The sequence below is a fragment of the Myotis daubentonii genome, chromosome 12 (genome assembly GCF_963259705.1).
Source record: "Myotis daubentonii chromosome 12, mMyoDau2.1, whole genome shotgun sequence".
Taxonomy (NCBI): Eukaryota; Metazoa; Chordata; class Mammalia; order Chiroptera; family Vespertilionidae; genus Myotis; species Myotis daubentonii.
The window spans coordinates 34,570,698-34,714,876 of NC_081851.1; the positions used below are offsets into that span (position 1 = coordinate 34,570,698).

The following is a 144,179-nucleotide window of genomic DNA, read 5'->3' on the forward strand; positions in this document are numbered from 1 at the left end:
TCAATTTAACCAGTCATTTCAGAAGAAAAATATTTTATCTCAGGCATTTTGAGGGCGGCCATCTTTCTCCCTAGAATTGAATATGAATTCATGGGACTCATGTGGCTCCCAGCAAGGATAGAAGTGTCTGGGTCCCCTGACTGCTGCTGCTGAGAAGCTCATTCTCCGAACCACTCAGCCAATGGGCAGGCAGCTCCATCCTTTCACACTAAAGACGCTTCACCCTCATCCTCAAGGCCCTGTCTCCAGCATCCACCCCTCCATCCCACAGAGCTTGTGTCACTTCTGGAGAAACTGTGTAGAAACACAGCACAGGTCTACGTCACTCAAAGACTAAAACAGCCGTCCCCACTCTCACCTCAGGCAAGGGCCACTTCCGCCTCCTCGCTTCTTATAGAGGAAGGAACAGGAGCTTACTATCATATGTGAGTAAGCATGTCTTGAAAGGAGAATACTAAAAATGTGTGTTGACTGTTTGCATTCCTGGGCTTGCAGGGGAAAATTCTAGGAACTCCAGCTGAGGCTAATTGGAGCCCCTCACTTGACAGATACAACGTATGCCTATGCAGGCCTGAGCTTTCCCCAGGAGCTCTCTGCCTCAGCCTCTCACCAGAGAGATCTAACCAGCTACCTCAACACTTACCCCTCAGAGAGTACCAGTGTGAACCTCAGTCCTGGAAGAACTTTATTGCCAGCCTCAACTCAAAGGACTTGCTTGAACCTGAGGGTGAGATGTTGGTCTTTGGATCCAGCATCAGTTGCTGATTCTTCCTGCCCCCAATCATGGTTCCAGCTGCAGATGGTGAAAGCCTTTAGCTTGTGGCCCAGCACTGCCAAGTCTTAGAGTGCCAACTCTGTCATAAATGAGGAGTGCAACACCCACCAGTGGGCAGGTCCAAGATGCATCTGTACCCCTAAACCCCAGTCCCATGGGCTGGGAATCAAGGGGAAAGAAAAGAGAGGAAGAGTTCTTGGCTTGCACTTATTTCTCCACAGGGCCTGGAGCAGCCCTCTGGCCCCATCTGACATCCTCAGGAAACTAGACCCTTCCCTATTGCTTGCCGTTCCCCACTTCAACCAGGACCTGGTGTTTTACATCAGTCAAGATGGGCCTGTCTGGAACCACACCTGTTGTCTACTGGTCACACAAGTTACCATGTCACAGAGAGGCCTGTCCTGGGGCGTCCCAGAGAAAATTTAAAAACTGCAGAAAGATTTCTTGTATTTTTATTGTTAGTTTTTCTTCTAGTTGGTAAAAACAATCTTTCAAAATTCCAACTTTGCCTCTGCTAAAACCAAAAAAGGCAAGTCTTATCACTACACCCTTGAGACAGGCAGGACCTGTGTATGGTTTGTTGCAGCCATGACTGCATCCCCTCTGACAGAAGCAGAGTAGCCAGGACAGTCAGGACCCAGCAGATACCAAAAGGACATTTCCCGCCATCACTGAGGCCCCCTCTGAAGTTTGGGCTGCTGGGGAAAGGGAGGGACTGGGGGTCTCCAGGGAAAAGATGTGAGTTGGCCTCCTGTTGGGTTAGACCAGTGCTGTGCTAGAGCTCCCTTGGCTCACACGAGTCAATAATGAGCATCTCTTTCTGGCTCTATTTTGAGTAAGCCAACGTGGGTAGCAGCAGGCAATGATAGGAGTGACACGCTGAGGGTAACAGTTTAGGGATCAGGGACCAGAGCCAAAAACAGAAGGGAATTTAATAGTGAAGGCCAGGAAGTGAGGCACAAGTCCCGACTTCACCCATGAAGTCAGCCAGGTCTCTGGCTTCCAGAATCCTCACAATTGTCCCTGTAGGAATCCTGAACCCTCCTTCAGCTCTCTTTCCTTCCCACACCCCAAAGATAATGCAATTACTCACATTATTTCTCTAGGGGCTGGCTTCACATTCCTGAGCTCTCTCTCACTCTTGGAGCTTGAACTTCCCAACTAAGAGGTGATTTTCCTCACTTCATGTCTATCCCCATCATTCCTCATTTTTCCTACATTCCTCATCCCTCATTTTTCCTACATTCATCAAATCAGAACCACTGTTCAAGAACCGAATGCTCAAATCCACCACGATCTAACCCAAGCATGTCAAACTCGTGGCAGGCCGGCTTCAACACGAATTTGATATGTTTGAATTCCTCCCCTCCACCCCCTTGGAAAACTCTTCTCATCCCCTCCTTAGAGACCACAGGCCCCTCTGACAGACATCTCTCCATCTCCTTTCCTCCCTCAAATGGAATTAACACATAACCTTGAGAGAATAAAGTGAGGACAAATCCAAGAACACACAGCTTCCTTCAAACCCACAGAGAAGGACTAATAAGGTCACTAGGGTCAGACATCTGAGGATTACAATAAACCACAGGCCCTGTCTCCCATGGGCCTTATACACTGGCTGCTAAGATCTGGCCAGAGATGACATCTGTGTGAGGCTCCTTCCACCAAATGGAGCTTAAAGTGATACATGTGTCATGCTTACCATTTGGTTAAGCTATATGATTATGGCAGAATAGTACAATTTTTAGACAACCACCTCTACTGGTATACACAGTGCTTTATTGTTTACATGTTCTCATTTAATCCTTGTAGCAACCTTGAGGTAGGTATTATTATCCCCACTCTACAGATGAGTAAACCAATGTTCCTAGGTTAGATTACTTGCTGAAGATCATACACTTATTAGGGCATAGCCACTGACAAGTCCAAACCCAAGGGGACTCTTTTGGGTAATTCACAGGCTGCCAACAAGGAAAGTAGAGCTGAAAACATCAACTGGGAAGGGCTGGGTCATTCATTGGAGATCAAAGTGGGTGAGGGGGGTCCTCCCACCAGGGATGAATGAGGCACATTTACAGGCCAAGACCAGAACCGAGCAGGAGAAGCCTAAAGCAAGTGCGAGCCGTGAAGCTGGAAGAAGTCTTTAAGTTTAGTGAGAGTTGATAGTGTCTTCAAATATGCACAGAGCTCAGCTTCCAGGGTCTGGAGAAATGAGATGGCATCCAGGAGCTGCAAGTCCAGGGGTTGGCCACAGAGCAGGTGGGCCTAGGCAGAGAGCTGCTGCTGAGTGGCACCATCTCAGCTTGGCCAACTGAGTCATGACTTGGGGGCAGTGGTCCTTTAACTGTGTTAAGGCCTTGAGAATCTGATGAAAGCCATAAAACATCCCCCCACCCCCGCCCCGAGAAAAACACAGACACACATATAAAGACAACATTTTGCATATGATTTCAGGGAGTCCATGGACCCCCACTGGAGAACTAACTGCTTTAGGGCAAGGGTGTCAACCTGAGTAAAGTCACTGATACAAACTTATCTTTACACTGCTTGTATTTCCTGACTGTTCCCCTTTTGTTGTTCCCTAATATTTAGAATGTTGTGAAATTTATTTTTAATGGGAGCCAAGGAAAGGGGGTCCAGCCTGCACTCCAGCCAGAGAAAGAGAGCAGCTGTGCATGGCAGTGGTGGCAGCCAGGAGGCAAAAACAAACTGAAATATGGGGTCACATGTACTGCTACCCTTCCCACCCAGAAGGCCTCTTTGGGAGTGTTTCTCAACTCAAGAGAAGGGTGGTGAGAAGTGATTGAGGGAGTGGGGGCAGTTGTTTATTTCCTTTTAGAAAGCCATTCCTTCACTGGCTATAGGGTCTAAAGTTCTGCAGTCAATCCTCCACCCCAACCTTCCCCCTCCTTACCCCTATGAATACACCTGAGCAATGGCCCCGTCATTCATGCACATTTGGCAGGTGTCCTGTGAACACTCTTATACACATGCTCTTTCGTGGAAGAAGGAAAAGTGGTGGGGATGGGAATCATGCACTCTCCACAGAATTAGACTAACTGGAAGAATCAGCAAAACCACTCCAAGGACTCAGTGCACATTAGCTTCCAAGCACCTCCATAGCTCCTCCTTCTGGCCAGGGTCCAACCAGAAGAACAAGTCATAGCTATGTCCTATGCCCCTCCCCAAATTTATGGGCCCAAAATCATGGGCCAGGACTGAAGGGGTTACCGGGGTTCAGAGAGCAGGGATGGGAAAAGCCCTGATTCACTGCAGAGAGAAGTTCTGATCTCTCATGGGAATCAGGAATCAGGACACAGACAAAGGCCTGGCCTGGAACCCATCTAGGGCCAGAGAGGGCTGACACTGAAGTCAAGTGATCACTCAAAGGCCAAAGAGAACTCAGAGGCCATGATGGTTTTCCAGGCCCCGTGACCCCAACATCTCAATGGTCACTCCATTCCAGTGACCCCAACATCTCAATGGTCACTCCATTCCAGTGGCCAGTCATGCACTAGCGGTCACTTGCCCAGCCCTAGATGGGTGTATCATCACATGGGGCCAGAGGAGCCCCAGTTAACTGATTATGGGCTGGGCTCGGGCAAGGATCAAGCAGAAAAGGTGGAGGGAAGCCACCAAAGCCACTGCCCCTCTTGCCTACAGCCAGAGGCAGCCGCTCATCTTCAGGAGAGAGAGGGAGGATCCTGGCTGGAGCTTGTGGTCCCAGATGGCGGCGCCCCCAGGTCTGAGCCCACCTCGTTTCTAGCCAGAGGTTCCCTCTGTTGCTGTCGCTGCTGATGTCGACCAAACAGGTTGAGAGTTAGGGATGCTGCAAGAACCCCCAGAAGGAAGCCAGCCATTCCAGCCCCCACAGTGTGGGCCCAGCATGAGGGGGGGCTTGAGGAGGGGGGCGGAAGGGGACTTGTGGGAGAGGCCGGGGGGAGGTCTGTGGGGAGCGGGTGGGGAGGGACTGGATGGCTGCCCCATACCAAGCTATAAGCCGCTACCACGCGGGCTGCCCCACCCTCCTGACATTCACAAGCATAAGCACCCATGGCCCCTGGGGTTACCACCACCTCTAGCCCATCCCTCCGGGGGGTAAAAGCAGTCATTCCACTGGGCTGGTGCCACACACAGGATGCCCAGGCTGAGCTTGGGGAACATGGCAAGACCACATGCACAGCTGTCGCCACAAGAACTTCAAACACTACTGGGTGTTCTGCAGAGAAACAGCAAAGGCATAAAAGATAGTGAGGCTATCGGCTGGGGGTGGAGGGCTGATGAAGAGAAACATAGAGGAATATCAGATTTGAGAAGGAACCATGGGGGCAAAGCTAAAAGGAGATTCGCAAAAAGGGTAAGGCCTAGGTCACTGGCTACCATAGCTTCCAGGATCCAACTTTCAAAGTGGGTCCAAAATGGACAATTTTCTAGCCTCTTTCCACCCAACTCCACCCACATTTCCCTAAGCCAGACAGACCTCCAGGCTCTTTAGGACACAAAGAAGAGACATCCGCTGACTCTATGTCTTGGACCAGCCTACAAAGAAGAGAATATTTGATAAATCCAGTGTCAATATTCCCTTCTATACTCCTCAGTGCCACAGAACATTCACTCACTCATTATATCTCCCATTATCTCATTAATCACTCCTGGAATTATCAGTCAACATTCTCATCATTAAAATTTCCCCCAATACTCCTCATGACAATTAACATGTCAAATTCTACATACGTTCTAGCAGACCACAGAAAATTAAATCTGCACTAGGTCTGTTGGAAGGATGTTTGGTGGTGTGCTTTAAAAAAACATTGGAACCTTCCAAGAAATATGGCTGACTGTCCACACGATGAGATTTCTCTGGAAAAAAAATATTAAAACTACAGGGTGGGCTGGGTGTTTTTTTTTCTGTTAAAAGAAAGGGAGGACTTCTCTATGAAAGTTAATCAAAATTCTGTGAGGGTCAGTGAGATGACTTTGTTTCATAATGCTGCTCATCTCTATATAGGAACTGTTCTTCAACAACTGTTGGTACCTATTGGCCTCTAACAGATCTGTTACAAATCATACTGTGCTAGGGTGAGGGACTGCGGCATGGAAGGGTTACAGAATGTTACAGAATGTGCTGGGAGGAGGGACTGACATATGGAGGATTGTGTCAGGGTTAGGAACCATAGAAGAAAAATTGCTAGATTGTCTTAGAAAAACAATGTGTTATGATATGCTCCAGCCAGGTGTGACTCTGTTTACCCCCCCTTTGTGCTTATGAACTTTCTGTGAACTTCTAAGGAATAGCTAATGGAATGCTTTGTATTTTTTTTCTAACACTGATTTGCTATAAAGGATCATACTGAACCCTTGATCTCTGCCACATGCTCCGAATCTCCCAGAGGGGGAGATAGGTGCGGTGGTCAGCTGGCCAGCTTAATAAAAGGCTCTTAAATTTCAATTCTGAGTCAGTGGTCTATCTCGTTGAGCCAACCCATAACAATACAATCTTGGTACTTTCAGGATTTCAATGGGCTGTGTCTGACAAAAGGACAGCAAGACAGGCTGCTCACTCTGAACTTCCTGGCACCACTACCAGAGGGAGGGAGGGAAGCCAGGGAGACCTCTAGTGGGCTGTCAGTGAAGACCAGGTGGAACACACAAAGCTTCAACCAAAAGTAGATTCCATTTGAGTGTGAATTCCTTCAACATGAATTGGAGCCCCTGAAATAAGCTCTGAGACTAGTTTGAATATGTTAAAGTCTCTGGGTAAAACCAAGTTTGCTTAGTCTAGCTGACAGTGGGGAACATGGGAAGGCCATAGATGTGGCTATAGCCACAGGAACTTCATGGTCTATGTTTTCTCCCTTATATGAATTGAGGTATGAAGGGTAGAGTGCATAGAAGTACCAGCTTGGTCATTTCTCACATTACTAAGAAGTATACTGGCATGTATGCATACCCCACATCCTACACACACATAGATATATATGTGGAGGGGACCCCAAGGCTCCAGTACACAGGATATCCAACACCAATTAAATTCTTATTTTAATGAATATTAAAACAATAAAGGAAAGAATAAAGCACTTGTTTTCATGTGAGATGTGTCAAAGTTCTCCCAAGAGAAACTAAAATACCAGATCAAAGTTCTTAACCAAAATCAATTCCCAAAAATAAGTACTTTTGTTTCTAAAGTATTTAAAAGATTGGGATTTAGTAATATGCACAAATATATAGTAAGTTAACTGGACTTCAAAATAGAAAGTCATGAAGTCAGTCTGAAAAAATACCTTCCAAGCAATCAATTAAAAATTACTCATTTGAAAGGAATCTCAATTAAAGATTAAAAGACTTAAGAAACATATCAACCAATTACAACTGATGGACATTATTTGGATCCTGACTTAAGCAAACTATCTTTAAGTATATGCAATTGGGAAAACCAGACATTTATTAGATAGTTGATGTCATTAAGAAAGTGAGTTTGCAGCATGATAATGGTAATATGGTTACATTTTTTAAAAGCCTTTCTGTGTTAAGGATACACACAGAAAGATTTATGGATGAAGTGGTATGATGTCTAAGATTTGTTTTAAAATAATTGGGAGTGAGTGAAAATAATGATGAAGTAAAACTGGTCAGTTGATGGTTGTTGATGCTGAGTGATAGATACATGAAAATTCATTATACTAACTAGTTTTTGAATGTTTGAAATTTCCTATAATAAAATGTTTTTAAGAGAGTTCTTATCTGATACAGATATATAATGAAATATTGTAGATGAATATAAAGTCAGGGATATGCTTCAATGTGGCACATGATTTTAAGTTAACTACTGAGTGGAAAATGGATGATGGGATTCCCAAATGGACAAAACAAGACCATTTGTAGGTTATTGGAGTAATGCAATTAAGAAATGATGATGGCTAGGACAAGGGTGATAGCAGTAGAGAAAAAGAGAAGTTGCTGTGGACAGAGGATATAACAGATGGAGCTAGAGTCAGTACCAACTGCAATATAGTGTGGGCAATTTACGGCTTGAGCAACTGGATTCACAGAGGTCCCTTCAGAGAACCATATGAAAGAACGAGAAAACAACAGTGCATGCTGAGACCTGCTAAATTTCAGCAGTTTATAAAGCATCCAAGTAGGCCGTTGGATAAGGAATTGTGTAGCTCAACTACAGATACATTTGTCAACTCTCAGTTGGTGTTGAAAATGATGGGAATAATATCATCTAGAGAGCGCATAGACTTGTAAAAAGAAGGACTGAACCGTGAGAAACATCAAAATTCAGAAAATGGATGGAAAGGAATGAGTAAAGGCAGACGGCTGGTGAGAAACGGAGGAAAACTGGAAGAATACAGAGTCCTAGAAGGCAACAGGAAAGAGTATTTCAAGGCAGGAAGGAGGGAGTGGGCAGCTGTGGAAACACTCTAGGAGCTCTTATAACATGGACACTGAGGAGTGTATGCCAACATAACAGTCAGTCACATGGTCTTGGGCGGGTCCAGTAAAGTGGAAGGAACATGGATAAGGCCCCATGATGGATAAACAGATGAGAGAGTAGGGACTGACAAACACGGTGACACTAAAAGAAACACATGGCAGCAAGAACAGATCAGAAACAGGTAGATATATGGAGAGGTCAGAGCTCTGTGACAGCAGGCAAGAGGCCAGGGCAGCCACACTCACCCTCCATGCTCGTCAGCATGGGCCACACACGCATCTAGCTGGAAGCTCCAGGCACAGACAGGGTCTTGGGCCAGGATGCACTCTGAGCAGCTCTGGAGACGTCCACAGTTGGTTGTATTCACTTGTGTTACCTCAGTATGGGAGCCAACCAGGAGCCAGCTCTAGAGAAAGTGAGTAAAAAAGAGGACTATGCTGCATCTCCCAGACTTCAGGGTCACAAGCTAGCTCAGATGTCTCCCCACCAGACTCCCCAAAATCTATGACTCACTTGATACAATTTCAAATTCTCAACTGGCTGTGGATCTCGGAATAAGGCCAGATCCTCAAGGACGCTGAGATTGGCTCCAATCCGCACAGCTCTGTGGAGGTGTCCATCCTCTAGGAAGCAGGCAGAGGGCACGACATAATGACACACTGTACCTATGCCTGGGACTCTCAAACCTGTAAGTATACAGCCCTCTCTTTGACAAACGCATGTGTGCACGGGATGGGCAATGTACATGGCTCCTAAACATACCTGTCCCCAGGTAGAGCACATCATACTCTTTCCCCGACAGGCTGGCCACCCTGTGGGCCACAACTCTGAGATAGACTGTATCTGTAGTGACCAGCAGGGAGTGTCCATCAACTGGAAGCACTGGCCTGTACATGAGGGGGTGATCCCGGATGAAGGAGAGCACACGGTTAGGCAGGGAGAGTGATGAGTTAAACTGCTGGTATTTCGGGTTATTAGCGATGCACTAGGGGAAACACAGGATAGGTGACAATGTTTTCCAGGGGCCTGGAAGTATCCGCGATGCTTACTTGGGCTCTTGATCTAATGAGGAGATTCTGCCATGGGGTGAAGAGCTGCCCCAGACCCCTTACCTCTCCAGGTCTGGGCTGGGGTACCTCACTCTCCGTGACAGGCTGTCCCCTGCTGCAGTCATCTTTCAGCTCTCTGAAGGGACCATTCAGCACTGTCCTAATGTCTTGTGGTCGGAAGGCACAGACAGCTGAGATGGCAGCCCCCTCCCTGGAAGAGACACAGGTTAGAACCAGATATCTGGAGAACACTAGGGAACAACTCACCCCCTGTCAAATGAGATGATTCATAAGAAATTCATAGGAGCCATGTAGCTGGCTCCTGGGAGAAGCCACCCCCTCTGGAAGAGACAGCACTGAAAGGTGCCAGCCCCATGTATCTCCCACCCTGTAATTCTCCTCCACACCAGGACCCCCTCACCACTGAAAGAAAAAGATGCCATAAAAGATGGGGGCCCTGATTCCAGTCTCAGGTCGAAGAATAGCCATGTCCTGCAGGACACTAGAGGCCCGGCCATCCTCAGGCCCTGGACACCGCAGGTCAGCCTTCAGAAAGGTCGTCCACTTCTTCTGGAGGCTCGTAAGGCCCCCAAGGTCCCCCTGGGGTGAAAAGCATATGGGCATTTCTCTTTAGAAGACAAACATTGTAGGGAGAATGTGGAGACCAATACAAGTTTCCCCAGACAAGGACAGATGGAGAGACAGACGCATAAAAATGCAATGTAGAGATACAGACAGAGTTAGCAGTAGGGAAGGATACATGGGTAGACAGGGTCACAATGATGGGGATTAAGTTCATTGTTGCACTTACAAATTACTATACTCAGTGCTTTACATACCTTATCTCATTTAGGCCTCAAAACAACCCTTATAGCTAGGCATCATCAATATCCTCATCTATAAGGATGCTAAAGAACCTGCCCCAAGTCACAGAGGCAGGAAGTAGTGGAGCAGGGTCTGGAGCCCAGGTCTGTCTATAGTTACCACCTTTCACCTCTGCACCTCCTAGGGACACTGTGTCACAGGGTAGTTATGGAGTTAAAGGGGCTAGAGCCCTTTCCCCATACTCTTCAAGCTCCCAGAAAATAAGTCAAGACAGGAAAAATGGAGACAGAAGAGAAATGTAAAGATGGAGAACCAGAGAAGAAAAGACAGAGACCAGGCAGAGCAGGAGACAACAGACAGACAGCTGGGATCAGAGTCTCACCGCACACACACGGGCCACCCGAGGAACTTCAAGGTGCACGTCTGAGTCAAAGGCTTGAGAAGTCTCCGTAAAGAAGAAGTAGATTTCCTTGTCTCCGTCTTCATCCCCCCACTCAGCTGGCCTCAAGGCCATGGCAGCAACAAAGGCTGAAGCTGGGGAGACCTGTGGCCTCAGATCCCACAGAGTCAGTGAGGGGCCACCCAGCCTTCACCCACCCTCTCTGTCCCCACAGTACCCCTCTTCCTCTCCCCACCGTCAAGCCAGTATGCCTCTGTCCGAATCCAATCCTCAGCCTGTCCCTCAGCACGGCGCACAGCCCTGGAGATAATTGGCTCTGTCCCCAGGAAGTTTTTCACAGTGGCAGCATAGAGAGCCCCCCCTGCAGGGAGACAGGGAGGAGATGAGCTGTGAGACCTGCTGAAGGAAGCAAAAGGGGCCACAGGCAGAGCAGGGATAAAGCAGGGGTAGGAACTCTCAGGGGCTGAGGGCCCATTAAGTGCAGGGCACTGCTAAGCACAGGAGAGGATTCCCTCATTTAAAATCATCCTGGATATAAAGTGCTCCAGGGCAGAGTTGGGAACCAGTGTTTAGAGGAAAGTGCCAGAATGTTAATGTATATGAAGGGAGAATGAAAGCTGCCCTAGTATCCGGAACAGTGTGGCTCAATGGGTGACCATCGACCCATGAACCAGGAGGTCACAGTTCAATTCCTGAGGAGGGCACTTGCCTGGCTTGTGGGCTTGATCCCCAATAGGGCACATGCAGGAGGCAGCCAATCAGTGTTTCTCCCTCATCATTGATGCTTCTAGCTCTCTCTCCCTCTCTCCCTTCCTCTCTCTGAAACCGATATATATAGAAGAAAGCTACCCTTGTGGAAATCAGGCTGTTTGGTTGGTTTGCTTGTGTTGTCTTTGTTTTAGGGATTTCTCTACCTTGTAATATGCTAATTATACTGCTACTCTCTAGGAAGGAGGTTTGCTTTGCAGCAAGTCCCAGTCTTACTTAAGTTCTCCCCCTGTGATAAATGTCTGAAGGAACTAGCATTCTTTCTGAACATTAGTGGGTGTACACTGCTCTGGAAGTAGTCACAACTTCAGGGAATACTAGAATCATTTGGGGAGTTGATCAAGATACAGATCCCTGGGAGAGAAGGGAGTGGTGCAGCTCTGGGCTGAATGTGAGAGCATTATAGCCACTTGGAGTACCACTGCCAAGGGCTCAGACATGAGCCAGGGAACATGATTTGGGGGAGTAAATGCTCACAATCCCCTCCTCCTCAGAGTTTTGTGCATCACAGGGGATAGCAGTTCTGGAGAGAACAGAGTGGCATTACTTTATCACTTACTACATACAAGGCACTGTGCCAGGTTTAAGCACATCAATGCCCCCAGGAACCCTCATCTGAGTCTGTTTAATCAGGTGGATACCAAGAGGTGGGGATGCACAGACATGTGCAGGAGCACAGAGGACAGCCCAGCCACATCTGACTGGGTAGCAGCATCTCAGAGGTGACATTTGAGCCAGGTCTGAAGAATGAGCACTTGCCAGGTAGAAGGGCTTCAGGGAGGACCATAAACATGTGGGAAGGAGGATGCCATGTCTAGGGTTGTGGGCTACTCCCCAGGCTGAAGTGCTGATGGGATACAGGAGCTGACAGGCAAGCAAGCAGAGGTGCAGTTGGAGGTGCAGAGATGGGCACCCAATTATGATGACTCTGCTCTGCCAAAACCAGGAACATGGACTTGATCTTACAGGTAACACCAAAACTGCAGAGATTTTCTTGAAGACAGGAGACATAACCAGTTTCAGTTTTTAAGAAGATAATGCTACTTACGAGGCCATTCACACAGTGCAGGCAAGAGTAGAGTGCCTGATTTAAGGCAGGGGCAGAGGGAATAAAGGGACTGGTCATGGGAGATACTTCTGAGGTAGAGTCCATTAACAAGGTTTGAAAATCAATGGAGTATGAGGTGTGAAAGAATGGAATAAAGTGTATCTCTAAGGTTTCCTGTTTAGAAGAAGGATGATAGTAGATGATGATATTATGAACCAGGAAATGACAGAAGAAGGCCCATAAAGGAGGTGGCTGGAAAAGAAGTGAGCTTAGTTGTTGGACATGCTAAGGTTCAAGAACCTTCAGGAAATCTGGTCACAGATATTGGAAGGCAATCAAACAGAAGGAGTCAGGAAGCAGGGCTATGACAGGCTAACTGGGAGTCATGCTTAAGTCATGATGTTAACGTCTTAGACAGGAAAAGCGAGAAGAGAGCCCTAGGATATCACCCTCTAAGAGGAGAAGCTACTGAAGGCAACTCAGAAGACCAAGTCAGAGAGGATGTTGAAGCAAGAGAGGCTAGGGTGCCAGAAGTCAGTGCACAGAAACCCCAACAGGAGCCATGGGGCTCAACCACTTAGAGTAGCTGTAGAGTAGAGCCACTACAGGGAAAACAGTCATGACAGAGCAAAGCTGCATTCCTCAGGCACCAGAAAGATCACCACTATTTTTAAAAAGTTATGCAGAGCAAAATAGAGTTAAGGAGCCCTCAGAGGGCAACAGTCGAGGGTTAGAAACAGTGGAGGGGAGGGGAGAGGAGGGAAGACTATACTCTCTCTTGTGATTTGTGTTTGTGATAAGAATCCAAGTATGTTAGAACCAGGGAGTTTTGAGTTTGAACCCTGAATGCTTACTGGTAGTATGATCTTGGGCAAATTAACCTTCCTAAGCCTCAGGTTCCTCAGAGCAGTGCTGAGGCTTAAATGAGATAAACACAGAGCCCAGGTAGGGACTGGCCCAAGGCTAGCATTCAATACATGTTGGGGATAACTCCTTATGAACTCTCAAGGGGCCATGTGCTTCAATTGCTGCCTGAGGTGGACAGATTATGAAATGGCATTTATTTCCTTGCAGTGGTTTCAGGAGGGAGAAACCAGGTTTGGGGCACAAGTCCTGGCACCAAATGGAGCAGCAAATAAGCCAGTCCTCTCTATTTCCAAGGGGAAATAAAAGTTGATAAAGAAGTCAAAATTGGAATGAAAATTTCCCTAAGAGTGTTGTAAATAAAACACTCTAAAACCAAAAATCTGGTAGAAGTTGTGTCATGGATAACCTGAGAATGAGAATGGAGGGAGATGTTGTGGAGACAGTTATAAATATGTTGGCAGCATGGTTTGGGGTACGTGTGTGTGTAGACAATCATGAGTATTCTGCAAACAGTAACGCACCTATGTTAACCATGCAAGAATTCAATGATAGATAAAGGTAAAGGGTCGAAAACTTTCTAACAGATCATCAAGGGTACTCAGCTGCTCTGGAGCCTAGATTGCTGAGGAGCACACTCAGGATGGGATAGCAGAGGATCACTGACACTAAGGGACTACAAAAGGGATCAGACACTTTGGGAGGAAATAGCAGGTTTTCAGGTGTACCAAGAAGCTTGCAACCGTGTTTCACACTCAGAGAAAGAACAGCAACCATCAGTTAGTGAGGGCAAGAATCTTATCCTAGATTTTCTGGGACAGTCTAACTTCCAAGTATTTTGTTGTACTGTCCATATAATAAAATATTCCTGAATGTGCAGTTTTTGGTGGATTATTACTGAATGGATCAATTCAGTAGACTTTAAAATATACATCTCCTACTGGCAAAAGAAGATGTGCAAAAGAGAAAGATGCCCACAGTGTTGAGTTTAGGGGAAAACTGGTTAGAACAAAACACTGGGTACAATTCAACCCGACGTTTAAAGATATGTATACATGTCTGCAGATGTAGCAACGATTGTTGAAGGAGCTATAGCTCTACAGTGTTAATGAAGTTTGTTTCTGACTAATGAAATAAGTTTTTTTATTTTCTCTTGTACACTTCTTGTGTTCATTGAATGGTTTTTATAGTTAGCATCATTTAATTTTATAATCCAAAAAATGGAGATATTTTCATTATGGTAATACAAAAAAAGATTGAAAGTTGAAAAAGATGAAGAATCACAATTATTTGTGGAAGTCGATCCACATCTCTACCTGCCCAGACCTAAGCCTGTGAGCACAGGCTTCCCAGATGTGTTAGAACATAAAACTGATAGACTAGGGTAAGTGTCATGGCAATGAATATTTCACTCCCCTGGGGTTTCAAGTTTTCACTTTCTTATCAAAATGCTCACCTTTAGAGATTTACAATAGGAATTATCATTCATTAGCTTTAAAAAAATTTTAACAGCCCTAGCAGGCTTAGCTCAGTGGATAGAACATTGGCCTGTGAACTTAAGAGTACAGGTTTCAATTCTGGTCAAGGGCACATGCCCTGGTTGCTGACTCGATCCCCAGTGGGGGACGTGCAGGAAGCAGCCAGTCGATGATTCTCTCTCATCATTGATGTTTCTATCCCTCTCTCCCTCTCCTTTCCTCTCTATAAATGAATAAAAATATATTTAAAAAACAAAAGAATTTTAAACATATGCTGGCTTTCCTACCTCCACTTTCTTTTCTTCTCATGATCGGAGCTTTGTAGGTTAAACAGCTGCTACCCTAATAGTCTACATTTCCTTATGTAAGGGCTGAGGCAGCTAGATAATTTTCTTTAAAAACACAGTCTATTATCAGGCCATAATTAGGTAGTTGGAGATGTGGCATTTACCTTTTCCTCTGTTGACCTGACCCTATAGCTGTTCTGTTTCAGTGTGTGAATGCTAGCCTTGGGGCAGATACACCTGGATTTAAGAGGTGGGCTGGCAGCACCCAGTGCATCTGGAACGTTTGCAGTATTACTTGGAAGATGCAGTAACACAAGACACAATGAGACCAAAAGGAAATGATATAAACCAGGACAGTTTCCTAAAGAGAAAGAGCAAAGCTTCCTCTCTCTGCTCTTCTTCATAAAACCCCCTCTTTTTTTTAATAGGATGTGATAGGAAGACCTACGATGACTGCTATCTCTAGCATAGGGACCTGGGTGGGTAAGCACTCAGCAGAGGGGACACTGATGAAGGAGCAGGTTTGGGGGAGGTGAGTGAAGATAATGCGCTTTGGGACATGCTGATTTTTGAGACTTCTATGGGACATTCAAATGGAGATGTCTGGAAGGAAGCTGGATGTGTGGTCTGGAGCTCCAGATAAGGTCTGGGAGGCATCAGAAGGCAGTGAAAACAGAATCCACAGGGCTGGTTGAGATCATAACCACACAGAATGAGAACAGAAGAGGATCCTGCATGGAAATCTAATGAGCCCCAACATTGATGAGCAGAAGACAAAGAAATTACAAAGGAGATTGGGAAGGAACTGCTGATGTTTTAGGCCAGGGGTGGGCAACTTTTTTGTGAGTGCGTGTCAAAACCAGCAAAATCACTGACTGAGAATTCTTCTCCGTGCCAACCCTAATTTTTTGAGAACATGTTACGCCTACTTGATATCTCTTAAGGTGTACGTATGTGAAGAACCTTGAAGAAATAATAAAATTCATTCGAGCAACAAAAACACAGTATATGATGATGAAAAATACATTTATTTTTTAATGTATACATGTACACTGATAGTCCAACAGAAAACTTTATGACTCCGTTTGATATTATCAGTGGGACTTTTGCTGCTGCATCACTGATGACAGCTATTTTACATCAGATTTATATTTCGAGACCTTCAGAGATATGCACGAGCTACTACTTTCATCTGTCAGGCTACTCCTATTATGAGACTTAACAAAATTCATCACTGAGAACAAAGATTCACAACCGTATGTGGATGAAAACATAGGGAGTAACGTTGTTGCAACTTTTTAAAACAGAAAAAATTTTCTGGAATGGCATTTCAAGTCCACAATATTTCGTTTTAGACACATCTCTCTGGTACTCTTGTATCTAATAACTGTTTTTCAATGTTTTCCAAGTCAACTCTAAGGTCAATAAATTTCTGCTTCCAAATTGAGCTACTCTGAAATTCAATCAACTGCATTTCAAAGTCAGCCATGTCTATCCATGAAAACATTTGTAAGTTTAGTTCCTCCAGTTTCATGCTGTCTGGAAACTTCATGAATTTTGCTGTCTCTTCCAGTTCTCTGAATTTCACAAATCTGGAGAAGAACTGCTCAATAGTTGACTCGATGATGTTTAAAAACAGCTTTTGAGAACTTTGACAGTCTGTTCTGTCATCTTTTGGGAGGTCTTTGATGTGCCTCTTGAGGTTTGGGAAATATCTAAATCTCTCACCATCCACATCCCTCTTAAAGACTTCCAGTTTCTTTTCAAAAACCTTTATGTAACCAAACATCACATCAAGTGTCTTCCCAGTTCCTTGTAATTTAACATTTAAGTCATTCAGATGTTCACAAAAGTTGTAAATGGAAGATTATAAGAGAGGGTTTCGCGTGCCAGCAAAAGTTAGTGGTGTGCCATGTTTGCCCAGCGTGCCAGGGGTTGCCCACCCCAGTTTTAGACTAATGTGAATGCTACTGTCAAAATATTTTACAATATTTCCAAATCTGAACAGTGCAAATAGAGACAATGACATAATTTAGTTAATTTTATCTAACTGCAGTATACATAAATGTCATATTTGAAGACATGATTTTAAAGGCTTTTCCTGAAAGAAATACAAATGTTAATAAACAAATGAAAAGTTGTTCAGTCTCACTAACAGAGATATAAATAAAAAATACATCAAACTAGCCTTTAGAGGAAGTCACTGTTTGTATGCTTTATTACGTACATCACTTGGGACTGACAAGGATGCAGAGAGACAGGCCCTCTCACCACAGTTGGTTGAACTAAATAAAAATGAAGTTAGATAAACCTATAGAGCACCATAAAAATCTTTACACCCTTTTTCCGTGCAAGTCTACTTTTTGGATTTACTCATGTGCAATTAATGACATTTATGTGAAGAATTTATGTAAAAAGATGTCTTCTACAGTATTATTCATAAAAACAATAATTTTTAAATGTGAATGTGTAGTTTTATAGGAATAATTAAATTGTGCTATGCAATATTTATATGATGGAATAAATGTTAAGTAGTCTCTAGAAATCATGTTTTGAATAATTAATTTCTATAACAAGTAAATGTTTAGTATACACTATTAAGTGAAATATGCATGATTCCAATTTATTATAAATACACACACAGACAGACACAAAAAAAGTAGTCTAAGATAATAGTAGTTACCTGGTATCATTGAATTGCAAATAAACCTTTCACTTTCTTCTTTAACATTTCTACATTTTCTCAACTTTCTACAATGCATATTGTAAGTTTTATAATTTAAAATGTTATTTTATTAAATTCTATTAATAAATATTATAGTCTAATAATATTTTCATTACTAAAACTTTTTATTTCAAAATATCTCTATTATCATTTAAGGACATTTTTATATCTCATAACTAGGAATTTTGGTTCTAGTTCCTATCTAATGTTGGTACTATTTCTATTTCACTGTTTTCAAAACAGAGGATATAGCAGGGCATAATGGATCAACATTGTAACTTCCTTCTAAATACTGGCACCTATTTAGATCAAGAAAAATTTTAAATTGTAACCCTATAAAGTTTAGAACTTGAGAGAAAAATTTATATTGGTACTGACTATGACATGGAAATGAGACAGAAAGAGACATGGAGGCTGTATGTTAACTGTCTGAAGCTAGTCATTCTAAACTGGTAGAAAGTGATTTCTGATCACTTCCATCAATTATCAGATGAAAGCCAACATGATTAACTGGAAAAAAAGACAACTTCATTATTTGGAAAGAAAACTTGAAACCTTTTTGAAAATGTTACTCCTTTTTGAAAATTTTCTTTATCATGCAATGATCTCCTTTAAGAAATCTGTGCCCTTCAACCACATACTAATGCAAATTCACTTGCTGACTGGAACACTGAGAAACTACAAGCAGAAGGTTGAATGTACTTAAAGTTTACTGCTTAAAAAAAGGAAGGTATGCTAAATGATGATTTTAGATTGCTGCAATTGAGACATCATGTTGTTGATAAGCAATTATGTAGAATCAAGACACATTCACAGCCCTGACTGGTGTAGCTCAGTTGATTGAGCGCCATCCCATGTACCAAATGGTCTCCGGTTTGATTCCCAGTCAGGGCACAGGGTTGCAGGCTTAATCCCAGAAGCTGACTGATGTTTTTCTCTCACGTTGATGTTTCTCTCCCTTCCTCTTTCTTTCTCTCTAAAAATAAATCTAAAATCTTTTTTTTAAGAAATTTACAAATGGGAAATATCTGTAATACTCTCCATAATAAAATAATTTTTTTTATAAAGACAGACATTCACAACCACTATCTTTCTTAATGTTCCCAATGACTGGCTCAGAATTTTGCCACACATGCTTGATAAAAAGTCAAGAAAAATAAACCATCGATTAAATATTTCATTCAAATATGTTTGAGTATAAAAAAGGCCTCATCAATATCAACTATTGATGAATGATAGAAATGGAAACCCAACCCAAATATAGTATTTATCATATATATATAGTTATGTTCACTTTCAAAACATTTGGTTTTTTCTTTCAGAAAAAGGAAGCCCTTAATTATCTCACTAAAATTTATTTAATTTGTATAGCTTTTATGACTTTTCCTATGAAGTCCTAAATAAGAAAAAATTTATTGTTAGATCTTACATTCCAATTTTTTTCATAAAATATTACACAAAAGTATAGATAAAAATTAACTTTATAACAAAGTTCACAGCTAAAGTCAGTGAAGAAAGAAAAAACAGTATAATGAATGAGTCAACTGATTAGCTAGTTGGGAAAAATTAATTTAGGTCTCCATCTCATGTCATTCATCAAAATAAGTTTTAAAAAACTCAAAATGTTAAGTGCTTGTGGAAAAAATTTTAAGAAAAAGGTTTTTATCTGCTCTTTAACTGAAGAAGGACTTCGCTTAAAAAATGTAATTAGAAAAGAAAATATGTAGATTGAAACCTTAATATCCTACCTGGTAAATTACCCAAAAAAATAAGCAGAGGACTTCTGAGAGAAGAAATAAAAATAGTACTAAAACATAAAAAATGTTCAACTTCACTAATATTCAAAAAAATACAAATTAAAACAAGGTAATATTTTTAATCTCAACAATATTTTCTTCCTTTTTTTAGATGAGTTTATTGGTTTTGAGACAGAGAGTGAGAGAGAGAGAGAGAAACATCGATGTGAGAGCACATTGATTGCCTTCAGCACAACCCCACTGGGTATCCAGCCTGCAACTGAGGCATGTGCCCTTCACCACGAATCCAATCCATAACCTCCTGGTGCACAAGATGATACCCAACCAACTGAGCCACATCAGTCAGGACTCAAAGATCTTTTAAATGACAACAATATATTTTGGTGAAATTTATGTGAAAAAAAAACACTCTCATTTACTGCTGATTTAGGATGTAAATTGGTATACTCTTTCTAAAAACCCAATTAGCAACAGATAATGACCCATAAAATGCTCACACCCTTTGATATAGTAATCTCTTCCCAGAAATCTTAGGGAGATGATCTAAAACAAGGACAAATATTTATACACAAAAATGTTCATTACAGAATTAATGGATAATAGAAAACACTTAAACGAAATAAAATTAATTTATAGAAATTATTTGGAGTTGCTTCATTAAATTACTGTATGTTTACAGGATGAGTAATAGCATGATGTCATTAAAAATTCTCTTTACAAAGAATTTTTAAATTATACAAAAATGCCTATGATATAAAGTTACATAACAGAATTCAAAATTATACCCTGTAGCATGACATTTAAAATTTTATAATATACACACACATACAATTTCTACTAACCTGCTTGTTTTACACTATCATGAGAAAATGGCTAGATCCTCACTGAATTTGAAGAGTGCATGTGGTGTCCTCTAATCTAAAATACACACTGTGTGGGGCACAAAAAATTCACTTTGTGGCTACCGAGGAATTAAGCAGTCACTCTCTAGAAAAGATTTGTACATAAACTGTGAAAGAACCACTCAACACATAAGCAACTGTATATGGCTTGTTCAAAGAAAGTTAACAGCAGGAACTTACAAAATAGTCATTACTGACTCATCTGAGCTACAAAGGACTGGCCAGTAAAATATGCGCTTGCATACACATTACAACAGGCTAAAAGAAAACATCTTAAAATATTAACAGTAGTTTTCTGAGTAGATACTCCAGATCTTTGCTAATATATTAGCCACTATACACATGTGACTACTTACATTTAAACTGAAATTAAATACAACCCAAAACCCTTTTCTTAGTCGTACTAGTCATATCTCAAGAGCTCAATAGCCACATGTAGCTAGTGGCTACTTTAGGACAGCAAAGATACAGAGCATTCCTATCATCACACAAAGTTCTTTTGAACTGTTCTGTTCTAGAAGACTTCATATGTTCTTTATACTTTTTCCAAGTGTATTACAATATGCATTGTAGCAGAGTCCTCTTATGAACAGAAATAAAATGGCGGGGGGTGGGGAGGAGGAATGAGGTTAGCAGAGGAAACACAGAGGTGCAGAGAACATATTCTCTAGGGAGATCCCAGGGAAGGGAAATAGTACTCTGTAGAAAAGCAGGACACGGGCATGCTGGGGAGGAATAGGAAAGGCTAGAAAGAGACATGGGAATAATAGACATTCCTAGGAAATGAAAGAAAGGACACAGAAATTCCAACAGCAGGGGTGGGGAAGGCAACAATTATAGCAAGAAGTCATAGTTTCTTATCTCTCCCACTCACCAGCCATTACAGCTGCTGACCGCTGAGCTGGTCCAAATGGACATTTCCCCCGGCCACTCTCAATTCCTTCAACCTGCTGGAAACTGGACAGGGCCTACAGACCAGAAGGGGTCAATTGGTTTAGGGGTCATAGAGTTCATGATGAAAATCACAAAGATGTTCAGATGAAGGAAAAGCCCAGTTCCCATTCCTCTGCTACCATCCCCATATTCCCAGTCTGTTACTCCTCATTCCCCTGCCCAATCCTGCATTTCCCATCTCTGCCATCCCTTTTTCATTAGTTTATTCTTCTTCCTTCAATCCGCTAATACCCAACCACCACATGCTCTAATGAAGGAGCACCTAAGATGGCCCTAGATGACACGGAGAGGCTGAACGGGAGATCTTTCCTCTGAAATTGTAGGGTTTGCAACTGGCTGGAGAATGTGCTACAGGACAAGGAGGATGAGAGCAGGCCTGCTGAAGTCTGAAGCCCTTCAGAAGATTAAAGAAGAGACTGATACAGGACCATCTGAAGCCCAGGAATCTAAAAGAAGGGCCATCCTTTCCCCACACCCACCCCAAGGATAAAAGATAGCACCAGAGCCAAGGATACAGAGAAGAGGGAAGAGAATCTCCTTCAGCTCAGGTCAGAATTTGAGGATTTGGGAATTTAATGCCTTCCTCATCCAGAGACTCCAAGTGGAATGACCTGGGTGTGGGCGAAGAGTGTAAGAGCCAGCCAGAAGTTATCTTAGCTAGGCATCATACACTAGGAGAGGCTTCAAAATAACTAAAAATAGAAATCAGGGATGATTTCAACCTAGGACTAACAGGAAATGTTAACTGTGGCTGGTTGGGAATCAAAGTTATGGCATGGAAGTGTCAGGATATCTCTGGCTCACAAACCAGTGTGCACAGATGGTGTTGCTGGAGCCTAACAACCTGGACGGTAGTTGGAGCTGCAATGCAGATATATGTCCCCTGAGTATAAGTACCTCCTGGCCCATGCTGACTGCTTGTGTATTTGCTGTAATTGGCAAACGCTATTTTATTTTATGGAGAGAGTCTTGGACAAGGCCTGTTAAAATCAGATGTCATATGAGATTCCCAAAAGTGAATACTGCATCAAAGAGTTTTCTGGAATGGAGGACTAAGCACCTTACCTGTGTGGCAGTGGGAGCATCCTACCCTGAGGAGAAAGATAACAGTTCAGTAAGAGATTACCAAGTTGTGTGGGCACTTCAGGGACATGGTTAAAATCTGCTATGTCCCCTCTTACTCAACTATGGCAGTAACCCCCTTTCTGCCACACTGCCTACCATCATCCTCAATTTACTCTACATATCCACCCCAGAATAATATTCCTACTCTATCAGTCACTGATTTGACTAATTTTTGAGCAAGAGAATGACAAAATGGCTCACCATTGCCTGGGGTAGAAATTCTTTAGCCCAAATTACTTATTCCCTAATACTTCTTAAAAGGAACTCTTTCTTCTAACCAAACTTGGATCACCTGTTATTCCTAGAAAACAAATTATGTTTTCCCGTCTCTATGCCTGAAACTACTCCCTTACATTTCACCAAGGACAGAAAAGATGAGCCTTTTCTCAATTCTCATTCTCTTTAATATATAGTTACTTTGTGCTACTTTTGATTCACTCCCCTCCTTGAAATATTTTATTTCTTAACTTTCTTCAAATTATACCTTCCTAGAGTCCCTCCTCCTATAAAGTTGTTGTTTCTCTATCTCCTCTGTTTGTTTCTCCTTTCTTTCTAGCCCCTAACTATGAATCCTAAAAAACATATCCTTAGTCCTTTCCACATATGCTTTAATTATGTTGTCAGCCAGACCTATGCAAATCATTCCCCAAACTCTCCAAGTCTGAGGTCTTCCAATTCTAGTCCACGTTTGCACTTGACTGTTGGACTTCCTCACAGAGATGGCTTATCAGGCCCTTCAAACTCATCAAAACTAGTCCTCTTCCAGTTTCCCCAAATAGAATCATTATGTCATCTAGTTTTATAGCCTTTGAGCAAGTGAGCCTCCTATTAACAGGTAATGATTACTGGATGGTCAAAATTGCATTTAATAGGGTCTCAAATGGGCCAGACCACTCTATTACATTCTTTCTCTGAATGCTGAGCTTCTTCATTGTATCATCATTGTAAAAATGAGCACATCAGTTGTGGTGAAGGCAAGTCCCTTAGCTGAGAGCCAGAGCTAGGTAGGAAGGCTCTCACTGAGTTGTGGGGCTGGAATCCATCCTTCTGTCTTGGCAAAGGGCCTTTCCCAGGTGGTTGAGGTGGGAGTGGGGGTGGGCAGAGATGGTCCCTGTTACATGAAACAGGTCAAATGTCACAAGAAATTGAAGCCAGGTAAGGTCTTCTGTACTGCAGGTTGGATTAAAGGGTGGGAGTAGTGAAGCAAAGCCAGACAAACCTGGGTTTGAATCTTTGCTCTGCCTCTGCTAGATATGTAATATTAGACATGGTACCTAACTTTTCTGAACTTATGTTTCACTGACTGTAAAATGGAAGGAAATAATACCTAAATATTATAATGGGGTAATGAGAATTAAACTCATTCCTGAATGTCAAATACCCAGTACCAAGTCTGGGATAAAGCAGATACTCAATTCAATGTGAAGTCTTGTTGTAATGTAAGTCTAACATTTTTCTCTGTTAAATGCTGGAGTTCCCTCAACAAAACAAATTAAACCATTGACCTCCAAAAGCTAATGAGCTATCCCTGAAGGGCAGCACTCCACGTTACTGGAACTGATAGCTCCAGTGCTTGAACTCCTTGTGTAAGAACCTTCATTTCTCTGAGCAAGCTGTTGTGTCTGGAGCAGCTAGCTAGTCAAAGCTCTCAGAAAATAGTTATGAATAGTCTCAAAGTCATCAGTCTGGAACATGGGAATCTCAGAATTAAGGATAAGGCAAGAACTTGCTCAAGCACATGGGCATGGGCAGACAGGAAAAGACAGGCAGGTAAAAGCAGAAGAGAGCAACTAGAAAGTCTAGAGGGCAATCTTGGTATGTGGTATGAAGGGTTAACACAGCTGATCTTTCTGTGCCCTATATTCTCCTAAAACAAGCCTCGACAGTCCTTCATTTCATGAGCCTGCTAGATAGAAGGTACAGAAAAAGAGCTGAAAGTCATGGGGCTGCAGAACACAGACCCCTGATTTTGCTCTGGGTGCTGATGTTCCTTGAGAATGGCCAGGGGTCCAAGTCACGCCATCCCTGACAGGTATGTCCAGAGCATTTTTCTGTCGGGATACCTAATATCCATTAGGGTCCCACCTCAGAGAGCCAAGGAAGAATGGAAGACCCTGGGAGACTAGCTGGGAGTAAGTCTATTTTCTGTAAGCCATGGTTGATATTCATACGCATGGGCTCCCTGAGCCTGCACAGACTCAAAAAGGACAAATATGACAATGACAATTCTACTGCTACTTTGTGAGTTTTGTGAGGACTATAGGAAAACTAGAAACTCAATATTACCAGATAAAATATAGAGGTTTTCATACCACCTGCCCTAGGAAACTTTCCCAGGATGACAAGATGAGGGAGCTATCCACACCCAACAGGGAGCCTATCATTTGCATTATGAAAAGGACTGGGCATAAGCCCAATGACAGCCCACAGAGGCTGGCTATATATCGAGTATATACAATTATAATGGTGTCCCAAAATTCACGCAAGAAGGAATTTTGATAGAAAACACAGGTTTGTAATTAAAAATTGTAAATTTTTTATTGATTCATAAGGTATACAGTATAAATTTATGTATGGAATAGGACATCGGGTAAATGGCCTCCACTGCTTTGCTGGCAAATATGTAAAGCCATGGTCTTCTTTGGTCTTCATTGTCCCTGCTCCTGGGCCATAATTGGTACTTGGTCATGCTTATCAAATTGAAGGGATTGAAATCAAAGGGCAACAGATATTAGAATCTAATTCAATAAGCTAAGTAAAATAAGGCTTTTATTTTTTGTTGTTAATGTTGTTAATGCTCACCCAAAATTCAAATCATGCGTGAATTTGGGGACACCATTTAGCATTCTAAGCCAGAGATATGAGGATGGCCTTTAACAGAGAGAGGTCTGGAGATACACACTAACTAGATCCATGGTGGCAAAGATTACTGAAGATTGCAGAAGGTGAAGTCAAGATTGAAGTTAAATTCAGGGTCAGGAAAATAATTCATTGCACTCACTCCTATTGCTTCATGGAGTAGGAAGGGAAGTCACTGGATGCAAAGGATGTGTGAGGCTTTCAACTCATCCTCGGGCCTAGTCACAAAGGTGAGCTACCAGAGGACCAATGACTGACTACTGGATAACTGATGGGAAAAGATGAGGATTCAAAAACATCAAGACCCTTCCTGAGATATCACAGTCCCAGGGACTTTTGTCGCCAGGACCAGCCTAGATGTGACTAAGGGTAAATATGTCCCAAGCCTGCCAGGGTGTGAGGGTGGAAACGCCAGGGCTTCAGCGGTAATGAACAGGACCTGGAAGAAAACATGGCTGACAGAGCAGCCACCTTGAAGGCAAGATCGATCCAGAGTATGGTGCCAGCAGATGCTAATTAGTGGGCAGTGACCTCAGAAGCTCATGAGAGGAGAGGGTCACAAACCACATACAGTGAAATTGGCAGTAAATATGGGAGAAGGTGTTGAGAGTAACATGCCATGGGAGGAAGAAACAGGCATGGACAGTGCTGATTAAGAAATGGACTCAGAAAAAAAAATAAAGAAATGGACCCAGGCTGCCTGGACAAAGCATACATAGGACAAGGGAAACGTGAGTTACTAACTCTGAAGTTTCTCCTGGATTTCTCCTCTCCCCAGCTCAGCTACCATCCCTAACTTCCTTCACTGTCACACTACATCTCCCTTTAGACTTTGGATAACTTACCTTCTACAGACAACTTCCCTCCCCACCCTTTCCTACCTCTTCCAGTGGCAAAGGCTCCACCAGTGAGGACATCCCTCACCCCCAATGCTTATCATGCACATCGGTTGCCTTAAGCATGCCCCCCATCATGGTCACTCACAGATGACCCTTCCCATCCTCCCACCCCTGTCACTCACAATAACCCCGCACTTCGGATCAAAAGCGAAGGTGCCACAAGTGAGGAGGTGAGAGGCATTGGCAATGGCGAGAATCTCGACAAAATTGTGACATTCATCCTGGGGGTCAAAGATGGTTAGAGAGAATCAGAAGCAGCAGGTACAAGGAAAGGTAGGGTATTGTCACGCCAGTTAGATGCAGCTCTGGGGTCAGTAATGATGGGTAATGATATGGTGTTAGAGTTCCTGCCAGGGCCCATTGGGATGGCAGCACTGCAGGGGACTGACAGAGTCAGGGCTGGGCCAACATTTCAATTGACACTCAGGACAGGGCCCAGATTTACACCTACCTCCTCCTGTCCTTTCTCCCTACAGTTCTGTCTTTCTCCCTCAGGCACCATCCAGTCAATCTGAGAAAGGAGGAATGACCATTTCCCCCTGATTCTCCATGAACTCCTCCCGAGTCAGGGTAGATAACACAGTTCCACAACCTCCATCTATTTGGGAACTGCAGAGACACCCCTCACCCCCAGAGCACTGTTTTTAAAACTGGAGGTCCCCAGCTATTCATGAGTAATAAAATCAATTGTGAAATCACCGCCAACATTACTTTTAACAAAATATATCTGAATGTATCTCATATAGGAGAGTAGATATTGGTTCAAGTACACACTTTGTGTACGGAGTCAAAATATACCATATATTTCTTATTAAGGGCTGATCAAAGAAGTTTGAAAGCTACTGTCCTAAATTATTGTGATTCTAATGATTCCTCTGCCCACTATCACCTAAAACCTGGTCACTGTGGCCTCCTCCCCTCATCATGAACCTCCTTCACACCCTCCCCCCATCACCATGATCCCGTCAGCTGAGATAATGTACTTGATATCCTCCACTATTCATTTTCATTAACATTTCACTTTCTACCACAACACCCCTTCCTGACCTCCCATAAAACCATGGATCTAATCACATGCTCTGTTGTCTTCCCCCTTCTCATCTCTCACCCTTCGAGGTCTCTCCCCTGAGAAGGGCAGAGATAAAGCGAAGATGGTGTCCCGGGCGCCAACATAAAGTGTATGGGAAGCAGGATCCACAAGAAGAACAGAGTAATTGTACGTCTGAGGGATGGTGAACCGGGTAAGGTAAGTGTCAGCCTCTGGCAGAAAGAGAGGGAAGAATGATATCAGTGATCGCTAAAGAAGGGTTAGGCCCACAAAGCCAGAAGAGCCAATTTTTGTTTTCTTCCATTTACTTATCAGCCATCAGGGGAAAAAGACAGAGCCTGACAGGCCATGTAACTTTCCCGGAGATAAATAACTGATGAGGCCAGAATATTTAGCACGCAATGCAGTCAAGTATGCTTTTTCTATAAAAATAGAACACTTTATTAAAATAACAACATAAATATTAAGTCTGTAAAATCTATTCATAGCAACATGACACACAATTTGAAAATATCTATAAAAGCTTCAAGTACTCTCCTCTCAAAATTTCCCTTTAAAAAAAAAAACAAAAACAAAAACAAAAAACCCTACTACTTAATAATAACTTCCTTTTACTTAGAAGGGAAATGCTACATTCTTTTCACTAACACATTAGGAGACTACCTCCTCTCTCTTTCCCACAACCCTTGATCTCCTCCCACCTCCATTCTACCCAAAAAGCTAAAAGGTATACAGCATCAGTTCTCAATCTGTGGGTCGCGACCCCTTTGGCAGTCTAATGATCCCTTCACAGGGGTCGCCTACGACCATCCTGCATATCAGATATTTACATAGCAATTCATAACAGTAGCAACATTACAGTTATGAAGTAGCAACGAAAATAATTTTATGGTTGGGTCACAACATGAGGAACTGTATTAAAGGGCCAGAAGATTGAGAACCACTGGTATAAACCATAGTAGGCAAGAGTATATGCTTTTGGAATGGATCAGCCCAAGGTTAAATCTGGCTCTTTCACTTACCAGCTGTATGATCTTATGTTACTAGCCCTCTCTGAGTATTACTTTCCTCTGTAAATACCACCATCCACGGTGGTTGAGAGAATTAAATGAAATAACATGTGGAACTATCTGATACATAGTACAAATCGTTCCTTCCTTCCTTCCTTAAGTATGAGCTCTTTTTTGACCAAATCTAAATCTCACATCAGCATTCAAAATTCTTATCTATTTACCTCACTCTCACATTGAAGTTTCCCTAGCTTCCATCTTGCTATCTCCCCCTCCCTCCCTTCCACTCTCTCTCTCTCTGTAAAAAAAAAAAAAAAAAAAAGAAAGAAAGAGAGAAAGCAAGCAGTGGGGTGAAAAAAATATCCTCTAATCTATTTAAAGATTATAACAAATAAGTTAGCATACCTTCTTAGCTCAATGTCTGGCTCCAGGGTTCCTATGCCCCTAAAATACACCTCTATTCTACCTGTTTCATCTGCTCAGTGACCCTCAAGACTGATAGAATGCCCAGCAGCCATTCGTTCCTAAATATGCTGATATACGGAGCCCCACCCATCTCCCTACAATCATATTCATGACTGTGCAGTCTCTCATGCTTACAATAAGCCCTGGTTCCCTCAACCTCCTTTTGTATCCCCAGCTCTGCTCCACCTTGCCATCTGGACCTCTCTGGGTCCCTGGACATCAACCCAGCCTGGTAATCACAACTCTACGTCGTGGCTATTGCTCCAGCACAACCTGAAAGCCCACACTCCAATCATTTGTCCTCTCAACTCAAAACATCCTATTTGTCACTGGTCTGAAGTTAAGGCTAAATTAATATCAACTAGTTGAGAGCTTTTGCCAACAGGTTGTACTCTCAGCTTCACTGGTTCTGTCTGCCCAAAGTGCTAACACTCAATGCCCACTGAGAAGAAAACAAGACCCACAGCCACACTCATGCCCACCTCAGCAGAAAGCCTCTAAAGCAGTGGTTCCCAACCTTCCCAATGCCTCGACCCTTTAATACAGTTCCTCATGTTGTGGTGACCCCCAATCATACAATTATTTTTGTTGCTACTTCATAACTGTAATTTTGCTACTGTTATGAATCGTAAAGTAAATATCTAATGTGCAGGATGTTTTTAGGTGAACCCTGTGAAAGGGTCATTCAATGTCCAAAGGGGTCGCGACCCACAGGTTGAGAACCGCTGCAAGTGTGAATCACTCCAATGACCACTTTTAACCTTGTGGCATCCCCTGGCTTCTTGCCCAGCTTTTGAAAGGACCACATCTCCCTCCTCCTTTTTTCTTTCTGGAGACTTTAAAATTCATTTAAACAGAATTTTAAGTCAACTCACTGAGCCGGTTCCCAACATTCAATGGAGGGAACAGGTAGAGAGAGCAGGCAAAGTTAGGAAATTAGGGTTGTGATAGATCGGATCCTGGGGGGATGGGAGCTGGTGTCAGAGATGGAAGGGAACTGGGAAGTGGGTGGGGAATATTAGGGCTGTGGGCAGGACAAACGGGGGTGGGGATAGAACTAATGAATGATCTGCGAATGAATTTGAGAAGTGGGCAGATGGAAATGCAGAGCTGGTCACCAAAAGAATGGGTGGGTGGAATAGAATGGAATGGAAGATCTCCGGGTTTGGAAGCCAGGATGGGTACCAAACTGGCGTGACCGACACAGGTGCATGTCTGGTAGGAGGATAATAAGGGAGAGAGAACTGCGAACAGATGGCCTCCGGCAACTCCCAAACCCGCCCTGGGCCTCAGTGCCCATGTCTGCACCGCGACGGACGTAACTCTCCCGCGGTTCTGCGAATAAGGGGCCGCGGGAGCCGCCTGGGCGTGTCGCGGGGGCCGAGGCGCGAGGCCCTGACGGGATGCGATGGAGCAGCACCGCGAGGGAGTCCCGCCTGGTCTCGGGCGCGGATGGCCGTTATGGCCGGCGCGGAGGGGCCCAGGATGCGGCTGCCTGGGTCCGGGGAGCAGGAGGTGTAGACACCCGCGGGCGGCGCCTGGGCGCGGCGCAAAGGGCTGAGGGCGAGGGCGCCCGCGCCTTACCGGAGACGGGAAGCGAGGTCCTGGGCACCGAGCGGGGAACCAGACCGCACACCGGGCCGCTCAGCACCGCCAACAGCAGCAGCGGGAAATGCGAGCCCGGAGGCGGCCCGGGATCCGGGCGGGGCGGCGCGGCCGAGGCCGGCATCTGTGGCTCCGCCTGGCCGCCGGGTGGGGCGCACCCTACCGTTTCTGCTCAGGGCCGCGGCGCCGCGGGCCTGGGTCCCACTGGTTCTCCTCAGCCAGGTTCGGCCTCCAGCGGGCGGACCGCACGCCACCCGGCCCCGCCCCTTCAGGAGGAGACCAATGGCGGTGCTGGTTTTCTCCTCCAGCCAATCGGGGTTGAGTGCAGCGCGGGCGGAGCGGAGGTGCCCCGCCCTGTAGGGGCGGAGCCAGGCCCAGGTGTGGGCGGGCGTTCTTTCCCCACCTCGGGCTGGAGGCGTCCTCTCCAGCGCGAGCGCCAGCACTGAGCAGAGGAAAATTCCTGGCCAACCAGGTAGAGTTGGAGACCCAGGTGTCCCGCTGATAGGACCGGGCACTCCTGTCCCAGCTGGGTTTTGTCAAGGGGACTATCGGAATCTACAGCAAGTGAATGAAAATGGAATGAGGAGCGCTGGGCAGAGCCGCCTGCAATGGTGGAGGTTTGAAAAGACTTCCCAGAGCTTCCCAAGGGAAGACTAAACTCTGACCTCCATGAGGGCAGGCGCCATTGTGTGTGTGTGTCCACTGTACCCCAGTCCTAGCACAGCGCCTGGCACAGAGTACGCCCTCAGCAAATAAAAGAGTGACTGACTCAGTGAATGGATGAGTGAGTGAGTGCGTGAGTGAGTGGATGATGGAGAAGAGAAAGGTTTAAAGCCAAGAGCACAATGCAAGTACCACTGGAATGTTCCATGGGGGTAGCTGACAGGAAGTGTCAGGTGTAACACTACTCTCCACGGAGATCCAAACCTCTACCCACAGACCTCACCCCCCACTCCGGGGCCTTGGAGACCGAGCTCCTGGGGTGCAGCCTGAGCAGGACCCGGAGGCGACTCCCGCCTCCAGCCGCAGGCCTGAGGGGGGCGCCTTCCACTGCGCAGGCGCGTGCAGGGAGCCCAAGGGCGGGGTGATGGGTCTTGGCCTTCCCCCAGCAAGTGGGGACCCCAGCGCTTCTCCACTCCTCAGGGCAGGAGAAGGGCTAAGGAGACCCGAGGGCGGAAAGGAGGGAAACAAGAAGCCACCTGGGCTTCGGCTGGCTCGCGCCCCAGGCAGTGTTAGCAGCTCGGGCTGGGGCAAGAGGGCGCCCAGAGGCCCAAACCCACCGGGTGCGGGTGCGGCTCAGCCTGGCAGGCTTAGCCCTGGCAGGGGGTTCTGACCAGAGGACCGCAGACGCCTTGTCTCCCGAGGGCTCTCCGAAGCCTGGGCCCTGGGCCACCCATGTGTCAGGCACGCTGAGCGTGGCCGTGCCTGTGACCCACGACTCTCTGAGGGGACCACAGAAATGCTCTAAATTCTTGTAAAGTCAGGGGGGAAAAATGAAAGAATCAACGAAAATGTTTTGATTTTTTTTTCTTACATCAGAAAACAAAGTGAAATTTTTGGGCCCGCAAAATATCTATTCATTATTATTATATTTTTAATGAGGAGAGAGTCCAGGGAGTCCAAAGTGCTCAGGATCACCCCTCCCTCATGGCTCAGTGGTTGAGTTGTTTTTTTTTTCCAAAATATTTTTATTTATTTCGAGATGAAGGGAGAGAAACATTAATGATGAGAGAGAATCATTGATAAGCTGCCTCTTGCACGCTCCCTACTGGGGATCAAGCCCGCAACCCGGGCAGGAATCAAACCTGGGATCCTTCAGTCCACAGGCCAATGCTCTATCCACTGAGCCAAACCATGAACCCGGAGGTCTGGGTTCAATTTCCGCTCAGTGCACATTCCCAGGTTGTGGGCTTGATCCTCAGTATGGGCCATGCAGGCAACAGTAAATCAATGATTCTCTCTAACTCCCTCTCCCTTCCTCTCCGAAATCAATTTAAAAAAAGAGAGAGAGAGTAGCCCTAGCCAGTTTGGCTCAGTGGATAGAGCGTCAGCCTGCAGACTAAAGGGTCCCAGGTTTGATTTTGGCCAAGGCATAGGCCCGGGGTTGTGGGCTCAATCTCCAGTAGGGGGCATGCAGAAGGCAGCTGATCAATGATTCTCTCTCATCATTGATGTTTCTATCTCTCTATCCCTCTCCCTTCCCCTCTGAAATCCATAAAATAATAGACATATCTCCCTCCCCCCCCACCACCACCACCAATCTATTTCCATATCTGGGAATCTTTGTTTAATGTGTCTGCAGGTCTTTGTGCTTGAGAATAATACTCACCCTGAATCTTCTGTGGCTTCTTCATGTCCCAGTTGTAACTTTAGGAACCCTGATAAGTGCCATCTAGGTTGTAACCTAAAGCCTTTGGGAGGCCCAAGCTTTCTCTGTGTGAGAGAGATATCAGGCCTCATTATCAAACCACTCATTCCCCCTTTGTTGCTCCGTGTAATAGAGAACGTAGCCTCCTGTTCCTGGACTTGACCAGCACGCCGAATGAGAGAGAGATAGAGAGCATAGTAGGCGTGCACAGCAGGGTCCTTCTCCCAGCCTTCTCTGTGGTCCTTTCCAGTCAGAGAAGTCATTGGTTTCCCTTTTCAAAGGGGCTGGTCTATTTTGCCTGTCACAAGACAAAGAGTATAGCTCAATGATTTATTTTAATTTAGGGTCAGAATGCAGATGTTCTTGCTCTCGAGAAAGTTCCCAGAACACTTCTACCACAGCAATAATAATTTCTGGAAATTAAGTTTTACTGTTATCCAAGAAGCACATTTAAGATATTTACTTTTATCTATTAATTTTTACTTATGTAACTTATACATTGTTTAAAAGTTAAACAATGCCAAAAGGCTCATAAGGAAAGACAGCTATCTCCTATCTAATTTACTGTTTTTTTCAAAAAAGACATATATATACTTCTTTATTGATTTCTTTATTGACTCAAAACCACACTTATAAGGTTTTTCAAGAATTTTCTAGAAACCATCGATAATTTTAGTGAGATCCTAAAGAAATCTAATGAGACCCTCGATGTTATGATAAAGAACCAACTAGAAATTAAGCATACAGGGACTGAAATAACGAATACTATACAGACTCCCAACAGCAGACCAGAGGAGCGCAAGAATCAAGGCAAAGATTTGAAATGTGAAGAAGCAAAAAACACCCAACCAGAAAAGCAAAATGAAAAAAGAATCCGAAAATACGAAGATAGTGTAAGGAGCCTCTGGGACAGCTTCAAGCGTACCAACATCAGAATTATAGGGGTGCCAGAAGATGAGAGAGAGCAAGATATTGAAAACCTATTTGAAGAAATAATGACAGAAAACTTCCCCCACCTGGTGAAAGAAATAGACTTACAGGTCCAGGAAGCACAGAGAACCCGAAACAAAAGGAATCCAAAGAGGACCACACCAAGACACATCATCATTAAAATGCCAAGAGCAAAAGACAAAGAGAGAATCTTAAAAGCAGCAAGAGAAAGAAACTCAGTTACCTTCAAGGGAATACCCATACGACTGTCAGCTGATTTCTCAACAGAAACTTTGCAGGCCAGAAGGGAATGGCAAGAAATATTCAAAGTGATGAATACCAAGAACCTACAACCAAGATTACTTTATCCAGCAAAGCTATCATTCAGAACTGAAGGTCAGATGAAGAGCTTCACAGATAAGGAAAAGCTAAAGGAGTTCATCACCACCAAACCAGTATTATATGAAATGCTGAAAGGTATCCTTTAAGAAGAGGAAGAAGAAGAAAAAGGTAAAGATACAAATTATGAACAACAAAAATGCATCTATCAACAAGTGAATCTAAGAATCAAGTGAATAAATAATCTGGTGATCATAATAGAATCAGGGACATAGAAAGGAAATGGACTGACTATTCTTGGGGGGGAAAGGGGTGTGGGAGATGCGGGAAGAGACTGGACAAAAATCATGCACCTATGGATGAGGACAGTGGGTGGGGAGTGAGGGCGGATGGTGGGGCGGGAACTGGGAGGAGGGGAGTTATGGGGGGGAAAAAAGAGGAACAAATGCAATAATCTGAACAATAAAGATTTAATAAAAAAATAAAAATAAAAAATAAGAAATGCTAAAGGGACTGGTGTAAAAAGAAATAAAAAACTAAGAAAGAAAACAGCCACAAAAAATAGAAATGGCTACAAACAAGTACCTTTCAATAATAACTTTAAACGTAAATGGACTAAATGCTCCAATCAAAAGACATCAAGTGGCTGAATGGATAAAAAAAACATGACCCGCCGAAACCGGTTTGGCTCAGTGGCTAGAGCGTCGGCCTGCGGACTGAAGGGTCCCGGGTTCGATTCCGGTCAAGGGCATGTACCTGGGTTGCGGGCACATCCCCAGTAGGAGATGTGCAGGAGGCAGCTGATCGATGTTTCTCTCTCATCGATGTTTCTAACTCTCTATCTCTCTCTCTTCCTCTCTGTAAAAAATCAATAAAATATATTAAAAAAAAAAATGACCCATATATTTGCTGTCTACAAGAGACCCACCTCAGAAGAAGGGACTCACACAGACTGAAAGTGAAGGATGGAAAAATACCTTTCAGGCAAACGGAAATAAAAAATAAAGCTGGGTTAGCAATACTTATATCGGACAAAATAGACCTCAAAGTGAAGGCCATAACAAGAGATAAGGAAGGCCACTTCATAATACTAAAGGGATCAATACAACAAGAGGATATTACCCTGATAAACATATATGCACTCAATGCAAGAGCACCCAAATACATAAAAAAAATTCCTGGAAGATATCAGGGGAGAGATCGACAACAATACAATCGTAGTGGGGACTTTAATACACCACTGAAATCACTGGATAAATCCTCTAGACAAAAAATCGGCAAAGAAACAGCAATCCTAAATGACTCACTAGATCAGATGGACTTAATTGACATCTTCAGAACATTTCACCCCAAAGCCATAACATATACATTCTTCTCAAGTGCTCATGGGACATTTTCAAAAATAGACCACATATTGGGTCACAAACAAAGTCTCCCCAAATTCAAGAAGATTGAAATCATACCAAGCATCTTCTCAGGCCACAAGGCCATAATATTAGAAATAAACTACAATAAAAACAACTCAAAATACTCAAACACTTGGAAGCTGAATAGCATGTTATTAAATATTGATTGGGTTACTAATGAGATCAAAGAAGAAGTTAAAAACATCCTGGAAACTAATGACAATGAAAACACAACAATCCAAAACCTATGGGACACAATGAAAGCAGTCCTGAGGGGGAAGTTTATAGCTCTACAGGCCCATCTCAAAAAACAAGAAAAAATGATAGTAAATCATCTAACTCTACATCTCAAAGAACTGGAAAGAGAGCAACAAGAAAAGCCCAGACTGAGCAGAAGGAAGGAGATAATAAAGATTAGAGCAGAAATAAATGACATAGAGACCAAAAAAACCATACATAAAATCAATGAAACGAATAGCTGGTTCTTTGAAAGGATAAACAAGATTGATGAACCTCTAGCCAGGCTCACCATGAAGCAAAGAGAGAGGACCCAAATAAACAAAATCAGAAATGATAGAGGCGAAATAACAGACCCCACAGAAATACAAATGATTGTTAAAAAATACTATGAGCAACTCTACTCCAACAAACTAGACAACCTGGAGGAAATGTACATATTTCTAGAAAAATACAACCTTCCAAAACTCAATCAGGAAGAATCTAAAAATCTCAATAGGCCAAAAACTATGGAAGAAATTGAAGAAGTCATCAAAAAGCTTCCAGCAAACAAAAGCCCAGGACCAGACGGCTTCACAGGGGAGTTTTACCAAACATTCAAGGAAGAACTAAAACCTATCCTCCTCAGACTACTACAAAAAATTCAAGAGGAAGGAACACTTACAAGATCATTCTTTGAAGCCAGCATCACCCTAATACCAAAACCAGGTAAAGACAATACAATGAAAGAGAATTACAGGCCAATATCCCTCATGAACATAGATGCCATAATCCTCAACAAAATCTTAGCAAATCGGATCCAGCAGTACGTCAGAAAGATCATACACCATGACCAAGTAGGATTTATCCCAGGGATGCAAGGATGGTACAATATCTGCAAATCAATAAACGTGATACATCACATAAACAAATTGAAAGAAAAAAAACACATCGTCATATCAATTGATGCAGAAAAAGCATTTGATAAAATCCAACACCCATTTTTGATAAAAACTCTCAGCAAGGTGGGAATAGAAGGATCATACCTCAACCTAATAAAAGGCATATATGACAAACCCACAGCCAACATCATACTCAATGGACAAAAACTAACACCATTTCCCTTAAGAACAGGAACAAGACAGGGATGCCCACTCTCACCACTCCTGTTCGACATAGTACTGGAAGTGTTAGCCATTGCAGTTAGACAAGAAGAAGAAATAAAAGGCATCCAAATTGGAAAAGAAGAAGTAAAACTGTCCTTATTTGCAGATGACATGATGCTATCTAATAATAGACAAACATGGTAATTAACCGTACCCCTGACACACTTCCCATTGGCTAATCAGGGTGATATGCAAATTAACTGCCACCAAGATGGCAGCTGAAGTGAATAGGAGGCTTGGTTGCCCTGTCGATGGAGGAAGCCAAGGTTCCCTGCCTGCTGCTGCCTGGCTCTGAGCTCCTGAAGCAACAGCTCCAAAAGATACAATGTTTCAATTATAGAAGCTAAAAGATGGCAGTTAATTTGTATACGCAGGCTCCAAGCAGTGGAGCGAAGCCAAACAGCCCCGAAGCCGCAGAGCAGCGAGGCCTCACCTCCCAGGGATCAGCAGAGCCACAAGGCGTCCCACCCGGGGTCAGCGGAGCGGAGAGGCCTCCTGGCACCGGGATCAGCGGAGTGGAGAGGCCTCCAGGCACCAGGATCAGCAGAGTGGAGAGGTCTCCTGGCACCAGGATCAGCAGAGCCATGAAGCCTCCTGGCACCGGGATCAGCAGAGTGGAGAGGCCTCCTGGCACCAGGATCAGCGGAGCAGTAATGCCTCTTAGCACTGGGATCTGCGGAGTGGAGAGGCCTCCAGGCACCAGGATCAGCAGAGCGGAGAGGTCTCCTGGCACCAGGATCAGTGGAGCCATGGAGCCTCCTGGCACCAGGATCAGCAGAGCGAAGAGGCCTCCCGGCCCCTGGAGCAGTGTCATGGTGGCGGTGCCGCAACCCCCAGATAGACCCTTCTCTGTGGGTGACAGGGTCGGCACCCCAACCCCCTGATCGGCCCTGCTCTGTGGGTGACAGGGGGCAGCACACCAACCCCCTGATCGGCCCTGCTATGTGCATGTCAGGGTGGGGGCACCCCAACCTGCTAATCAGCCCTGCCCTGATTGTGACAGGGGGCTGTGCCCCAACACCCCCCATTGGCCCTGCTCTGTTCCTGACAGGGGGCAGCACCCCAACACCCTGATCGGCTGGCTCTGTGTGTGACAGGGTGGCGCCACAACTTCGCAATCTGCCCTACTCTGTGTGTGACAGGGAAGGCACCCAACCCCCTGATTGGCCCTGCTCTGTGCGTGACAGGGGGTTGCGCCACAACCTCCCTGTTGGCCCTGCCTTGAGTGTGACAGGGGGCAGTGCCCCAACCCCCCAATCGGTCCTACCCTGAGCGTGACTGGGGGTGGCATCGCAACCTCCCAATCCGCCCTGCTCTGTGCATGACAGGGGGCAGTGCCCCAATTCCCCAATCGGCCCTGCTCTGAGCCTGACCAGGGACTGAGGGGCAGGCACCTAGGGATTGGGCCTGCCCTCTGCCACCTGGAAGCGGGCCTAAACAAGCAGGTCGTTATCCCCCGAGGGGTCCCAGACTGTAAGAGGGCACAAGTGGAGCTGAGGGACACCCCCCTGTCAGTGCACAAATTTTTGTGCACCGGGCCTCTAATATTATACAAAACAACCTTAAAGACTCCATCCAAAAACTATTAGACTTAATAAATGAATTTGGCAATATAGCAGGATACAAAACGCCAAAAAATCTATGGCATTTCTATACACCAATAGTGAACTTACAGAAAGAGAGACTAAAAGAACAATCCCATTTACCATCGCACCAAAAAAATTAAGATACCTAGGAATAAACTTAACTAAAGAGGTAAAAGACCTCTACTCAGAAAACTACAGGATATTGAAAAAAGATATAGAGAAAGACATAAACAGATGGGAAAACATACCATGTTCTTGGATTGGTAGAATCAACATCATTAAAATGTCCATACTACCCAAAGCAATCTATAAATTCAACGCACTTCCCATTAAAATACCAACGCCATATTTCACCAACCTAGAATGAACTCTCTAAAAATTCATCTGGAATAACAAAAGACCCCGAATAGCTGCAGCGATCCTGAGAAAGAAGAACAAAGTAGGTGGGATCTCAATACCAGATATCAAGCTGTATTACAAAGCCACTGTTCTCAAAACTGCCTGGTACTGGCACAAGAACAGACATATAGATCAATGGAATAGAATAGAGAGCCCAGAAATCGACCCGAACCAATATGCTCAATTAATATTTGACAGGAGGCAAGAACATACAATGGAGTTAAGATAGTCTCTTCAATAAATGGTGTTGGAAAAATTGGATACATGCAAAAAAATTAAACTAGACCACCATACAGAAAAATAAACTCAAAATGGATAAAGGACTTAAATGTATGATGGGAAACCATAAAAATACTAGAGGAATCCAAAGGCAACAAAATCTCAGACATATACCGAAGCAATTTCTTCACTGATACAGCTCCTAGGGCAGGGATCCTCAAAGATTTTAAACGGGGCCAGTTCACTGTCCCTCAGACTGTTGGAAGGGCGGACTATAGTTTTAAAAAAAAAACTATGGACAAAATTCCTGTGCACACTGCACATATCTTATTTTGAAGTAAAAAAACAAAACGGGAACAAATACAATATTTGTATTTGCATGTGGCCCCCGGGCCGTAGTTTGAGGACCCCTGTCCTAGGGCATTGGAAACTAAAGAGAAAATAAACAAATAGGACTACATCAAAATAAAAAGCTTCTGCACAGCAAAAGAAACCATCAACAAAACAACAAGAAAGCCCACTGCATGGGAGAACATATTTGCCAATGTTATCACCGAAAAGGGTTTAATCTCCAACATTTATAGGGAACTCATACAACTTAACAAAAGGAAGATAAACAATCCAATCAAAAAATGGGCAAAGGACCTAAATAGACACCTTTCAAAAGAGGACATTCAGAAAGCCAAGAGACATATGAAAACATGCTCAAAGTCACTAATCACCCGAGAGATGCAAATCAAAACAACAATGAGGTACCATCTCACACCTGTCAGAATGGCTATCATCAACAAATCCACAAATGACAAGTACTAGAGAGGATGTGGAGAAAAAGGAACACTCGTGCACTGCTGGTGGGAATGCAGACTGGTGCAGCCACTATGGAAGACAGTATGGAGTTTCCTCAAAAAACTAAAAATGGAACTCCCATTTGACCCAATGATCCCACTTCTAGGAATATATCCCAAGAAGCCAGAAACACTAATCAGAAAGGATATATGCACCCCTATGTTCATAGCAGCACAATTCACCATAGCTAAGATCTGGAAACAGCCTAAGTGCCCATCAGTAGATGAATGGATTAGAAAACTGTGGTACATCTACACGATGGAATACTATGCTGCTGTAAAAAAGAAGGAATTCTTACCATTTGCAACGGCATGGATGGAACTGGAGAGAATTATGCTAAGTGAAATAAGCCAGTCAATGAAGGAAAAATACCACATGATCTCACTCATTTCTGGATAATAAAGCCCATTATAAACTGATGAACAAAAATAGATACAAAGGCAGAACGGCCTCGAACAGACTGTCAAACTACAGTGGGAAGGCCGGGGAGGGTTGGGGGGCAGAAGGGGGGGTAAGAGATCAACCGAAGGACTTGTATGCATGCATATAAGCATAACCAAAGGACATAAGACACTGGGGGAGGGGGGGTAAGGTAGGCCAGGGGATTGTCAAAGGCGGGGGGAAAAGGAGACATATGTAATACTCTTTGTAATACTTTAAGCAATACAACAATAAAAAACAGTCATTTTCCTTTAAAAAAATCATGATTTCCACACATTTAAAAATAACTTTTTCTTCATGTTCAAATGTAATGCAAATTAATTGTAGAAAACAAAGATCGTCCAATAAAGTCACTATCAACACTTAGTTTAGAGCCACTACCCCTGAAAATGTCATCATCACTCAGTTCATTCTTCTCCTTTGTTTTCTTTTCATTTCTTCTTCTTCTTCTCTCTCTCTCTCTCTCTCTCTCTCTCTCTCTCTCTCTCTCTCTCTGCATATTGTTTTTTTAAAAAAGGTAAAAATTGCCCAGCTGATGCAGCTCAGTTGTTGAGCGTCTACCTATGAACCAGGAGATCGCCAGTTCAATTCCCAGTCAGGGCACATGCCCAGGTTGCAGGCTTGATCCAGGTGTGGGGTCTGCAAGACGCAGCCAATCAATGATTCTCTCTCATCATCTATGTTTCTTTTTCTCTCTCCTTCTCCATTCCTCTCTGAAATGAATAGAAATATATTTTCTTAAAGGTAAAAATTATTCATCCGGGATAACCATTGCTAACATTCTGTGTGTACTATTCCATACACTTTATGACTATGGAAATATATATTACAAACTCATGGGGAAGTGTGGGACATTTCAGGAAGAGGCTATTAGAAGGAACTTAGGGCTTGCACTATGTGTTTGCAGGAGGCTCTAAGGAAGCAGGGCTTTGCTCTGGGTGGGGTTTTGCCAGGAAGTGGGGTAATTCTATGACTGGGTGTCTTACTAAGTCTCATCAAGACAGAGGGACAACTAACATGATGCTGGAGCAGGTGAAGGATTGGTAAAGCAGCAGCAGCCACTCCTCCAGCTGGAACAGGTGGATGCCTGGTCATTCTCGTGGCTTGGACAATGTTCCTTTTTTGTCTGTGTACAGACATGATTATGGAGTGATCTTGTTTTTTCTCAGTCTGTCACATCGCAGCGTAGACTTAGCAGATGTTGGTGTCCTGTGAGGTGGGAGAACGCCAGGGCTACAGACACCTTGGTTTGCAACTAGGACACCTGGGAATTGCACGGTGATCACAATCTATGATGAGTTATAGTGTTACTAGAGGCCTGGTGCACAAATTCATGCACCGGTGAGGTCCCTCTGTCTGGCCTGCAGGATTGGGCCAAACCAGCTCTACGACATCCCCAAGGGGTCCTGGATTGCGAGAGGGTGCAGGCCAGGCCGAGGGACCCCACTGGTGCACAATCGGGGAAGCGGGAGGTTGACCAGCAAGGGAGGGACAGCAGGAGGGCTCCAGGGTATGTCCAGGCCATCTCGCTCAATCCTGACCAGCTGGACCCCAGCAACAAGCTCAACTACCAGTCAGAGAATCTTCCCCCTGGAGGTCAGTGCACATGATAACGAGTGGTTGAGTGGCCTCAGCATATCATTAGCATATTACGCTTTGATTGGTTGAACGGCCAATGAATGACTGAAAATTAGCATATTAGGCTTTTATTATATAGGATTATATAGGATGATGAAATTACGGGCAAATTGCCTAAATCCAGTAAATCTGAGAGGCTATAGGTTTTAAGTGTGATAAAAGATTAATTTGGTGGCTATGTGTTGGGAGAATCTACCTTAGGAGAAATGGCTTCTTCACTTTAGAAGTAGCCATTCAACAGCTAGTTCTGTTCCCTCAGTCTTTAGGCCAGTTCATAATGTAGACATCCAGACTCAGCTAATTTTAGAAATGCTGATATTAGTTACATTAGACATGAATGTTTCTCTACAAACTCACAGAGGCCAAAAAAACATTGCTTTATTTCTGTGAATCAATTTAACCTGAACTCCCAGTCACTTCAGAAGGAAATATTTTATCTCAGGCATCTTGATGGTGGCCATCTTTCTCCCTAGAATTGAATATGAATTCATGGGACTCATGTGGCTCCCAGCAAAGGACAGAAGAGTCTGGTTCCCCTGACTGCTGCTGCTGAGAAGCTCATTCTCCAACCACTCAGCCAATGGGCAGGCAGCTCAATCCTTTCACACTAAAGACTCTTTTCCCTCACCCACAAGGCCCTGACTGTCTCTAGCATCCACCCCTCCATCCTAAAGAGCTTGTGTCACTTCTGAGTGACAGCATGGAAAGAGCATAGGTCTACGTCACTCAAAGACTAAAACAGCCATCCCCACTCTCACCTCAGGCAAGGGCCACTTCCGCCTCCTCGCTTCTTATAGAGGAAGGAATAGGAGCTTACCTATCATACGTGAGTAAGCATGTCTTGAAAGGAGACTACTAAAAATGTGTGTTGACTGTTTGCATTCCTGGGCTTGCAGGGGAGAATTCTAGGAACTGCTCCTGTTGGGTTAAGCCAGTGCTGTGCTAGAGCTCCCTTGGCTCATACGAGCCAATAATGAGCATCTCTTTCTGGCTCTTTTTTCAGTAAGGCAATGTGGGTAACAGCAGGCAATGATAGGAGTGACAAGCAGAGGGTATCAGTTTAGGGATCAGGGACCAGAGCCAAAAACAGAGGGGTATTTAAGGGTGAGGGCCAGGAAGTGAGGCACAAGTCCTGTCTTCAACCTTCTTTACTGTGTGAAGCCAGCCAGGTCTCTGGCTGCCAGAATCCTCACAATTGTCCCTGTAGGAATCCTGAACCCTCCTTCAGCTCTCTTCCCTCCCCACACTCCAAAGATAATGCAATTACTCACACTATTTCTCTAGGGGCTGGCTTCACATTCCTGAACTCTGACTCATTCGTGGAGCTTGAACTTTCCAACTAAGAGGTGATTTTCCTCACTTCATGTCTATTCCCATCATTCCTCATTTTTCCTACATTCCTCATCCCGTTTTCCTCAAACCAGAACCACTGTTCAAGAACCAAATGCTCAAATCCACCACGATCTAATCCAAGCATGTCAAACTCATGGCCAGTGGGCTGCATCATGAGTTTGATATGTTTGAATTCCTCCCCTCCCCACCCTGGGAAAACTCTTCTCTTCACCTCATCAGAGACCGCAGACCCCTCTGACATCTCCCCATCTCCTTTCCTCCCTCAAATGGAATTAACACATAACCTTGAGAGTAAAGTGAGTAAAACCGAAGAACACACACCTTCCTCCATTCCCACAGAGAAGGACTAATAAGGTCACTAGGGTCAGACATCTGAGGATTACAATAAACCACAGGCTCTGTCTCCCATGGGCCTTATACACTGGCTGCTAAGATCTGGCCATAGATGACATCTGTGTGAGGCGTCTTCCACCAAATGAAGCTTAAAGTGATACATGTGTCATGGTTACCATTTGGTTAAGCTATATGATTATGGCGGAATAGCACAATTTTTAGACAACCACCTCTACCTGGTATACATAGTGCTTTATTGTTTACATGTTCTCATTTAATCCTTGTAGCAACCTTGAGGTAGGTATTATTATCCCCACTTTACAGATGAGTAAACCAATGTTCCTAGGTTAGATTACTTGCTGAAGATCATACACTCATTAGGGCATAGCCACTGATAAGTCCAAACCCAAGGGGACTCTTTTGGGTAATTCACAGGCTGCCAACAAGGAAAGTAGAGCTGAAAACATCAACTGGGAAGGGCTGGATCATTCATTGGAGATCAAAGTGGGTGAGGGGGGTTCTCCCACCAGGGATGAATGAGGCACATTTACAGGCCAAGACCAGAACCGAGCAGGAGAAGCCTAAAGCAAGTGCGAGCCGTGAAGCTGGAAGAAGTCTTTAAGTTTAGTGAGAGTTGATAGTGTCTTCAAATATGCACAGAGCTCAGCTTCCAGGGTCTGGAGAAATGAGACAGCATCCAGGAGCTGCAAGTCCAGGGGCTGGCCGCAGAGCAGGTGGGCCTAGGCAGAGAGCTGCTGCTGAGTGGCACCATCTCAGCTTGGCCAACTGAGTCATGACTTGGGAGCAGTGGTCCTTTAACTGTGTTAAGGCCTTGAGAATCTGATGAAAGCCATAAAACATCCCCCCACCCCCGCCCCGAGAAAAACACAGACACACATATACAGGCAACATTTTGCATATGATTTCAGGGAGTCCATGGACCCCCACTGGAGAACTAACTGCTTTAGGGCAAGGGTGTCAACCTGAGTAAAGTCACTGATACAAACTTATCTTTACACTGCTTGTATTTCCTGACTGTTCCCCTTTTGTTGTTCCCTAATATTTATAATGTTGTGAAATTCATTTTTAATGGGAGCCAAGGAAAGGGGGTCCAGCCTGCACTCCAGCCAGAGAAAGAGAGCAGCTGTGCATGGCGTGGTAGCAGCCAGGAGGCAAAAACAAACAGAAATATGGGGTCACATTACTGCTACCCTTCCCACCCAGAAGGCCTCTTTGGGAGTGTTTCTCAACTCAAGAGAAGGGTGGTGAGAAGTGATTGAGGGAGTGGGGGCAGTTGTTTATTTCCTTTTAGAAAGCCATTCCTTCACTGGCTATACGGTCTAAAGTTCTGCAATCAATCCCCCACCCAACCTTACCCCTCCTTACCCTAATGAATACACCTGAGCAACGGCCCCATCATTCATGCACATTTGGCAGGTGTCCTATAAACACTCATATACTACATGCTCTTTCATGGAAGAAGGAAAAGTGAGGTGGAGGGGGTCATGCAAACTCCAGAGAGAATTAGACTAACTGGAAGAATCAGCAAAACCACTCCAAGGACTCAGTGCACATTAGCTTCCAAGCACCTCCATAGCTCCTCCTTCTGGCCAGGGTCAAACCAGAACACAAAATCACAGCTATGTTCTATGCCCCTCCCCTAATTTATGGGCCCAAAATAATGGGACAAGACTGAAGGGGTCACCGGGGTTCAGAGAGCAGGGTTGGGAAAAGCCCTGATTCACTGCAGAGAGAAGTTCTGATCTCTCATAGGAATCAGGAATCAGGACACAGACAAAGGCCTGGCCTGGAACCCATCTAGGACCAGAGAGGGCTGACACTGAAGTCAAGTGATCACTCAAAGGCCAAAGAGAACTCAGAGGCCATGATGGTTTTCCAGGGCCAGTGACCCCAATATCTCAATGGTCACTCCATTCCAGTGACCCCAACATCTCAATGGTCACTCCATTCCAGTGGCCAGTCATGCACTAGTGGACACTTGCCCAGCCCTAGATGGGTGTTTCATCACATGTGGCCAGAGGAGCGCCAGATAACTGAATATGGGCTGGGCTCGAGCAAGGATGAAGCAGAAAATGTGGAGGGAAGCCACCAAAGCCACTGCCCCTCTAGCTAGAGCCTGGGGCAGCCGCTCATCTTCAGGAGAGAGAGGGAGGATCCTGGCTGGGGCTTGGACTCCCAGATGGTGGCGCCCCCGGGTCCAAGCCCACCTTGTCTCTAGCCAGAAGTTCCCTCTGTCGCTGTCGCTGCTGACATAGACCAATCAGGAAGAGAGTCAGGGAAGCTGCAAGAATCCCCAGAAAAAAGACAGCCAGTCCAGTCCCCACAGTCCGGGCCCGTCTTGCGGGGCCCAATTGGCTGCCCCATACCAAGGTATAAGCCGCTACCACTCGAGCTGCCCCACCCTCCTGACATTCACAAGCATAAGCACCCATGGCCCCTGGGGTTACCACCACTTCTAGCCCATCCCTCCGGGGGGTAAAAGCAGTCACTCCACTGGGCTGGTGCCACACACAGGATGCCCAGGCTGAGCTTGGGGAACATGGCAAGACCACATGCACAGCTGTCGCCACAAGAACTTCAAACACTACTGGGTGTTCTGCAGAGAAACAGCAAAGGCATAAAAGATAGTGAGGCTATATGCTGGGAGGTGGAGGGCTGATGAAGAGAAACATTGAGGGATATCAGATTTGAGAAGGAACCAAGGGGGCAAAGCTAGAAGGAGATTCCCAAAAAGGGTAAGGCCCAGGTCACTGGCTACCATATCCTCCAGGATCCAACTTTCAAAGTGGGTCCAAAATGGACAATTTTCTAGCCTCTTTCCACCCAACTCCACCCACATTTCCCTAAGCCAGACAGACCTCCAGGCTCTTTAGGACACAAAGAAGAGACATCCGCTGACTCTATGTCTTGGACCAGCCTACAAAGAAGAGAATATTTGATAAATCCAGTGTCAATATTCCCTTCTATACTCCTCAGTACCACAGAATATTCACTCACTCATTATATCTCCCATCATCTCATTAATCACTCCTGGAATTATCAGTCAACATTCTCATCATTAAAATTTCCCCCAATACTCCTCATGAGAATTAACATGTCAAATTCTACATACGTTCTAGCAGACCATAGAAAATTAAATCTGCACTAGGTCTGTTGGAAGGCCGTTTGGTGGTGTGCTTTTAAAAAACATTGGAACCTTCCAAGAAATATGGCTGACTGTCCACACGATGAGATTTCTCTGGAAAAAAAATATTAAAACTACAGGGTCTGGGGGTTTTTTTCTGTTAAAAGAAAGTGAGAACTTCTCTATAAAAGTTAATCAAAATTCTGTGAGGGTCAGTGAGATGACTATGTTTCATAATGCTGCTCATCTCTATATAGGAACTCTTTCTTCACCAACTGTTGGTACCTATTGGCCTCTAACAGATTTGTTACAAATCATACAATCTTGGTACTTTCAGGATTTCAATGGGCTGTGTCTGACAAAAGGACAGCAAGACAGGCTGCTCACTCTGAACTTCCTGGCACCACTACCAGAGGGAGGGAGGGAGGCCAGGGAGACCTCTAGTGGGCTGTCAGTGAAGACCAGGTGGAACACACAAAAGCCTCAACCAAAAGATTCCATTTGAGTGTGAATTCCTTCAACATGAATTGGAGCCCCTGAAATAAGCTCTGAGACTAGTTTGAATATGTTAAAGTCTCTGGGTAAAACCAAGTTTGCTTAGTCTAGCTGACAGTGGGGAACATGGGAAGGCCATAGGTGTGGCAATAGCCACAGGAACTTCATGGTCTATGTTTTCTCCCTTATATGAATTGAGGTATGAAGGGTAGAGTGCATAGAAGTACCAGCTTGGTCATTTCTCACATTACTAAGAAGTATACTGGCATGTATGCACACCCACCTCCTACACACACATAGATATATATGTGGAGGGGACCCCAAGGCTCCAGTACACAGGCTATCCAACACCAATTAAATTCTTATTTTAATGAATATTAAAACAATAAAGGAAAGAATAAAGTACTTGTTTTCATGTGAGATGTGTCAAAGTTCTCCCAAGAGAAACTAAAATACCAGATCAAATTTCTTAACCAAAATCAATAAACCAAAACAAGTATATTTGTAAGATAGGGGTTTAGTAATATGCACAAATATACAGTAAATTAACTGGGCTTCAAAACAGGAATTCATGAAGTCAGTCTGAAAAAATACCTTTCAAGTATTCAATTAAAAATCACTCATTTGAGATCTTGATTGGCTGTTTCTGGAAGCGTATACACCCAAAGACCCAGCATCCAAAGATTGGCTGCTAACCCAGAAACACTGGATCTGGGACAGCACGACTATGTGGAGCCCTGCTTCTTCTCATGAAAAGCAGAGAGAGAACTATATAACCGAACACCTGAAGAAGAGAGACCATGGGGAGACCAAGAACCAGCCCGCATATGAAAGAAAAACAGGCATCACCAGAAAAGGAAGTAAATGAAATGGAGGCAACGGAGGCAAGCAACTTGTCAGAGAAAGAATTCAGAGAAATGGTCATAAGGTGGATGAAAAGAATGGAAGACAAATTCAACAATATGTGTAAGAACCAAGAGGAAATGAAAAATGACATCACTGCTATAAAGAACACAATAGAAAGCATCAACAGTAGACTAGAAGAAGCAGAGGACCACATCAGTGAGCTAGAATACATGGTAGAAAAAATACCCAAGCAGAACAGCTTCTAGAAAAAAAAATTAAAAAGCAGGAGGAGAGCCTGAGAGAACTCTGGGACAACACGAAATGAAACAACATCCACATAATAGGGGTGCCAGAAGGTGAGGAAACTGAGCAAGGAATAGAAAACCTATTTGAAAAAATGACAGAAAACTTCCCTAATATAGGGAAGAAAAAACTCACACAAATCCAAGAAGCTCACAGAGTCCCAAACAAAATGAACCCCAAAATACCAACACCAAGGCACATTATAATTAAATTGGCAAACACCAACGACAAAGCAAGAATCTTAAAAGCAGCCAGAGAGAGACAGAAAGTCACCTACAAAGGGGCCCCCATCAGACTAGCGACTGATTTCTCAACAGAAACACATCAGGCAAGAAGGGAATGGAATGAAATATATAAAGTCATGCAAAGGAAGGGTCTGAATCCAAGAAACTGTACACAGCAAGGCTATTAATCAAAATTGAGGGTGAAATCAGGTGCTTCACAGACAAAAAAGGACTTCGGGAGTTTATTACCACCAAAACTGCAATGCAAGAAATGCTAAAGGGTCGGCTGTAAAAAGAAAAAATAGGAAACAAAGAGGAACACAGGGGTAAAGAATAAAAATGGAGAAACCAAGATGGAGGCATAGGTAAACACCGGAGATTGCTGCCTCGCACAACCACTTCAAAAATACAACTAAAAGACGAAATGGACATCATCCAGAACCATAGGAAGGCTGGCTGAGTGGAAATTCCACAACTAAAAGGAAAGAGAAAAGCATACCGAGACTCAGAGGAGGTGCAGTGCGGAAGTAAAATACAAAGGTGTGGAGGTACATGCGACGAGGGCTGGCGGCTGAGGTCACGATTGTCTTTTTCAATCAGGAGGGAGTCTCAGGCTCTGAGCTCCAGTTCCGGGCGAGTCTCTGGGGACCCAGACTCATATGGGAGAAACGGGACTGTCTGGCATCGGTTGGAACTCAAGGGCAGCTTTCTCTCGGAGGCACACGCAGCGATTGCCGGGGCCTCTGAGGACAGGACTGAGAGCAGCCATACTGCTCACTCTGCCGGCCCAGTTGATCCCCTGGGGCTCCGCCCCGCCCAAGCAGTGCAGGGAGGCTTTTGCATATGAAAGACCCAGCCCTTTGTAATCTGAAAACTACTTAACAAACTCCAGCTGCCCAAGGCCCCAGGGCAACTTGCATTGCTTTACAGCTGGCTTCTGCTGGGTAGCCTCAGGAAGAGGCTAGATTAGCACCTCCTTAGATCCAAGAGCCAGTGTACCCAGTGGTCAGAGTGGGACCCAACTCTGCAGATACATAAGGGACACACTCAGGGGGCACACTCAGTGAGTACCAAAGCCCCACGGAAGCAAGTCTTGCCCCAGAAGGATGTCTTCAGCACAGAAGTTCTCCCACCATAGACACAGCTGATTCTCACAGCCAATTGGCCTGGAGGTCAATTCCTCCCAGTGTTACCTACAACAATCAAGGTTTAACTACAATAAGACTGTGCACAAAGCCCACAAGGGGGTGCACCAAGAGTGTCTACCTCAGGTAATTGGGGAGGCTGAGCCATTGGGCCCTATAGGACACTTAGCACAGAAAGCCACTCTATCGACACAGCAAAGCATAAAAAATGCAGAGACAAAGAAACAGGACACAAATGACAGAAACGGACGAAAGCAAACTACTGGATATAGAGTTCAAAACCACACTTTTAAGGTTTTTCAAGAACTTTCTAGAAACCACCAATAAACTTAATGAGACCCTCAAGAAATATAGTGAGACCCTCGATGTTGTGATAAAGGACCAACTAGAAATTAAGCATACACTGACTGAAATAAAGAATATTATACAGACTCCCAACAGCAGACCAGAGGATCGCAAGAATCAAGTCGAAGATTTGAAATGTGAAGAAGCAAAAAACACCCAACCGGAAAAGCAAAATAAAAAAAGAATCCAAAAATACGAAGATACTGTAAGGAGCATCTGGGACAGCTTCAAGCGTACCAACATCAGAATCATAGGGGTGCCAGAAGATGAGAGAGAGCAAGATATTGAAAAACTATTTGAAGAAATAATGACAGAAAACTTCCCCCACCTGGTGAAAGAAATAGACTTACAAGTCCAGGAAGCACAGAGAACCTCAAACAAAAGGAATCCAAAGAGGAACACACCAAGACACATCATAATTAAAATGCCAAGAGCAAAAGACAAAGAGAGAATCTTAAAAACAGCAAGAGAAAGAAACTCAGTTACCTACAAGGGAATACGCTATGACTGTCAGCTGATTTCTCAACAGAAACTTTGCAGGCCAGAAGGGAGTGGCAAGAACCTACAACCAAGATTACTTTATCCAGCAAAGCTATCATTCAGAATTGAAGGTCAGATAAAGAGCTTCACAGATAAGGAAAAGCTAAAGGAGTTCATCACCACCAAACCAGTATTATATGAAATGCTGAAAGGTATCCTTTAAGAAGAGGAAGAAGAAGAAAAAGGGAAAGATAAAAATTATGAACAACAAATACACATCTATCAACAAGTGAATCTAAAAATCAAGTGAATAAATAATATGATGAACAGAATGAACTACTGATTATAATAGAAGCAGGGACATAGAAAGGGAATGGACTATTCTTGGGGGGAAAGGGGTGAGGGGGATGCGAAAAGAAACTGGACAAAAATCGTGCACCTATGGAAGAGGACAGTGGGTGGGGAGTGAGGGCGGAGGGTGGGGTTGGAACTGGGAGGAGGGGAGTTATGGGGGGAAAAAGAGGAATAAATGTAATAATCTGAACAATAAAGATTTAATTTTTTTTTAAAAAATGGCAACTAACAAGTATCTATCAATAATAACTTTAAATGTAAATGGATTAAATGCCCAAATCAAAAGACATAGGGTAACTGAGTGGATAAGAAAACATAACCCATATATCTGCTGTCTACAGGAAACCCGCCTCAGAAAAAAAGACGCACACAGACTGATGGTGAAGGGATGGAAAAAGGTTTTTCAGGCGAATGGAAATGAAAAAAAAAAGCCGGGGTAGCAATACTTATATCTGACAAATTAGATTTCAAATTGAAGGACATAAAAAGAGATGAAGAAGGCCATTTCATAATACTAAAGGGAGCAATCCGACAAGAAGAAATAACTCTGGTAAACATATATGCACCCAATATAGGAGCACCCAAATACATAAGAAATCTTCTGGAGGAGATCAAGGGAGAGATTGACAGCAATACAATGATATAGGGGACTTTAACACCCCATTATCACCATTGGACAAATCCTCTAAACAAAAAATCAGCAAGGAAACATCAATCCTAAATGACTCACTAGACCAGATGGAATTAATTGACCTCTTCAGAACATTTCATCCCAAAGCCACAGAATATACATTCTTCTCAAGTGCACATGGGTCATTTTCAAAGATAAACCATATATCGGGTCACAGACAAAGTCTCTTCAAATTCAAGAAAATTGAAATCCTATCAAGCATCTTCTCAGATCACAATGGCATAAAAGTGGAAATCAACTACAATAAAAACAATCCAAAAAATCAAACACATGGAGACTAAATGGCATGCTATTAAACAATGACTGGGTTACCAAAGAGATCAAAGAAGAAATTAAAAACATCATGGCAACAAACAACAATGAAAACACAACAATCCAAAACTTATGTGACACAGCGAAAGCAGTCTTGAGAGGGAAGTTCATAGCTCTATAAGCCTACTGCAAGAAACAAGAAACAATGAGAATAAATCACCTAACCCTACAACTCAAAGAGTTAGAAAGAGAGCAACAAGAAAAGCCCAGTGTAAGCAGAAGGAAGGAAATAATAGAGATTAGAGCAGAGATAAACGACATAGAGACCAAAAAAACAATAGAGAAGATCAAAAAACCAAGAGCTGGTTCTTTGAAAGGACAAACAAGATTGATGAATCTCTAGCCAAGCTCACCAAGAAACAAAGAGAGAGGACCCAAATAAACAAAATCAGAAATGATAGAGGCGAAATAACAACAGACCCCACAGAAATACAAAGGATTGTTAGAAATTACTATGAACAACTCTACTCCAACAAACGAGACAACCTGGAGGAAATGGACATATTCCTAGAAAAATATAACCTTAATCAGGAAGAATATGAAAATCTCAATAGGCCAATAACTATGGAAGAAATTGAAGCAGTCATCAAAAAACTTCTAGCAAACAAAAGCCCAGGTCCAGACGGCTTCACGAGGGAGTTTTACCAAACATTCAAGGAAGAACTAAAACTTATCCTCCTCAGACTATTCCAAAAAATTCAAGAGGAAGGAACACTTCCAAGCTTATTCTATGAAGCCAGCATCACCCTAATACCAAAACTAGACAAAGACAACACAATGAAAGAGAATTACAGGCCAATATCCCTCATGAAAATAGATGCCAAAATCCTCAACAAAAATCTGAGCAAATCGGATCCAGCAGTACATCAGAAAGATCATACACCATGACCAAGTAGGATTTATCCCTGGGATACCTAAGATACCTAGGAATAAACTTAACTAAGGAGGTAATAGACTTATATGCGAAAAACTACAGGACACTGAAAAAAGAGATAGAGGAAGACTTGAACAGATGGAACAACATACCATGTTCATGGATTGGTAGAATCAACATCATCAAAATGTCCATACTACCCAAAGCAATCTATAGATTCAATGCAATCCCCATTAAACTACCAATGGCATATTTCACAGATCTAGAACGAACGTTCCAAAAATTCATCTGGAATAAAAAAAGACCTCAAATAGCTGCAGCAATCCTGAGAAAGAAGAACAAAGGAAGTGGGATCTCAATACCAGATATCAAACTGTATTACAAAGCCACTGTTCTTAAAATAGCTTGGTACTGGCACAAGAACAGACATATAGATCAATGGAATAGAATAGAGAACCCAGAAATCGACCCAAACCACTATGCCCAATTAATATTCGACAAAGGAGGCAAGAGCATACAATGGAGTCATGACAGTCTCTTCAATAAATGGTGTTGGGAAAATTGGACAGATACATGCAAAAGGATGAAACTAGACCACCAACTCACACCATACACAAAAATAAACTCAAAATGGATAAAAGACTTAAATGTAAGACGGGAAACCATAAAAATACTAGAGGAATCCACAGGCAGCGAAATCGCAAACATATGCTGAAGGAATTTCGTCTCTGATACTGCTCCAAGGGCAATGGAAACTAAAGAGAAAATAAACAAATGGGACTACATCAAAATAAAAAGCTTTTGCACAGCAAAGGAAACCATCAACAAAACAACAAGAAGACCCACTGCATGGGAGAACATTCGCCAATGATATCACCTATAAGGATTTAATCTCCAACATTTACAGGGAACTCATGCATCTTAACAATAGAATGATAAACAACCCAATAAAAAAATGGGCAACGGACCTTGATAGACACTTTTCAAAAGAGGACATACAGAAGGCCGAAAGTCATATGAAAACATGCTCAAAGTCACTAATTATACGAGAGATGCAAATCAAAATGACAATGTGGTATCATCTCACACCTGTCAGAATGGCTATCATAAACAAATCAACAAACAAGTGCTGGAGGGGATGTGGAGAAAAAGGAACCCTTCTGCACTGCTGGTGGGAATGCAGACTGGTGCAGCCACTGTGGAGAACAGTATGGAGCTTCCTCAAAAAACTAAAAATGGAACTCCCATTTGACCCAGTGATCCCACTTCTAGGAATATATCCCAAGAAGCCAGAAACACCAATCAGAAAGGATATATGCACTCGTATGTTCATAGTAGCACAATTCACCATAGCTAAGATCTGGAAACAGCCTAAGTGCCCATCAGCAGATGAGTGGATTAAAAAACTGTGGTACATCTACACAATGGAATTCTACCCTTCAGTAAAAAAGAAGGCACTCTTGCCTTTTGCAACAGCATGGATGGAACTGGAGAGCATTATGCTAAGTGAAATAAGCCAGTCAGAGAAAGATAAATACCTCATGATTTCACACATTTGTGGAATATAGAGAACAACATAGACTGATGAACAGGGACAGATCCAAAGACAGAGAAACAGCAATCAGACTATTAATCCCCAGAGGGAAAGTAGGGGAGGGAGGGGGCAAGGGGAAGAGATCAACCAAAGGACTTGTATGCATGCATATAAGCCAAACCAATGGACATGGACAATAGGGCGATGAGAGGATCGGGGGGGGGGGGGCGGGGGGGAGGAGGATGGGGATTTAATGGGGGGGGGGAGATGAGGACACATTTGTAATACATTAACTAATAAAGAATTTTAAAAAATTACTCATTTGAAAGGAATCTCAATTAAAGATTAAAAGACTTATCATATCAACCAATTACAACTGATGGACAATACTTTGATTCTGACTTAAGCAAACTATCTGTAAGTATATGCAATTGGTAAAATCAGACATTGATTAGATCAGCCGTGGGCAAACTACGGCCTGTGGGCCGGATCTGGCTCGTTTGAAATGAATAAAACTAAAAAAAAAAAAAAAGACTGTACCCATTTATGTAATGATGTTTACTTTGAATTTATATTAGTTCACACAAACACTCCATCCATGCTTTTGTTCCGCCCCTCCAGTCCAGTTTAAGAACCCATTGTGGCCCTCGAGTCAAAAAGTTTGCCCACCCCTGGATTAGATAGTTGATGACATTAAGAAAGTGAGTTTGCAGTATGATAATGATAATATGGTTACATTTTTAAAACCTTTCTGTGTTAGAGATACCCACAGAAAGATTTATAGATGAAGTGATGTGATGTCTAAGATTTGCTTTAAAATAATTGGGAGTGAGTAAAGATAGTGATCAAGTAAGACTGGTCCATAGATGGTTGTTGAAGCTGAGTGATAGATACATGAAAATTTATTATACTATCTAGTTTTTGAATGTTTGAAATTCCCTATAACAAAATGATTTTAAGAGATTTCTTATCTGATACAGATATATAATGAAATATTGTAGATGAATATAAAGTCAGGGAAATGCTTCAATGTGGCACATGATTTTAAGTTAACTGCTGAGTGTAAAATGGATGATGGGATTCCCAAATGGAGAAAACAAGACCAATTGGGAGGTTATTGAGTAATGCAATTAAGAAATGATGATGGCTAGGACAAGAGTGATAGCAGTAGAGAAGGAAAGAAGTCGCTGTGGACAGAGGATATAACAGATGGAGCTAGAGTCAGTACCAACTGCAATATAGTGTGGGCAATTTACGGCTTGAGCAACTGGATTCACAGAGGTCCCTTCAGAGAACCATGTGAAAGAACGAGAAAACAACAGTGCATGCTAAGACCTGCTAAATTTGCGCAGTTTATAAACCACCCAAGTAGGCAGTTGAATAAGGAATTGAGTAGCTCAACTACAGATACATCTGTAGTTGTCAACAACACTCAGTTGGTGTTGAAAATAATGGGAATAATATCACCTATAGAGTGCATAAAAAGAAGGACTGAACTGTGAGAAATATCAAAATTCAGAAAATGGATGGAAAGGAATGAGTAAGGCAGACGGCTGGTGAGAAATGGAGGAAAACTGGAAGAATGCAGAGTCCTAGAAGGCAATAGGAAAGAGTATTTCAAGGCAGGAAGGAGGGAGTGGGCAGCTGTGGAAACACTCTAGGAGCTCTTATAACATGGAAACTGAGCAGTGTATGGCAACATAACAGTCAATCACATGGTCTTGGGCGGGTCCAGCAATGTGGCAGGAACATGGATAAGGCCGCATGATGGACAAACAGATGAGAGAGTAGGGACTGACAAACACAGTGACACTAAAAGAAACACATGGCAGCATGAACAGATCAGAAACAGGCAGATATATGGAGAGGTCAGAGCTCTGTGACAGCAGGCAAGAGGCCAGGGCAACCACACTCACCCTCCATGCTCGTTAGCATGGGCCACACAAGCATCTAGCTGGAAGCTCCAGGCACAGACAGGGTCTTGGGCCAGGATGCACTCTGAGCAGCTCTGGAGACGTCCACAGTTGGTTGTGTTCACTTGTGTTACCTCAGTACGGGAGCCAACCAGGAGCCAGCTCTAGAGAAAGTGAGTAAAAAAGAGGACTATGCTGCATCTCCCAGACTTCTGGGTCACAAGCTAGCTCAGATGTCTCCCCACCAGACTCCCCGAAATCTATGACTCACTTGACACAATTTCAAATTCTCAACTGGCTGTGGATCTCGGAATAAGGCCAGATCCTCAAGGACGCTGAGATTGGCTCCAATCCGCACAGCTCTGTGGAGGTGTCCATCCTCTAGGAAGCAGGCAGAGGGCACGACACAATGACACACTGTACCTGTGCCTGGGACTCTGATACTTCTAAATATACAACCCTCTCTTTGACAAACGCATGTGTGCACAGAATGGGCAATGTACTTGGCTCCTAAACATACCTGTCCCCAGGTAGAGCACATCATACTCTTTCCCTGACAGGCTGGCCACCCTGTGGGCCACAACTCTGAGATAGACTGTATCCATAGTGACCAGCAGGGAGTGGCCATCAGCTGGAAGCACTGCCCTGTATATGAGGGGGTGATCCCGGATGAAGGTGAGCACACGGTCAGGCAGGAAGATTGATGAGTTAAACTGCTGGTATTTCGGGTTATTAGCGATGCACTAGAGAAAAAACAGTACAGGTGACAACGTTTTCCAGGGGCCCGGAAGTATCCGTGATGCTTACTTGGGCTCTTGCTCTGATGAGGCGATTCTGGCATGGGGTGAAGAGCTGCCCCAGACCTCTTACCTCTCCAGGTCTAGGCTGGGGTACCTCACTATCCATGACAGGCTGTCCCTTGTTGCAGTCATCTCTCAGCTCTCTGAAGGGTCCATTAAGCACTGTCCGAATGTCTTGTGGTTGGAATGCACAGACAGCTGAGATGGCAGCCCCCTCCCTGGAAGTGACACAGGTTGGAACCAGATATCTGGAGAACACTAGGTAACAACTCACGCCCTGGCAAATGAGATGACCCATAAGAAATGCATAGGAGCCATGCAGCCGGCTCCTGGGAGAAGCCACCCCCTCTGGGGGAGACAGCACTGAAAGGTGCCAGCCCCATGTATCTCCCACCCTGTAATTCTCCTCCACACCACGACCCCCTCACCACTGAAAGAAAAAGATGCCATAAAAGATGGGGGGCCCCACTCTAGTCTCAGGTCGAAGAATAGCCATGTCCTGCAGGACACTAGAGGCCCGGCCATCTTCGGGCCCTGGACACCGCAGGTCAGCCTTCAGAAAGGTCGTCCACTTCTTCTGGAGGACCCTCCGGCCCCCATGGTCCCCCTGGGGTGAAAAGAGCATGGGCGTTTCTCTTTAGAAGACAAACATTGTAGGGAGAATGTGGAGACCAATACAAGTTTCCCCAGACAAGGACAGATGGAGAGACAGACGCATAAAAATGCAATGTAGAGATACAGACAGAGTTAGCAGTAGGAAAGGATACAGGGGTAGACAGGGTCACAATGATGGGGACTAAGTTCATTGTTGCACTTACAAAGTACTATACTCAGTGCTTTCCATACCTTATCTCAGTTAGGCCTCAAAACAACCATTATAGCTAGGCATCATCAATATCCTCATCTATAAGGATGCTAAAGAACCTGCCCCAAGTCACAGAGGCAGGAAGTAGTGGAGAAGAGTCTGGAGACCAGGTCTGTCTATAGTTACCACCTTTAACCTCTACACCTCCTAGGGACACTGTGTCACAGGGTAGTTATGGAGTTAAAGGGGCTAGAGCCCTTTCCCCATACTCTTCAAGCTCCCAGAAATTAAGTCAAGACAGGGAAAATGGAGACAGAGGAGAAATGTAAAGACAGAGAACCAGAGAAGAAAAGACAGAGACCAGGCAGAGCAGGAGACAACAGACAGACAGCTGGGAATGGAGTCTCACCGCACACACACGGGCCACCCGAGGAACTTTAAGGCGCTCGTATGAGTCAAAGGCTCGAGAAGTCTCCGTAAAGAAGAAGTAGATTTCCTTGTCTCCGTCTTCATCTCCCCACTCAGCTGGCCTCAAGGCCACGGCTGCGACAAAGGCCGAAGCTGGGGAGACCTGTGGCCTCAGATACCACAGACTCAGTATGGAGCCACCCAGCCTCCACCCACCCTCTCTGTCCCCACAGTACCCCTCTTCCTCTCCCCACCGTCAAGCCAGTATGCCTCTGTCCGAATCCAATCCTCAGCCTGTCCCTCAGCAAGGCGCATGGCCCTGGAGATAATCGGCTCCGTCCCCAGGTAGTTTCTCACAGTGGCAGCATAGAGAGCACCCCCTGCAGGGAGACAGGGAGGAGATGAGCTGTGAGACCTGCTGAAGGATGCAAAAGGGGCCACAGGCAGAGCAGGGATAAAGCAGAGGTAGGAACTCTCAGGGGCTGAGGGCCCATTAAGTGCAGGGCACTGCTAAGCACAGGAGAGGATTCCCTCATTTAAAATCATCCTGGATATAAAGTGCTCCAGGGCAGAGTTGGGGACCAGTGTTTAGAGGAAAGTGCCAGAATGTTAATGTATATGAAGGGAGAATGAAAGCTGCCCTAGTATCCGGAACAGTGTGGCTCAATGGGTGACCATCGACCCATGAACCAGGAGGTCACAGTTCAACTCCTGAGGAGGGCACTTGCCTGGCTTGGGGGCTTGATCCCCAATACGGCACATACAGGAGGCAGCCAATCAGTGTTTCTCCCTCATCATTGATGCTCTAGCTCTCTCTCCCTCTCTCCCTTCCTCTCTCTGAAACCCATTTATAAAGAAGAAAGCTACCCTTGTGGAAATCAGGCTGTTTGGTTGGTTTGCTTGTGTTGTCTTTGTTTTAGGGATTTCTCTACCTTGTAATATGCTAATTATACTGCTACTCTCCAGGAAGGAGGTTTGCTTTGCAGCAAGTCCCAGTCTTACTTAAGTTCTCCCCCTGTGGTAAATGTCTGAAGGAACTAGCATTCTTTCTGAACATTAGTGGGTGTACACTGCTCTGGAAGTAGTCACAACTTCAGGGAATACTAGCATCATTTGGGGAGTTGATCAAGATACAGATTCCTGGGAGAGAAGGGAGTGGTGCAGCTCTGGGCTGAATGTGAGAGCATTATAGCCACTCGGAGTACCACTGCCAAGGGCTCAGACATGAGCCAGATAAAATGATCTGGGGGAGTAAATGCTCACAATCCCCTCCTCCTCAGATAATTGTGTATCACAGGGGACGGCAGTTCTGGGGAGAACAGAGTGGCATTACTTTATCACTTACTACATACAAGGCACTGTGCCAGGTGTTAAGCACATCAATGCCCCCAGGAACCCACATCTGACTCTGTTTAATCAGGTGGATACCAAGAGGTGGGGATGCACAGACGTGTGCAGGAGCACAGAGGACAGCCCAGCCACATCTGACTGGGTAGCAGTATCTCAGAGGTGACATTTGATCCAGGTCTGAAGAATGAGCATTTGCCAGGTAGAAGGGCTTCAGGCAGGACCATAAACATGTGGGAAGGAGGATGCCATGTCTAGGGTTGTGGGCTACTCCCCAGGCTGAAGTGCTGATGGGATACAGGAGCTGACAGGCAAGCGAGCAGAGGTGCAGTTGGAGGTGCAGAGATGGGCACCCAATTATGATGACTCTGCTCTGCCAAAACCAGGAACATGGGCTTGATCTTACAGGTAACACCAAAACTGCAGAGATTTTCTTGAAGACAGGTGACATAATCAGTTTCAGTTTTTAAGAAGATAATGCTACTTAACAGGCCATTCACACAATGCAGGCAAGAGTGGAGTGCCTGAATTAAGATAGGGGCAGAAGGAATAAAGGGACTGGACTTGGGAGATACTTCTGAGGTAGAGTCCATTAACAAGGTTTGAAAATCAATGGAGTATGAGGTGTGAAAGAATGGAATAAAGTCTAACTCTAAGGTTTTCTTTTTACAAAAGTGATGGCGAACCTATGACAGACGTGTCAAAGGTGACACGCGAACTCATTATTTTGTTTGATTTTTCTTTGTTAAATGGCATTTAAATATATAAAATAAATATCAAAAATATAAGTCTTTGTTTTACTATGGTTGCAAATATCAAAAAATTTCTATATGTGACACGGCACCAGAGTTAATTTAGGGTTTTTCAAAATGCTAACACACCAAGCTCAAAAGGTTCGCCATCACTGGCTTAGAAGATGAATGGTAGTACATGGTGATATTATGAACCAGGAAATAACAGGAGAAGGCCCATAAAGGAGGTGGCTGGAAAAGAAGTGAGCTTAGTTGTTGGACATGCTAAGGTTGAAGAACCTTCAGAACATCTGGTCACAGATATTGGAAGGCAATTAAACAGGAGTCAGGCAGCAGGACCAGGTCAGGCTAACTGGAAGTCATGCTTAAGTCATGATGTAAATGTCATAGACAGGAAAAGCAAGAAGAGAGCCCTAGGACATCACCCTTTAAGAGAAGCTACTGAAGGCAACTCAGAAGATCAAGTCAGAGAGGATGGAGAAGCAAGAGAGGCTGGTGTGCCAGAAGTCGCTGCACAGAAACCCCAGCAGGAGACATAGGGCTCACCCACTTAGAGAAGCCGTAGAGTAGAGCCACTACAGGGAAAATAGCCATGACAGAGCAAAGCTGCATGCCTCAGGCACCAGAAAGATCACCACTATTTTAAAAACGTTATGCAGGGCAAAATAGAGTAAGGAGTCCTCAGAGGGCAACAGTCGAGGGTTAGAAACAGTGGAGGGGAGGGGAGAGGAGGGGAGACTATACTCTCTCTTGTAATTTGTGTTTGTGATAAGAATCCAAGCATGTTGGAGCCAGGGAGTTTTAGGTTTGAACCCTGAATACTTACAGGTAGTATGATCTTGGGCAAATTAACCTTCCTAAACCTCAGGTTCCTCAGAGCAGCGCTGAGGCTTAAATTAGATAAACGCAGAGCCCAGATAGGGCCTGACCCAAGGCTGGCATTCAATACATGTTGGGGATAGCTCCTTATGAACTCTCAAGGGGCCATGTGCTTCAATTGTTGCTTGAGGTGGAAGGATTATAAAATGGATTTATTTCCTTGCAGTGGTTTCAGGAGGGAGAAACCAGGTTTGGGGCACAAGTCCTGGCACCAAATGGAGCAGCAAATAAGCCAGTCCTCTGTATTTCCAAGGGGAAATAAAAGTTGATAAAGAAGTCAAAGTTGGAATGAAAATTTCCCTAAGAGTGTTGTAAATAAAACACTCTAAAACCAAAAATCTGGTAGAAGTTGTGTCATGGATAACCTGAGAATGAAGGGAGATGTTGTGGAGACAGTTATAAATATGTTGGCAGCATGGTTTGGGGTACATGTGTGTGTAAACAATCATGAGTATTCTGCAAACAGTAATGCACCTATGTTAACCATGCAAGGACCCAATGATAGGTAAAGGTAAAGGGTCCCAAACTTTCTAACAGATCATCAAGGGTACTCAGCAACTCTGGAGCCTAGATTGCTGAGGAGCACACTCAGGATGGGATAGCAGAGGATCACTGACACTAAGGGACTACAAAAGGGATCAGACACTTTTGGAGGAAATAGCAGGGTTTCAAGTGTACCAAGGAACTTGCAACCGTGTTTCAAACACAGAGAAAGAACAGCGACCATCAGTTAATGAGGGCAAGAATCTTATCCTAGATTTTCTGGGACAGTCTCACTTCCAAGTATTTTGTTGAACTGTCCATATAATACAATATTCCTGAATGTGCAGTTTTTGGTGGATTAGTACTGAATAAATCAAGTCAGTAGACATTAAAATATACATTTGCTACTGGCAAAAGATGATGTGCCAAAGAGAAAGATGCCCACAGTGTTGAGTTTAGGGAACAAGCTGGTTAGAACAAAACACTGGGTACAATTCAACCTGACGTTTAAAGATACGTATACATGTCTGCAGATGTAGCAACGATTGTTGAAGGAGCTATAGCTCTACAGTGTTAATGAAGTTTGTTTCTTTTTTAAAAAATATATTTTATTGATTTCTACAGAGAGGAAGGGAGAGGGACAGAGAGTCAAAAACGTCGACGAGAGAGAAACATCGACCAGCTGCCTCCTGCACACCCCCCACTGGGGATGTGCCCGCCACCAAGGTACATGCCCTTGACTGGAATCGAACCTGGGCCCCTTCAGTCTGCAGGCCGACGCTCCATCCACTGAGCCAAACCCGTGTGGCGAAGTTTATTTCTGACTAATGAAATTATAAGTGATTTTCATTTTCTCTTGTATAGTTCTTGTGTTCATTGAATGGTTTTTATAGTTAGCATCATTTAATTTTGTAATCCAAAAAATGGAGATATTTTCATTATGGTAATACAAAAAAAAAAAAGATTGAAAGTTGCAAAAGATGGAGAATCACAATTATTTGTGGAAGTCAATCCACATCTCTACCTGCCCAGACCTAAGCCTGTGAGCACAGGCTTCCCAGATGTGTTAGAACATAAAACTGATAGACTAGGGTAAGTGTCATGGCAATGAATATTTCACCCCCCTGGGGTTTCAAGTTTTCACTTTCTTATCAAAATGCTCACCTTTAGAGATTTACAATAGGAATTATCATTCATTAGCTTTAAAACAATTTTAAACAGCCCTAGCTGGCTCAGCTCAGTAGATAGAACATCGGCTTGTGAACTGAAGAGTACCAGGTTTGATCACAGTCAAGGGCACATGCCCTGGTTGCAGGCTTGAAACCCAGTAAGGGACGTGCAGGAAGCAGCCAGTCGATGATTCTCTCTCATCGTTGATGTTTCTATCCCTCTCTCCCTCTCCCTTCCTCTCTGAAATCAATAAAAATATATTTTAAAAACAAAAGGATTTTAAACATAACCTGGTTTTCCTTCCTCCACTTCCTTTTCTTCTCATGATCAGAACTTTGCAGGTTAAACAGCTGCTACCCTAATAATCTGCATTTCCTTATCTAAGGATTGGGGCAGCTAGATAATTTTTTTAAAAAACACAGTCTATTATCAGGCCATAATTAGGTAGTTGGAGATGTGGCAATTACCTTTTCCTCTGTTGACCTGACCGTATAGCTGTCCTGTTTCAGTGTGTGAATGCTAGTCTTGGGGCAGATACACCTGGATTTAAAAAGGGGGGCTGGCAGCACCCAGTGCATCTGGAACGTTTGCAGTATTCCTTGGCAGATACAATAACACAAGATGCAATGAGACCAAAAGAAAATGATATAAACTCAGGACAGGTTCCTAAAGAGAAAGAGCAAAGCTCCCTCCCTCTGCTCTTCCTGATAAAACCCCCTCTTTTTTTTTTTTTTTAATAGGATGTGATAGGAAGACCAGAGATGATTGCTATCTCTAGCTTAGGTACCTGGGTGGGTAAGCACTCAGCAGAGGGGACACTGATGAAGGAGCAGGTTTGGGGTGGTGAGTGAAGATAATGAGCTTTGGGACTTGCTGAGTGAGAATTCTATGGGAAATTCAAATGGAGATGTCTGGAAGGTAGTTGGAAGTGTGGTCAGTAGCTCCAGATAAGGTCTGGGAGGCATCAGAAGGCAGTGAAAACAGAATCCACAGGGCTGGTTGAGTTCATAACCACACAGAATGAGAAAAGAAGAGGATCCTGCATGGAAATCTAATGAGCCCCAACATTGATGAGCAGAAGACAAAGACCCTACAAAGGAGATTGGGAAGAAACTGCTTATGTTTTAGGCCAGGGGTGGGCAACCTTTTTGTGAGTGCCTGCCAAAATCAGCAAAATCTGACTCAAAATTCTTCTGCATGCCAACCCTAATTTTTTGAGAACATGTTACGCCTACTTGATATCTCTTAAGGTGTACGTATGTGAAGAACCTTGAAGAAATAAAAATTCATTCGAGTGACAAAAACACAGTATATGATGATGAAAAATACATTTAATTTTTAATTTATACATGTACACTGATCATCTGACAGAAAACTTTATGACTCCATTTGATATTATCAGTGGGACTTTTGCTGCTGCATCACTGATGACAGAGATTTTACATCAGTTTTATATTTCGTGACCTTCAGAGATATGCACGAGCTACTACTTTCATCTGTCAGGCTACTCCTATTATGAGACTTAACAAAATTCATCACTGAGAACAAAGATTCACAACCGTATGTGGATGAAAACATGGAGAGTAACACTGTTGCAAAATTTTGTAAACAGAAAAAATTTTCTGGAATGGCATTCCAAGTCCTCAATAGTTCGTTTTCAACACTTCTCTCTGGTACTCCTGTCTAATCGCTTTTTTTCAATGCTTTCCAAGTAAACTCTTAGGTCAACAAATTTCTGCTTCCAAATTGAGCTACTCTGAAATTCAATCAACTGCATTTCAAAGTCAGCCATGTCTATCCATGAAAACATTTGTAAGTTTAGTTCCTCCAGTTTCATGCTGTCTGGAAACTTCATGAATTTTGCTGTCTCTTCCAGTTCTCTGAATTTCGCAAATCTTGAGAAGAACTGCTCAATAGTTGACTCGATGATGTTTAAAAACAGCTTTTGAAGGCTTTGACAGTCTGTTCTGTCATCTTTTGGGAGGTCTTTGATGTGCCTCTTGAGGTTTGGGAAATATCTAAATCTCTCACCATCCACATCCCTCTTGAAGACTTCCAGTTTCTTTTCAAAAGACTTTATGTAACCAAACATCACATCAAGTGTTTTGCCAGTTCCTTGTAATTTAACTATTAAGTCATTCAACTGTTCACAAAAATTGTAAAAGGAAGATTATAAGAGAAGGTTTCGCATGCCAGCAAAAGTTACTGGCGTGCCATCATTAGCACACGTGCCAGGGGTTGCCCACCCCTGTTTTAGGCTAATGTGAATGTTACTGTCAAAATATTTTACAATATTTCCAAATCTGAACAGTGCAAATACAGACACTGAGATCATTTTGTTAATTTTATCTAACTGCAGTATACATAAATGTCATATTTGAAGACATGATTTTGGAGGCTTTTCACAAAAGAAAAAGAAGTACTAATAAACAAATGAAAAGTTCTTCAGTCTCACTAAGAGAGATGTAAGTAAAAAATACATCAAATTAGCCTTTGGAGAAAGTCACTGTTTTATGGTTTATTACATATATCACTTGGGACTGAAAAGGATGCAGTGAGACAGGCCCTCTCACCACAGTTGGTTGAACTAAATAGAAAAGAATTTAGATAAACCTATTGAGCACCATAAAAATCTTTACACCCTTTGGCCGTGGAAGTCTACTTTTTGGATTTACTCATATGCAATTAATGACATTTATGTGAAGAATTTATGTAAAAAGATGTATTCTACAGTATTATTCATAAAAACAATAGTTTTTAAATCTGAATGTATAATTTTATAGGAATAATTAAATTGTGCTATGCAATATTTATATGATGGAATAAATGTTATGTAGTCTCTAGAAATCAGGTTTTCAATAATTAATTTCTAGAATAAGAAAATGTTTAGTATACAAAACTAAGTGAAATATGCATAATAATTCCAATTTATTATAAATACACACACAGACAGACACTAAAAAATTAGTCTTAAGATAATAGTAGTTACCTGGTTATCATTGAATTGCAAATAAATCTTCCACTTTCTTCTTTAACATTTCTACATTTTCTCAATTTTCTACAATGCACATTGTAAGTTTTATAATTTAAAATGTTATTTTATTAAATTCTATTAATAAATATTATAGTCTAATAATATTTTCATTACTAAAACTTTTTATTTCAAAATACCTCTATTATCTTTAAGGACATTTTTATATCTCATAACTAGGAATTTTGGTTCTAGTTCCTACCTAATGTTGGTACTATTTCTATTTCACTGTTTTCAAAACAGAGGATAACAAGGCATAATGGATCAACATTGAAAGTTCCGACTAAATACTGGCACCTATTAAGATCAAGGAAAATTTTAAATTGTAACCCTATAAAGTTTTGAACTTGACAGAAAAATTTATATTGGTATTGACTATGACATGGAAATGAGACAGAAAGAGACATGGAGGTTGTATGTTAACTCTCTGAAGCTAGTCATTCTAAACTCTTAGAAAGTGATTTCTGATCACTTCCATCAATTATCAGATGAAAGCCAACATCATTATCTGGAAAAAAAGACAACTTCATTATTTGGAAAAAAACTTGAAACCTTTTTGAAAATGTTACTCCTTTTTGAAATTTTTCTTTTTTCTTTTTTTTTTTTAAATATATTTTATTGATTTTTTACAGAGAGGAAGGGAGAGAGATAGAGAGTTAGAAACATCGATGAGAGAGAAACATCGACCAGCTGCCTCCTGCACATCTCCCACTGGGGATGTGCCCGCAACCCAGGTACATGCCCTTGACCGGAATCGAACCTGGGACCTTTCAGTCCACAGGCCGACGCTCTATCCACTGAGCCAAACTGGTTTCGGCTTGAAATTTTTCTTTATCATGCAATGATCTCCTTTAAGAAATCTGTGCCCTTGAACCACATGCTAATGCAAATTCACTTGCTGACTGGAACACTGAGAAACTACAAGCAGAAGGTTGAATGTACTTTAAGTTTACTGCTTGAAAAAAAGAAAGTATGTAAAATGATTATCTTAGATTGTTGCAACAGAGACATCATGTTTTTGATAAGCAATTATGTAGAATCAAGACACATTCACAGGCCTGGCTGGTGTAGCTCAATTGATTGAGCACCATCCCATGTACCAAATGGTCTCCGGTTTGATTCCCAGTCAGGGCACATGCCTGGGGTTGCAGGCTTAATCCCCAGCAGGTGATTGATGTTTTTCTCTCATGTTGATGTTTCTCTCCCTCTTCCTTTCTTTCTCCCCAAAAATCAATCTAAAATATTTTAAGATATTTACAAATGGGAAATATCTGTAATACTCTCAACAATAAAATAAATTGTTTCTTAAAAAAGAGACATTCACAACCACTATCTTTCTTAATGTTCCCAATGACTGGCTCAGAATATTGCCACACATGCTTGATTAAAAGTCAAGAAAAATAAACCATCAATTAAATATTTCATTCAAATATGTTTGAGTATAAAAAAGGTCTCATCAATATCAACTATAGATGAATGATAGAAATGGCAACCCAAATATTGTATTTATTATATATATATATATATATACATTTATGTTCACTTTCAAAACATTTATTTCTTTTCAGAAAAATAAGTCCTTAATTATCTCACTAAAATTTTTTTAATTTGTATAGTTTTTATGACTTTTCCTATGAAGTCCTAAATAAGAAAAAATTTATTGTTAGATATTACTTTAAAATTTTTTCATAAAATATTATGCAAAAGTATAGATAAAAATTAACTTTAGCCATAACCAGTTTGGCTCAGTGGATAGAGTGTCAGCCTGCGGACTAAAGGGTCCCAGGTTTGATTCTGGTCAAGGGCATGTAACGTGGTTGCGGGCACATCCCCAGTAGGGGGTGTGCAGGAGGCAGCTGATCAATGCCTCTCTCTCATCGAAGTTTCTGGCTCTCTAACCCTCTCCCTTCCTTTCTGTAAAAAAATAAATAAAATACATTTTTTTTAAAAAGAATTAACTTTATAACAAAGTTCACAGCTAAAGTCAGTGGAAAAAGAATATGATGAATGAGTCAACTGACTAGCTAGTTGGGAAAAATTAATTTAGATTTCCATCTGATGCCATTCATTAAAATAAGTTTTAAAAAAATCAAAATGTTAAGTGCTTGGGGAAAAAATTTAAGAAAAAAGCTTTTATCTGCTATTTAACTGAAGAAGGACTTTGCTTAAAAAATGTAATAAGAAAGGAAAATATGTAGATTTAAACCTTAATATCCTACCTGGTAATTGACCCAAGAAAGTAAGCAGAGGATTTCTAAGAGAAGAAATAAAAATGGTACTAAAACATGAAAAAAGTTCAACTTCACTAATATTCAAAAAAATACAAATTAAAACAAGGTACTATTTTTAGTCTCAACAATCTCTTTTTCCTTTTTTTAGACTAGTTTATTGGTTTTGAGAGGGGAGAGAGAGAGAGAGAGAGAGAGAGAGAGAGAGAGAGAGAGAGAGAAACATCAATGTGAGAGCACATTGATTGCCTCCAGCACAACCCCACCTGATATCCAGCCTGCAACCGAGGCATGTGCCCTTCACCACAAATCCAATTCATAACCTCCTGGTGCACAGGATAACACCCAACCAACTGAGCCACATCAGTCAGGACTCAAAGATCTTTTATTTTTTTTTCCAATATATTTTATTGATTTTTTACAGAGAGGAGGGGAGAGGGATAGAGAGTTAGAAACAACGATGAAAGAGAAACATCAATTCAGCTGCCTCCTGCACACCCCCCATTGGGTATGTGCCCACAACCAAGGTACATGCCCTTGACCGGAATCAAACCTGGGACCCTTGAGTCTGCAGGCCAACGCTATATCCACTGAGCCAAACCGGTTAGGGCTCAAAGATCTTTTAAAGTGACAACAATATATTTTGGTAAAATTTATGTGAGAAAAAAAGCACTCTTGTTTACTGCTGATTTAGGCTGTAAATTGGTACACTCTTTCTAAAAACCCAATTAATAACAGATAATGAGCCATAAAATGCTCACACCTTTGATATAGTAATCTCTTTCCAGAAATCTTAAGGAGACAATCTGAAATAAGGACAAATATTTATACACAAAAATGTTCATTACAGAATTAATGGATAATAGCAAACACTTAAACGAAATAAAATTAATTTATAGAAATTATTTGGAGTTGCTTCATTAAATTACTGTATGCTTATAGGATGAGTAATAGCATGATGTCATTAAAAATTCTCTTTACAAAGAATTTTTAAATTATACAAAAATGCCTATGATATAAAGTTACATAACAGAATTCAAAATTATACCCATGTAGCATGACATTTAAAAGTTTTATAATATGCAAAAACATAAAATATCTACTAAGCCGCTTGTTTAACACTATCATGAGAAAATGGCTAGATCCTCACTGAATTTGGAGGGAGCATGTGAACTCCTCTAATTTAAAATACATGCTGTGTGGGGCACAAACAATTCACTTTGTGCCTACCGAAGAATTAAGCCGTCACTCTCCAGAAAAGATTTATACATAAACTGTGAAAGAACCACTCAACACTTGAGCAACTGTATATGGCTTGTTCAAGGAAAGTTAACAGCAGAAACTTACAAAATAGTCATTACTGACTCCTCTGAGCTACAAAGGACTGGCCAGTAAAATATGCGCTTGCATACACATTACAACAGGCTAAAAGGAAATATCTTAAAATATTACCAGTGGTTTTCTGAGTAGATACCCTAGACCTTTGCTAATATATTAGCCACTCTACACATGTGACTACTTACATTTAAACTGAAATTAAACACAACCAAAAACCCTTCCCTTTAGTGGTACTAGTCATATCTCAAGAGCTCAATAGCCACATGTAGCTAGTGGCTACTTTAGGACAGCAAAGATACAGAGCATTCCTATCATCACAAAAATTCGTTTGAACAGTTCTGTTCTAGAAGACTTCATATGTTCTTTATACTTTTTCCAAGTGTATTACAATATGCATTGTAGCAGAGTCCTCTTATGAACAGAAATAAAATGGCGGGGGGTGGGGAGGAGGAATGAGGTTGGCAGAGGAAACACATTAGAGGTGCAGAGAACATATTCTCTAGAGAGAACCCAGGGAAATAGTACTCTGGAGAAAAGCAGGACACAGGCATGCTGGGGAGAATAGGAAAGGCTAGAAAGAGACATGGGAATAATAGACATTCCGAGGAAACGAAAGGACACAGAAATTCCAACAGCAGGGGTGGAGAAGGCAGCAATTATAGCAAGAAGTCACAGGTTCTTATCTCTCCCACTTACCAGCCATTACAGCTGCTGATCGCTGAGCTGGTCCAAAAGGACATTTCCCCCGGCCACTCTCAATTCTTTCAACCTGCTGGAAACTGGACACGGCCTACAGACCAGAAGGGGGCAATTGGTTTAGGAGTCATAGGGTTCATGAAGAAGATCACAAAGATGTTCAGATGAAGGAAAAGCCCAATTCCCATTCCTCTGCTACCATCCCCATATTCCCAGTCTGTTACTCCTGATTCCCCTGCCCAATCCTGCATTTCCCATCTCTGCCATCCCTTTTTCATCAGTTTATTCTTCTTCCTTCAATCCCCTAATACCCAACCACTACATGCTCTAATGAAGGAGCCCCTCAGATGGCCCTAGATGACACGGAGAGGCTAAACGGGAGATCTTTCCTCAGAAATGCTGAATGGTAGGGTTTGCAACTGGCTGGAGAATGTGCTACAAAACAAGGAGGACAAAAGCAGGCCTGCTGAAGTCTGAAGCCCTTCAGAAGATTAAAGAAGAGACTGATACAGGACCATCTGAAGCCCAGGAATCTAAAGAGAAGGGCCATCCTTTCCCCACACCCACCCCAAGGATAAAAGATAGCACCAGAGCCAAGGATACAGAGAAGAGGGAAGAGAATCTCCTTCAGCTCAGGTCAGAATTTGAGGATTTGCAAATTTAATGCCTTCCTCATCCAGAGACTCCAAGAGGCATGACCTGGGTGTGGGCGAAGGGTGTAAGAGCCAGCCAGAGTTACCTTAGCTAGGCATCATACACTAAGAGAGGCTTCAAGATAACTAAAAATAGAAATCAGGGATGATTTCAACCTAGGACTAACAGGAAATGTTAACCGTGGCTGGTTGGGAATCAATGTTATGGCATGGAAGTGTCAGGATATCTCTGGCTCACAAACCAGTGTGCACAGATGGTGTTGCTGGAGCCTAACAACCTGGACGGTAGTTGGAGCTGCAATGCAGATATATGTCCCCTGAGTATAAGTACACTCCTGGCCCATGCTGACTGCTTGTGTATTTGCTGTAATTGGCAAACGCTATTTTATTTTATGGAGAGAGACTTGGACAAGGCCTGTTAAAAACAGATGTCATATGAGATTCCCAAATGTGAATACTGGGTCAAAGAGTTTTCTGGAATGGAGGACTAAGCACCTTACCTGTGTGGCAGTGGGAGCATCCTACCCTGAGGGGAAAGATGACAGTTCAGTAAGAGATTACCAAGTTGTGTGGGCACTTTAGGGACATGGTTAAAACCTGCTATGTCCCCTCTAACCATAACTATGGCAGTAACCCCTTTTCTGCCACACTGCCTACCATCATCCTCAATTTACTCTACATATCCACCCCAGAATAATATTCCTACTCTATCAGTCACTGATTTGACTAATTTTTGAGCAAGAGAATGACAAAATGGCTCACCATTGCCTGGGGTAGAAATTCTTTAGCCCAAATTACTTATTCCCTAATACTTCTTAAAAGGAACTCTTTCTTCTAACCAAACCTGGATCACCTGTTATTAATAGAAAACAAATTATGTTTTCCCGTCTCTATGCCTGAAACTACTCCCTAACATTTCACCAAGGACAGAAAAGATGAGCCTTTTCTCAATTCTCATTCTCTTTAATATTTAGTTACTTTGTGCTACCTTTGATTCACTCCCCTCCTTGAAATATTTTATTTCTTGACTTTCTTCAAATTATACCTTCCTAGAGTCCCTCCTCCTATAAAGTTGTTGTTTCTCTATCTCCTCTGGTTGTTTCTCTTCTTTTTTTTTAATTAAATCTTTATTGTTCAGATTATTACATTTATTCCTCTTTTTCCCCCCCCATAACTCCCCTCCTCCCAGTTCCCGCCCCACCATCCGCCCTCACTCCCCACCCACTGTCCTCATCCATAGGTGCACGATTTTTGTCCGGTCTCTTCCTACATCTCCCACACCCCTTTCCCCCCCAAGAATAGTCAGTCCATTCCCTTTCTATGTCCCTGATTCTATTATAATCAACAGTTCATTCTGTTCATCAGATTATTTATTCACTTGATTCTTAGATTCACTTGTTGATAGATGCATATTTGTTGTTCATAATTTGTATCTTTACCTTTTTCTTCCTCTTCCTCTTCTTAAAGGATACCTTTCAGCATTTCATATAATCCTGGTTTGGTGGTGGTGAACTCCTTTAGCTTTTCCTTATCTGTGAAGCTCTTCATCTGACCTTCAATTCTGAATGATAGCTTTGCTGGATAAAGTAATCTTGGTTGTAGGTTCTTGGTATTCATCACTTTGAATATTTCTTGCCATTCCCTTCTGGCCTGCAAAGTTTCTGTTGAGAAATCAGCTGACAGTCGTATGGGTATTCCCTTGTAGGTAACTGAGTTTCTTTCTCTTGCTGTTTTTAAGATTCTCTCTTTGTCTTTTGCTCTTGGCATTTTAATTATGATGTGTCTTGGTGTGGTCCTCTTTGGATTCCTTTTGTTTGGGGTTCTCCGCGCTTCTTGGACCTGTAAGTCCATTTCTTTCACCAGGTGGGGGGAAGTTTTCTGTCATTATTTCTTCAAATAGGTTTTCAATATCTTGCTCTCTCTCATCTTCTGGCACCCCTATAATTCTGATGTTGGTACGCTTGAAGCTGTCCCAGAGGCTCCTTACACTATCCTCGCATTTTTGGATTCTTTTTTCATTTTGCTTTTCCGGTTGGGTGTTTTTTGCTTCCTCGCATTTCAAATCATTGACTTGATTCTTGCGCTCCTCTGGTCTGCTGTCGGGAGTCTGTATAATATTCGTTATTTCAGTCAGTGTATGCTTAATTTCTAGTTGGTTCCCCAATATAACATCGAGGGTCTCATTAGTTTTCTTGTAGATCTCATTAAGTTTATCGGCGGCTTCTAAACAGTTCTTGAGAGACCTTAAAAGTGTGGTTGTGAACTCTATATCTTCCATTGACAAGTTTGTCCTGTTTCTTTGTCTCCGCATTTTGTTATGCTTCCTTGGTGCACGCCCTAGTGGTCTTTGTTCGCAGTCTTATAGTTAAACCTTGATTGTTGTAGCTAATACCAGGGAGGGTTTGGCCTCCAGACCAAGTGGCTATGAGAATCAGCTGTGTCAGCAGTGAGAGAACTTCTGTCCTCTAGGGAGGTGCTAATCTAGCCTTTGCCTGAGGCTATCCAGCAAATGCCTCTGTGCAGGGCTTGGGCAGGGCGGATCGCACAGGATCAACTGGGTGGGCTGGAGGGAGCAGTTATGGCGGCTCTCAGTCCTGTCCCCAGGGGCTCTGCCTCTCTGAGTCCCAGCACCCGCTGCAAACCTCGGAGAGAAAGCTGCACTCGCTCTGACCGAAGCCAGACAGTCCCGCTTCTCCTGTTTGAGTCTGGGTCCCTAAAGACTCGCCTGTATCTGGAGCTCAGAGTCTGCGACTCCCTCCCGATTGAAAACGCCAACCGCGCCCTCCGACGCCAGCCGGCTCCGCGCACTCCGCACCTCAGAATTTGACTTCAGCATTGCGCCTCCTCTGAGTGTCCTTATGCGTTTCTCTTTCCTCCTAGTTGTAGGACTTCCACTCAGCCAGTGTTCCTGTGGTTCTGGGTGATGTCCGTTCAGTCTTTTAGTTTCACTTTTGAAGTAGTTGTTCAAAGCAGCAAACTCCGGCATTAACCTATGCCGCCATCTTGGTTCTCCTGTTTCTCTTCTTCTTTCTAGCCCAGTGATGGCAAACCTATGACCCGCGTGTCAGAGGTGACACGTGAACTCATTATTTTGGTTGATTTTTCTTTGTTAAATGGCATTTAAATATATAAAATAAATATCAAAAATATAAATCTTTGTTTACTATGGTTGCAAATATCAAAAAACTTCCATATGTGACAAAGCACCAGAGTTACTTTAGGGCTTTTCAAAATGCTGACACGCCGAGCTCAAAAGGTTCGCCATCACTGTTCTAGCCCCTAACTATGAATCCTAAAAAACATATCCTTAGTCCTTTTCACATATACTTTAATTATGATGTCAGCCAGACCTATGCAAATCATTCCCCAAACTCTCCAATCTCAGGTCTTCCAACTCTAGTCCACCTTTGCACTTGACTACTGGACTTCCTCACAGAGATGGCTTATCAGGCCCTTCAAACTCATCAAAACTAGTCCTCTTCCAGTTTCCCCAAACAGAATCATTACGTTATCTAGGTTTATAGCCTTTGAGCAAGTGAGCCTCCTATTAATTAAACAGATTATGATTACTGTAAGGTCAAAATTGCATTTAATAGGGTCTCAAAGGGGCCAGACCACTCTATTACATTCTATCTCTGAAAGTTGAGATTTTTCATTGTATCATCGTGTGAATGAGCATATCAGTTGTGGTGAAGGCAAGTCCCTCGGCTAAAAGACAGAGCTAGGTAGAAAGGCTCTCACTGAGCTGTGGGGCTGGAATCCATCCTTTTGTCTTGGCAAAGGGCCTTTCCTAGGTGGTTGGGGTGGGAGTTGGGGTGGGGAGAGATGGTCCCTGTTACATGAAACAGGTCAAATATCAAAAGAAATTGAAGCCAGGTAAGGTCTTCTGTACTGCAGGTTGGATTAAAGGGTGGGAGTAGTGAAGCAAAGCCAGACAAACTTGGGTTTGAATCTTGGCTCTGCCTCTGCTAGATATATAATATTAGACATGGTACCTAACTTTTCTGAACTTATGTTTCACTGACTGTAAAATGGAAGGAAATAACACCTAAATATTATAATGGGGTGATGAGAATTAAACTCAATCATAAATGTCAAATACCCAGTACCTAGACACCAAGAAGGCGGCATAGGTAAACACCTGAAATTGCTGCCTCCCACAACTTCAAAAATACAACGAAAAGACAAAACGGACATCATCCAGAGCTACAGTAAGGCTGGCTGAATGGAAATTCTACAACTAGACGGAAAGAGAAAAGCACACTGGACTCAGAGGAGGTGCGGAAGATAAATGCAGAGGTACGGAGACTCGAGTGTGCGCAGAAAGGGGCTGGCACCTGAGGACTCGGCTGTCTTTTTGAATTGGGAGGGATTCACAAGCTCCCAACTGCTCTGAACTCCAGTTCCCGGAAGTCTCTGGGGATCCAGGACTCATATGGAGAGAAACTGCACTGTCTGGCAGTGGGCAGAACTCAGAACTTGAGGGCGGCTTTCCCTCTGAGGTGCTTGCAGCAGTTACCGGGACACTGAGATGCCGGGCCCCTTAGGACAGGGCTGAGGATCAGCCATAGCTGATTGCTCCACCCTGTTGATTCCCTGAGAACCCTCCCCACCCAGGCTGCCACAGAGGCTTTTGCATATGAATGCCCTGGCACTTTGCAATCTGAAAATTACCTAAAATACTGCAGCTGGGCCAGACAGACCCAGAACTTCCAAGAAAAGGCCCAAGGACACACAGCAGCTTGCATTGCTTCACAGCTGGGCCTCATCTGGGCATCTCCAAGCCCCCAAAAAGGACGGGGAATCTGCAAATCTCTTCGTAGCTCCTGCTGGATAGCCTCAGGCAGAGACTAAATTAGCAACTGCTTACATCCAAGAGCCAGTGTACCCAGTGGTCAGAGTGGGACCATACAGATTACAACTCCTCAGACACATAAGGGACACACTCAGGAGGCAGACTCAGTGAGCACCAAAGCCCCACTGAAGAAAGTCTTGCCTCAGAAAGGTGTCTTCAGCACAGAAGTTCTCCCACTGCAGACACAGCTGATTCTCACTGCCAATTGGCCTGGAGGTCAATTCCTCCCAGTGATAACTACAGCAATCAAGGCTTAACTACAACAAGACTACAACAAGACTGTGCACAGAGCCCACAAAGGGGTGCACCAAGAGTGTCCACCTCAGGTAATTGGGGAGGCTGAGCCACTGGGCATAATAGGACACCTAGCACACAAAGCCACTCTACCAACACAGGGAAGTATAAAAAATGCGGAGACAAAAAACAGGACACAAATGACAAAAACGGACGAAAGCAAACGACTGGATATAGAGTTCAAAACCACGGTTATAAGGTTTTTCAAGAATTTTCTGGAAACCGCTGATAAATTTAGTGAGACCCTGGAGGATATGAAAAAAGACCAACTAGAAATTAAGCATACACTGACTGAAATAAAGAATAATATACAGAGATCCAACAGCAGAAAAAAGGATCACAAGAATCAAGTCAAAGATCTGAAATACAAAGAAACAAAAAATACCCAACCCGAAAAGAAAAAAGAATGCAAAAATATGAAGATAGTGTAAGGAGCCTCTGGGACAACTTCAAGCATACCAACATCCGAAATATGGGGGTGCCAGAATAAGAGAGAGGGCAAGATATTGAAAAACTATTTGAAGAAATAATGACAGAAAACTTCCCCTACCTGGTGAAAGAAATAGACTTACAAGTCCAGGAAGTGCAGAGAACCCCAAACAAAAGGAATCCAAAGAGGACCACACCAAGATACATCATAATTAAAATGCCAAGCTGAAACCGGTTTGGCTCAGTGGATAGAGCGTCGGCCTGCGGACTGAAAGGTCCCAGGTTCGATTCCGGTCAAGGGCATGTACCTGGGTTGTGGGCACATCCCCAGTGGGGGATGTGCAGGAGGTGGCTGGTCAATGTTTCTCTCTCATCGATGTTTCTGACTCTCTATCTCTCTCCCTTCCTCTCTGTAAAAAATCAATAAAATATATAACAAAAAAATTTTTTTAAAAATAAAAATAAATAAAATGCCAAGAGCAAAAGACAAAGAGAGAATCTTAAAAGCAGCAAGAGAAAAAAAGTCAGTTACCTACAAGGGAGTAACCCATACGACTGTCAGCTGAATTCTCAACAGAAACTATGCAGGCCAGAAGAGAGTGGCAACAAATATTCAAAGTGATGAATAGCAAGAACCTACAACCAAGATAATTTATCCAACAAAGCTATCATTCAGAATTGAAGGTCAGATAAAGAGCTTCACAGATAATAAAAAACTAAGGAGTTCATCACCACCAAACCAGGATTATATGAAATGCTGAAAGGTATTCTTTAAGAAGAGGAAGAAGAAAAAGGTAAAGATAAAAATTATGAACAGCAAATACATATCTATAAACAATTGAATAAAAAATCTGATGAACAGAGTAAACTGGTGAATATAATAGAACCAGAGGCATGGAAAGGGAGTGGACTGACAATTCCTGGGGGAAAGGGGTACAGGGATGCAGGAAGAGACAGGACAAAAATCATGCAACTATGGATGAGGACAGTGGGAAGGGTAAGGGAGGAGGGTGGGGTGGGAACTGGGTGGAGGAGAGCTATGGGGGGGAAAAAAGAGGAACAACTATAATAATCTGAACAATAAAGATTTAATTTTAAAAAAAAACACACACACACACAAAAAAACAAATACCCAGTACCAAGTCTAGGATAAAGCAGATACTCAATACAATGTGAAGTCTTGTTGTAATGTAAGTCTAACATTTTTCTCTGTTAAATGCTGGAGTTCCCTCAACAAAACAAATTAAAACATTGACCTCCAAAAGCTAATGAGCTATCACTGAAGGGCAGCACTCCACGTTGCTGGAACTGATCGGTCCAGTGCTTGAACTTCCTTTTGTAAGAACCTTCATTTCTCTGAGCAAGCTGTTGTGTGTGGAGCAGCTAGCTAGTTAAAGCTCTTGGAAAATAGTTATGAATAGTCTCAAAGTCATCAGTCTGGATCATGGGAATCTCAGAATTAAGAATAAGGCAAGAACTTACTCAAGCAGATAGGCATGGGCAGATAGGATAAGACAGGCAGATAAAAGCAGAAGAGAGCATCCAGAAAGTCTAGAGGGCAATCTTGGTATGTGGTATGAAGGGTTAACACAGCTGATCTTTCTGTGCCCTATATTCTCCTAAAACAAGCCTGGACAAAACGACAGTCCTTCATTTCATAAGCCTGCTAGATAGAAGGTACAGAAAAAGAGCTGAAAGTCATGGGGCTGCAGATCACAGACCCCTGATTTTGCTCTGGGTGCTGATGTTCCTTGAGAGTGGCCAGGGTTCCAAGTCACGTCAATCCTGAGAGGTATGTCCAGAGCATTTTTCTGTCTGGATACCTAACAACCATTAGGGTCCCACCTCCAAGAGCCAAGGAAGAATAGAAGACCCTGGGAGATTAGCTTGGAGTAAGTCTATTTTCTGTAAGCCATGGTTGATATTCATACCCATGGGCTCCCTGAGCCTGCACAGACTCAAAAAGGACAAATATGGCAATGACAATTCTACTGCTACTTTGTGAGTTTTGTGAGGACTATAGGAAAACCATGGACTCAATATTACCTGATAAAATATAGAGATTTTCAATACCACCTGCCCTAGGAAACCTTCCCAGGATGACAAGATGAGGGAGCTATCCACACCCACCAGGGAGTCTATCATCTGCATTATGAAAAGGACAGGGCATATGTCCAAGGACAGCCCACAGGGACTGGCTATATATCGAGTATATACAATTATAATACTGTCCCAAAATTCACGCAAGAAGTAATTTTGATAGAAAACATAGGTTTGTAATTAAAAATTGTAAATTGTTTATTGATTCATAAGGTATACAGTGTAGGTTTATGTATGGAATAGGACATCAGGTAAATGGCCTCCACGGCTTTGCTGGCACATACGCAAAGCCATGGTCTTCTTTGGTCTTCATTGTCCCTGCTCCTGGGCCATATTTGGTACTTGGTCATGCTTATCAAATTAAAGGGATTTAAATCAATGGGCAACAGATATTAGGATCTAATTCAATAAACCAAGTAAAATATGGCTTTTATTTTTTGTTGTTATTGTTGTTAATGCTCACCCAAAATTCAAATCATGTGTGAATTTGGGGACACCATTTAGCATTCTGAGCCAGAGATATGAGGATGGCCTTTAACAAAGAGAGGTCTGGAGATTACACACTGACTAGACCCAGGTGGCAAGGATTACTGAAGATTGCAGAAGGGTGAAGTCAAGATTGAAGTTAAAGATCAGGGTCAGGAAAAGGAGTCATTGCACTCACTCCTATTGCTTCATGGAGTAGGAAGGGAAGTCACTGGATGCAAAGGATGTGTAAGGCTTTCAACTCATCCTCGGGCCTTGTCACAAAGGTGAGCTACCAGAGGACCAATGACTGACTACTGGATAACTGATGGGAAAAGATGAGGATTCAAAAACATCAAAACCCTTCCTGAGATATCACAGTCCCAGGGACTTTTGTCGCCAGGACCAGCCTAGATGTGACTAAGGGTAAATATGTCCCAAGCCTGCCAGGGTGTGAGGGTGGAAATGCCAGGGCTTCAGCGGCAACGAACAAAACCTGGAAGAAAACATGGCTGACAGAGCAGCCACCTTGAAGGCAAGATCGATCCAGAGTATGATGTCAGCAGATGCTAGTTAGTGGGCAGTGACCTCAGAAGCTCATGAGAGGAGAGGGTCAGCCCACATACAGTGAAGTTAGCAGTGGATATGGGAGATGGTGGTGAGAGTTACATGCGATGGAAGGAAGAAATAGGCATGGACAGTGCTGATTAACAAATGGACTCAGGAAAAAGAATAAAGAAATGGACCCAGGCTCCTAGACAAAGCATACAAAGGACAAGGGAAACATGAGTTACTAGCTTTGAAGTTTCTCTTGGATTTTTCCTCTCCCCAGCTCAGCTAGCATCCCTAACTTCCTTCACTGTCCCTCTACATATCCCTTTAGACTTTGGATAACTTACCTTCTACAGACAACCTCCCTCCCAACCCTTCATACCTCTCCAGTGGCAAAGGCTCCACCAGTGAGGACATCCCTCACCCCCAATGCTTATCATGCACATCGGTTGCCTTAAGCATGCCCCCCATCATGGTCACTCACAGATGACCCTTCCCATCCTCCCACCCCTGTCACTCACAATAACCCCGCACTTCGGATCAAAAGCGAAGGTGCCACAAGTGAGGAGGTGAGAGGCATTGGCAATGGCGAGAATCTCAACAAAATTGTGACATTCGTCCTGGGGGTCAGAGATGGTTAGAGAGAATCAGAAGCAGCAGGTACAAGGAAAGGTAGGGTAGTGGCAGGCCAGTTAGATGCAGTTCTGAGGTCAGTAATGATGGGTAATGGTATGGTGTTAGAGTTCCTGCCAGGGCCCATTGGGATGGCAGCACTGCAGCGGACTGACAGAGTCAGGGCTGGGCCAACGTTTCAATTGACACTCAGGACAGGACCCAGATTTACACCTACCTCCTCCTTGCCTTTTGCCATACAGTTCTGTCTGTGGGCCTCAGGCACCATCCAGTCAATCTGAGAAAGGAGGAATGACCATTTCCCCCTGAATCTCCCTGAAGTCCTCCCGAGTCAGGGTAGATAACACAGTTCCACAACCTCCATCTATTTGGGAACTGCAAAGACACCCCTCACCCCCAGAGCACTGTTTTTAAAACTGGAGGTCCCCAGCTATTCATGAGTAATAAAATCAATTGTGAAATCACAGCCAACATTACTTTTATCAAAATATATCTGAATGTATCTCATATAGGAGAGTAGATATTGGTTCAAGTACACACTTTGTGTACGGAGTCAAAATATACCATATATTTCTTATTAAGGCTGATCAAAAAAGTTTGAAAGCTACTGTCCTAGATTAATGTGATTCTAATGATTCCTCTGCCCACTATCACCTAAAACCTGGTCAATGTGGCCTCTTCTTCTCATCGTGAATCTCCTTCACACCCTACCCAATTAACATGACCCTCCTAACACCCTCAGCTGAGATAATGTACTTGATGGCCTCCCCTATTCATTTTCACTAACATTTCACCTCCTACCACAACACCTCCTCCTGACCTCCCATAAAACCATAGATCTAGTCACATGCTCTGGGGTATTCCCCACTCTCATCTCTCACCCTTTGAGGTCTCTCCCCTGAGAAGGGCAGAGATAAAGCGAAGATGGTGTCCCGGGCGCCGACATAAAGTGTATGGGAATCAGGATCCACAAGGAGAACAGAGTAATTGTATATCTGGGGGACGGTGAACCGGGTAAGGTAAGTGTCAGCCTCTGGCAGAAAGAGAGGGAAGAGTGATATCAGCCATCGCTTCAGAGGGTTAGGTCCACACGGCCAAAAGGGCCAATTTTTGTTTTCTTCCATTTATTTATCAACCATCAGGGGAAAAAGACAGAGCCTGGCAGGCCATGTAACTTTCCCAGAGATAAATAACTGATGAGACCAGAATATTTAGCACACAATGCAGTCAGGTATGTTTTCTCTATAAAAATAGAACACTTTATTAAAATAACAACATAAATATTAAGTCTATAAAATCTATTCATAGCAACATGAAACACAATTTGAAAATATAAAAGCTTCAAGTACTCTCTAAATTTCCCTTAAAAAAAAAAACACACTACTTAATAATAACTTCCTTTTACTAAGAAGGGAAATGCTACACTCTTTTCACTAACACATTAGAAGACTACCTCCTCTCTCACACACAACCCTTGATCTCTCCCACCTCCATTCTACCCAAAAAGCAAAAAGGTATAAGCAGCGGTTCTCAATCTGTGGGTCGCGACCCTTTGGCAGTCGAATGACCCTTTCACAGGGCTCGCCTAAGACCATCCTGCTATCAGATATTTACATAACGATTCATAACAGTAGCAACATTACAGTTATGAAGTAAAACGAAAATAATTTTATAGTTGGATCACAACATGAGGAACTGTATTTAAAGAGCCAGAAGTTTGAGAACCACTGGTATAGAGCATAGTGGGCTAGAGTATATGCTTTAGAAATGAACCAGCCAAAGGTTAAATCTGGCTCTTTTATTTACCAGCTGTATGGTCTTAAGTTACTTGCCCTCTCTGAGTATTACTTTCCTCTGTAAATACCACCATCCAGGGTCATTGAGAGAATTAAATGAAATAACATGTGGAAGCATCTGACACATAGTACAAATCCATCCTGTCTTTCTTCCTTAAGTATGAGCTCTGTTTTGACCAAATCTAAATCTCACATCAGCATTCAAAATTCTTATTGATTTATGTCACTCTCACATCAATGTTTCCCTAGCTTCTGTCTTGCTATCTCCCCCTCCCTCCTTTTCACTTTCTCTGAAAAAAAAGAAAAAGAAAGAAAGCAAGGGGGAGGGGGGGATATACTCTTATCTATTTAAAGATTATAACAAATAAGTTAGCATACCTTCTTAGCTCAATGTCTGGCTCTGGGGTTCCTATGCCCCCATTAATACGACTCTATTCTACCTGTTTCATCTGCTCAGCTACCCTCAAGACTGACAGAATGCCCAGCAGCCATTCATTCCTAGATATACAGAGCCCCACCCATCTCCCTACAATCATATTCATGACTGTGCTGTCTCTCATGCTTAGAATAAGCCCTGGTTCCCTCAACCTCCTTTTGTATCCCCAGCTCTGCTCCACCTTGCCATCTGGACCTGTCTGGGTCCCTGGACATCAACCCAGCCTGGTAATCACAACTCTACGTCGTGGCTATTGCTCCAGCACAACCTGAAAGCCCACACTCCAATCATTTGTCCTCTCAACTCAAAACATCCTATATGTCACTGGTCTGAAATTAAAACTAAATTAATATCAACTAGTTGAGAGTTTTTGCCAACAGGTTGTACTCTCAGCTTCACTGGTTCTGTCTGCCCAAAGTGCTAACACTCAATGCCCACTGAGAAGAAAACAAGACCCACAGCCACACTCATGCCCACCTCAGCAGAAAGCCTCTAAAGCAGTGGTTCCCAACCTTCCCAATGCCTCGACCCTTTAATACAGTTCCTCATGTTGTGGTGACCCCCAACCATACAATTATTTTTGTTGCTACTTCATAACTGTAATTTTGCTACTGTTATGAATTGTAATGTAAATATCTGATGTGCAGGATGTATTTAGGCGAACCCTGTGAAAGGGTCGTTCAATGTCCAAAGGAGTCGCGACCCACAGGTTGAGAACCGCTGCAAGTGTGAATCACTCCAATGACCACTTTTAACCTTGTGGCATCCCCTGGTTTCTTGCCCAGCTTTTGAAACGACCATATCTCCCTCCTCCTTTTTTCTTTCTGGAGACTTTAAAAATCATTTAAACAGAATTTTAAGTCAACTCACTGAGTGGGTCCCAACATTCAGTGGAGAAAATGGGTAAGGAGAGCAGGCAACCTTAGGAAATTAGGGTTGTGATAGATCGGATCGTGGGGGGATGGGAGCTGGTGTCAGAGATGGAAGGGAACTGGGAAGTGGGTGGGGAATATTAGGGCTGTGGGCAGGACAAACGGGGGGGCGGGGATAGAACTAATGAATGATGTGCGAATGAATTTGAGAAGTGGGCAGATGGAAATGCTGAGCTGGTCACCAAAAGAATGGGTGGGTGGAATAGAATGGAATGGAAGATCTCCGGGTTTGGAAGCCAGGATGGGTACCAAACTGGCGTGACCGACACAGGTGCATGTCTGGTAGGAGGATAATAAGGGAGAGAGAACTGCGAACAGATGGCCTCCGGCAACTCCCAAACGCGCCCTGGGCCTCAGTGCCCATGTCTGCACCGCGACGGACTTAACCCTCCCGCGGTTCTGCGAATAAGGGGCCGCGGGAGCCGCCTGGGCGTGTCGCGGGGGCCGAGGCGCGAGGCCCTGACGGGATGCGATGGAGCAGCACCGCGAGGGAGTCCCGCCTGGTCTCGGGCGCGGATGGCCGTTATGGCCGGCGCGGAGGGGCCCAGGATGCGGCTGCCTGGGTCCGGGGAGCAGGAGGTGTAGACACCCGCGGGCGACGCCTGGGTGCGGCGCAAAGGGCTGAGGGCGAGGGCGCCCGCGCCTTACCGGAGACGGGAAGCGAGGTCCTGGGCACCGAGCGGGGAACCAGACCGCACACCGGGCCGCTCAGCACCGCCAACAGCAGCAGCGGGAAATGCGAGCCCGGAGGCGGCCCAGGATCCGGGCGGGGCGGCGCGGCCGAGGCCGGCATCTGTGGCTCCGCCTGGCCGCCGGGTGGGGCACACCCTACCGTTTCTGCTCAGGGCCGCGGCGCCGCGGGCCTGGGTCCCACTGGTTCTCCTCAGCCAGGTTCGGCCTCCAGCGGGCGGACCGCACGCCACCCGGCCCCGCCCCTTCAGGAGGAGACCAATGGCGGTGCTGGTTTTCTCCTCCAGCCAATCGGGGTTGAGTGCAGCGCGGGCGGAGCGGAGGTGCCCCGCCCTGTAGGGGCGGAGCCAGGCCCAGGTGTGGGCGGGCGTTCTTTCCCCACCTCGGGCTGGAGGCGTCCTCTCCTTCGCGAGCGCCAGCGCTGAGCAGAGGAAAATTCCTGGCCAACCAGGTAGAGTTGGAGACCCAGGTGTCCCGCTGATAGGACCGGGCACTCCTGTCCCAGCTGGGTTTTGTCAAGGGGACTATCAGAATCTACAGCAAGTGAATGAAAATGGAATGAGGAGCGCGGGGCAGAGCCGCCTGCAATGGTGGAGGTTTGAAAAGACTTCCCAGAGCTTCCCAAGGGAAGGCTAAACTCTGACTTCCATGAGGGCAGGCGCCATTGTGTGTGTGTCCACTGTACCCCAGTCCTAGCACAGCGCCTGGCACAGAGTACGCCCTCAGCAAATACTTATTGAATAAAAGAGTGACTGACTCAGTGAATGGATGAGTGAGTGAGGGAGTGAGTGAGTGAGTGAGTGAGTGAGTGGATGATGGAGAAGAGAAAGGTTAAAGCCAAGAGCACAATGCAAGTACCACTGGAATGTTCCATATGTGTAGCTGACAGGAAGTGTCAGGTGTAACACTATTCTCCACGGAGATCCAAACCTCTACCCACACACCTCACCCCCCACCCCGCGGCCTTGGAGACCGAGCTCCTGGGGTGCAGCCTGAGCTGGACCCAGAGGCGACTCCCGCCTCCAGCCGCCGGCCTGAGGGGGGCGCCTTCCGCTGCGCAGGCGCGTGCAGGGAGCCCAAGGGCGAGGTGATGGGTCTTGGCCTTCCCCCAGTAAGTGGGGACCCCAGCGCTTCTCCACTCCTCAGGGCAGGAGAAGGGCTAAGGAGACCCAAGGGCGGAAAGGAGGGAAACAAGAAGCCACCTGGGCTTTGGCCGGCTCGAGCCCCAGGCGGTGTTAGCAGCTCGGGCTGGGGCAAGAGAGCGCCCAGAGGCCCAAACCCACCGGGTGCGGGTGCAGCTCAGCCTGGCAGGCTCAGCCCTGGCAGGGGGATCTGACCAGAGGACGGCAGACGCCTTGTCTCCCGAGGGCTCTCCCAAGCCTGGGCCCTGGGCCACCCATGTGTCAGGCACGCTGAGCGCGGCTGTGCCTGTGACCCACGACTCTTTGAGGGACCCACGGAAATGTTCTGACTTCTTGTAAAGTCAGGGAGGAAAAAAATGAGAGAATCAAAGAAAATGTTTTGATTTTTTTTTCTTACGTCAGAAAACAAAGTGAAATTTTAGGGCCCGCAAAAAAATCTATTCATTATTATTATTTTTTTTAATGAGGAGAGCTTCCAGGGAGACAAAAGTGCTCAGGATCGCCCCTTCCGCATGGCTCTGTGGTTGAGTTCCTTTTTGTTTTTTTCTTTTTTTAAAATATATTTTTATTTCACAGAGGAAGGGAGAGAGAGAAACATCAATGATGAGAGAGAATCATTGATAAGCTGCCTCTTGCACACTCCCTACTGGGGATCAAGCCCGCAACCCAGGTAGGAATCGAACCTGGGACCCTTCAGTCCACAGGCCAATGCTCTATCCACTGAGCCAAACCATGAACCAGGAGGTCACAGTTCAAATCCCACTCAGGGCACATTCCCAGCTTGTGGGCTTGATCCCCAGTATGGGCCATGCAGGCAACAGCCAATAAATGATTCTCTCTCACACCCTCTTCCTTCCTCTCTGAAATCAATTTAAAAAAAAAGAGTAGTCCTAGCCAGTTTGGCTCAGTGGATAGAGCGTCAGCCTGCAGACTGAAGGGTCCCAGGTTTGATTTTGGCCAAGGCACATGCCTGGGGTTGTGGGCTCAATCCCCAGTAGGGGGCATGGAGAAGGCAGCTGATCAATGATTCTCTCTCATCATTGATGTTTCTATCTCTCTCTTGCTCTCCCAAATCAATATATATATATATATTAAAAGAGTAAATTAGACAGGAGATAGCTGTTTTTCCTTATAAGCCTTTTGGCATTGTTTAACTTTTAAACAATGTAAAAGTTACATAAGTAAAAATTAATAGATAAAAGTAAATATCTTATTAAACTAGGGGCCCGGTGCATGAAATTCGTGCACTGGGTGTGTGTGGGGGGGAGTGTCCCTCAGCCCAGCCTGCCCCCTCTCACATACTGGGAGCCCTCAGGCTTTGACCCCCATCACCCTCCAATCACAGGATCGGCCCCTTGCCCAGGCCTGACACCTCTTGCTGAGGCATCCGGCCCGGGCAGCGTGCAGTGGCCCCACGATCGTGGGCTTTGCTTTAGGCCCAGGCAAGGGACCCCTAGCTCCTGGGACTGCCAGCTTCGACCATGCCCAGCTCCCATCGCTGGCCCCACCCCTACTTCCTGCTATCACTGGCCAGGACGGAAAAGGCACCTGATTCTCCGATCATGGCTGGGGGGGCAGGGCAAAGGCCACCTTTACCCTGCCCCCCAGCTCTTAGCTCCCCCCTGGGTTTCCGATCACTGTCAGTGGCAGGGGGCTTCTTCCTGCTTTCCCTTTCGCCTCCCTGCATTGTGCCTACATATGCAAATTAACCGCCATCTTGTTGGCAGTTAACTGCCAATCTTAGTTGGCAGTTAATTTGCATATAGCCCTGATTAGCCAATGAAAAGGGTAGCTCGTACGCCAATTACCATTTTTCTCTTTTATTAGTGTTGATGTGCTTCTTGGATAAAAGTAAAACTTAATTTTGAGAAATTATTATGGCTGTGGTAGAAGTGGTCTGGGAACTTTCTGAAAGGACCACAGAGAAGGCCGGGGAAGGACCCTGCTGTGCACGCCTACTATGCTGTCTCTCTCACACACACACACACACACGCACACACACACACACGCACACACACACACACATTCAGCGTGTTCATCAAGTCCCGGGACTGGAGGCTACTTTCTCTATTACACGAAGCAACAAAGGGGGAGTGAGTGGTTCGATAATGAGGCCTGATATCTGTCTCACAGGGAGAAAGCCTGGGCCTCCCAAAGGTTTTGGTTACAACCTAGATGGCACTTATCAGGGTTCCTAAAGTTGCAACTGGGACATGAGGAAGCCACAGAAGATGCAAGGTGAGTATTCTTTTATGGATTTCAGAGAGGAAGGGAGAGGGAGAGAGAGATAGAAACATCAATGATGAGAGAGAATCATTGATCAGCTGCCTCCTGCACGCCCCCCACTGGGGATGGAGCCCACAACCCAGGCATGTGCCCTTGACCAGAATGGAACCCAGGACCCTTCAGTCCACAAGCCAACTCTCCATCCACTGATCGAAACTGGCTAGGGAGAGATGTGTCTCTCTTGAAATCTTGCTCTAAGTTTCAGGTTGCCTTATATGTAGAGTGAAGATTAAAAATTGTTTAATTGCTGTTGGGCTTTAATGAAGAGTTTTATTTTAGTGGTGTGGGGGGGGGGATATGGGCTGGGTGGGGTGCTATAGTTTGTGACTGCTGTCAATACTTAGGAAATGCCTGTCTGCTTGGATCACAAGCCCACAATTCACATGGGCAGCAGCTTTATCCGGGTTGGCAACTTTACTTGCGCTACCGGCCAAGTGCCTAGGAAGAGAAATCCCCTTTGTCCTCGCCAGCCTCAACCTGGGAATTGATGAAAACAGCATGTCCCTTTTGAGCCTGTATTTTCAACCGAGGTCATCTCAAGCCAGATCTGATTATCTGTATGTTAGTTCATCACAAATTCTGATGGAAACATTGACATTTACTTGTCTCTAGAACAGAGTACATTACATCTCGGGTATGTTTTGATAACTATCACATTAAGAACCTTTGAATATTTAGTAGGAATAGTTGAAGATCTACAACTAGAGATTAAGGTAGTCCTTTCTGAAGAGGTTTTCCAGACTTTGGTCGGTTTGTCATTACACATTTTATTAACCAGACCCTAAATCCTCTCTCCCCCCACTCTCAAAGAAAGAATTTGATTTGATCCAAAAGACAAAAATATAGATACAGGACATAAACACAATGTTTGAGTGAACGCATGCTAGAAGGAGCACCCCTAAACTTTCAGAGGTGTCCCACATAATTTTCTGGGTTCCAGCAGGTCTGAAAACCCCACCTCAAACCACAGAGCTCTCAGCTCCCCAGATAATCTGTGGCAAAACCTCTCTTTATGAGTTCACCCGGTCTCTGGCTACAGGGCTGGCCTGTTAGTCAAGAAATAGTCAGGGCTGCACAGACAGTGTAGCTCAGTGGTTGAGCATCGACCTATGGACCAGGAGGTCACCGTTCGATTCCTGGACAGGGTATATGCCCAGGTTTCCGGCTTTATCCTCAGTAAGGGGCGTGTAGGAGGCAGCCGATCAATGATTCTCTCTTATCATTGATGTTTCTATCTCTCCCTTTCCCTCTGAAATCAATAAAAACATATTAATAAAAAAGAAAAAGAAATAGGGCACTGTGGGTGCTTCCTGGGCAGTTCACGGTGAAGGAGGAGGTCAGCAACATGGCCGTCCACACCAGCAATCCTTGCTGCGTGTGAGAATAAAAGCTCCTGCCTCACTGCCCCTTGTTTCCTGGCTTCCAACTTCCTCTAGTAACAACATGCTAGCAACACAACTGTCCCACTCCTAAGGAGACAAATACTACTCAATTCCAGCTGATACCAGCTACCATCTATGGAGGGGTTACCACGCACCAGACACATTACTTATCACAGGCACAATCCCTGTGATAACCTCAAAAGAAGATGGTACCATTTTCCAATGAGGAAACAGAGGCTTTAAGCGGTATTCCCACATAGAGCTGGTATTAAACTTACACGATGTGAGCAGATATCTTGTTTCTATTCATTTTTGTATAAATATATGTGAGTTGGGTTTCTATCTAATAGAAAGACCGGTCTGACCGTGATGATCATCCAGGGAAAGCGGAAACCACCAAGCTGCAAGGGCAGTCGGTGAGTCTCAGGGGCCCCGGGAGGGGCGGTGCACAGGCTCCAGTGCTCCCTCGGTGATGTTTTTGCTGTCTCACATCGAGTGGTCAGTGGTATGTTGGATTAGTAGCGATTTTCAGCCGGTGTGTGCCACAAGAGATTAAAAACATGCAATGCCTGACTATTTAGACAGGGGCATCGACCTCTTTTACCTTAGATCAGCGGTTCTCAACCTGTGGGTCGCCAACCTGTGGGTCGCGACCCCTTTGGGGGTGGAACGACCCTTTCACAGGGGTCGCCTAAGACCACCAGAAAACTCACATATAATTACATATTATTTTTGTGATTAATCACTATGCTTTAATTATGTTCAATTTGTAACAATGAAATTGGGGGTCACCACAACATGAGGAACTGTATTAAAAAGTTGTGGCATTAGGAAGGTTGAGAGCCACTGCTCTAGAAGGTCAGAGAAGTTGGAGAGCAGGGGAGGGCTGCGGCCCAAGGATTCATTGGCAGAAGCGATCTGGAAAAGTCTCACAAAGGAAGTGGCATTTAGCTGGAAATAGTGAAGCAGGATTCCCCCCTGCTCTCCCTCCCTCCCATTAGCTGCCAGGAAGCAGCTTGTGTTGCAATGGGCTGAAATGAAACATTAATCACAGACTTTTCCAGGAAGATGCTGTGATGAGAAGACACTGTAACAGGAACAGAAAACCATCGCAGTGGTTTTAGAGGGCCCTGACATGGCCAGTCAGACGGGGCTGGAGGGAGAACACAGCTTTCACAAGGCCAGGCTTTGAGTTCAGTACAAACCAAACCGCTGGAGACTCAGTAACCTCTGTATCCAGACTTCTGTAGCATGAAAGTGTGAGTGGGCCACAGGGGGCCCTGTCAACCAGCAGGAGCTGCCAGCAGGAGGTCCTCCTGTGTCTCTTTCCTAGGTCTTTGAGTTTGTACCTTTTCTCTATAGATGTGGCCAGTTCCCACGATGGGTCTGTGTTAGAGGAGCCCCAATGAACACACACAAGATGGTAGCCAGGTGCAAATGGGGCCTGAAAAGTGTGAGTTCCTGGTACCCCTCTGAGGTTGGATTGCAAGGAGAGAAAGAGGTCAGGATGTGTGAATCAGTAAACAGATTGGTTCTTTGGGCCTAAATGAGTGTGAAATCCCTGAGGAGTCAAGCACATTAAATTCACTCCTGCTAAACGAGGCAGGCACGGAATTGCTCTAATAAACTAGATGGGACCAAAAACAAGTGACATGTTTAGATAACTGGGGCCTAAGGTGAGCCACCAGAGTGGACTGAAGATGGAGGAAGAAAGAATTCTTGATTTTTCTCTCCATTCTCCATGGGGAATTGCTATTGGAGTCTTACCTTTCTTTTCTCATGTGCTGGGTAAAGACAGTGGCTCTTGTAAAATGTTGTGGTTAAAACCTTAAGTGTGAAGAAAGATGGGCCTGGGTTCTCATCCTGGCTCCCTTGATTAGCAGCTCTGTGGCCTTGAGCCAGTTGCTTCGCCTCTCTGAGCCTGTATCTTCCTCTAAAAAATGGACATAATAATGTGATAGAGGCGTGATGTCTGCAACCTGGTCTTAAATGATCCAGCAAAAACTATAATGACCTATGCATCATGTATATCTGTATCTACCTATCTACAGAGAAATAAAACAAATTAGGCAAAATATTAGCCGTTGCTGAATCTAGGTAAAGAGTATATAACCAACCATTCATTATACTATTCTCACAATTTCTATGGAAGTTTGAATTTTTTATAAAGAAAAGTTAAAAACTTCTCTAGGAGACTTCTGATCAGGCCCAAATGGAATAACGTCTGGACTTATCCTTCTGCCTGAAACAACGATTGAAAAACACACACCAAGAAATAGCCACATAAATACATAAAACAATGGTTTTCAGGACATGGACATTGGACAGGGAAACAGTGTCTCCTAAGAGGCGAGAAACAAACGAGGCGAGTCCTACAATTGCTCCAGCGTTTGCGCTAGGACACAGCACGGGGGGAGGGTGGGGAGAGTGGGATGCATGCGGGGAGAGTGTGGCAAACCCTCTGAGTTGAGAACACGGAGAAGGATGTCCGTGGAGACCAAAGCAGCTGGAGTTTGCAGGACAGCGTTTGCAGGACAGCGTGCTGGGGAGGGGACAGCTGTGCAGAGGAACTCTGGAGATGTGCAGAGGGTTCTTGTCAAGAACTCAGCTGAGGACTGAACAGCCCAAGTGTGAGGAACCTGCCTGGGAGGATTAGAAGTAACAATACAAGGCTGGGAACAGTGCCCATTCACGGAGCGCTGGGTCATGCGCACAGAATGGCCTGGTTTCAGTACTGAGGAGTAAGTAGCCATAGACGGAGCACTGCTCAGGACCCTCCCAGAATATCATAAAAGCAGCACCTAAAAGGATCAAACTGTTTCCAAGTAGTTTAATGGTGCCCCAGAACTCAGGTTAAAAACACAAAAATATCTAATATCCAACAAGGTAAAGACTACAATGTCTAACGCCCATGAAACATTTACCAGTGTGCAAAGAAGCAGAAAACATGACCCATGTAAAACACCGTGGCCTCATTCCTGCCAGCAAAGGCCACGTGAGGAGACTCGACCTGGTGTCCGGGGCAGGTGCCAGCCATCCTGTCAGTTTGGCCACCACTTCTGAACCCCCGTGAGTCTGAATAGCAGTGTCTGAGCAGTAGCCCTCCTCCAGTTAAAGGTGATCAAAGTGATGGTAGCCAGAATACTGTCTGTGGAGACTGAGTTCCATGCAGAAGAGAAATACAGAAGGAGAATTAAAATTCTTTTAAAATCATCTGACTTTGATTCTAAATCACCGTGTGTTCCCAAGCTATTATCACACATGGCTGCAAAGTGCCTCGTAATACGTCTATAGCTCCGATCGAAACAAAATATAACATTAAGTAATTCCTAGATTGCTTTTTTTTTTATTCGTTCTCAATACTCTGAGAGTGATAAAGTAGTATATGGCTTCTGGACTCTTACTGTTGCAATAAAAGAAACCCTTAAATATAAATGTTCACAAACCCCGCCCCCCCCCCGAAATTCTAAAGCAGTACCTAACTGCTTTTGACACTATTTTTGATGTCTTTTACTATCTCTTATTTTCTCAGCATTTTGAAAACCTCCAAGACACTTCTAAAATAATAATACTCCTGCGTTACTTTTCACCTGCCAGAGGATTTGATGTTTGAAACCTTCCTGTGTGCTGCACCTTATTACCTGGCCTATTCAGGCTTTCATCAAAAGGAAGTTCATCATATTTATTAAAAAGTGCCTTCCCTGTAAGACCTTTGCCGGCAATCTGTCCCTACCTTAATGCCACCAGATTGTCATTTAGATGTGGACATGTTGGCTTTAGTGGATGCTGTTTTGCAGTCTGTGGATTTGGGCTTATTGAGGACATTGTCTGACCACAGAAAACCTCCCTACTTTGAAGGTGGTGAAATTCAATGGGAGTGTGAACATGTCCTTGGTTCTGATCATGTGATCCTTAGAGCAGTGACCTTATCATCAAATCCTTAGAAATCAAGTTTCACAATTGTGCTTCAGCAAAGGAAATGAAAGCTGCAAGAATGCACCTCACTCTTTCCCTGCAAGGGTGGTGTTCCCTGGAACACTGGTGCGGTGATGTCAGTGAAGGCCATGTGGGAAGCTGAAGCTCTCACCCACACCCAGCAATAAAGATACCTCTCCTGTACTCGAGTGTCTATTGGAGGCCAAATGGGGAACATGGACTCTCCCCCTCCTCCCCCCGCCCCCCGGCAGGAATGAATCAGCAACAACCTTTTTCTTTCTTCTTTTTCTTTTATTATTTTGATTAATTTCTCCCCCTAGTATATGTTTTCCTTTGACTTTTTTAGAGAAAGTGGGAGGGAGGAGAGAGAGAGAGAGAGAGAGAGAGAGAGAGAGAGAGAGAGAGAGAGAGAGAAGAGAGAGAGAAATATTGATGTGAGAGAGACACATTGATTGTTTGCCTTTCCAACAAGCCCTGACCAGGAGTGCTTGAACCTCAAACCCAGGTATGTGCCCTTAACTGGGAATTGAACTCCTGATCCTTAGGTGTGTGGGCCAATGCTCCACCACTGAGCTACACTGGCCAGGGCACAACAACCTTTTTTTAATGACATGGGTCAGAAGTAGCTTGTGGGGCATGCAGGAGGCAGCCAATCAATGATTCTTTTTCATTATTAATGTTTCTCTTTCCCCCCCCCTTTTCTGTTCCTTACTGAAATCAATAAAAATATTTTAAAAAATAAATAAAAAGACCAGTACCCATGCTCAAAGGTAATGAGTTCAGGCAGAAATCCAACTGAGTTCTCCATGTCAATCCACTCATCCTGGGTTTAATATAAACCATTCTTATGATGCTGAAGTCAACTTTTTGCAGGTACATGTCTTAATCATCATGAATGCCATTTCTGTTGCTACTTTTGGTAAACAGAATGAATATTTTTACATGATATGAAAATTCTAGATTGTCAATAGCTTCCCATTATCTGGGCTTTCATGGCTGACCAAGGTACTTATAAAAAGGATGCATTCTTTTCAGGTATGTTAAAACCATAATCGAGGCCTGGGATCAAATTGCCTCTTTTCAGTGACTTTGCATATCTCAGATCTGAAGCCAATTTCATACTGTGATATGAGATCCCTCTTATTGCCTTTCTTTTCATATTCTGGGCATAGCATGCACCACCTTCATTAATCACTCAACCAATGTGCAGCCGCCCATCCCTGTCCCTCGCTGTAAAGGTGACCTTTGCGGAGCATGAGGGGGGAGGGGGCTCAAGGAGCTAGCTAGAGCTTGGAGTTCTTAGCACAGGGTGCCTGAAAAGTATGGACTGAGGGATGGGGGACAAGGATTTTTTTTTAGCAGCATTGAGAAGCAGCATTGAGGTTGGAAATCATAAATTCATTCCAGAACCAGTCACCCTGCTGTGGAATTTTCTCTAGCTGAACTCCAGCAGAGAAAACAAATAGGAGGGCCACTTCACGGTTGGGAAATGGCCTGGCAAGAAGAGCATGGGGAGAGCTAGGGGTGGGTCCTTGATGAGAATGTGGCTGAAACAATTGCTAGTAGGCCCCAGGCTGGAGAAGGGAGAGAGGTAAACAAGAAGGAACTGATACTCAGAGTGTCCCAGCTCAGGCAGGCAGTGGGTGAACCCACAAGGACTCGAGGGAAGGAGCATGGGGGGAGGCCCGGAAAAGCAAGTTCAAAAGAGATTACTACAGCTGGCAGCCCATGCTCTGTCTGCCTCAGGAACCTCACAGTCACAGCCTCTCCCACAAGCAAGGCAGCAGGAATCCTACACAGTTCCCTGTGGCCAGGCCATTCCCTACCCATCAGAGGTCCCAAGACATCAGGGCTCAGTGAAGCCTCAGTTTCCCAGGAACAACTCAGCCCCTCCAGCTGGATCTCTCCAGTTTCACTTTCTATTGGAATGACACTGGGGTACCCCACAGCATTAAAGGCAGAGCTGAAGCATTAAGTCTCAAGAATGCAGGCACCAGGAAAGCTCAGACGTCAAGGACCAGAACAGTGATGGTGAACCTATGACATGCGTGTCAGAGATGACACGGGAACTCATTTTTTTGGTTGAGTTTTCTTTGTTAAGTGGCATTTAAATATATAAAATAAATATCAAAAGTATAAGTCTTTGTTTTACTATGGTTGCAAATATCAAAAAATTTCTATATGTGACACGGCACCAGAGTTAAATTAGGGTTTTTCAAAATGCTGACACGCTGAGCTTTAAAGGTTCGCCATCACTGGAATAGAACCAGGGACTCAAACACTATTAGGACTCTCTTTAGTTTCCTTCTTTCCTTTGCTCTACGAGTTTTCTTCATTCTCTCTTACTGAAGAAACTTAGGAGCTTGGACTCTGGAACCAGCTACTTGCGATTCTAATCCCAACTCTGCTCTTTAATTTATCAGCTGAAAACCTTGAGCAAGTGACTGATCTTCTCTGTGCCTCAGTTTTCTCATCTATACTAATAAAAGAGAAAAATGGTAATTGGTGTACGACGATACCCTTTTCATTGGCTAATCAGGGCTATATGCAAATTAACTGCCAACTAAGATTGGCAGTTAACTGCCAACTAAGATTGGCAGTTAACTGCCAACAAGATGGTGGTTAATTTGCATATGTAGGCACAATGCAGGGAGGCGAAAGGGAAAGCAGGAAGAAGCCCCCTGCCACTGACAGTGATCGGAAACCCAGGGGGGAGCTAAGAGCTGGGGTCGCCTTTGCCCTGCCCCCCAGCCATGATCGGAGAATCAGGTGCCTTTTCCGCCATGGCCAGTGATAGCAGGAAGTAGGGGTGGAACCAGCGATGGGAGCTGGGCACGGTCGAAGCTGGCAGTCCCAGGAGCTAGGGGTCCCTTGCCTGGGCCTAAAGCGAAGCCCACGATCGCGGGGCCGCTGCAGCTGTGGGTCCCCGCTGCCCGGGCCGGACGCCTAGGCCAGAGGCGTCAGGCCTGGGCAAGGGGCCGATCCTGTGATTGGAGGGTGATGGGGGTCAACGCCTGAGGGCTTCCCAGTATGTGAGAGGGGGCAGGCTGGGCTGAGGGACACTCCCCCCCCGCCCCCCCCCCACACCCAGTGCACGAATTTCGTGCACCGGGCCCCTAGTAAATATAGTAATAGTGCCTACGTCCTAGGGTTTCTTGAGGAAGAAATAATTGAATACTTTTAAAGCACTTGGAAGAGTCCCTGGCCCCCACCCACGCTCTCTCTCATCTAAGTAAAGAGTTTAGACACCAAAGATGTTAATCAGCAATTTTTCCTGAAGGTTAAGGGTAATAAACTGGGGTGGCAGAAGGCTGGCATTTTAATTTGTACTCTTGCTCTAGGCCCTGCAAATTTCTAGAAGTACCAGGTATTAAAATGAAAAAGGGCCAGTCCATGGCCTCAGGAAACATCAAAGACACAGCACACCAGGTTTTAAGGTGAATTTGAACTAAAGATTGTTTCTGTCTTCTTGCTTAAGCCCAGACCCTAGAGCCAGCCTTCAATATTCTATTCTCACTACATGACCTGCATCTCCCCAGTTCAAAATTCTCCCCTCTTAAAATGTTCTCAGGAGAATGTAAAATCCATTCTTAAAAGTTTTGTTCTGAATAAATATTTATCTTTTGTATTGCTAAGAAATAAATAAAAATGCTCTCCAGTTCATCAAGACATCAATCTTACATCTCTTACATCTGAGTTACACTCCAAAAGAGGAGAGGGCAATAAGAGAGTGCTGTCTCACCCCTCTGTGCCTCGGTTTCTTCATCTGTCAAATGGAAATCATGGTAACTACTTCTCATCCCAAAGGATCACTCTGAGGATAAAATTAGAACTGACCACCTGGTAACCCACATCCAAAGCCATGTCAAGCATCGGTGTCTCAAGAAGGGCAGGGAAGAGCTAATTTGGGGTGAGAGACACTGATACTCTGGACTGTGTATCATGCACTAGCTATGCCAATGTTTTAAGTCCCCGTGTTACCCAGCATGTTAGCCTCAGGACTAATGGCCCTCAATTGATGCCTTCTGGTATTTACTCAAATGATGAAAGAAAATTTAAGATCAATCCAAGCAGAACATAGTCTGGGAACAGCTCTGCAACAAAGACTAACTCTTCTACTCTGTTTATGTGGAAGGCAATTTGCAATATCTAACAACTCATGTGATGACCACACAAACCCATTTCTGGGAATTTATCCCACACGTAGGGAACACCTAGATTCCTATGAGATGACATATATACCAGATTATAGGGAAAACACAAGGATTAGAAATAACCCAAGCATTTATAAATAGGGACTAGTGGAATATACTATGGTACATCCTTACAGCTCAGTATCTTAAAATGGAACAAGGAAGCTTTCTATGCATTGATGTGGGAAGATCTCCTTGACACACCTTGTTAGAAAGAGTGGGAAATAAGAATGCACTTTTTAATATTTTTATATTTGCTTGTATTTTCACAAAGAGTCACTAGAAAGTTACATAAGAAATTTAATGAGAGGTGGGAGGGGGGCTTTTCAATTACACCTTTTTATATTTTTACTTTTAAGTCATGTGAATGTTTTAACTTAGCAAAAAATAAATTAATAAAGGGGGGGGGGGGAAACCCTCTAGAATGCATTCCAGAGAGGCAAAGAGTGCTCACTGGGTGACTATGACCCTGGCTGGGCCTCTGACCGCCCTGAATTTCCTCAACTGAAAGACAGGAGACAGTAGCCCTGTGGGCTCTCAGTTCCTTCCAGCCCCACTCTTCTATAAATAAGATTCTTTCCTGGATCGCTCCCTGTTTTATATCATCGCTACCTTCTGTGCCCTTTTGCTTATACAAATGATTGCAAGTTCACTGAGCACCATTGTCCAGAGAATTCCCAGAATCTTACAACCCATATTAGGTTACTCCTCATTCTTGGATTACATTTGGCAATTGTCCATGACCCTGTGCTTCTCTCTTAGGCTTTGTTCAGAAGCTTTTATTTTTTTATTTTTTTAAATATATTTTTACAGAGAGGAAGGGAGAGAGATAGAGAGTTAGAAACATCGATGAGAGAGAAACATCGATCAGCTGCCTCTTGCACATCTCCCATTGGGGATATGCCCGCAACCAAGGTACATGCCCTTGACTGGAATCGAACCCGGGACCCTTGAGTCCGCAGGCCGACGCTCTATCCACTGAGCCAAACCGGTTTCGGCAAGAAGCTTTTAAATTTGTACTTTAACTTGGATTACTCATTTTAGAAAGCAATTTGGTCATATAAAGAGTAAATGCAGCATCCTGTTTCTTGAGTAATCACTTTCTATACGACAAAGTCTGGTACTGCTCGATTGATTCATTTGGCAGTACTTCTGTTAAGGGCAATGGGAATGCAATAAAAACCCGTGAGTACAGCACATAGAAACTGCATGAGCTGGGTTGCCCTGCTGTGTCATGAGAGACAAGGGCAAGTCTGGGATTGAAGAGGAGCCAAGAGGGCAGTGCACTGTGCCTGTGGCTTTTTGGTGCTGCTATCCCCTAAAGGTTGCACATTGTAGGAGAGAGTGGAGAGAAGGCTAGGCTAAAGGCTAAAGGAAGAGGGAGGAGTTTTATGAATGTAAGACACCAGCTCCAAGATTGGGTCTGGGCCCAGCTATAAGAGGAGATGGCTCTGCTGTCCCATCTGGCCAGTGCTTGATGCTGGTGTAGACAGTGTTGGCATAACCCACTGAGACACCCAGATATCCCAGGAGCACAATTTTCTTTAAAAATCATTTTTGTCCCAAAACTTCACATTTTTAAATTTAAAAAAAATTCTAATTACTCTCCTCCAAACACAACTAATTTCATTTATCCATGTTTACTTCCAGGCCCTGAAGATAAGAACTTTCTTTTCCAGAAGTGGAATACTTGTGGGGGTCAATTTCTGCTATTGTTATGTAACATGACTTTCTAAGCCTGTGGCCTTAAAGTCTTTTAATGATTATTTTCATGACTGAATACTATTTCATTGCATATATCCCCTATGGGTTAGTTGACCATTTCCCTATTATGTTGGAGCTCCTCAGACACTTAGCTTCTCTAGCCTTAAGAATATTTTCTTTCAAATAAATTCTTAGGAGGGAGATAACTAGGCTGAAGGATATGAACATGATAGACATTTTCATTACTTTCTTACTTTTTTTCCTTTCTTCACCTTCTCCTCTCTGCAGACATGGAGTTTACTATACCATCACGCATATTATTGGTTTATATTGGTGACCAGTATATTTAGACTCAGGTATTGTTTTCTTATTATTTAAATAAGATTTTTTTTAACTTGAGTTTATATTACTGTGACCATTATTTTTTATCATAAAAGTAATGCTTGCTCATTGTAAAACTTTAAATGTTTTTATAATGTTTTATATCATCAATTACATCTACACATATAATTTTATTGTATTCTTATTGAAGTTCATTCTTTTTTGAAGTTTTCCAATATTATCTATCAATCTTTTTCTTTATGGTTTTTGCTATAGCTTCAATTCTTATAAAGTTATTTCTCCACAATAGAAACAAATACTCTCATGTTGCTAGTGTTCCCATGACTTGATTTAGATGTTTAATGAGCTATAGTCTTGACATTTACTTTAGTGTGTGGTGTAGGAGTGGCAGGAAGGAGTAGAACCCAGACTTGATTGATTGTATTAATGTTGTTAAGGTATTTAGTCCCACTCTTGGAACGTCAGTTTGGCAAAATTATCGGGTTGCAGTACGTATTTTTAAGGTTTACCAGTCAACTAACACATTGTTTTGCAAGCAGAGGCTTCAATTTGCCCAGATATGAGCCTTGCTTTACACTTCTATATTTCCTACATGAGGCTAGCAAGCAACTAGCCTCATGCCTTCCACATGGCAGATGTTCCAGAAGCATTTGTTAAAATGGAACTAGCAGCACAGAGCTGTTATTTAAAAGAATAGTCCAGAAGCTGAGGGTACTGTCGTTAACCATCAGGACATATCCCCACAGGTCAGCCTTTCCCAAGTCATTGTTAGATGCAGAATGGGAATACAGATTTATCATTATGTCCAGATGATGTGATGTTAAGCAATAGAGGATTCATTAAAATAAGAAATATCAGTCCAACTGGTGTGGCTCAGTGATTGAGCGTCGGCCTAGCAACCAGGGGATCATGGTTCGATTCCCAGTCAGGGTACATGCCCCGATTATGGATTTTATCCCTGGTAGGGGGCATGTAGGAGGCAGCCAATCAATGATTTTCTCTCATCATTGATGTTTCTATCTCTCTTTCTCCCTCTACCTTTCTCTCTGAAATCAATAAAAACATATTTTTTTAAATAAAAGAAAATAAGAAATATCAGGCAATAGGATTCTGTACAGCTACCAAAGACGATGGTGTAGAACCACATGAATTGTTGTGGGAAAGTGTCCAAGATAGAGTACCAAAGGGAAGAAGCAGGTTACAGCCAGTTTTATACCATGATTTAATTTGAAATATACATGTGTATACTATGTTGAATATATACATAGAGAGAAATCAGGAAGGAAATTACCAAAATATTTTTAGAGATTATGTATCTGGCCTATAGAGTTCCAGGTGGCTCGTATTTTTCTATACTTTTCAGGATTTTCTGAATGCTTCATAATAAGCATATTTATATAATTGAAAAAGCAATAAATCTGTTTTACTCACAAACAAACCCACATGGATGTGCATGCAAAACTCATTTCAAGTTCATTAGGAGCTGTGTTTCTCCCAAAGTGGTTAGTGTTTGTGACATAAGGCCCCTTTCCAACCCATCCCCACCTCCTTGAAAAAACAGATTGGTCTGCTCCACCTAGTTACTTCCCTGAGAAAGGGGAGCCCTAGATCTGTGGATTCCAGAAAGGCCTAGTCTGGGCCTGATTCCCAAGGTGACCATGGGCCCTGGCATCAGCACCCACACCTAGTCCTAGCTTCATCCTCTAAGGCTGCCCACCTTCTCCAAAGTTAATGGGGCTCTTCCTTGTGGTCACACAGAAGAAGCTTTTGCCTCCCCAGTGGGTGGATTTGGAAATCACTCTTCCAGCCTCAAGCCTCCATAAGCCAGGCTGCTCTGCCCCACTACTGGGCTGAAGGTCATGAGCACAGCATGCCAGGTCCAGTAACCTGATCCCGGGTCTCTTGGGGGTCTTAAATATCCCTCATCTGTGCCCATCCTGAGGGTCTCAGCCCTGTACCTCAAATGGCTGGTTGACCTCATTCTGCTACCTCATTCCTGTTGGCCACCATTTTGTGTCTGAACCTACATTTTTTATTGCCCATCTCATTGTAGAAACATTGCCTGGCTATATGTGGTGCATTCAGTCCTCTTAATGATTGTCCATTCTGCACCCCTGAGGTTGTAAGAAGGTCCTTATTTGGTCTCAATATCTGCTGGAAAGAGGGCTGGATTTGCCATCTCCCTGTTTCAACTTGAGTCATAATCTAGCAGCTGCTCCCTGGAGCCTCTTCTTCTAATCTCTCCTGGGCCAGAGACCACCACTCTGTGAGAGGATGGTCAGGTCAGCTCCATATGGCTGGACTCCCTCCTTCCAGCCTGGAGCATTCTTTCCAAATTGCCACAGCATTGGAGTGAGCAACCAAGTCTCAGGGTGACTCAGTAGGCTGAGATTAAGGCTGGCCTTGATTATCTTGAGACTTTTAAAATATTGGTATAGTCATTCCTATCTCTCCAAAACCAGCTCCCTGTCAGGCTCATCTTGGTCATTTGCTTTCTAAATCCATAACATTTGAGGAAGAGCAAACAAGAAAAAAGGAAAGCAGCATCTACAAGGCAAGCATCAGGAAGTGAGATTCTGAGAATGACCACATGTAGGAATTGGAAAAGTGTGAGACCTCAGAGGGGAGAAGCAAACAGCCCCGTGTGTCTGATATACCTCGGAGTACAATAACTGATGCTTTTAATGTAAACCCCACCTCACAGATGAACATGGGTCCCTTTCAGCATGCTCCCCAAGAGTGCCAGGTGTTTTCAAAGAAGTCCCAGACATCTGAAGACTGCCTACCCTGTCCCAGTGAGGAGGGCTCCTTTTTGCCATGCATCCATCAGAAGCTTTCGCACAACCACACTGCACAAGCAGCATGGGTCAGCTCTCATCATTTGAATGGCATTTCTCAGAAACTAATCCAAATGTATTTTTACTGTTGATACATTTATATACCAATATATTTAAAGCACAAGTAGTATTCTTTTACTGCATAGAACTAACCAATGAAGGGAAAAGAAAACTGGACCAAGAAACTATTATTAACTTCAGTTTTCTGTCTAACTTCATTTTTCTCCTCTGTAAAATGAAGTACATATACCTGCCTGAAGTACTTCAAAAGACTACTTTGAAGATAGGGTGGCTATGTGAAAGCTCTGCCTATAAAAGGAATGTGTGCTTTACTGTAGTGATAATTCTTATTGGGTTAAAATTACAAGAGGAAGGAAAGTTACAAGTACATAGTACTTATAATTACAAGTACTATGTAAAATTACAAGTACAAGTGCATAACTCAAAGATTAGACATTAGGTATATCTTGCAGACAGGTAATTGATCTAGAATTGGGCACAGCTCAGAGAGGGCTTCCAGCCAGCATTAGCAATATGCCATTCTCAGGGAGCGAGTGACACCTATTACACTGTACTGCAACTGACCTGGAAAATCAGAAGTCTTCAAACCAGCCATGACTTATATACAATTTGAGTCAGGCACAAGATGTCATTGCAAATGTTAAAATTAAAAACAGAGTATTTTCCTTGGAAAAATCATGATTTTCACACATTTAAAAATAACTTTTTCTTCATGTTCAATTGTAATGAAAATTAATTGTAGCCCTGACCGGTTTGGCTCAGTGAATAGAACGTCGGCCTGCGGAAACAAGGGTCCTGGGTTCGATTCCGGTCAGGAACATGTACGTTGGTTGTGGGCACATCCCCAGTGGAGGGCGTGCAGGAGGCAGCTGATCAATGTTTCTCTCTCATCTGTGTTTCTAACTCTCTCTCCCTCTCCATTCCTCTCTGTAAAAAATCAATAAAATATATTTAAAAAATTAATTGTAGAAAATAAATATCGTCCAATAAAATCACTATCAACACTTAGTTTAGAGCCACTACCCCAGAGAATGTCATCATCACTCACAGTTCATTCTTCTCCTTTGTTTTCTTTTCATTTCTTCTCCTGTCTCTCTTTCCATGCATATTTTTTTAAAAAAAATGGTAAAAATTGCCCAGCTGATGCAGCTCAGTGGTTGAGTGTCTACCTATGAACCAGGAGGTCCCCAGTTCAATTCCCAGTCAGGGCACATGCCCAGGTTGCAGGCTTGATGCAGGTGTGAGGCTGCAAGAGGCAGCCAATCAATGATTTTCTCTCATCATCAATGTTTCTATTTTTCTCCTTCTCCCTTCCTCTCTGAAATGAATAAAAATATATTTTTTTAAAAGGTGAAAATTTGCCCTAACCGGTTTGGCTCAGTGGATAGAGTGTCGGCCTGCAGACTCAAGGGTCCCAGGTTTGATTCTGGTCAAGGACTTGTACCCTGGTTGTGGGCACATCCCCAGTAGGGAGTATGCAGGAGGCAGCTGATCAATGTTTCTCTCTCATTGATGTTTCTAACTCTCTATCCCTCTCCCTTCTTCTCTGTAAAAAAATCAATAAAATATTTTTTTTAATGTGAAAATTTTTCATCTGGGATAACCATTGCTAACAATTCTGTGTGTATTATTCCATACACTTTATGACTATGGAAATATATATTACAAACTCATGGGGAACTGTGGGACGTTTCAGGAAGAGGCTATTCAAGAAGGAACTTAGGGCTTGCACTAGGGTTTGCAGGAGGCTTTAAGGAAGCAGAGATTTGCTCTGCGTGGGGTTTTGCCAGGAAGTGGGGTAATTCTATGACTGGGTGTCTTACTAAGTCTCATCCAGACAGTGGGATGACTGGAGCAGGTGAAGGATTGGTAAAGCAGCAGCAGCCACTCCTCCAGCCGGAACAGGTGGATGCCTGGTCATTTTCATGGTTTTGTCGGTGTGCAGACATGATTATGGAGTGATCTTGTTTTTTCTCAGTCCATCACATCCCAGCATGGCCTTAGCAGATGCTGGTGTCTTGTGAGGTGGGAGAATGCCAGGGATGCAGACACTTTGGTTTGTTATCTAGAACACCTGGGAATTGCAAGGTGATCACAATCTATGATGAGTTATAGTATTACTAGAGGCCCGGTGCACAAATTCATGCACCAGTGGGGTCCCTCAGCCTGCCCTGCGGGATCAGGCCAAAAACAGCTCTTCAACATCTCCCAAGGTATCCCAGATTGCCACAGGGTGCAGGCCAGGCCGAGGGACCACACTGGTGCACAATCGGGGAAGAGGGAGGTTGGCCAGCCAGGGAGGGACCGCAGGAGGGCTCCAGGGCATGTCTGGCCCATCTCGCTCAGTCCTGACTGGCTGGACCCCAGAAGCAAGCTCACCTACCAGTCAGAGCATCTTCCACCTGGTGGTAAACGCACATCATAGCAAGTGGTTGAGTGGCCTTAGCATATCTTTAGCATATTATGCCATGATTAGTTGAACAGCCAACCGGATGACCAAACACTTAGCATATTAGGCTGTTATTATATAGGATGATGAAATCATAGGCAAATTGCCTAAATCCAGTAAATTTGAGAGACTATAGGTTTTAAGTGTTGATAAAAGGTTAATTTCATGGCTATGTGTTGGGAGAAGCTACCTTAGAAGAAATGGCTTCTTCACTTTAGAAGAAGCCATTCAACTCTACCCTTCTACAGCTAGTTCTGTTCCCTCAGTCTATAGGCCAGTTCATAATCCAGACTCAGCTAATTTTAGAAATGCTGATGTTACAGTAGACATGAATGTTTCTCTACAAACTCACAGGGGACAAATAAACATTATTTCTGTGAATCAATTTAACCTGAACTCCTAGTCACTTCTGAATAAAAAATATTTTATCTCAGGCATCTTGAGGGTGGCCATCTTTCTCCCTAGAATTGAATATGAATTCATGGGACTCGTGTGGCTCCCAGCAAAGGACAGAAGAGTCTGGTTCCCCTGACTGCTGCTGCTGAGAAGCTCATTCTCCGAACCACTCAGCTAATGGGCAGCAGCTCCATCCTTTCACACTAAAGTATGGCATTCTTCACCCTCATCCTCAAGGTCCTGACTCTCCAGCATCCACCCCTCCATCCCACAGAGCTTGTGTCACTTCTGGAGAAACAGCGTGGAAACACAGCACAGGTCTACGTCACTCAAAGACTAAAACAGCCATCCCCACTCTCACCTCAGGCAAGGGACACTTCCGCCCCCTCGCTTCTTATAGACAAAGGAATAGGAGCTAACCTATCATACGTGAGTAAGCATGTCTTGAAAGGAGAATACTAAAAATGTGTGTTGACTGTTTGCATTCCTGGGCTTGCAGGGGAGAACTCTAGGAACTCCATCTGAGGCTAATTGGAGCCCCTCACTTGACAGATACAACGTATGCCTATGCAGGCCTGAGCTTTCCCCAGGAGCTCTCTGCCTCAGCCTCTGACCAGAGAAATCTAACCAGCTTCCTCAACACTTACCCCTCAGAGAGTGCCTAGTGTGAACCTCAGTCCTGGAAGAACTTTATTGCCAGCCTCAACTCAAAGGTCTTGCTTCAACCTGAGGGTGAGATGTTGGTCTTTGGATCCAGCATCAGTTGCTGATTCTTCCTGCCCCCAATCATGGTTCCAGCTGCAGGTGGTGAAAGCCTTTAGCTTGTGGTCCAGCACTGCCAAGTCTCGGAGTGCCAACTCTGTCATAAATGAGGAGTGCCACACCCACCAGTGGGCAGGGCCAAGATGCATCTGTAGCCCTAAACACCAGTCCCATGGGCTGGGAACCAAGGAGAAAGAAAAGAGAGGAAGAGTTCTTGGCTTGCACTTATTTCTCCACTGGGCCTGAAGCAGCCCTCTTAACCTGACCCCTGGCCCCATCTGACATCCTCAGGAAACTAGACCCTTCCCTATTGCTTGCCGTTCCCCACCTCAACCAGGACCTGGTGTTTCACATCAGTCGAGATGGACCTGTCTGGAACCACACCTGTTGTCTACTGGTCACACAAGTTTCCATGTCACAGAGAGGCCTGTCCTGGGGCCTACTAGAGAAAATTTAAAAACTGCAGAAAGATTTCTTATACTATTACTAGAGGCCCGGTGTACAAAAATTTGTGCACTCGGGGGGAAGGGGGGGTCCCTCAGCCCGGCCTGTGCCCTCTCACAGTCTGGGACCCCTCAGGAGATAACGCCCTGCTGGATTAGGCCTGCTCCCGGGTGGCAGAGGGCAGGCCTAATCCCTAGGTGCAGTCCCTGGTCGGGCTCAGAGCAGGGCCAATTGGGGCGTTGGGGTGCCGCCCCCTGTCATGCACAGAGCAGGGCGGATGGGATGTTGCGATGCCACCCTCAGTCACGCTCAGGGTAGGGCCGATTGGGGGGTTGGGCCACCGCCTCCTGTCACACTCAAGGCAGGGTCGATGGGGAGGTTGCGGCACCACCCCGTCACCCACAGAGCAGGGCCTATCAGGGGGGTTGGGGCTCCTTAACCTGTCACGCACAGAGCAGGGCCGATCAGGGGGTTGGGAGCTCCCCCCTGTCACGCACAGAGCAGGGCCCATCAGGGGGTTGAGGAGCTCCCCCCTGTCACTCACAGAGTAGGGCCGATAGGGGAGTTGGGGCACCGCCCCCTGTCACACACAGAGCAGGGCAGATCAGGGGGTTGGGGCGCCGCCACTGTCACACTCAGGGCAGGGCCGATGGGGAGGTTATGGCTCTACCCCATCACACACAGAGCAGGGCCCGTGGGGGGGGGGGTGCGGGGGGGAGTTGGGCACCACTCCCTGTCACACACAGAGCAGGGCCGAGCAGGGGGTTGGGGTGCCGAACCCTGTCACACACAGAGATGCAGGGCGATCAGGGGGTTAGGGAGCTCCCCCGTATCAGGCACCGAGCAGGGCTGATCAGGAGGTTGGGGCGCCTTCCCCTGTCACAAACAGAGCAGGGCGGATAGGGAGGTTGTGGCCCCACCCCCTGTCACACACAGAGCCACAGGGCAATCAGGGGGTTTGGGCGCTACCCCTTGTCACGCTGATCCCGGTGCTGGGAGGCCTCACGGCTCTGCTGATCCCAGTGCTGGGAGGCATATTACCCTTTTACTATATAGGATAGAGGCCTGGTGCATGGGTGGGGCTGGCTGGTTTGCCCTAAAGGGTGTCCTGGATCAGGGTGGGGGTCCCCACTGGGGTGCCTGGCCAGCCTGGGTGAGGGGATGATGGCTGTTTGCAGCTGGTCACACACCTTCAGGGTGGAGGTCCCCACTGGGGTGCCTGGCCAGTCTGGGTGAGGGGCTGAGGACTGAAGCTCCCAACTGCTCCTTTTTTTCTTTTTCTTTTTTATTCATGGCCAGCTTTAGCTCTGGCTCCAGCTCTGAGGCCTCTGCTGCTGCTGAAAGCAGGTATCTGGTTTGTTTAGGTTCTATAATCGAAACAATGTATAACTCCAGCTCTGAGATCCCTGCTCACTGAAAGCAGGTTTCTGGGGTTTTGTTTAGCGTCTATATTTGTTACTATGTTTCAAACTGCAGGCTCAGAGCCCGGCAAGGCAGGAGGGGGAACGTTGGTTTCCTCCATCACTGAAGCAAGCAAGCCTCATGTTAGTTTCAAGCTGCCTGGCTGCTGGCCGCCATCTTGGCTGGCAGTTAATTTGCATATTGCCCTGATTAGCCTATGGGAAGGGTAGCAGTCATACGCTAATTACCATGTTTCTATTTTATTAGATAGGATTGCTAGTTTTTCCTCTAGTTGGTAAAAATAAGCTTTCAAAATTCCAACTTTGCCTCTGCTACAACCAAAAAAGGCAAGTCTTATCACTACACCCTTGAGACAGGCAGGACCTGTGTATGGTTTGTTGCAGCCATGACTTCCCCCCTCTGACAGAAGCTGAGTAGCCAGGACTGACAGGACCCAGCAGATACCAAAAGAACGTTTCCCGCCATCACTGAGGCCACCAGTGAAGTTTGGGCTGCTGGGGAAAGGGAGGGACTGGGGGTCTCCAGGGAAAAGATGTGAGTTCACCTCCTGTTGGGTTAGGCCAGTGCTGTGCTAGAGCTCCCTTGGTTCATACGAGCCAATAATGAGCATCTCTTTCTGGCTTTATTTTCAGTGGGTAGCAGCAGACAATGATAGGAGTGACACGCTGAGGGTAACAGTTTAGAGATCAGGGACCAGAGCCAAAAACAGAGCGGTATTTAAGAGTGAAGGCCAGGAAGTGAGGCACAAGTCCTGTCTTCACCCTTCTTTACCGTGTGAAGCCAGCCAGGTCTCTGGCTTCCAGAATCCTCACAATTGTCCCTGTAGGAATCCTGCACCCTCCTTCAGCTCTCTTCCCTTCCTACACCCCAAAGATAATGCAATTACTCACACTATTTCTCTAGGGGCTGGCTTCACATTCCTGAGCTCTCACTTACTCTTGGAGCTTGAACTTTCCAACTAAGAGATGATTTTCCTCACTTCATGTCTATTCCCATCATTCCTCATTTTTCCTACATTCCTCATCCCATTTTCCTCAAACCAGAACCACTGTTCAAGAAGCGAATGCTCAAATCCACCATGATTTAATCCAAGCCTGTCAAACTCGTGGCCGGCGGGGATGCATAACGAGTTTGATATGCTTGAATTCCTCCCCTCCCCTCCCCCCTCACTTGGAAAACTCTCCTCCTCAGAGGCCGCAGGCCCCTTTGACATCTCCTCATCTCCTTTCCTCCCTCAAATGGAAGTAACAAATAACCTTGAGAGTAAAGTGAGGACAAACCCAAGAACACACACCTTCCTCCGTTCCCACAGAGAAAGACTAATAAGGTCACTAAGGTCAGACATCTGAGGATTATAATAAACCACAGGACCTGCCTCCCACAGGATTTATATACTGGCTGCTATCTGGCCAGAGATGACATCTGTGTGAGGCTCCTTCCACCAAATGAAGCTTAAAGTGATACATGTGTCATGGTTACCATTTGGTTAAGCTATATGATTATGGCAGAATAGTACAATTTTTATACAACCACCTCTACTGGTATAGATAGTGCTTTATACTTTACATGTTCTCATTTAATCCTTGTAGCAACCTTGAGGTAGGTATTATTATCCCCACTTTACAGATGAGTAAACCAATGTTCCTAGGTTAGATTACTTGCTGAAGATCATACACTTATTAGGGCATAGCCACTGACAAGTCCAAACCCAAGGGGACACTTTTGGGTAATTCATAGGCGACAGCCAAGGAAAGTAGAGCTGAAAACTTCAACTGGAGCTCAAGGGTGTTTGGGGAGGGTTCCCTCATCAGGGATGAATGAGGCACATTTACAGGCCAAGACCAGAACCGAGCAGGAGAAGCCTAAAGCAAGTGCGCGCCGTGAAGCTGGAAGAAGTCTTTAAGTTTAGTGAGAGTTGATAGTGTCTTCAAATATGCACAGAGCTCAGCTTCCAGGGTCTGGAGAAATGAGACAGCATCCAGGAGCTGCAAGTCCAGGGGCTGGCCGCAGAGCAGGTGGGCTGAGGCAGAGAGCTGCTGCTGAGTGGCACCATCTCAGCTTGGCCAACGGAGTCATGACTTGGGGGCAGTGGTCCTTTAACTGTGTTAAGGCCTTGAGAATCTGATGAAAGCCATAAAACATCCCCCCCAGAAAAACACAGACACACATATACAGGTAACATTTTGCATATGATTTCAGGGAGTCCATGGACCCCCACTGGAGAACTAACTGCTTTAGGGCAAGGGTGTCAACCTGAGTAAAGTCACTGATACAAACTTATCTTTACACTGCTTGTATTTCCTGACTGTTCCCCTTCTGTTGTTCCCTAATATTTAGAATGTTGTGAAATTTATTTTTAATGGGAGCCAAAAAAGGGGGTCCAGCCTGCACTCGAGCCAGAGAAAGAGAGCAGCTGTGCATGGCAGTGGTGGCAGCCAGGAGGCAAAAACAAACTGAAATATGGGGTCACCTGTCCTGCTACACAAGTGATTGGGGGGGTGGGGGCAGTTGTTTATTTCCTTTTAGAAAGCCATTCCTTCACTGGCTATAGGGTCTAAAGTTCTGCAATCAATTCCCCACCCAACCTTACCCCTCCTTACCCTGATGAATACACCTGAGCAACGGCCCCGTCATTCGTGCACATTTGGCAGGTGTCCTATAAACACTCATATGTACACATGCTCTTTCATGGAAGAAGGAAAAGTGGGGTGGAGAGGGGTCATGCACTCTCCATAGAGAATTAGACAAACTGGAAGAATCATCAAAACCACTCCAAGGACTCAGTGCACATTAGCTTCTAACCACCTCCATAGCTCCTCCTTCTGGCCAGGGTCAAACCAGAAGCAAAGTCACAGCTATGTCCTATGCCCCGCCCCAAATTTATGGGCCCAAAATAATGGGCCAGGACTGAAGGGGTCACCGGGGTTCAGAGAGCAGGGGTGGGAAAAGCCCTGATTCACTGTAGAGAGAAGTTCTGATCTCTCATGGGAATCAGGAATCAGGACACAGACAAAGGCCTGGCCTGGAACCCATCTAGGGCCAGAGAGGGCTGACACTGAAGTCAAGTGATCACTCAAAGGCCAAAGAGAACTCAGAGGCCATGATGGTTTTCCAGGCCCAGTGACCCCAACATCTCAATGGTCACTCCATTCCAGTGGCCAGTCTTGCACTAGTGGTCACTTGCCCAGCCCTAGATGGATGTTTCATCACATGTGGCCAGAGGAGCCCCAGTTAACCAAATATGGGCTGGGCTCGGGCAAGGATCAAGCAGAAAAGGTGGGGGGAAGCCACCAAAGCCACTGCCCCTCTAGCTAGAGCCAGGGGCAGCTGCTCATCTTCAGGAGAGAGAGGGAGGATCCTGGCTGTGGCTTGTGGTCCCAGATGGCGGCGCTCCCGGGTCCAAGCCCACCTTGTCTCTAGCCAGAAGTTCCCTCTGTCGCCGTCGCTGCTGACTTCGACCAATCAGGAAAAGAATCAGGGATGCTGCAAGAACCCCCAGAAAGAAGCCAGCCAGTCCAGAACCCACAGCATGAGCCTGGCTTGAGGAGGGGCTTGAGGAGGGGGGCGAGAGAGGGTTTGTGGGGGTGTGCGGGGGGAGGATTGTGGGGAAGGGGTAGGGAGGAACCTGATGGCTGCCCCATACCAAGCTATAAGCCGCTACCACGCGGGCTGCCCCACCCTCCTGACATTCACAAGCATAAGCACCCATGGCCCCTGGGGTTACCACCACCTCTAGCCCATCCCTCCGGGGGGTAAAAGCAGTCATTCCACTGGGCTGGTGCCACACACAGGATGCCCAGGCTGAGCTTGGGGAACATGGCAAGACCACATGCACAGCTGTCGCCACAAGAACTTCAAACACTACTGGGTGTTCTGCAGAGAAACAGCAAAGGCATAAAAGATAGTGAGGCTATCGGCTGGGGGTGGAGGGCTGATGAAGAGAAACATAGAGGAATATCAGATTTGAGAAGGAACCATGGGGGCAAAGTTAAAAGGAGATTCCCAAAAAGGGTAAGGCCCAGGTCACTGGCTACCATATCTTCCAGGATCCAACTTTCAAAGTGGGTCCAAAATGGACAACTTTCAAGCCTCTTTCCACCCAACTCCACCCATATTTCCCTAAGCCAGACAGACCTCCAGGCTCTTTAGGACACAAAGAAGAGACATCCGCTGACTCTATGTCTTGGACCAGCCTACAAAGAAGAGAATATTTGATAAATCCAGTGTCAATATTCCCTTCTATATTCCTCAGAACCACAGAATATTCACTCACTTGTTATATCTTCCATCATCTCATTAATCACTTCTGGAATTATCAGTCAACATTCTCATCATTAAAATTTCCCCCAATACTCCTCATGACGATTAATATGTCAAATTCTACATACGTTCTAGCAGACCATAGAAAATTAAATCTGCACTAGGTCTGTTGGTAGGATGTTTGGTGGTGTGCTTTAAAAAAAATATTGGAAACTTCCAAGAAATACAGCTGACTCTCCACACCATAAGATTTCTCTGAAAAAAGTATTAAAACTACAGGGTGGTCTGGGTTTGGTTTCTTCTTCTTCTTCTTTTTTCTGTTAAAAGAAAGTGAGGACTTCTCTATAAAAGTTAATCAAAATTCTGTGAGGGTCAGTCAGTGAGATGACTTTGTTTCATAATGCTGCTCATCTCTATATAGGAACTCTTTCTTCAACAACTTTTGGTACCTATTGGCCTCTAACAGATCTGTTTCAAATCATACAATCTTGGTATTTTCAGGATTTCAATGGACTGTGTCTGACAGAAGGACAGCAAGACAGGCTGCTTACTCTGAACTTCCTGGCACCACTACCAGAGGGAGGGAGGGAGGCCAGGGAGACCTCTAGTGGGCTGTCAGTGAAGACCAGGTGGAACACACAAAGCTTCAACCAAAAGTAGATTCCCTTTGACTGTGAATTCCTTCAACATGAATTGGAGCCCCTGAAATAAGCTCTGAGACTAGTATGAATATATTAAAGTCTCTGGGTAAAACCAAGTTTGCTTAGTCTAGCTGACAGTGGGGAACATGGGAAGGCCATAGGTGTGGCAATAGCCACAGGAACTTCATGGTCTATGTTTTCTCCCTTATATGAATTGAGGTACGAAGGGTAGAGTGCACAGAAGTACCAGCTTGGTCATTTCTCATATTACTAATAAGTATACTGGCATGTATGCACACCCCACATCCTATGCCCACATACATATATATGTGGAGGGGACCCCAAGGCTCAAGTACACAGGCTATCCAACACCAATTAAATTCTTATTTTAATGAATATTAAAACAATAAAGGAAAGAATAAAGCACTTGTTTTCATGTGCGATGTGTCAAAGTTCTCCCAAGAGAAACTAAAATACCAGATCAAAGTTCTTAACCAAAATCAATTCCCAAAAACAAATACTTTTACTTCTAAAATATTTGTAAGGAGACAAGATAGCGGCGGAATAGGCAGACCTGTCCCAAGGCTTGTCCTGGAGCCAATAGAATGAGCAGCTGAAACAAATAACATCTTCCCCGAATTGGTCAAGGAGACTCAGCTAGTGAGATAGTTTGCAGCTGGGAAGGGGAGAGTTCCCCTGGAAAGGTAAAAACCAGGGGTCTGGGCAGGAAAGTTTGCCAGATCTCTGAGCCCAGAGGGTCAGAGAGAAACCACGCGGCGGCAACCAGCCACGTCCCTTGGGACAGGCACAGCCTCTGACGGGGGAAAGGAAAGCCTCAGGACTGTTGGCGCCAGGGGATTTGAGATCTGGGTTCCATAATTATGGAGGACTGAGCCCAAAGGGGGCAGCCTGAAGACCTGACCAGACCACGCAGTGCCGGTAAGAGAGGAGCTCACAGAGACTCAGTCTTCCCCGTTTCTGCAGCTGGCGTTTGTTTGTTTGTTTTCACTGAACCCTGTTCCTAGTTCATTTCGGATACAGACACTCACCGGTGCTGAGGAGAAGGAGGTGCGGACGAGTGGAATCTGGGAGAGGCTGGGGAGAGAAGGGGGTCCAGGAGAGGTGGCAGCAAGTTGAGTGCTGAGTCACGTCTAACACCAGGACCTGGGCAGCCATTTTCTCCTGAAGCTATAACCCCTCCCTCCAGGCCCCAGGCAAGGAATACAGCCACACCCAGATTCCACCCTAAATGGGATGAAGGATTAAACAAATCTGATTAGTCACTGGGAGTTAACAGGGTCTGGCCTATAGAGAGGTATTCAGTCACAGCAACAACAAAAAACAAACAAACAAAAAAATCATAGGCATTCCAGAAAACTGGGGTCTTAAGCCAGCCAAAGGAATGACATTTTAATTTCTCATTTTTATTTTTTTACTATTATATTTTTAGCTCTTTTTTTCTTTTTCTTTATTTTTTTTACTTTTTTCTTTGTTTTCCTTTATTTGTTTAGTGCTTTATTTTCTACTTCTTTTCACATTATTTTTTCATCATTCAATTTGATTTTATTTTTACTTGTTATTTTCTATTTTTATACCATTTTTAAATCAATTTCTTTGTATATATATTATTTTGTTCCCCTTCTTTCTCTTCTTATTCACTCATCCCTTTTCTACTTCCTCTATACTGAATTGAGGTCCTCCCCATATTTATCCAATTCTTAACCTCATTTCCTATATATCAGCTCAGTCTCTACAGATTCAGCCCCCACCCTTTACTGGGTGTTTGGTGTTTGTATTTGTTTGGTTTATCTATTGGTTCTGTGGTGTTTTCTATATATATAGAAAAGGAACAGACTCTCCCTATTCCTTCCTCTTTCCTCAAGTAAATCCCCACATGAATAAAGTCCAAAACAAAGTCCTCCTCCCCAGCGGAGCCAGGACCTCTGCCGCAGCAGAATTAAACTTTTTTCTGTGTCTGAGGGCGCTCTACTGACCTCGGTGTGTGCCCCTGTGCTGTGTGTGTGTGTGTGTGTGTGTGTGTGTGTGTGTGTGTGTCCTAGATTACAGCATAAGGGTTAAGTGAGACTGAAGGAAAGATGGCTAACTGGGACCAGGGAGACTTGCAGACAATTTCCTATCCTCTGAGAGATTTAAAGGTGGGAAATAATAATAAAATGATAATAGCTTAAAAAAATGGGTAGATGAAAAAATGGGTAGACAAAGAATAAACCTAAGAAAGAAAAGGATAAATCGCCAGAAAAGTGGCTAAGGGAAACAGAGGCATGCAATATGCCAGAAAAAGAATTCAGAATAAGGGTCCTAAGGTGCATAAACCAGACGGAGGAAAAAATCAATAACTTAAGCAAGAATCAAGAAGAAATGAAGAGTTATATAGCTGTGGTGAAAAAAAAAAAACAAACACACTATGGAAAGTTTCAAAAGTAGACTAGGAGAGGCGGAGGACCAAATTAGTGAATTAGAAGACAAGGAAGCAAAACACACCCAAACTAAACTATAATTGGAGAAAAAAATTAAAAGACAGGAGGAGAGTCTAAGGGAGCTATGGAACAACATGAAACGAAGCAACATACGAATAATAGAGGTGCCAGAACAACAGGAAGAGGAACAAGGTTTAGAAAACCTATTCGAAGAAATATTGTCCGAAAACTTCCCTGATGTGGGGAAGAAAAAAGTCACACAAGCACAGAGAGTCCCAAACAAGATGAACCCAAAAAGACCCACACGAAGACACATCATAATTACGATGGCAAATATTCAGGACAAAGAGAGAATCTTAAAGGTTGCAAGAGAGAGACCGAATGTTACATACAAGGGATTTCCCATTAGATTATCAAATGATTTCTCAACAGAAACACATCAGGCCAGAAAAAAAATGAAAGGAAATTTACAAAGTGATGCAAAGCAAGGGACTGAATCCAAAAATACTCTATCCAGCAAGGCTATCATTCAAAATTGAAGGGGAAATAAGGAGCTTCACAGACAAAAAAGGCTAAGGGAGTTTATCACTACCAAACTAGTAATGCAAGAAATGCTAAAGGGACTGGTGTAAAAAGAAGAAATAAAAAGGTAAGAGAGAACACAGGCACAAAAAATAAAGATGGCTACAAGCAAGTGCTTTTAAATAATAACTTTAAAAATAAATGAACTAAATGCCCCAATCAAAAGACATTGAGTGCCTGAATAGATAAAAAACATGACCCAGCCTGACCCGTTTGGCTCAGTGGATGGAGCGTCGGCCTGTGGACAGAAGGGTCCCGGGTTCGAATCCGGTAAGGGGCATGTGCCTAGGTTGCAGGTACATTCCCAGTGGGGAGTGTGCGGGAGGTGGCTGATCAATGTTTCTCTCTCATCGATGTTTCTGGCTCTCTGTTCCTCTCCCTTCCTCTCTTTGAAAAATCAATGAAATATACTTAAAAACCAAAACAAAACAAAACAAACAAAAAAAAAAACATGACCCATACATTTGCTGTCTACAAGAGACCCACCTCAGAAGAAGGGACTCACACAGACTGAAAGTGAGGGGATGGAAAAATACCTTTCAGGCAAATGGAAATGAAAAAAATGGCTGGGGTAGCAATACTTATATCGGACAAAATAGACCTCAAAGTGAAGGCCATAACAAGAGATAAGGAAGGCCACTTCATAACACTAAAGGGATCGATACAACAAGAGGATATAACCCTGATAAACATATATGCACCTAATGTAGGAGCATCTAAATACATAAAAAAAAAAACTCCTGGAAGATAGCAAGGGAGAGATCGACAATAATACAGTCATAGGAGGGGACTTTAATACACCACTGACATCACTGGATAAATCCTCTAAACAAAAAATCAGCAAATAAAACAGCAATCCTAAATGACTCACTAGATCAGATGGACTTAATTGACATCTTTAGAACATTTCACCCCAAAGCCGCAGAATACACATTCTTCTCAAGTTCACCTGGGATATTTTCAAAAATAGACCACATATTGGGTCACAAGCAAAGTTTCCCCAAATTCAAGAAGATTGAAATCTTACCAGGCATCTTCTCAGACCACAATGGCATAATATTAGAAATAAACTACAATAAAAACAATCTAAAACACTCAAACACTTGGAAGCTGAATAGCATGTTATTAAATATTTATTGGGTTACCACAGAGATCAAAGAAGAAATTAAAAACATCCTGGAAACTAATGACAATGAAAATACAACAATCCAAAACCTATGGGACACAATGAAAGCAGTCCTGAGAGGGAAGTTTATAGCTCTACAGGCCAACCTCAAAAAGCAAGAAAAAATGGTAGTAAATCATCTAACTCTACAACTCAAAGAATTAGAGAACAACAAGAAAAGCCCAGAGTGAGCAGAAGGAAGGAGATAATAAAGATTAGAGCAGAAATAAATGGCATAGAGACCAAAAAAAAATACATAAAATCAATGAAAGCAAGAGCTGGTTCTTTGAAAGGATAAACAAGATTGATGAACCTCTAGCCAGGCTCACCAAGAAGCAAAGAGAGAGGACCCAAATAAACAAAACCAGAAATGATAGAGGCGAAATAACAGACCCCACAGAAATACAAATGATTGTTAAAAAATACTATGAGCAACTCTACTCCAACAAACTAGACAACCTGGAGGAAATGTACATATTGCTAGAAAAATACAACCTTCCAAAACTCAATCAGGAAGAATCTACAAATCTCAATAGGCCAAAAACTATGGAAGAAATTGAAGCAGTCATCAAAAAACTTCCAGCCGAAACCGGTTTGGCTCAGTGGATAGAGCGTCGGCCTGCAGACTGAAAGGTCCCAGGTTCGATTCCGGTCAAGGGCATGTACCTGGGTTTCGGGCACATCCCCAGTAGGAGATGTGCAGGAGGCAGCTGATCGATGTTTCTAACTCTCTATCTCTCTCCCTTCCTCTCTGTAAAAAATCAATAAAATATATATATATATATATATATATATAAATTCTTGATAAAAAAAAAAAAAAAAACTTCCAGCAAACAAAAGCCCAGGTCCAGACGGCTTCACAGGGGAGTTTTGCCAAACATTCAAGGAAGAACTAAAACCTATCCTCCTCAGACTATTCCAAAAAATTCAAGAGAAAGGAACACTTCCAAGCTCATTCTATGAAGCCAGCATCACCTTCAAACCAAAACCAGATAAAGACAACACAATGAAAGAGAATTACAGGCCAATATCCCTCATGAACATAGATGCCAAAATCCTCAACAAAATCTTAGCAAATCGGATCCAGCAGTACATCAGAAAGATCATACACCATGACCAAGTAGGATTTATCCCAGGGATGCCAGGATAGTACAATATCCAAATCAATAAAAGTGATACATCACATAAACAAATTGAGAGAGAAAAAACACATAGTCATATCAATTGATGCAGAAAAAGCATTTGACAAAATCCAACACCCATTTTTGATAAAAACTCTCAGCAAGGTGGGAATAGAAGGATCATACCTCAACATAATAAAAGCCATATATGACAAACCCACAGCCAACATTATACTCAATGGGCAAAAACTAAAACCATTTCCCTTAAGAACAGGAACAAGACAGGGATGCTCACTCTCACCACTCCTGTTCGACATAGTACTGGAAGTATTAGCCATTGCGATTAGAAAAGAGGAAATAAAAGGCATCCAAGGAACCAAGATGGCGGCATAGGGAGTAGACCTGTGCATGCTGCCTCCCACAACATCATTGAAACTACCAACTATAAGACAAACAACCACCATTCAGAACCATGGGGAAGTTGGCCCAGTGGAAGCTCTACAACTGGAAGGAAAGAAAGAAGCGCAGTGAGACTGAGTAGGAGCTACAGAGGAGCAAAAAACAGAGGTACACACTCACGCACCAGGTGTGCTGCAACTGGATGCGCAGTGTTTTTTTTTTCATTCGGAAGTGGTTACGAACCCTCGAATCCTCTGGGCATGCTCGGGGAAGGTCTCTGAGGCCCCAGGCCCCATGGGTAGAGGCGGCACAGCTCTGCAGTGGTCATAGAGTGGGGGAGGCTCTGGCACGCGGCTGCTCACCGGCACTGGGGGACGCAAAGTCCCGGTGTCCCAGAGAGGCGAGGAGCCACCGCGGAAATGCCGCCATTGCTGTTTGACGGGCTCTGGAGGCTTCCTGAGACCCCGCCCTACTCAATTTACATCCCCATCCAGGCTGTGCCAGAGGCACAAGAGAAAACGCCTCTGCTTTTACAAACTCTCGAATCCACTGAGCTGGTTCGAGTGGGATCATGAGCCACCAGACCCTACGGGGAGAGGCGGCACAGCCTTGCAGCGGTCAGAAAGCGAGGGAGGCTCTGTCGCGCAGCTGCTTGCCGGCACGGGGGGACGCGAAGCCCTGGTGTCCCGGAGAGGCGAGGGGCTGCAGAGATGCCGCCACTGCTATTTGCTCTGCCCTGGCAACTCCCTGAGGCCCAGCCCTAATCAATTTACATCCCCATCCAAGCTGTGCCAGGTGCACAAGAAGACCCACCTGCATTTTTGCAGCCTAATCCAACAAATTGCAGACTTCAACTCCTCACACCCATGGGAGACATGCTCAAGAAGCAGACCCAGGAGAACCAGGATGGTGGCATAAGGAAGAGACCTGTGCGTGCTGCCTCCCACAACAACATTGAGACTACCAACTGTGGGACAAACAGCTATCATACGGAACCATGGGAAAGCTGGCCCAGTGGAGGCTCTACAACTGGAAGGAAAGAAAGAAGAGCATTGAGACTGAGTAGGATGTGCAAAGGCACCAAGTACAGAGCCCAACCCAGCAGGCTGCAGGTTTCGGCTCCTCGCATCTGGGAGGGACGCACTCGGGGTCAGAGTCGGGTTCGGAGCAGGCCCAGACCAGGCCCGGCCGGGCTGGCAATGTGGAACTGCTGTACCAGCAGGCACACAAGCACGCCCACCGTTTTCAGCCTCACGTGGGATGCTGGGGGACGGCAGATGGGCAGTCTGTGCACTTGGTGGAGGGCGAAGTCCGAGCAGGCGTACTGAATGTTCAGCCACCAGGAAAGCCTGGAGATTTTGTCTGATGGGGAGCCGCCCAGTAGGGGACAGAGTGCCAAACTTCGTGTTTCCCTGGAGAGGCTGGGACGGCCCCAGTGAGGCCAATATAGCCCCGGTGAGGTTGGGACGGTTCTAGTGAGGTTGGGACGGCCCCGGTGAGGTTAAAACAGCCCAGGTGAGGTCGGGATGGCCCTGATGAGGTTGAAATGGCCCCAGTGAGGTTGGGACAGCCCCGGTGAGGTTGAAACGGCCCCGGTGAGGTTGGGATGGCCCCGGTGAGGTTGAAACGGCCCCAGTGAGGTCGGGACGGCCCCGGTGAGGTTGAAACAGCTCCAGTGAGGTTGGGACAGCCCCGGTGAGGTTAAAATGGCCCCGGTGAGGTCGGGACAGCCCCAGTGAGGCTGGGATGGCCCTGGTGAGGCCGAAATGGCCCCGGTGAAGTTGGAATGGCCCCGGGGAGGTGGAGACAGCCCCGGTGAGGTCAAGACAGCCCCGGTGAGGTCAGGGCAGCCCTGGTGAGGTTGAAACGACCCTGGTGAGGCCGAAACGGCCCTGGTGAAGTCGGGACAGCCCCGGTGAGGTTGGGACGGCCCCGGTGAGGCCGAAACGACCCTGGTGATGTACGACACCGGCAGGGTCAAGACGGCCCCAGTGAGGTTGAGACAGCCCCGGTGGGGTAGGGATAGCCCCGGTGAGGTAGGGATGGCCCCAGTGAGGTTGGGACAGCTCCAGTGAGGTTGGGACAGATAATGGGGACCAGTATAGACTGATGAACAGGGGTAGATGCAGAGGCAGAGCAGCATTTAACAGAATGTCAAACTACAGTGGGAAGCCTGGTGAGGGTTTGGGGGCGGGGGGGTTAAGAGATCAACCGAAGGACTTATATGCATGCATATAAGAATAACCAATGGACACAAGACACTAGGGGGTAGGAGCCGAGGGAATGTCGGCGGTGGGGGGGGGGGGGGGAGGAGACATATGTAATACTCTTTGTAATACTTCAAGCAATAAAAATTATTTTTTAAAAAAAGGGCATCCAAATTGGAAAAGAAGAAGTAAAACTGTCCTTATTCGCAGATGACATGATAGTGTTCATAGAAAACACTAAAGACTCCATCAAAAAAATATTAGACTTAATAAATGATTTTGGCAATGTAGCAGAATACAAAACCAACGCCAAGAAATCTATGGCATTTCTATACACCAATAGTGAGCTTACAGAAAGAGAGACTAAAAAAGCAATCAAATCCCATTACCATCACACCAAAAAAATTAAGATACCTAGGAATAAACTTAACTAAAGAGGTAAAAGACCTCTACTCAGAAAACTACAGGACGTTGAAAAAAGAGATAGAAGACATAAACAGATGGAAGAACATACCATGTTCTTGGATTGGTAGAATCAACATCATTAAAATGTCCATACTACCCAAAGCAATCTATAAATTCAACACACTTCCCATTAAAATACCAACAGCATATTTCACGGACCTAGAATGAACTTTCCAAAAAATCATCTGGAATAAAAAAAAGACCCCGAATAGCTGCAGCAATCCTGAGAAAGAAGAACAAAGTAGGTGGGATCTCAATACCAGATATCAAGCTGTATTACAAAGCCACAGTTCTCAAAACTGCCTGGTACTGGCACAAAAACAGACATATAGATCAATGGGATAGAATAGAGAGCCCAGAAATTGACCTGAACTAATATGCTCAATTAATATTTGACAAAGAAGGCAAGAACATACAATGGAGTCAAGACAGTCTCTTCAATAAATGGTGTTGGGAAAATTGGACAGATACATGGCAAAAAAATGAAACTAGACCACCAACTTACACCATACACAAAAATAAACTCAAAATGGATAAAGGACATAAATGTACGGTGGGAAACTATAAAAATACTAGAATAATCCAAAGGCAAAAAAATCTCAGACATATGCCAAAGCAATTTCTTCACTGATACAGCTCCTAGGGCATTGGAAACTAAAGAGAAAATAAACAAATGGGACTACATCAAAATAAAAAGCTTCTGCACAGCAAAAGAAACCATCAACAAAACAAGAAAGCCCACTGCATGTGAGAACATATTCGCCAATGTTATCACCAATAAGGGTTTAATCTCCAACATTTATAGGGAACTCTTACAACTTAACAAAAGGAAGATAAACAATCTAATCAAAAAATGGGCAAAGGACCTAAATAGACACTTTTCAAAGAGGACATTCAGAAAGCCAAGAGACATATGAAAACATGCTCAAAGTCACTAATCATCTGAGCGATGCAAATCAAAACAACAATGATGTATCATCTCACACCTGTCAGCATAGCTATCATAAACAAATCAACAAACGACAAGTGCTGGAGGGGATGTGGAGAAAAGGGAACACTCGTGCGCTGCTGGTGGAAATGCAGACTGGTGCAGCCACTATGGTAGACAGTTTGGAGTTTCCTCAAAAAGTTAAAAATGGAACTCCCATTTGACCCAGTGATCCCACTTCTAGGAATATATCCCAAGAAATGAGAAACACCAATCAGAAAGGATATATGCACCCCTATGTTCATAGTGGCACAATTTACCATAGTGAAGATCTGGAAACAGCCTAAGTGCCCATCAGCAGATGAATGGATTAGAAAACTGTGGTACATCTACACAATGGAATACTATGCTGCTGTAAAAAAAAAAGAGGAGGAGGAGGAGGAGGAGGAGGAGGAGGAGGAGGAGGAGGAGGAGGAGGAGAAGGAATTCTTACCATTTGCAACAGCATGGATGGAACTGGAGAGCATTATGCTAAGTGAAATAAGCCAGTCAATGCAGGAAAAATACTACATGATCTCACTCATTTCTAGATAATAAAGACCATTATAAACTGATGAACAAAAATAGATACAGAGGCAGAGCAGCATCGAACAGACTGTCAAACTATAGTGGGTGGGCTGGGGAGGGTTGGGGAGTGGGAGGGGAGGATAAGAGATCAACTGAAGGACTTATATGCATACATATAAGCATAACCAATAAACATAAGACACTGGGGGGTAGGGGAGGCCAGGAAAATGTCAATGGGGGGAGGGGGAAGAGGGAGACATATGTAATACTCCTTGTAATCCTTTAAGCAATAAAACAAAATTAAAAATAAAATATTTGTAAGATTGGGATTTAATAATATGCACAAATAAACAGTAAATTAACTGGGCTTCAAAATAGAAAGTCATGAAGTCAGTCTGAAAAAATAACCTTCCAAGCAATCAATGAAAAATTACTCATTTGAAAGGAATCTCAATTAAAGATTAAAAGACTTAAGAAACATATCAACTGTCGGGATGGCCCCAGCGAGGTTGGGACAGCCCCGGTGAGGTTGGGACACCCCTGGAGATGCGAGACTGCCCCAGTGAGGTCGACACTTCCCCAGTGAGGTCGGGATGGCCCCGGTGAGTTTGAAACAGACCCGGTGAAGTTGAGACGGCTCTGGTGAGGCCAAAACGGCCCCGGTAAGGTCGGGACAGTCCCGGTGAGGGTGAAACGTCCCCGGTGAGGCCGAGATGGCCCCAATAAGGCCAGGACGGCCCCAGTGAGGTTGAAACAGCCCCAGTGAGGTCGGGATGGCCCCAGTGAGGTTGGGACGGCCCCTGTAAGGCCGCGACAGCCCCAGCGAGGCTGCGACAGCCCCAGTGAGGTCAGGACGGCCCTGGTGAGGTTGGGACAGCCCAGGTGATGCCGAAACGGCCCTGGTGAGGTCAGAATGGCCCCAGTGAGGTCAAGACAGCACCAGTGAGGTCGAGACGAACCCCGGTGAGGTTGGGATGGCCCCGGTGAGGTTGAAACAACCCCTGTGAGGTAGGGACAGCCCCAGTGAGGTCGGGACGGCCCCAGTGAGGTCGGGACGGCCCCGATAGGGTCGAAATGGCCCCGGTGAGGTAGGGACAGCCCCAATGAGGTTGAAACAGCCCCGGTGAGGCCAAAATACCCCGTTGAGGTGGGGATGGCCCCGATGAGGTTGAAATGGCCCCGATGAGGTCTAAAGGGCCCTGATGAGGTCAGGACGGCTCCGGTGAGGTCGGGACGGCCCGGTGAGGCTGAAACAGCTCCGGTGAGGTTGAAATGGCCCTGGTGAGGTGGGGAAGGCCCCGGTGAGGTTGAAACGGATGATAAAGACCAATATAAATTGATGAACAAAAATAGATGCAGAGGCAGAGCAGCATTGATCAGACTGTCAAACTACAGTGGGAAGCTTGGGGAGGGTTTGGGGGGGCGTTAAGAAATCAACCGAAGGACTTATATGCATGCATATAAGAATAACAAATGGACACAAAAAAACTGGGGGGTTGGGGAGGCCGGGGGAAAGTCAAGGGGGGGAGGAGGAGACATATGTAATACTCTTCGTAATACATTAAGAAATAAAAATTATTTTAAAAATAAATAAATACATAAAATAAAAAAGAAACATATCAACCAATTACAACTGATGGAGATTATTTTGATCTTGACTTAAGCAAACTATCTTTAAGTATATGCAATTGGGAAAATGAAACATTGATTAGATAATTGATGACATTAAGAAAGTGAGTTTGCACTATGATAATAATAATATGGTTACATTTTTTAAAGCCTTTCTATGTTAGAGATACACACAGAAAGATTTAAGAGTGAACTGATATGATGGCTAATATTTGCTTTAAAATAATTGGGAGTGAGTGAAGATAGTGATCAAGTAAGACTGGTCAGTTGATGGTTATTGAAGCTGAATGATAGATAGATGGAAATTCATTATATTATTTAATTTTTGAATGTTTGAAAATACTTATAATAAAATGTTTTTAAGAGAGTTCTTATCTGATACAGATATATAATGAAATATTGTAGATGAATATAATGTCAGGGATATGCTTCAATGTGGCACATGATTTTAAGTTAACTGCTGAGTGGAAAATGGATGATGGGATCCCCAAATGGACAAAACAAGACCAATTTGGAGGGTATTGGAGTAATCCAATTAAGAAATGATGATATCAGGATAAGAGTGATATCAGTAGAGAAAAAGAGAAGTTGCTGTGGACAGAGGATATAACAGATGGAGCTAGAGTCAGAACCAACTGCAATATAGTGTAGGCAATTTCCGGCTTGAGCAACTGGATTCATAGAGGTCCCTTCAGAGAACCATATGAAAGAACGAGAAAACAACAGTGCATGCTAAGACCTGCTAAATTTCAGCAGTTTATAAAGCATCCAAGTAGGCAGTTGGATAAGGAATTGTGTAGTTCAACTACAGATACATCTGTAGTTGTCAACAACACTCAGTTGGTGTTGAAAATAATGGGAATACTATCACATAGAGGGTGCATAGACATGCAAAAAGAAGGACTGAACCATGAGAAATATCAAAATTCAGAAAATGGATGGAAAGGAATGAGTAAAGGGAGATGGCTGGTGAGACAGGGAGGAAAACTGGGAGAATGCAGAGTCCTAGAAGGCAACAGGAAAGAGTATTTCAAGGCAGGAAGGAGGGAGTGTGCAGCTGTGGAAACCATTCTAGGAGCTCTTATAACATGGACACTGAGCAGTGTATGGCAACATGAAAGTCAGTCACATGGTCTGGGACAGTTCCAACGAAGTGGCAGGAACATGGATAAGGCCGCATGATGGACAAACAGATGAGTTAGTAGGGACTGACAAACACAGTGACACTAAAAGAAACACACATGGCAGCATGAACAGATCAGAAATAGGCAGATATGTGGAGAGGTCAGAGCTCTGTGGCAGCAGGCAAAGACAGGGCAGCCACACTCACCCTCCATGCTTGCCACCATGGGCCACACAAGCATCTAGCCGGGAGCTCCAGGCACAGACAGGGTCTTGGGCCAGGATGCACTCTGAGCAGCTCTGGAGACGTCCACAGTTAGTTGTGTTCACTTGTGTTACCTCAGTACGGGAGCCAACCAGGAGCCAGCTCTAGAGAAAATTAGTAAAAAAGAGGACTATGCTGCATCTCCCAGACTTCTGGGTCACAAGCTAGCTCAGATGTCTCCCCACCAGACTTCCCAAAATCTATGACTCACTTGACACAATTTCAAATTCTCAACTGGCTGTGGCTCTCGGAATAAGGCCAGATCCTCAAGGACGCTGAGATTGGCTCCAATCCGCACAGCTCTGTGGAGGTGTCCATCCTCTAGGAAGCAGGCAGAGGGCACGACATAATGACACACTGTACCTGTGCCTGGGACTCTCATACTTGTAAGTATACAACCCTCTCTTTGAAAAGAACACGTGTGAACAGGATGGGAAATATACTTGGCTCCTAAACATACCTGTCCCCAGGTAGAGCACATCATACTCTTTCCCTGACAGGCTGGCCACCCTATGGGCCACAACTCTGAGATAGACTGTATCTGTAGTGATCAGCAGGGAGTGGCCATCAGCTGGAAGCACTGGCCTGTACATGAGGGGGTGATCCCGGATGAAGGTGAGCACACGGTCAGGCAGGGAGAGTGATGAGTTAAACTGCTGGTATTTCGGGTTATTAGCGATGCACTAGGGAAAAAAAGGATAGGTGACAGTGTTTCCCAGGGGCCCGGAAGTATCCGTGATGCTTACTTGGGCTCTTGCTCTAATGAGGCGATTCTGGCATAGGGTGAAGAGGTGCCCCAGACCTCTTACCTCTCCAGGTCTGGGCTGGGGTACATCACTGTCTATGACAGCCTGTCCCCTTTTGCAGTCATTTTTCAGCTCTCTGAAGGGACCATTCAGCACTGTCCGAATGTCTTGTGGTCGGAAGGAGCAGACAGCCGAGATGGCAGCGCCCTCCCTGGAAGAGACACAGGTTAGAACCAGATATCTGGAGAACACTAGTTGAAAACTCACCCCCTGTCAAATGAGATGACCCATAAGAAATGCATAGGAGCCATGCAGCCAGCTCCTGGGAGAAGCCACCCCCTCTGGAAGAGACAGCACTGAAAGGTGCCAGCCCCACGTTATCTCCCACCCTGTAATTCTCCTCCACACCAGGACGCCCTCACCACTGGGAGAAAAAGATGCCATAAAAGATGGGAGTCCCCACTCCAGTCTCAGGTCGAAGAATAGCCATGTCCTGCAGGACACTAGAGGCCCGGCCATCTACAGGCCCTGGACACCGCAGGTCAGCCTTCAGAAAGGTCGTCCACCTCTTCTGGAGGATCCTCCGGCCCCCAAGGTCCCCCTGGGGTGACAAGAGCATGGGCATTTCTCTTTAGAAGACAAACATTGTAGTGAGAATATGGAGACCAATACAAGTTTCCCCCAGACAAGGACAGATGAAAAGACAAGACGCATAAAAATGCAATGTAGAGATACAGACAGAGTTAGCAGTAGGGAATGATACAGGGGTAGACAGGGTCACAATGATGGGGACTAAGTTCATTGTTGCACTTACAAAGTACCATACTATGTGCTTTCCATACCTTATCTCAGATAGGTCTCAAAACAACCCTTATAGCTAGGCATCATCAATATCCTCATCTATAAGGATGCTAAAGAACCTGCCCCAAGTCACAGAGGCAGGAAGTGGTGGAGCAGGGTTTGGAGCCCAGACCTGTCAACAATTCCCAACTTTAACCTCCACACCAACTAGGGACACTGTGTCACAAGGGTAGTTATGAAGTTAAAGGGGCTAGAGCCCTTTTCCCATACTCTTCAAGCTCCCAGAAATTAAGTCAAGACAGGGAAAATGGAGACAGAGGAGAAATGTAAAGACCAAGACCCAGAGAAGAAAAGACAGAGACCAGGCAGAGCAGGAGAAAACAGACAGACAGCTGGATTCGGTGTCTCACCGCACACACACGGGCCACCCGAGGAACTTTAAGGCGCTCGTCTGAGTCAAAGGCTTGAGAAGTCTCCATAAAGAAGAAGTAGATTTCCTTGTCTCCATCTTTATCCCCCCACTCAGCTGGCCTCAAGTCCACGGCTGCGACAAAGGCTGGAGCTGGGGAGACCTGTGGCCTCAGATCCCATAGACTCAGTGTGGGGCCACCCAGCTTCCACCCACCCTCTCTGCCCCCACAGTACCCCTCTTCCTCTCCCCACCGTCAAGCCAGGATGGCAAGGTCTCTGTCCGAATCCAATCCTCAGCACGGCCCACAGCCCGGGAGATAATCGGCTCCGTCCCCAGGAAATTTCTCACAGTGGCAGCATAGAGAGCACCCCCTGCAGGGAGACAGGGAGGAGATGAGCTGTGAGACCTGCTGAAGGATGCAAAAGGGGCCACAGGCAGAGCAGGGATAAAGCAGAGGCAGGAACTCTCAGGGGCTGAGTGCCCATTAAGTGCAGGGCACTGCTAAGCACAGGAGAGGATTCCCTCATTTAAAATCATCCTGAATATAAAGTGCTCCAGAGCAGAGTGGGGGACCAGCGTTTAGAGGAAAGTGCCAGAATGTTAATGTATATGAAGGGAGAATGAAAGCTGCCCTTGTATCCTGAACAGTGTGGCTCAATGGGTGAGCATCGACCCATGAACTCAGAGGTCACAGTTCAATTCCTGATGAGGGCACTTGCCTGGGTTGCGGGCCTGATCCCCAATAGGGCACAGGCAGGAGGCAGCCAATGAGTGTTTCTCTCTCAACACTGATGCTTCTAGCTTTCTCTCCCTCTCTCCCTCCCTCTCTCTGAAACCAATATATAAAGAAGAAAGCTATTCTTGTGGAAATCAGGATGTTTGGTTGGTTTGGTTGTGTTGTCTTTGTTTTAGGGATTTCTCTACCCTGTAATATGCTAATTATACTGCTACTCTCCAGAAAGGAGGTTTGCTCTGCAGCAAGTCCCAGCCTTTTTTAAGTTCTCCCCCTGTGGTAAATGTCTGAAGGAACTAGCATTCTTTCTGAACATTAATGGGTGTACACTGCTCTGGAACTAGTCATGACTTTAGGGAATACTAGCATCATTTGGGGAGTTGATCAAGATGAAGATTCCTGGGAGAGAAGGGAGTGGTGCAGCTCTGGGCTAAATGTGAGAGCATTATAGCCACTCGGAGTACCACTGCCAAGGGCTCAGACATGAGCCAGAGAAAATGATTTGGGGGCGTAAAAGGTCACAACCCCCTCCTCAGATTTTTGTGTATCACAGGGGACTGCAGTTCTGGGGAGAACAGAGTTCCATTACTTTATCACTTACTACATACAAGGCACTGTGCCAGGTGTTAAGCACATCAATGCCCCCAGGAACCCTCATCTGAGTCTGTTTAATCAGGTGGATACCAAGAGGTGGGGATGCACAGACGTGTGCAGGAGCACAGAGGACAGCCCAGCCACATCTGACTGGGTAGCAGCATCTCAGAGGTGGCATTTGAGCCAGGTCTGAAGAATGATCATTTGCCAGGTAGAAGGGCTTCAGGGAGGACCATAAACATGTGGGAAGTAGGATGTCATGTTTAGGTATGTGGGCTACTCCCCAGGCTGAAGTGCCGATGGGATACAGGAGCTGACAGGCAAGCGAGCAGAGGTGCAGTTGGAGGTGCAGAGATGGGCACCCAATTATGATGACTTTGCCAAAACCAGGAACATGGGCTTGATCTTACAGGTAACAGCAAAACTGCAGAGAATTTCTTGAAGACAGGTGACATAATCAGTTTCGGTTTTTAAGAAGATAATGCTACTTAAGAGGCCATTCACACAGTGCTGGCAAGAGTAGATTGCCTGAGTTAAGGCAAGGGCAGAGAAAATAAAGGCACTGGATTTGGGAGATAATTCTGAGGTAGAGTCCATTAATAAGGTTTGAAAATCAATGGAATATGAGGTGTGAAAGAATGGAATAAAGCGTATCTCTAAGGTTTCCTGTTTAGAAGATGGATGATAGTAGATGGTGATATTATCAATCAGGAAATGACAGGAGAAGGCCCATAAAGGAGGTGGCTGACGAAGAAGTGAGCTGTCATGACTTAAGCATGACTCCCAGTTAGCCTGATGTGGCCCTGCTGCCTGACTCCTTCTATTTAATTGCCTTCCAATATCTCTGAACAGATGTCCTGAAGGTTCTTCAGCCTTAGCATGTCCACAAAATACCATGTGCAAGCACACACGGACAGTGCAATTGAAACTTCGTGGCCCATGCCCAGAAGTCGGTATTTTGTGGAAGAGCCACACTCAAGGGGACAAAGAGCAGCATGTGGCCTGCGAGCTGCAGTTTGCCAACCACTGCTAAAGGGAGAAGCTACTGAAGGAAACTCAGAAGATCAACTCAGAGAGGATGGAGAAGCAAGAGAGGCTGGTGTGTCAGAAGCTGGTGCACAGAAACCCCAGCAGGAGCATAGGGCTCACCCACTTAGAGTAGCTTTAGAGTAGAGCCACTACAGGGAAAACAGTCATGACAGAGCAAAGCTGCATGCCTCAGGCACCAGAAAGATCACCACTATTTTAAAAACGTTATATAGAGCAAAACAGAGTAAGGAGCCCTCAGAGGGCAACAGTGGAGGGTTAGAAACAGTGAAGGAAAAGGAGAGGAAACTATACTCTCTCTTGTGATTTGTGTTTACGATAAGAATCCAAGAATGTTGGAGCCAGAGAGTTTGGGGTTTGAACCGTGAATACATACTGGTAGTATGATCTTGAGCAAATTAACCTTCCTAAGCCTCAGGTTCCTCAGAGCAGCGCTGAGTCTTAAATGAGATAAACACAGAGCCTAGGTAGGGCCTGGCCCAAGGCTGGCATTCAATACTTGTTGGGGATAGCTCCTTATGAACTCTCAAGGGGCCATGTGCTTCAATTGTTGCCTGAGGTGAAGAGATTTAAAAAATGGCATTTATTTCCTTGCAGTGGTTTCAGGAGAGAGAAACCAGGTTTGGGGCACAAGTCCTGGTACCAAATGGAGCAGCAAATTAGCCAGTCCTCTGTATTTCCAAGGGGAAATAAAAGTTGATAAAGAAGTCAAAGTTGGAATGAAAATTTCCCTAAGAGTGTTGTAAATAAAACACTCTAAAACCAAAAGTCTGGTAGAAGTTGTGTCATGGATAACCTGAGAATGAAGGGAGATGTTGTGGAGACAGTTATAAGTATGTTGGCAGCATGGTTTGGGGTACATGTGTGTAGACAATCATAAGTATTCTGCAAACAGTAACCATTCTGTTAACCAGGCAAGGACCCAACGATAGATAAAGGTAAAGGGTCCCAAACTTTCTAAGAGATCATCAAGGGTACTCAGCAACTCTGGATCCTAGATTGCTGAGGAGCACACTCAGGATGGAATAGCAGAGGTGTCCTGACACTAAGGGACTACAAAAGGGATCAGACACTTTGGGAGGAAACAGCCTGGTTTCAGGTGAACCAAGGAACTTGCAACAGTCTTACAAACACAGAGAAAAAACAGCGACCATCAGTTGATGAGGGCAAGAATCTACAAAGGACACAGGATCACCCCACGTCCTAAATTCTCCGGGACAGTCTCACTTCCAAGTATTTTGTTGTACTGTCCATATAATACAATATTCCTGAATGTGCATTTGGTGGATTATTACTGAAAGGATCAATTCAGTAGACATTAAAATATACATCTGCTACTGGGAAAAGAAGATGTGCAAAAGAGAAAGATGCCCACAGTGTTGAGTTTAGGGAACAAGCTGGTTAGAACAAAACACTGGGTACAATTCAACCTGACGTTTAAAGATATGTATACATGTCTGCAGATATAGAAAAGATTGTTGAAGGAGTTATAGCGCTACAGTGTTAATGAAGTTTGTTTCTGACTAATGAAATTATAAGTGATTTTCATTTTCTCCTGTGTACATCTTGTGTTCATTGAATGGTTTTTGTAGTTAGCATCATTTAATTTTCTAATGAAAAAAATGGAGATATTTTCATTTTGGTAATACAAAAAAAAAAAAGATTGAATGTTGTAAAAGATGAAGAATCACAATTATTTGTGGAAGTCGATCCACATCTCTACCTGCCCAGACCTAAGCCTGTGAGCACAGGCTTCCCAGATGTGTTAGAACATAACACTGATACACTAGGGTGTCATGGCAATGAATGTTTCGCTCCCCTGGGGTTTCAAGTTTTCCCTTTCTTATCAAAATGCTCACCTTTAGAGATTTACAATAGAAATTATCATTCATTAGCTTTAAAACAATTTTAAACAGCCCTATCTGGCTTAGCTCAGTGGATAGAACATCGGCTTGCGAACTGAAGAGTACCGGGTTTGATTCTGGTCAAGGGCACATGCCCTGGTTGCGGGCTTGATCCCCAGTGGGGGACATGCTGGAAGCAACCAGTCCATGATTCTCTCTCATCATTGATGTTTCTATACCTCTCTCACTCTCCCTTCCTCTCTGAAATCAATAAAAATATATTTAAAAAACAAAACGATTTTAAACATATCCTGGCTTTCCTTCCTCCACTTTCTTTTCTTCTCATGATCAGAGCTTTGCAGGTTAAACAGCTGCTACACTAATAATCTACATTTCCTTATCTAAGGATTGGGGCACTTAGATAATTTTCTTTAAAAACACAGTCTATTATCAGGCCATAATTAGGTAGTTGGAGATGTGGCATTTACCTTTTCCTCTGTTGACCTGACCATATAGCTGTCCTGCTTCAGTGTGTGAATGCTAGTCTTGGGGCAGATACACCTGGATTTAAGAGGTGGGCTGGCAGCACCCAGTGCATCTGGAACGTTTGCAGTATTCCTTGGAAGATGCAGTAACACAAGACGCAATGAGACCAAAAGGAAATGATATAAACTCAGGACAGGTTCCTAAAGAGAAAGAGCAAAGCTCTCTCCCACTACTCGTCTTGATAAAACCCCTTCTCTTTTTTTAATAGGATGTGATAGGAAGACCAGCGATGACTGCTATCTCTAACTTAGGTACCTGGGTGGGTAAGCACTCAGCAGAGGGGACACTGATTAAGGAGCAGGTTTGGGGAGGTGAGTGAAGATGATGAGCTTTGGGACATGCTGAGTTTGAGACTCCTATGGGACATTCAAATGGAGATGTCTGGAAGGCTGTTGGATGTGTGGTCTGTAGCTCCAGATAAGGTCTGGGAGGCATCAGAAGGCAGTGAAAGCAGAATCCACAGGGCTGGTTGAGATCATAACCACACAGAATGAGAACAGAAGAGGATCCTGCATGGAAATCTAATGAGCCCCAACATTGATGAGCAGAAGACAAAGACCCTACAAAGGAGATTGGGAAGGAACTGCTGATGTTTTAGGCCAGGGGTGGGCAACCTTTTTGTGAGTGCGTGTCAAAACCAGCAAAATCTCTGACTCAAAATTCTTCTGCATGCCAACCCTAATTTTTTGAGAACATGTTACGCCTACTTGATTTCTCTTAAGGTGTACGTATGTGAAGAACCTTGAAGAAATAATAAAATTCATTCGAGCAACAAAAACACAGTATATGATGATGAAAAATACATTTCTTTTTAATGTATACATGTACACTGATGGTCCAACAGAAAACTTTATGACTCCGTTTGATATTATCAGTGGGACTTTTGCTGCTGCATCACTGATGACAGAGATTTTACATCAGGTTCATATTTTGTGACCTTCAGAGATATGCACGAGTTACTGCTTTCATCCGTCAGGCTACTCCTATTAAGAGACTTAACAAAATTCATCACTGAGAACAAAGATTCACAAGCGTATGTGGATGAAAACATGGAGAGTAATGCTGTTGCAAAGGTTTTTAAACAGAAAACATTTTCTGGAATGGCATTCCAAGTCCCCAATAGTTCGTTTTCAACACTTCTCTCTGGTACTCCTAATTGCTTTTTTTCAATGTTTTCCAAGTCAACTCTTAGGTCAATAAATTTCTGCTTCCAAATTGAGCTACTCTGAAATTCCATCAACTGGATTTCAAAGTCAGTCATGTCTATCCATGAAAACATTTTTAAGTTTAGTTCCTCCAGTTTCATGCTATCTGGAAACTTCATGAATTTTGCTGTCTCTTCCAGTTCTCTGAATTTCACAAATCTTGAGAAGAACTGCTCAATAGTTGACTTTATGATGTTTAAAAACAGCTTTTGAAGGCTTTCACAGTCTGTTCTGTCATCTTTTGGGAGGTCTTTGATGTGCCTCTTGAGGTGGGAAATATCTAAATCTCTCACCATCGAAGGAAGGAGCTCGTCTCTGCGAGGAGCTGTGATGGTGTTGAGTTTGCGGCGGGAGCCGACCGAGACGCAGCGGTCGCGGCCATGAAGGTGGGGGAGTGGTGCTAAGGATCAAGTACACTGTTTTAGAAAAAGAAAACAAAACCCAAACATGAGGAAGGCGGGTGCCACATCTATGTGGGCTTCATGCTGTGGACTGCTAAATGAAGTCATGGGAACCGGAGCTGTCAGGGGCCAGCAGGCAGGATTCGCCGGAAGTACCGGTCCATTCAGATTTACGCCAAACTCTGATTTTTCCACTACTTACCCACCAGCACCTACAGAAGGGCCTAATATAGTTTGCAAAGCCTGTGAACTTTCATTTTCAGTCTTCAGAAAGAAGCACATATGTTGTGACTGCAAGAAGGATTTTTGCTCTGTTTGCTCAGTCTTACAAGAAAATCTTCGTAGATGTTCCACCTGTCACTTATTACAAGAGACGGCCTTTCAGCGCCCTCAGTTAATGCAACTGAAAGTGAAGGATCTGTGGCAATATCTCATTCTTAGAAACATACCCACTGATACCTGTTGAGAGAAAGAAGACTTGGTAGATTTAGTGCTGTGCCACCATGGGCTGGGCTCTGAGGACGACCTGGACACCAGCAGTCTGAATTCCTCAAGGTCCCAGAATTCTAGTTTTTTTACACATTCATTTTTTTCAAACTATACAGCCCCCTCTGCTACCATGTCTTCATTTCAGGGAGAACTAATGGGTAGAGACCGGACCTTAGGATCTGGAGCCTTGGCACAGGTACAGAGTGAAACAGCATCAGCAAACACAGATGATGATGACAATAATGATGATGATGATGATGAAGAAGAAGACAACTTGGAGGAATAGGTGCCTGGCATCTCCAAGAAGAGACTGAGAGCTTCGCTGTCTGACCTGTCAAGCCTTGAAGATGTGGAAGGGATGAGCGTGCGCCAGCTGAAGGAAATCCTGGCTCGGAATTTTGTCAACTATTCTGGCTGTTGTGAAAAATGGGAGCTGGTAGAGAAAGTAAACCGCTTATACAAAGAGAATGAAGAAAACCAAAAGTCATATGGTGAGCGGCTGCAGCTGCAGGAAGAGGAAGATGACAGCCTGTGCCGGATCTGCATGGATGCTGTCATCGACTGCGTCCTGCTCGAGTGTGGGCACATGGTCACCTGCACCAAGTGCGGCAAGCGTATGAGTGAGTGTCCCATCTGCCAACAATATGTGGTGCGCGCTGTGCACGTGTTCAAGTCCTGAAGTAGACGCTCTTCCCGATAGGACATTCGCCCCCAAGCTTGAACCCAGACATTTCCGTGCACAGAAGGGACTGGAAACTTACTGTTCAAAAGTTGAAGTTATTTTTTAAAATTATTTTCACTACTAACTGGGAACAAAGATTCATAGTAAGTTACGGCAACACTGGTCTGTGCCATACGCCTGTCAGCCTGTGGACATGCTGTTTCCCAGGTTCAGCCCGGCTTCATCACACGTCTGTGATCAGTAACTGCTGAAGTCAGATTGCTGATGGCATCAGCTACTCTCCCTTTGGAGGACATTTTTCTTCTCCGTTCTTCTGTTTTTAGCTTAAACTACTCAGATGTTTGAAACTTCTGTTTGGATGAGATCACTGTCCACAACTGACCAACATGGTACATGCTGAGCAGTGGTACCTCTGAATGTTCACTTTATTAGTCATGGATATTTTAAATGCTACTATTTGATGAATGTAAGTTTCCACATTGTTGCTATTTCTGAATTTAAACTTCATTGAGAACACTGACATTTATCTATATAGTCAACTGCCAGCGCCTTAGAGACTAATAACATGTCCATTTCTGTTCAGGTACAGCTTTTTATAGCAAGGGCTACATCTAGCTTCTTCACTAGAGAAAAGTGTGTGTTAAATTCTTTACTAATGTGTAATTGGTTTACACTGTTTTGTATAGTGAAAGTGTATTTTCAGTGCTACTGCTAGCTAATTTGAACTTTAGGAATAAAATTAGATTTTCAAATAAATAAATAAATAAATAAATCTCTCACCATCCACATCCCTCTTAAAGACTTCCAGTTTTTTTAAAAAACCTTTATGTAACCAAGTATCACATCAAGTGTCTTGCCAGTTCCTTGTAACTTAACATTTATGTCATTCAAATGTTCACAAAAATTGTAAATGGAAGGTTATAAGAGAGTGTTTCAGGTGTCAGCAAAAGTTACTGGCGTGCCATCTTTGGAACGTGTGCCAGGGGTTGCCCACCCCTGATTTAGGCTAATGTGAATGTTACTGTCAAAATATCTTACAATATTTCCAAATCTGAACAGTGCAAATAGAGACACTGAGATCATTTTGTTAATTTCATCTAACTGCAGTATACATAAATGTCATATTTGAAGACATGATTTTGGAGGCTTTTCACAAAAGAAATAGCAGTACTAATAAACAAATGAAAAGTTATTCAGTCTCACTAACAGACATGGAAGTAAAAAATACATCAAATTAGCCTTTGGAGGAAGTCACTGTTTGTATGGTTTATTACGTATATCACTTGGAACTGACAAGGATGCAGTGAGACAGGCCCTCTCACCACAGCTGGTTGAACTACATAGAAAGGAATTTAGATAAACCTATTGAGCACCATAAAAATCTTTACACCCTTTGGCCGTGCAAGTCTACTTTTTGGATTTACTCATATGCAATTAATGACATTTATGTGAAGAACTTATGTAAAAAGATTTCTTCTACAGTAGTATTCATAAAAACAATAGTTTTTAAATCTGAATGTATAGTTTTATAGGAATAATTAAATTGTGCTATGCAATATTTATATGATGGAATAAATGTTATGCAGTCTCTAGAAATCATGTTTTGAATAATTAATTTCTAGAACAAGAAAATGTTTAGTATACAATACTACGTAAAATATGCATAATAATTCCAATTTATTATAAATACACACACAGACAGACACTGAAAAAGTAGTCTAAGGTAATAGTAGTTACCTGGTAATCATTAAATTGCAAATAAACCTATACTTTCTTCTTTAACATTTCTACATTTTCTCAACTTTCTACAATGCACATTGTAATTTTTATAATTTAAAATGTTATTTTATTATATTCTATTAATAAATATTATAGTCTAATAATATTTTCATTACTAAAACTTTTTATTTCAAAATACCTCTATTATCTTTAAGGACATTTTTATATCTCATAACTAGGAATTTTGGTTCTAGTTCCTACCTGATGTTGGCACTATTTCTATTTCACTGTTTTCAAAACAGAGGATAGCAGGGCAAAATGGATCAACATTGAAAGTTCCGACTAAATACTGGCGCCTATTCAGATCAAGGAAAATTTTAAATTATAACCCTATAAAGTTTACAGCTTGACAGAAAACTTTATATTGGTATTGACTATGACATGAAAATGAGGCATAAAGAGACATGGAGGTTGTATGTTAACTGTCTAAAGCTAGTCATTCTAAACTGTTAGAAAGTGATTTCTGATCACTTCCATCAGTTATCAGATGAAAGCCACATCTTTATCTGGGAAAAAAGACAACTTCATTATTTGGAAAAAAAACTTGAAACCTTTTTGAAAATGTTACTCTTTTTTTGTGTGTGTGTTTTATTGCTTAAAGTATTACAAAGGGTATTACATATGTGTCCTTTTTTTCCCCGCCCTTAACAATCCCCTGGCCTCCCCTACCCCCCAGTGTCTTATGTCCATTGGTTATGCTTATATGCATGCATACAAGTCCTTCGGTTGATCTCTTACCCCCTCCCTCCTGCCCCCCAACCCTCCCTGGCCTTCCTGCTGCAGTTTGACAATCAGGTTGAGGCAGCTCTGCCTCTGTATCTATTATTGTTCATAAGTTTATAATGGTCTTTATTATCCCTGAATGAGTGAAATCATGTGGTATTTTTCCTTCATTGACTGGCTTATTTCACTTAGCATAATGCTCTCCAGTTCCATCCATGCCGTTGCAAATGGTAACAGTTCCTTCTTTTTTACAGCAGCATAGTATTCCATCGTGTAGATGTACCACAGTTTTCTTATCCATTCATCTACTGATGGGCACTTAGGCTGTTTCCAGATCTTAGCTATGGTGAATTGTGCCGCTATGAACATATGGGTGCACATATCCGTTCTGAACTCTCATTTTTGAAATTTTTCTTTATCATGCAATGATCTCCTTTAAGAAATCTGTGCCCTTGAACCTCATGCTAATGCAAATTCACTGGCTGATTGGAACACTGAGAAATTACAAGCAGAAGATTGAATGTACTTAAAGTTTACTGCTTGAAAAAAAAAAAGAAAGTATGTTAAATGATTATCTTAGATTGCTGCAATTGAGACATCATGTTTTTGATAAGCAATTATGTAGAATCAAGACACATTCACAGCCCTGGCTGGTGTAGCTCAGTTGATTGAGCACCATCCCATGTACCAAATGGTCTCAGTTTGATTCCCAGTCAGGGCACATGCCTGAGGTTGCAGGCTTAATCCCAAGCAGCTGATTGTTTTGCTCTCACATTGATGTTTCTCTCTCTCTAAAAATCAATTTAAAATCTTATTTTTTAAAAAGAGATTCACAAATGGGAAATATCTGTAATACTCACTACAACAAAATGAATTTTTTAAAAAAGAGAGAAATTCACAACCACTGTCTTTCTTAATGTTCCCAATGACTGGCTCAGAATTTTGCCACACATGCTTGATAAAAAGTCAAGAAAAATAAACCATTGGTTAAATATTTCATTCAAATATATTTGAGTATCAAAAAGGTCTCATCAATATCAACTATACATGAATGATAGAAATGGCAACTCAAATATTGTATTTATTATGTATATACTAGAGGCCCGGTGCACAAAAATTTGTGCACTCGGGTGGGTCCCTCAGCCCACCCTGTGCCCTCTCGCAATCTGGGGCCCCTTGGGGGCCCCTTCCCCTGGCTGCTGGCACCAGTTTTCCTCTGGTGCCCGGAACCCAGGCCTTCACTCTTTGCTGGGAGGGGCCCACACGGTGGGCGAGGGGCTTAGCTCTTTTAAAAATACTTCTGAATGTTTGGTAAATAACCCTGTAGGAATCTACTTTCTGAAACATGCTGGTTGTTAAGGGCTGATTTGGGTAATCAACAAAATGTATGTTAAAATCCTAATCCCCAGAACCTCAGAATGTACCTGTATATGGAGATAAGATCTTTAAAGAGGGGATTACATTAAATTGTGGCAGTTCCAGTGGGACCCTTAGCCCATCTCACTGAAGTCCTTATAAGAAGAGGAATGTTGGGGTCCAGCCCCAGCAGGTCCAGGGGTTCCCAAAGAAGGAATGACACAGAGGCAGCATTCAGGTTATCATCATAGCCAGGTTCTCTTTTTATTGTCCTGTTACATCTATATTTATACTATTTGATCCTATAAACATGCCTCTATAAGCTTTTTTTTTTTTTTGCATCGGGTCCATTTATTGGGGGGTCAGTCAAAGGGGGAGCTGGCTAGGGTGGGGTAGGGCAGCAGCTTGTCTGGCCCCCGAGAAACCCAACTTAAGTCCAGAGCCTAGAGGGCTTAGAAGCCAAAGTCTTCCTCCACCGTTATCTGCACGGGGCCCAGCTCCGGAGTCAGCGGGACTCCTGCCCAGTGCCCTTCCTATGGCACTCGCCGCCTCTTCCAACTGCTGGGCCCCTCGCCAGGGGCCGGGCTGCTGGCTTCTGTGGGCGCTGGCGTCCTCCTGGGCGGGGACAGCCCCTCTTTCTCTGGAGGCTCGTTCGCAGCGTTGCCTGGGTTGGGGGCGTCTCTGCCCTGGCTGCCCTCGTCCTCCAGTAAGATGGTGAACTGGCTGGCCCGGTAGTTGTCACCGTAGGAGTCCAGCACCTTCATGAAGAACCTCCGCTCCTGCTGGAGTCTCCATGTTATCCTCTATATCTGATGGAGCCTGTTCAGGACCCGCTCCTTCGCCTGCTCAATCTCCCTGCAGCGCCGATCCAGTGCCTGGTACTTCCTGCGATTGAGTTCCTGTTGGCCCCGCCCTTGCTGGCCTCAGGCTGCCTCCTTCTCTTCGTCTTGCTCCTGGAGGCTGGAGCTGCCCAGACCCCCAGACACGAACTCCACTTCAGTCTCAAGCTCGCTCTCCAGGATGTGACCACCTTCAGCGGAGGCAGCGCCAGCTCCTAGCCGGGAGGTGCTGAGAACTCCTCAAAGCCCACAGCTGCCATGGACCCCTCTCTCTGCTCCAGCTCCATTTCTCCCCGGCTCCCAACGCAGAACTTCCAACCTTGCAAGCCTCTAGTTTAAAGTGGCTTGCGAAACTACAGCCCATCCGATTTCACAGCCAGGCACCCAGGCCCTGGCCGCTAAGCCTCCTGGGAGTTGTAGTTCTCTATTTCCGGCTTGCCTCCCTCGCCCCACCCCCACCCCAGTCCCAAGTGAAAGGCCCTGCTGGCTGGTCTAACCCTGTGGCCAGGCATCTGAGTCACCTCGGGTCTTTATTCCTGTCCCGACACCACGCCATCTGACCATGGAGACTCTCCTCTTGCGAGGCCCCTGGGTCTCCTTCTGGGTCTCCTCAGCCCAGGTACTGGATCGCGTGCCCCAGCAGCGATACAGCCCTGGTGCCTGGGTCTCCTTCTGGGGCCTGGCTATATCGCCCCCGGACCGGATGGCGTGCCCCAGCTTCGACGCAGCCCCGGGCCCTGGGTCTCCTCAGCCTGGGCACTGGATTGCGTACCACAGCTGCAACTCAGCCCCGGGCCCTGGGTCTCCTTCTGGGGCCTGGCTGCGTCGCCCCTGGGGTCCAGATGGTGTCCCCAGGCAGCTATGCAGCCTGGCCTCTGGCCCCGCCTCTGGGTGTTCTCCCATCACTGGTGATCAGTGATCGGAGAAGCCAGGCAGACATCCGCCTCTTCCCTGCCCCACCCAGCTTCTCCCATTACTGGCCCAGGGCCGGCAAAGGCGGCCAGGTTCTCTTATCACAGAAGCTGGCAAGGGAGGCCTGGCTTCTCCGAGCAAAGGCAGCTCGGTTCTCTGGCTCTTGGCTGCGGCCTGGGTTTCCGATTGCAGTCAGCGGCAGGCAGCTTCTTCCCTCCTTCCCCTTTCGCCTCCCAGCATTGCGCCTATGTTGGCAGTTAACTGCCAATCTTAGTTGGCAGTTAATTTGCATATAGCCCTGATTAGCCAATGAAAAGGGTATCGTCGTACGCCAATTACCATTTTTCTCTTTTATTAGATAGGATACTTATGTTCACTTTCAAAACATTTCTTATTTCTTTTCAGAAAATGTAAGTCCTTAATTATCTCACTAAAATTTATTTAATTTATATAGCTTTTATGACTTTTCCTATGAAGTCCTAAATAAGAAAAATTTTATTGTTAGATCCTACATTCCAATTTTTTTCATAAAATATTACACAAAAGTATAGATAAAAATTAACTTTATAACAAAGTTCACAGCTAAAGTCAGTGAAGAACGAAAAAACAGTATGATGAATGAGTCAACTGATTAGCTAGTTGGGAAAAATTAATTTAGGTCTCCATCTCATGTCATTCATCAAAATAAGTATTAAAGAGCAGATAAGGGTGAGCAGCAGAAACGGGTAACATACAGCCCGAATAGGCAGAGGATTTTCAGCTGAGAGACTGTCTGCAGCTGGGAACGACCAAAAACCCCCAGAAAAAAAAGGACGGTTGGAGACTGCGGCTGAAACCTCTCTCGGTGCGCCAGCTAAGCAGCGGAGACTACACCATCTTGGGTGGCTGTTGCCGGCATCCAGAGATCAGCCACTAACCTGGAAACAAGGGATCTCAAGCAGCGTGACTGCCTGAACTCAGACGAGCACTGCTTCTTCTCACGGAAAGGTTAGACTTCCCCTAAAGGTGCGGTTTGCAATTCAGGTTGAATAGAGGACCGAGCACGCGGGGCGAAATCTGCGCCCCACAGAGTCCGCAGCCGTTGGGACCAGCATGACCCGCGAGTGGGGAAGGGGCCCCACAGGGCTGCTGGCAGAAGGGAACGCTAAAAATAAACCCATAGCTGGACTGGATGTAAAAAAAGCAGCCTTGGACTTTGCTTGGTGCCAGGAGCGAGTGGGCGCGCGCGCGCGGAGACTGTGCGCAGACCTGGAAGGTGGAGGCTTGCAAATTCGCACAACGTATCAGGCTCTTGTTACAGTTCCCCTTAGATCCGTGCGTTTGATTATTAAACCCAGTGCATGGGATTCCCCAGTTGGGGTCATTCGCAGAGCCTGTAGGAGAAGGTTCTTTTTGGGGAGCCTGGGAAACAGAGCGGGCAGTAATGATTGAAGAACCAGCTCTGGGCAGTAGACTTTCCCAAATCAGTTTTAAGTACCATAGAGAAAAAAAAAAAACCTACTGATAGAGAGGACGTATAGCCCCGGAGGTCAGTCCAAACACACTGCCACCCAGAGGCAAAGCCAAGAACTGTCTCTTCTGTGATCAAAAATAAAGGCAGTAAACCGGTTTGGCTCAGTGGATAGAGCGTCGCCTGCGGACTGAAGGGTCCCAGGTTCGATTCCGGTCAAGGGCATGTGCTTGGGTTGCGGGCACATCCCCAGTAGGGGATGTGCAGGAGGCAGCTGGTCGATGTTTCTCTCTCATCGATGTTTCTAACTCTCTATCTCTCTCCCTTCCTCTCTGTGGAAAATCAATAAAATATATTAAAAAATAATAATAAAATAAAATAAAGGCAGTCTGGTAAACAAATACAACCTGCCTTAAAATCAGGACTGTGGTTCACGGCACGGAGGGACAGTGTATCGCAGGGAAATTCGACACTCTCCTGAATGCCTGGCAGGACATAGGCGTGCCAAAAAGAAGAGTAGAAGATCTGAAGCACCTTCACTACTGCATATTTTTATATATTTTTTTAATTCTTTTTTCACCATTTCATTAAGAACCTATTTTATTATTTTTTTTTCATCACTTGATTTTACCTTTTTAATTACTACATTTTTAACCAGTATTATTGCTATCATTTTACCATTTTTTCAAGTGTCATTTTATTTATTTATTTATTATTTTTCTTTATTTTATTTTGGGATTAGTGTTCTAGACTCCATTTTCATCGTTCCATTAGCATCATTTCTCTCTATCTCACCTTTACCCTTAAGCCAAAACTCTCTTCCTCACTTTTCCCCTTTTGTTGTCCTGTTTCTCTTACCCTATTCCTGCTTTAGATTTTCCCTATTCCTTCTTTTACCCACTGTCTAAATTTCACCCTACTTATATATCTAATTTCCAATCCCTTGCTCTAAATCCATATACACCTCTCGCTTATCTTTCTTCACTATCCAATTTTTTCTCTCTCTCTCTCTCTCTCTCTGTCGTTTTGCTAGTGTTTGCTTGATTTTGAGTATATTGGGGGTTTTTATGCTTGTTTGGGAGATTGTTTTGTTTTTCATTTTCATTTTTCTGTTTTGCTTATTTTTTCTTTCTCTGGTTATTTTTGTGCTTCTGTTTTCCCTTGCCTTGCTTGATATTAGTGCGTGTTTGTAGTTTTCTTTAATCTCCAGGGATCTGCTGCTGGAATTCATTGAGATTAGTTGCGGTTCTCTTAGAGTTTTCTCCCCATACTAATAGCCTCTTCCCCACCTCTATTTCATTCTTTCTCTTACTTTTTTGTTTTTGTTTTGTCCGTTTGTTTTTTTCTTCTCTCCCTTTTCCCAATCTCATTTCAGCACTCCTTTTTGTTTTTTCTTTTTCTCTTTAATCTTTTTCTCTTTTTTCTTCTTTATCCCCCAAGTCTCTTCGCTCGGGTGGTCACCTTTATTTGGGGTTATTAATATCGTGAATACATTTTGTTCAGTACCTTGTACGTTGTGCCTTGTTGTGTTGTATTTTGTGCCTTTAAATCAACGCAGCAGAGAGAGAACTACATAACCAAACACCTGGAGAAGAGAGATCATGGTGAAACAAAGAACCAACCCACATATGAAAGAAAAACAGGCATCATCAGAAAAGGAAGTAAACGAAATGAAGGGAATGGAGGCAAGCAACCTGTCAGAGAAAGAATTCAGAGAAATGGTCATAAGGTGGATGAAAAGAATGGAAGACAAATTCAACAATATGTGTAGGAACCAAGAGGAAATGAAGAAAAACCAGGAAGAAATTAAAAATGACATCACTGCTATAAAGAACTCAATAGAAAGCATCAACAATAGACTAGAAGAAGCAGAGGACGTCTTAGCGAGCTAGAAGACAAGGTAGGAAAAAATACCCAAACAGAACATCTTCTAGAAAAAAATAAAATAAAAAGCAGGAGGAGAGACTAAGAGAACTCTGGGACAATGCTAAACGAAACAACATCCGAATAATAGGGGTACCAGAAGGAGAGGAAACTGAGCAAGGAATAGAAAACCTGTTTGAAAAAATAGTAACAGAAAATTTCCCTGATATAGGGAAGAAAAAACTCACACAAATCCAAGAAGCTCACAGAGTCCCAAACAAAAGGAACCCCAAAAGACCAACGTCAAGGTACATAATAATAAAATTGGCAAATACCAACAACAAAGCAAGAATCTTAAAAGCAGCCAGAGAGACAGAAAGTTACCTACAAAGGATCCCCCATCAGACTAGCGACCGATTTCTCAACAGAAACACATCAGGCAAGAAGGGAATGGAATGAAATATACAAAGTCATGCAAAGGAAGGGTCTGAATCCAAGAATACTGTACCCAGCGAGGCTATCAATCAAAATTGAGGGTCAAATCAGGAGCTTCACAGACAAAAAAGGTCCACGGGAGTTTATTACAACCAAGCCAGCAATGCAAGAAATGCTAAAGGGTCTGCTGTAAATAGAAAAAATAGGAAACAAAGAAGGAATGCAGCGGTAAAGAACAAAAAAGCGCCTAACAAGTATCT

The 144,179-nt window shown here is 44.2% G+C and overlaps 3 protein-coding genes and 1 pseudogene across 3 annotated transcripts in view; 1 reads left to right on the forward strand and 3 right to left on the reverse strand.

Moving 5' to 3' along the window:
- Nucleotides 1-2,534: 2,534 nt before the first annotated feature.
- LOC132213168 (semaphorin-4F-like) lies at nt 2,535-30,537 on the reverse strand. The gene is given in 15 exon segments (XM_059659332.1): nt 2,535-4,467; nt 4,469-4,994; nt 5,256-5,314; nt 8,462-8,622; nt 8,730-8,839; nt 8,979-9,201; nt 9,329-9,476; nt 9,687-9,865; nt 10,473-10,624; nt 10,726-10,851; nt 21,194-21,287; nt 26,279-26,377; nt 26,608-26,667; nt 27,265-27,416; nt 30,264-30,537. Coding segments are annotated over 15 exon segments (2,391 nt in total). The 5' UTR covers nt 30,409-30,537; the 3' UTR covers nt 2,535-4,310.
- Nucleotides 30,538-43,760: 13,223 nt separating this feature from the next.
- LOC132213167 (semaphorin-4F-like) lies at nt 43,761-84,189 on the reverse strand. Its single transcript, XM_059659331.1, is given in 16 exon segments — nt 43,761-45,652; nt 45,655-45,689; nt 45,691-46,141; nt 46,404-46,462; nt 56,189-56,349; nt 56,457-56,566; nt 56,706-56,928; nt 57,056-57,203; nt 57,414-57,592; nt 58,200-58,351; nt 58,453-58,578; nt 70,123-70,216; nt 79,992-80,090; nt 80,321-80,380; nt 80,985-81,136; nt 83,916-84,189. Coding segments are annotated over 16 exon segments (2,313 nt in total). The 5' UTR covers nt 84,061-84,189; the 3' UTR covers nt 43,761-45,533.
- Nucleotides 84,190-108,809: 24,620 nt separating this feature from the next.
- LOC132213172 (semaphorin-4F-like) overlaps nt 108,810-144,179 on the reverse strand; it is a 52,939-nt gene continuing 17,569 nt past the window's right edge. Inside the window, 11 exon segments of the mRNA XM_059659335.1 lie at nt 108,810-110,582; nt 110,585-110,619; nt 110,621-111,146; nt 111,408-111,466; nt 125,006-125,166; nt 125,274-125,383; nt 125,523-125,745; nt 125,872-126,019; nt 126,231-126,409; nt 127,020-127,171; nt 127,273-127,392. Coding sequence (XP_059515318.1) covers nt 110,464-110,582; nt 110,585-110,619; nt 110,621-111,146; nt 111,408-111,466; nt 125,006-125,166; nt 125,274-125,383; nt 125,523-125,745; nt 125,872-126,019; nt 126,231-126,409; nt 127,020-127,171; nt 127,273-127,392 — 1,832 coding nt within the window. The 3' untranslated portion in view covers nt 108,810-110,463.
- Nucleotides 133,294-135,330, forward strand: LOC132213169 (E3 ubiquitin-protein ligase RNF34-like; annotated as a pseudogene).